Source organism: Plecotus auritus (assembly GCF_963455305.1).
Source record: "Plecotus auritus genome assembly, chromosome: 9".
In the NCBI taxonomy this organism is placed as follows: Eukaryota; Metazoa; Chordata; class Mammalia; order Chiroptera; family Vespertilionidae; genus Plecotus; species Plecotus auritus.
Genome location: NC_137783.1, coordinates 35,947,186 through 36,091,364, shown reverse-complemented (window position 1 = coordinate 36,091,364; position 144,179 = coordinate 35,947,186). Strand labels below are relative to the sequence as shown.

The 144,179-nt window shown below is 41.3% G+C and overlaps 3 protein-coding genes across 3 annotated transcripts in view; all 3 read left to right on the top strand.

Moving 5' to 3' along the window:
- Positions 1 to 5,256, top strand: part of CCDC6 (coiled-coil domain containing 6) — a 117,232-nt gene extending 111,976 nt beyond the window's left edge. The window contains exons 8-9 of the mRNA XM_080643031.1: positions 1 to 13; positions 1,015 to 5,256. The exon at positions 1 to 13 is cut by the window's left edge and continues 112 nt beyond it. Coding sequence (XP_080499157.1) covers positions 1 to 13; positions 1,015 to 1,209 — 208 coding nt within the window. The 3' untranslated portion in view covers positions 1,210 to 5,256. The remainder of the gene's footprint in view (positions 14 to 1,014) is intronic.
- Positions 5,257 to 17,124: 11,868 nt separating this feature from the next.
- MRLN (myoregulin) lies at positions 17,125 to 29,804 on the top strand. Its single transcript, XM_080640166.1, has 3 exons — positions 17,125 to 17,188; positions 27,563 to 27,674; positions 29,579 to 29,804. The coding sequence occupies exons 2-3, from the start codon at positions 27,596 to 27,598 to the stop codon at positions 29,737 to 29,739; spliced, it is 240 nt and encodes a 79-aa protein (XP_080496292.1). The 5' UTR covers positions 17,125 to 17,188; positions 27,563 to 27,595; the 3' UTR covers positions 29,740 to 29,804.
- Positions 29,805 to 48,793: 18,989 nt separating this feature from the next.
- Positions 48,794 to 113,301, top strand: SLC16A9 (solute carrier family 16 member 9). Its single transcript, XM_080640048.1, has 6 exons — positions 48,794 to 49,026; positions 73,625 to 73,855; positions 92,545 to 92,688; positions 104,430 to 104,525; positions 109,631 to 110,548; positions 111,204 to 113,301. The coding sequence occupies exons 2-6, from the start codon at positions 73,660 to 73,662 to the stop codon at positions 111,380 to 111,382; spliced, it is 1,533 nt and encodes a 510-aa protein (XP_080496174.1). The 5' UTR covers positions 48,794 to 49,026; positions 73,625 to 73,659; the 3' UTR covers positions 111,383 to 113,301.
- The last annotated feature ends 30,878 nt before the right edge of the window (positions 113,302 to 144,179 follow it).

Below are 144,179 nucleotides of genomic sequence, written 5' to 3'. Positions count from 1 at the left end.
CCACGGCATCACAGTGAGTACCACGGGGTGGGAAGCAGCACTTACCCAGATGGTGGTCTCCCTGGTCCTCCTTAGGAGACCAGGATCGATGCCCTTAGATAGTCACCATTCTTCCTCCCTCCCCCCATCAGTTCACCTTTAAAACTATATAGAGACTTCCTAACAGTCTGATACCGAATGCTGGTGTTGACATTAAAATCTATCCCTGAAGGAAAATTTCAACTTCGCTTTCCTTCAAAAATCACCCTTGTGAAACTTACTTTGAACTCTGGCCAATGCCTTGATTAAACTCTGGCCAAGTCCTTGCCATATCCAATTACTGTTAGTTGCCATAATGTCTAGAATATTTATTGTCTGCACCTTCACAGTTCACTGGCCCTCAATATGCTTTCTGAAATTAGCTTTGTTTCTAGTTTCACTCACAATTTTTTCTCCTGAAATTAGAAGGAATTTCAAGTGCATCTGGTTCAAACCTCACTCGGGAGGTCTTTTTTCTTTAGAACTGATTATTTAGTTGGCTAATAGAGCAATTGGAAATGTAACTAATAGGGGTTTGAGAACAAGACTGCATTGAAGGTAAATTCCCAGTAAGGAAATCTTTAAACAAGAAACTATTCTTCAAGAGCATTAAGGTTTTTCTGAAGCTGTTTTGCTGTTTGAGGGCTCTATGTAAAAGCAGAAACGTTTTTGGTTTAGCTTAAGCTTTTAGGATATTGAAAACTTTTGTTAGTGCTAATGTAAGGGAGGGTGTGACAGCTGAGCCTTGATTTTAGGACTGACTCATTGAAGGGTCAAGTCCAGTACTTTGGTCAATGCAAGTTTCATAGTGATTTTGCTTTTTCATAGGTGTTAGGCATCAACCTGACTTTAAGTTTTCATTACTAGTTTAGAAATCAATAGGGATGGACAAGGAAATCGCTGGTCAGCATTTCACTGGCCTCAGCTCTGAGTCAGGCTGTGGAAGAAATGAGCTGTCTGTCCCTAAACTGACCTCTGCTCCTGTCCTTTCTACAGAGGCCTTCGCCACGGAGAAGCAACAGTCCTGACAAATTCAAACGGCCCACGCCGCCTCCGTCTCCCAACACACAGACCCCGGTCCAGCCGCCTCCGCCCCCACCTCCACCTCCCATGCAGCCCGTGGTCCCCTCGGCAGCCACCACACAGCCCGCCCCTTCGCAACATTCGGTGCACCCCTCCTCCCAGCCTTAATGCATGTGCTTAGTCTGAATCTCACGTTGGGACTCGTACCGTGGAGCCGTCTACTCAATGCCAAAGGCTTCTTCCCCTGGCATATTTGGATCTGACTTATTTGCACTGAGGTTATCTAGGCTTCACTATTAATTGTGTTGTAAATGTTTGTCGGAAACGCAGCCAGTGTTGTGGGTTACAACACTAACCAGACGACTCCTTCCATCAGTGTTTTACTTGAATCGACACGTGCGTCCATTCCCCGGCTGGAACCTCTGCTTTGCGATGTTCGGTGATTCAGCAGCCGTGTGCCGTTTTTTGCTTGGCCCCAGAGCTTCATTTTCCTGGCTTTTAGGTTTGTAAAATAAAAAGGGATGTCTTTTTTTATATTTTCCCCCCATGAATTTGCAGAAAAATTACTGAGCTGTTCTCACCAACCCCCCGCCCCCCATTAGAATGGTTTACCAAACATACCAATAATTCAGCACTACAATTTGGAAATCTAGAATAGAAAGTTAGATGGATCAGTGCCCAAGACTGTTAATTGAGCTTTCTACAGATACCCTTTTTATAGATTATTTTCAGTGTAGATCAACATCCGCATCTCTGGTAAAACAGCCAAAAGTAATGGATCACATGGCTGTACCTTTTCCACCTACATGGGATGGGTAATTATTGTATATTAAAGTGTGATTCTTTCCTTTTTCTTAATGTTACTCTTCCCAAACTGGCCCCCTCTCACGTGCGTCCATAAATGTTGTCCTCCCACTGTGGTTTCAATGGCTGGTTAGAGTGTGCTGTTTGATTTCTGCTGCAGAAGGCAATGCGATTATAACAAACAACAGCTATTTTCCCTTTCCGTTCTTTATTTGTGTTCCCCTAAAATAGAGTTTGAACAAATATTTTAAAGGTGCGAAATTATTAGAAGATACTATTTGAAATGAATGTTATAGAAATACCTTTGGCATAATGGCCACACAGTACTTTATTGCTTGGCAGACAAGAGAAGAGGTGTATAGGAAAGTAGCACATTAGCATTGGTGACTGCTTATTTCGCCCAGTATAAGAAGTGCAGTGTGTACAAAGAAGTATATTCTGAATACATTATCCCCATGCATTTAGCACAAATAAATCGTTGGGTTTCACTTTGAGGTGGAACACTGTGAGTCACTCTTTTCTTAAGACTGCAACATCTTTATTTTTGCTTTTCAGCAGTTACTGTTTTGTACTTTGGTAGTAAAGTGATTTTTACCACCTGTGTTTGCATATTTATATATGCTGTGGACGAAAATACCTTACCTAGAGAATGTATATTTTATGATGAGAATGTGTATCCGTTGGATATAATCAGAGGACTGAAAGTTAATTTATCAGTAATTTTTAAGAGTCCATGTTTTGTGACAACCATCTCTAATAGCTAGCTCTTTATTGAACACACTCCTAAAAATAAGGAACCATGACATTGTAGATATTTAATATTGTACAGTATAGAAACCTCCATTTTTGCCTTTGAATGCATATTTAAGAGTTACAGAAAGAAAAAAAGTCTTGTTGGATAATAGTGTTTGACTAGCATTTTAAGAACTTGAGAGTAAAAACAACAATAGGATTTTTCACCTCTTCCTGCTTCCACCCTCCTTCCCCACCCCTAAACTGAGAGCGTCACTCCTCAATTGTTTGGAAGAAGTCGTCCGTCTATATAAATTTTATTTATAATGTGTGTGTAATATACATAATCATAGTACAGTTCTCAAATAGGGGGAGAAGTTTGGTATATTATTATTGAGGCTTTAGATTTTTATTATGATCAGACTGGGTCAGCTGAAACCTGAGGATGCCACCACCAGCTCACTGTCCCTCCTGGTACATTGCCATTCCGAGGCACTCGGAGAGTAGGCAAACGACGTTTGCCCTCATGGTACAGTTCTTGGTTTTTCTTATAGGAGAAATATGGCATATGTTTACAAGAATCTTCTACAAGATTATAGGCTTCAGTGCTGTTGGATAGTGTCTTGCGCTCAAACGAGGAAGTCCGTCATGTAGTGACCTTCCCTCTGCTACCTGTCGATGTAGTTACCTCCTGAAAGCACAAAAGTCAAAACATCGCCGCCTGGAGAATGCCAAAGCACTTGGAGTGAGCAAACAACAGTTCCTGACCAATGCCTTTTAGAGACGAGGTTCTTGACCTTCAGACTTCTGCCCCCAGGTAGTCATTTCATTTCAAACTAGAACACAGCTCCTTCAGGCGGCACCTTTTCACCGCCAATCTAACTTCCTCTCCCTGCGGACATTCAGAATTGATAGAACAAACACTACTACTTTGGATTTATGCTGTTTCGTGTCTTTTTAAAGTGTTTTGTGAGCCCGTGTGGAGCCTGCCGCACTTGGGCAATGCCTGCCAAGGTAGATTCAGACCCCGAGCCCAGAGAGGCGAGAGCCCCTCACCCATGGAAGCTGACTCACCGCAGCCATTTCTCCTCGGGGCTGACCGTGGTTACTGCCATTCCTGTTGCCCCCTCGCCCAGGGTAACTCGGGACTGACTCCCGGAAGGCCTTTGTAAAACCCGCAGCCATCCCGAAGGCCGGTGGGAGCGATAGTAGCTTCATTTTTCTGTCTTGCTGACAGAGACCCTTGGCTACCACTGTGCTGCTAATAGGGTAAGTACGTCATTGCCAGATTACCATGCCTTTTACACGAAACCAAATTCGCTTACTCTGAGCTCTGACCTGCTTTTCTCTCAAGAGCATGCTGGCATTTTAGGCAGAATTCTAGAAATTTGCAGATGGTGGAAGTACTTAAGATTTCATTTACCTTGCTCCTTTGTTGATTGAAAGGAGCTTTAAATGCTGAGCTCCTGAGATAATGACCACAACCATGGAATGAATGTGTGACCAGAATGTGGCTTTGACACCAAGTGCTGCTGTCCCTTTGTAATTGGCTTCTGATTTGACCAGAAATAATTGATAATGTGAATTTTTGTTACCTGTTCAATTGTAGGACCATAGAATATGTATCACCCTTTGTTAGGTAGGCACGAACTTTTCCTGCACGAAGCCTTGCTTGTAGAAGGTGCCCAGTAAGACAAGAAAAAAAGCATAGTAACTTGTGCTTTGAGAGCTCAATATTTTTATCTTAATCAGTACAGAAGAAATTTATCTGTGTAACTTGATCTTCTGTCTAGCACTTGTCTTTTAGGTAACCAACACTGAAAACTTTGTAGTGATGACTACCAAAGAAATACATAGTAAAACAACCTTTTATTTCCAAATTATTAAAGAGCCAGCCATTGACGCTGCTACATGAGTTCCATGCTCAAGAGCCATTGTAAGAAATGAGGGGTTTTAAGGTTTTTGTTTTGTTTCTCGTTTTCTTTATTTCTCTTTAATTTTTTTTAAAAAATATAAAACATACACACACAGCTGTTAGCATAAAATTATGGGGAGCATTTTCCATAGTGCTCAGCAGTTGCGGTTAACTGCCAAGCCTTGGTTGCCTCTCGTCAGGCAATTGGAGGAATCCTATGTTCATGGTGGTGTGGGTGCTGTGTGTGTGCACGTGTGCGTGTGTGCATTCATGCCTTAACTCGAGTTACTGCTCAACTTTAGTTCTTGACTTAGTCTGCACCGTCATCTAGATTGTATTGTACATCTCAATCTGAACTTCATCCTGGCAAAAACAAAGTTGCAGGCACAGCAGTTCCAGAATGCATTCCTCCGGAAGCATATTCGGTCAGGCTGACCCTGAGGCTGCTTTGGACTTTATTTGGAACTGAGCATGGAAAGCAAAGCGGACTGTCAAAGAGAAAGACATCAGCAAGGAAGAGAGGAGAGCCAAGTGCTAGCTTGTTTTTGCCTCTGCACCTCCGTGCTCACTGTATGTTCATGACAGCTGGTCCACAACTTGATGAGGTTGGAGTTCTGGTAATAGTGGCAATCTTGACATTCTTGGTCAGAGTATAGAGAGATGTAAGACTTCCAATTAATGTCTTATTTACTTCTTTATGTTGATTAGTCTTTGATACATGTGCTGAATCAGAAACCTAAATAAAGATAATTTTTTAAAATGTACCTCATGAGCCTTAAACCTTATTTCTGTTCTTTGGGTGGGAAAATGAACATTGTTTCCCTGTTGCTTCTGATAGATATCGAATTTAGATTCTGTGTACCAAAGGTTGCCTTAGAAAGTAAACTTAATAAGAGAACACAAAAGGTGCTGGTATTGTTCTGTTTCTTTCCTTCTTTTTTAAAAAAAATCTTTACTCCAGGACATGCTTAGAGAAAGGAAGTGTAAGAGAGAGAGAAACATCAATCGGTTGCCTTCCATATGCTCCCCAACCCGGGACTGAACCCACAACCCAGGTATGTGCCCTGGCCGGAAATCTAATCTTCTCAGTGCACGGGACGATGCTCAACCAACTGAGCCACTCTGGCCGAGCTTGTTCTGTTTTTTAATCAGGGTGCTGGTTACCTGGGAATATTAAGTTTTTGAAATTTCATTGAGCTGTGTGCTTATGATTTGTGCGTTGTTCTTTATCTGTGTTATATTTCAATTTAAAACTATAAATGCAAGAGATTCTGAAAAAGAAAATAAAGCTACTCTCAATTACCAAAACGTTACATAGAAACAATCTCAATTCCCAAAAATGTTACCTATAAACAAATGCTTTTTTTCTCAGGCTTCGGACATTATATTTGTTGTATTAGCTTCAGCTTTTCTTAAAATTTTAAATCCATCTGCATGGATTCCTCTTGGCTTTCAGTCAAGTCTAGGTTTGAGTACCAGTTCTTTCACGAGGCCTTACCCTCTCGGGAACAAGGTTCCTTACCCATGAACCAAGGATGTTATATGCCTTGCTAAGATGAGAGAATTGAGATGAAAACCTCTGGTACAGTTCTCACACACAGTAAGACACAAGTCCCACATCCGTTCACACAGGAAGAAACAGCGACTGTCTGGGGTGATGTTTAGACGTGCTGGGCGGGGAGGGGTGCTGGCTCCCCAGCTGCATTTAGTAAGGGCCCCCGGCAGTAAGTCCCAAGGGGCAAGCACGGTACTTAGCAGGATGCTGTCTTAGGAGCATAGTCTTCAGGAACCCCGTTGTGATACCATGTTAGGAGTTCAAACAGTTTAACCCTGAGCCCCTTTCTATGTAAAAGTGCTAAATAAATCTGGAGCCAGTCTTGACCCACTCTGGCTTAAGCAGGATTCCACGGTAACTATCCTAGTTAATTGAGTTTTAAATCTGGTTACTCATGTGGTGAATTGAAATGACCAAAATTTCAAAATGCTTCTCTACTCTTGGCAGCTAGAGGTTAGTGGTAACTTGATGAAAAGTGTTGACCAGGAAGTTACCCAGGACTTCAGAACTCCAGTCTTGCTTCCTCCACCTGCCAGCTTCGGTTTTCTGGACTGTGTAACGGAGATAGCCATTCTGGTTTCAGGTGGAGTTGCAAGAAAACGGTTTGCACCAGATGCTTTAACAACAAATAGGTAAAGTGTAAGCTGCACGTGCCCTTGTTTTCCCTTTAATGCCTTTTAGAACCTGTGTGTCCGTCCACATGTTTCTTCTAAAATTGAAATGGTTGGTTTAGAAAATGTTTTGTGTTTATGTAAAACTAAGTAAACCTGGGTTCTTGTTTTAACAAACATAAGCTATTTAAGTCAAGGAAATTTTGGGGAATGCAACTGTATTCAGTCACCTATGTCTAAGCCAGGCCCAAACTTTTAAACGTTTTCTTTAGAAATAGAGGAAGAAGTCACCGCGTGGTCAGTTATGGTTTGTGTCTCTTGTTTATGTTGACATGAGAAATTTATTTCCTGTTCCTTAAGTTTTTCTCTTCACTTACATATCACCCCTAATTCTAAATTACATTGAACTAAATATATTTATATCTTTTTCTAAAGATCTTATTTTTAATACTCTACTAATGACAACGCAACTTTCAAGATTACTAATTATCCCAAAAAGTGATCTTAGTAATTGAACTAAAAAATTCTCATTTTAAAAAAGAAAACCAAAGTCAGACACAGCCCAGAAGTGAAGCAGGTGATAGAATTAATAGACAAAGATGTGAAAATAGCTATAATAAACATTCCCCATGTGTTAAGGCAGAAGAAAGCACAAACATGTAAGAAAAATGGAAAGTATTAAAAAAGACAAAATGAACTTCTAGAGACCAAAAAAAAAAAAAAATACAATAGCTGAAAATTTAAAGCAACAAGAAACTTAGTAAGTCTTTTGTGGATTTAGGTTTGTGCTCTTTAAATGTTCCTAAGGGACTTTAAAAAGGCAACTCCTGAAATTCAAGTTAAGTCCAGTTGACCTACTTTTCTCCACCTGCCCCTTCCACCCCTCACCGGGGATAGCTCTGCCTGGATTGAACCACTATTCAGAAATTATTAACCTCAGGAACTGACTTACTACTCCTATTAGTCACTTTAATGTTGGGCACGAAGACTCAAGGTATAAGGTAGCCAAGTAGAAAGTGTCCATGAGTTCAAGTCCAGTCTGAGTCAAGTTTTCTGAGCTTCAGTTTCTTCACTTACAAAATAAGAATGAGCATGGGGTCATTAGGGTCCAATGAACATACTGTTAAAACTTTATAGAGTATTAGGTTCTTTGCATGGTAACATCTTAACCATTCCCAATATAATTTCCTTCTTTCCACAAATATTTTTTTAAATATATTTTATTGGTATTTTACAGAGAGGAAGGGAGAGGGATAGAGAGCTAGAAACATCGATGAGAGAGAAACATCGATCAGCTGCCTCCTGCACACCTCCCACTGGGGATGTGCCCGCAACCAAGGTACATGCCCTTGACCGGAATCGAACCCGAGACCCTTCAGTCCACAGGCCGACGCTCTATCCACTGAGCCAAACCGGTTTCGGCTCCACAAATATTTTTAAAACACGTATTATGCCAGCATTGTGTACACGTATTTTAAAACACGTATTATGCTAGCATTGTGTATAGTATTGGGCATGCGGTGGAGGGTAAGAACGCCACCGTTCCTCTCTTTTGGAGCTTCCAGTTGACACGTGTTGTCAGCATTGTGGCTGTGGAAACTGCAGCAGGATCCCTCAGCATTAGGAGAGAGGGAAGGTCAGAGAAGTCTTGCAGAGGAAATGATCTTTACGAAGGTTCTTGAAGGACAGGTGAGAATTAAATGAAGAATATCAGGGGCAGAGGAAACAGCATGTGTGAAACCTGGAGGTAAGAGCACCCATCCAAGTGATGTTTGGGTTCCCAGAACATAGACCACAGGACTTGGTGTAGGAAGCTTGCTTGAGAGATGATGCCAGAAAGTAGAATGAGAAAGTGGAAAAATGAGACAAGACCAGTGAAGGATGTGTTGATGAGCCTGTTAGCATTGTGGGCAACTGGAGTTGTCCCATGGGGCCTCCCCAAGAAATAATTTAGAGGGGGTCTCAGAATTGTCCCCTCGGAGGACAGGAATGCTGGGACTTGGATCCACAAACTCCTTCACCTGTTGGTGGGAGGTGCTCATGGGGAGAATGACCCCCACAATCAGATTTTCTGAATTGTGCATGAGGCTTCCTTGAAAGCCTGCAGCAGCAAAGCCAAGGGTAGCCACCCCAAGTTCGATGAGGGATGCTGGCAAGGTGCATGAGTGTTTGGTGAAATTAGGTGGGCCAAAGGGGTGTGATGCATTGCATCAGGTCTGCTCTAGGTGGGTGGCCTGAGCACCTAATACCTCTCACCATCATTTATTTGGTTTGGCCTAAAGTATTCATACACACACACAAAAATTTCCCCCAACCATGGAAAAAATAGAACATTTTATTTTCCTTTTTTTCCTCCCCAAGCTTTATCAAGAAATAAATGACATATAACATTGTGTAAGTTTAACACATACAATCTGATATATGTGTATATTGTGAAAGAATTGCCATAATAAGGTTAGTTAGCACATCCATCACCTTTGATTTGAAACGGTGATTTTAATTTTTTTTTAATTCAGATTCTTGATTTCTCTTGAAAAATAAGATTGCAGTAGGGTCTCACCCCTTCAAGCACTGCGGTCACTCTGCCCACAAGTGAACAGAGAGTGGTTCCTGCAGGCTTTTGAGTTTGTGAACCGCTAGCATAGGGTATTTGTGGAATGAGGGAAGATTGGCAAGGCTAGAATTTTGAATATGCAGGAGTAAGAGAAAGGAGGGAGGAGAAAGGGGGCTGAGGGGTGAAAATTAAAGCACGTTTGGCCCTAACTGGTTTGGCTCAGTGGATAGAGCATCGGCCTGCGGACTGAAAGGTCCCAGGTTCGATTCCGGTCAAGGGCATGTACCTTGGTTGCAGGCACATCCCCAGTGGGAGGTGTGCAGGAGGCAGCTGATCGATATTTCTCTCTCAGCGATGTTTCTAACTCTATATCCCTCTCCCTTCCTCGCTGCAAAAAATCAATAAAATATAAAAAGAAAGAAAATTAAAGCACGTTTGGAGAAGGCCTGCCTGGGCAGTTCCTAGCACAAGTCCAGCTAATAATAAAGTGGAATGTCGATTCCCTAAACTAGATGATGGATACCTGAGAGTTTGTTATACTAGTCTCTACTTCTATATGTTTAACATTTTCATAATAAAATTTTTAGAAATGGAGAGGAAGGGATCAAGAGATTTCTAAGAATGGAAAGGAAAAAGGGAGTCTTGGGAAGGTCAGTGCTAGAGATGCCACCATTGAAAATTCTAATTTTCGTAAGAAGGCAGCTATAAATACTTTTAAGAATAGTTTCTTGATTTTTAGAGAGTAAGGAAGAAAGACGAGAGAAACATTGATGTGAAAGTACAACATTGATTGGCTGCACAATCCCCACCATGGATTGTGCCAGCAACACAGACATGTGTCCTGACCAGCAACCTTTTGGTGTTCGGTACGACATCCATCCAACTGAGCCACTCCAGCCAGGACAAGGCAGCAATATTTTATATACCTCCCTCCAAAATAAGGAACAGGTGAGAAGTTGTTCTGAACTGAGCATAAATTTATGGGTTTATGAGTTGTTGACTCTGGGTAACTGGATTGGCATGATTGATGTCCTGGTGAAGTTAAACAAGAGAATGTTCTCTTTTCTTCCTTTTTTGTTCCCACATACACATTTCCACAGGTAATAAGTCTGACATAGTCAGGGCTTCCCTTTCACTGGGAAAAGGCCACTGATTGCAGCTGTCCTGTGGGGTTCTGATTTTTTTTAGCGAAGATGTGATGTTGCTGTCATTATGTTTTGGGTTGACTTTATAGAACTTAAGGACCATAATAGGGTTAGGGGTATTCAGTAATGAGGTACCTCAGTAATGAGGCTTCCAAAAGAAACAGTCTATACTTAAATATGGAATGAGACCCCATTAGTACACATGAGTTTAAAAATATGATTAGGGAGAGGAAATCATTGGGTTTTATTTTACGTGGACTTTTCAATCTCTTTGTGGAAATCTGAGATTCAACTTTTGGGTGTTTTCTCTGTGGTGGTGGTTCCTGATTCAAAATTTAAAATTTTTTAAATTAAAAACAAATTTTAAATGGCCACCTGGGTGTGGGAAGCACATTTCTGATGCTCTGAGCTCCATCTCTAAAAGTATCATCACATATTTAATCTTGGCTATTAAACAAATGGTTCACTAAAAGTAATTAAATATATGTAGGGTGGGGAAAACCTCTAACATTCTCTCCTCTACTCCTAACTCCTTTTTAAGGGTAAATTAGTTAATTTGACATGGTTCTAGTCTAGGACAGGGACAGTTGACTATACAACCAACACAAGTTTGATTACGTTCTCCTGGTGCCCATATTTCCAGCCATCTTCCCTTCCTAATCTGAGGAGCTGCCTCTTCCAATTGCATACCCTCATCTGGAAAGAAGTTATCTCCTTGGTCATAAAGACGATAGTTCGGACCAGTTCGGCTCAGCCATCAGGAGTTGATTTACTGAGAGGGAAACTGGAGCAGCTTGGAGGGGAAAAGGAGTGATTTTATGTGCAAAGCAATTAAATACCAAGTGATTTTTTTTTTAATATTACTTACTCTCTTACTCTCTGTGATCTTTAGGAAAATAAGTGCCTTACATTGAGCTTAAGGTCCTCAATTGTTAAATAAGTTTTATTACCATTCAGACAAAGTGCAGGTTATTCATGTTAATTGGCCCATTTTATGCATTGAGAGTCTCTTCCGATGTTAGAATAAAAATACCCACATTTCAAACTAGAGCCAAGTTTGACCTGAAATTCCTATGAGCCTGCACCAAGAGTTACATTTTTCTTTGTTTTTGCACAATAAATGGAATGATCTATAAGCAAGTTTGAGCCCGTTTCTGTCTCTGAAGGAAAGTTCCGCGTATATATAAATAGAGTGCCAACACTCACCTTATCTCTCCAGGTTAATCAGTTTCTAAGAATTACACTTCTTGAAGATTTACCCTGTTGTCCAATCTGATTACAAGGAGACCAGAGTAAACAATTCATTTGATAGGTGTGGCTTCTTTTTTTTCTTCTTCATCAAAACATGCTTTTGTTGTAGCTACTTATCTGTATTTTCTGAGGATGGACACTAGGACCTGATTTCTGATACTGGCTCTGACACTGAGGTTCTTGGGTAAACTGCATCCCACTTGGAGTCCATCTCATCTTCCTCGTCGAGTTGTGTGGAATAAACATGTCACTATATATAAAGTTCTTACAACAGGGACTTAGAACTCAGGACAAGTTAAGGTCTCAATAGATGTGGGCTGTTACTATATATTCCTGCATTCCATGGCTTTACAGCACCAGGACTGTGCTGATGATAGATGTCAAATTAGCTTGTCATATCCCTAAGTTTTCCTTTGTCAACATTCACTTTCTGAAAATGCAATTTTACAAAAAGACAATTGCGTTCTTCAAAACCAACATTTTTGTTTTCTTGGCAGTAGTGGTGAAAAGATGTCAGATTACCCTTCAGAATTTTTCTGTTTTATCTAATCTGATTTGGAACGCTGTACTTCTGTGCTTCTTCTTATCAAGTTCTCACCTTGAAAAGGTGATGACATATCTGGCAGGCCGGAAAACTGGGCTGAATGTTCCACCACTTGCTTCTATCAGCCACACAACCTTCCCTCAACTTGCCCAGAAATTGAAATTGGCGAGGGCGGAGACACTGCACAAGAGTTTGATAACTGATCTTTGTCACTTCCTCCTTTTTTTCCCCACGGTGCCCAAGCCAGTCTCATCTCTTTAAAAGTCCTGGGCTGATTAAGGACAGGAAGTTAATTTCCTGATAAGTGTTATCAAGGACCAAAGGGCAGTTCTTGGGGGCACATTGCCAATTACATTCATTTGCATGAGCCTCCCTGCAAGACGCCAGTCTCCCTCCAAGAGCTCCGCAGCCACCTGGACCCCAAGCTAAGTAGCAATGAGATCAGGCTCTATCCCACTCCAGCTGCATTTGCAGGGATGTTTGGAGCCTGAAGTGTGGAGAACATTTCCTTCTGCTGCTCCAAGGGCAATTGGAGGGGCCCTGAGCTTGTGAGAAGGGAATGTGTTGCTTCTTGAATTTTATTTGTTTAAGGATTTGCTGGGTTTCTTACTAGCTTCAGGGACTCTCATTCAACACACAGTTATCAAGCCAGGTTCTATTTAATATAAATAAGTCAATAAACAAACAAACCTTCAACCAGCTTTTTGAAATTAAAATTGGGGGAAAGATGTTTAAAAACAGCTTGAATACACAATTCCATAGGGTGTTTTTCATCTCTCCTTTTTTTTTTTTTTTTTTGCACATGTCCAAGTCTGTGACTTTTTTATTCATGCCCCCCAGCAAGTGTAGCCAAAGCAGAAATACCAGGGGCCCCGACTCTGGGTTATACCCTCCAAGTCCCCTACCCCAGACACACTCCTGTGAGCCAGAGATGTATAAAGTGCTGATGTGTGATGGTGGTCTGGGGAAGGCCAAAGGGACCAAGAGCCCCACCCTGGACCCAGGCAGCAGCAGGAGAATTTTCCTCTGGAGGGCGGGCAGGGACAGCCCTAGGTACCCAGAGTGCTCGGGGGAGGCAGGGCCTGCCACCACCAGCCCTGAGGTTGGGGGATTGGGAAACTCCATGCAGTTCCTGGGCTGGAGGGACATGAAAAAGGGAGCCTTGAACATGTGCCTTAAGGGGGTGGGGATGGGGTCAGAGGGTGCTTCTGAACCCTTGTGGAGGGAGAACTGGTGGGAAAGCGGGGAGGCCTTGGGTATCTCAGAGAATGGAGTAGCCCCTCTGGTGCTTATTCTTGCGGACCTGGAGGCCAGCCTGAGTGGCCATCTCCAATACCTCCCACACCGCCATCCTGGGTCTTGGCTGAACACTCAAGGTAGCCAAAGGCACTGATCCTGGCCTGTCCTGGCCTTCCTCAGATGGAATGGGCTCCTGATTCACCTTGGCCAGCTTTCCCCTGGTATGCTCGTCTTGCTTCCAGTCCTTCTGCCCACGAAGATGATAGGCACGTTGGGGCAGGCAGAAGTGCTTCATTCACCTCCGTGGTCCCCTTCACAGGAATGTTTCCCAGGCTGTCGCGCTGTTGATGAGGATGTCATTGTCAGGGTGGGAGAGAGGCCGGAGGGGATCATAGTCTTCCTGCCCTGCTGTGTCCCTGCTTGCCCTAGAGCTGTGATGTGAAAGGCAGAAATTTTATTCCTGGGTAGGACCCATTTCCTGGATTGCAATGGGTGTGTTGGAAAGTGCACACACTTGGTCACTGGAGACAGAGTTTCAAGTCTCCCTTGGTCACTTGCTCACTCGCTGTGGCCCTGGGCCAGTTCCTCTGCGTCTTTTGGCATCAAGAGTCTAACTCTGGGTCTGATGCATAGAAAGTGCTCACATATTCCTTGTCTATCTGTATCTTACCCACCCAAATTTCCTAAACCAGAAATCTGGGGGGCGTCCTTAACTGCTTGCAATCTCTTCCAACCCAATTCTAGCCAGGCACTAAATGCTGCCAATTTTGCCAGCTTAATCCTGCTCGTCCCCTCCATTCCTGCCCCAAGTCACTTCAGTCCTTATCACTCTTGGGCTGTTGTAGAAAATAGTTTCCAGCTGTTTTTCTGCCCTGACCTGCTCCACTAACCCCAACTCCACAAATCTTTGTAAAGAAAAGCTGACTACATTGCGCCCCTGCTGAGAATAGAAGCATGAGCCCCCATCTGGCCTATAGGATGAAGTCTTTAATATAATAAAAATAGCAAGCACTTCCCTAGTTCTTACTCTTGTTCTTTTGAATGTTCCCCGAATGTTAACTCAATCCTTGCTGCAACTTTATGAGAGGATGACTGTTAAGATCTTCAGTTTACAAGTGAGGAAACGGAGGCATAGAGAGGTTAAATAACCTGGTTGGAGTTAAACTGCTAGGAAGGGGTGAAGCAGAATATTAAAGTTTTTTTTATTATTCCTGCTTAATCTCAATTTTATCTCTGGCCATTTCTGCCTTGTTCTTTATCTTCCAGCAATGCAAGCTACATGCAGTTTACCCCCCCTACCCTGCCCCTTTCCCATAGTTGCTCCTGTTAAGAGCTCTCCCTGGAAAGCCTTTCCCTGTTGACTCCTTGGTGAATTTCTACCTCTCTTTTGAACTTGGCCCTGGCATCACCTCCGTCATCAGTCAGTCTTCCCACCTGTTGCCCTTGTGCTCTGCGCACACCTCCAAATATCTGAGGAGCTGCTTTATGTTAGGAATGGGACAGACAATGGAAACCAAGGTCTAGAAGTGGTCATCAGGATCTTATGTTCATGTGGGGAAAAGAGGCAAAAAAGCATTACAGGAAAGATAAGCAAAGTGCACTCCGGGAGGACACATGGGGGTCAGGGAATCCATACTAGGTTGTAGGGGGAAACCCTCCCAGAGCAGGTAATGTTGAAACCAGGATTTCACTGATGGGGAAAAAAATCCTCAGTGAGGAACAAAGGGAAGAAAAGTTTGCTAGACAGAAGGAATGGCATTTGCAGGCTCAGTGCCAAGACATGGTAGGTTTGGGGAAATCGTTGAGTGTGTTTATCTATTTCCTTGTCTCTCCCACTTGGCTGAGTTCCTTAAGGATGTCCAGTCTACCCAACCTGGCTCGAGGAGATTTCAGTAGACATCAGACTAGAACGCAAACACTGGAATCTCTGGGTTCCTCTCTCCCCATCTGTTAAGGGCAATGTTAGGAGACCACTAAAGTCCTTTGGCATTTCTGAGATTCTATGAATCACATATAAGGAAAAGAAGTCAAGCAGAGGGCCTCATTTTGAGAAATGCCTGAGAGTCACATCCCTCTAGCATCTGTTTCCTTTGTCGCATGGTATTCCCAAATAAGGCCACATTCACAGATTAAGACGTGCACATATATTTTTGAGGGACACAGTTCAACCCATAATAGCTGGTAAGTGGTGGAGCTATGATGCTGAACTACTCCCATTTGCAGAGTAGAGTGTTTATGCCTCAGGATAAAATTCTTAAATTTTATCTTAAAAAAATTTCCATTTGTGTTATACAATGAACAAAATATTTTGCCATAGTATGTGAATAGGTTCTAAAAAGGTACATATATTCAGTGGATACTCAAAAATATTAAATTGACCAGAGTATTTAAAAAATTTAGATTCTATTCCTACTCTACTCACTCTCACCCATCTATTAAACTCGTGGTCGCTGATTTATTACTTTTTCTTTTTGGCAATTACTTCAGCAGAATAACACTCCATTGTGTGAGGTGTGTAGTGAAGGGATCCCAGCAGTTAGTTGGAAAAGGGTTTAGTTTGATAAAAGGACAGTTACCAGGCCTGAACCAGGGCGACAGGCAGCTAGAACCTAAAGAATGCGGCAATTTGATGAGCATTTGTTTACTTCAATTTGTATCTTTATATATTTCAGTAACTTATGTCTTATCATCAGTTTTCTTTTAACACTTTGTACAGAGCCAGTGTTTAATGTAGTTTAGATCTGAAGACACACTGTTAGTAGTCCGAACAATTTGATGTCAATTGCTGGGAGCAGTGGAGGCATAGACTTGGACTTTTTTGAAATATAGCCTTTCAAGAGAGGACATCCTCTACAAACCAGTAATCCTGGTTAGGATTATACTCTCTCCTTCAGACTTCGCTTCTATAGGTTCCCAAGACCCACCTCCCTGCCCCCAACACACACAACCCACACATGCACACACACACTGCCAGGAATTGTTTTGGGACTCCTAAGGGGAGAGGCGATATGATCACAAGTAAACAAATCTCAAAAAAACTGATAATGGGCACTTGAAAATCCATTGGTTCATATATATTTTTAAATGGGGGAAGTCAATGTAAACAGAGAAAAAAGTATATAAATTTGAGAAGATAATCGTATGTCCCTGAGAAAGCCTTTCTCAGAAGAACAAAGGATAGTATTACATTAAATGAGTCACATTATTTTACAAGAGAGTTTATCAGTAAGGATATTTTTGTTAGTTGGTGAAATTTTTTTTTTAATATATTTTTTTGATTTTTTTTTACAGAGCGGGAAGGGAGAAGGATAGAGAGTTAGAAACATCAATGAGAGAGAAACATTGATCAGCTGCCTTCTGCACACCCCCACTGGGGATGTGCCCACAACCAAGGTACATGCCCTTCACCGGAATCAAACCTGGGACCTTTCAGTCCTCAGGCCAAGGCTCTATCCACTGAGCCAAACCAGTCAGGGCTGGTTGGTGAATTCTTAAAGAGTGTTTGACATAGGCTCTAGTGATTGTGAAAGGGTTGACCCCCTCCTCATGGGGTATTTGAGCTCCCGTGTGGGCCTAAGTATAGTTTTGTCATAATTTATTCCACCTGTGTCTGTCAATTCCTTCCCACTTGCCTCCTCCCGTAATGGTCTGGCTCATGTTTCTTCATAAAGCTCTAGGCCAGTTATTAATAACAGCCCAGTGACTCTTCCTGATCCACCTAAGAGCATATGGTGTTTTTCACAAAAGAGAGCGATCATCTCCTCAACTTTGGACTTCGCTCACTAAACCCCTGAACAGTAAGTTTTGTTTTTTTTTTAAATGTGGCATTTTAAAATGTTGATACAGGAGGAAAGTTTAATCTGACTTTTCTGTTTCTGGCAGAGAGAGAATATAGTAAGTTAAAACTTAGATTCATGAAGCCTATTTCCCCTCCCTGCATTTCAGCATCTCTCCAACTTTTATAAAGCTGAATAGTAGATAAATTAATGAATTAGAATTCTAGTCTTTCCATTTCCTTCTAGCTAAATAAAGGCAGGAGGAGAAGCAAGGGATTAATGGTATTTAAATGACTTGAGCCAGCCTTGTGGCTATGCTTGATATTCCTGTCTCCCAGTGTTTCCTCTCTAAACAGAGCATTTCCCTGCTTTCAAAGAGAAATTTCACATGTGGAAAGTATCACAGGGGGAGTGTTGGACAGGAGACATGGGTCTTGTCATTTTTCCATGTGTGAGATTTGGATCAGAGAGGGCACCTGTCTGTGCCACGGGTTCATCGCCTTCTTGTTATTTCAGTCAAAGGCTTTGTCTTTGAAGCCGTTCTTAATGGTTGCTTCGGAGAGTTCTGCAAAGTAGGTCACTGTGTTTTCTGTCTGGAAAGGAGGCCCCCGCTGCCCAGAATGGCCGGTGCCCAGCTCGGTCCTTATGGGCAGAGATGAAACCTGACTCTCCCGTCCTTCTTCAGGACTATAAACCAATACAGCTTTCGGCTATGGTTACTTATGTTCAGTTCCCTTGGAATGTGCGTCAGGAGCCTAGATCAAATGTAGAAGGGAGTCATTACAGTAAACTGGAAGGAGGCAGATGCCTGCCTGGTACTGAGCCCTAGCTTGGACTATTCACAGATAGTGTGACCTTACCCAAGAAGTTAGCCTCTCTGAACCTCATTTCCTTGTTTGTAAAATAACAGTCATCACCTGTTTCACAGAGTAGTGAGGTTTACTCATAATGAAAGTAAGTGGCCAAATATGATACCATTATTTAGGAAATCCCCCATTTGAATTTTTTTCTGACTCTTCTTTTTTTGATTAATTTTTTTATTCTTTTTAAATTTACAGTTGATATACAATATTATATTAGTTTCAGGTGTACAATCCCATGACTAGACATTTATTTTACTTATGAAGTGGTCCCCCCAATAAATCCAGGACCTGAATCTTCTCAGTCATCTCATTTGTTTCAAATTCAAACCTAGGACCTTCCATGTGGTATTTGATGGGACACATTAATCTAAGCCAGTGGTTCTCAACCTTCCTAATGCCGCGACCCTTTAGTACAGTTCCTCATGTTGTGGTGACCCCCAACCATAAAATTATTTTCGATGCTACTTCATAACTGTAATTTTGCTACTGTTATGAATCATAATGTAAATATCTGTGTTTTCCGATGGTCTTGGGCGACCCTGCTAGCAGTTCTCAACCTTTGGGTCACGACCCACAGGTTGAGAACCGCTGCTGTAGAGCCTAAGACCATCGGAAAACACAGATATTTACATTACAATTCATTAACAGTAGCAAAATTACAGTTATGAAGTAGCATCGAAAATAATTTTATGGTTGGGGGTCACTACAACATGAGGAACTGTACTAAAGGGTCACGGCATTAGAAAGGTTGAGAACCACTGATCTAAGCTATCCTATATAATGAAAGCCTAATATGCAAATTGACTGAACGGCGGAACAACCAGTCGCTATGACACGCACTGACCACCAGGGGGCAGGCGCTCAACACAGGAGCTGCCCCCAGCCTGCAGGCCCCAGGCCAGCCAAGGTGAGTGCCAGAGCGGGGGAGGGCCCGATTGCCCCATCAGTCACCCCACAGATCAGCCCTGATCACCAGGCCTAGGGACCCTACCCGTGAACAATTTTCATGCACCAGGCCTCTAGTAGAGACAATAATTAGCTTTTACTGCTTTTAGTAACTTCATCTTTAGGATGGTATAGGTTCTGTGAATGCTGAGGACAGGAGCCTCGAAGGGTGGTGTATGGATAGCAATTCAGAACATTAGGCTACATCTAAGATCAGCGATGGTGGGGAACCTTGCAAAAACAATTTCAAAGCATAAGCTACTGTTTGATAAACTTATCTGTTCAACTCTAATCAGAATTCTAAAATTTGTCTCTTGGTTATGGTTACAAAGGACTGGTTGGCCACCTTGCTAGGTTTGATTCTAAGTCTGGATGAGACAGAAAGGAAGGTTGTCTCAGGGAATACCCGCTTGCCCAAGTGTTACCCTGTAACTCAAGAGATAAGGGAAGTTTTTGTTTTCCTCTAAAGCTTTCATTCCTCAATCTTTTATTTAATTCCTACGGTGTACAAAACATGGTGCTAACTTAGCAATGGGCCAATAAGCTCTAACTGTAGAAGATAGAAGACATTTCATGATACAAATCAGAGTGAGCTTGTTCCATGATACATGAGAAGTGTGGACAGGATACTGTTGGTATTCCACAGGGCCTTCACACCCAAAACTTATTTACCAGAAATGAGCATTATTGCTCAGACTTCCCCGTGGAAGGCTGTACATTCTTGGAAAATGATTCAGTGATTTACTTGTACTCACCTCCTAAGTAATGAGCTTGTAAGGCACAGAAGAACAGCACCTTAAAGTCATACCTTATCCTCCCCACCCCACATTGTTTTAAATTGAGCACCTATTTTGTTTTGAGTTCTATGCTACATGCTGGAAAAATAACTCCGCCTAAAAAGAAGTCACAGACTTTCATTTAACTGGAAATTGTGTTCTCCAACCTAGTCATCTATCCTCTCAGCTAAATTTGACTCCAACTAACATTTAGCTAGCGTCAGATATCACACCTGTACCTCCATGAATAAAAAATCACTACCAATGAGTTTATGCAGAGGAGTGTGTTGCCAGCTAAGAAGATAGCTTAAGAGATTTTGGCAAATGCTTTTTAGAACTCAAACAGGTCCAGAGATTCTCTCCTCTCCTCCACTCACCAACCCCAAACCTATGATGACACTTATTTGGATGTATGAATCCTGAAGACAAAAAACAATCATCCCCATCCCACGTCTCATTCCACAGAGGATGGGGCTTGGGTGGTACTGCTGTGTTGGGGTTTCCTGCTGAAGCCTGAAGGGACAGGGGCCCAGCCAGGGCCTGGGTAGCTCACTGGCCTTGCAAGAGTCCACTATAGCTGTAATTCATGGAGAGGGTAGGGGAACTTGGCAGGGAGAAGTTTAAAAACATTTTGATTCTTTTGGTTCTAGAATATTTCTTAATGTTAAGTGCCTGTAGCTGAATAATTTATGTCTTCTTAGGGGCAATGTCCAATCTCCTATTGGGGCAGGAATGTGGTCTTGGGAAATCTCAGCCTTCGGGAGTCTCGGTAGTGGATGATTAAGAGGAGATGTTTGTTCGTGTGTAGAAAAATAGTTCATTTTAGGATTAAAATAGTTACTTAAAACATTGGAGACATGGTTGTAGATGGCTCAGAAAGGCCCAGACTGGATAGGTGTTGGCACAGAAAGAAGACATGAGAGGTGCAGTTGGAGAGAAAAGAAGTAGAGGGGTTCCACCCAGGTGTGGGCCCCTGTCTGTCTGGAGTACCAGGTTTTCCTCTTGTCCATCTGATCACTCACCTCTCTGAACTGTACTTGAGCTGCCATCTTTCTGATTCTGCTGCTTCATCGTACCAACCACTATTTTACCCAGTGCCAGGCATGCTGGGCTCTTGTCTTACCTTTTCCCAGTCCTGAGATACTGCAGTGGCTAAAGCTTTGGAGCCAAACAGACCTCCATTCAAATCCCTGGTTATCCCTGGTGTGTGATCTTGTTACCTAATCTCTCTGGAAATAGGAGTGTTAATAACTCACCTCACAGGTTTTATGAGATTAGAGTCAAAGTATTTGTAGGCCCTTCTTAACTGTAGTTATGAATAAAATCCTTTCAGCCCCCTATAAGACAGGTATTATCTCTTTTCTCCAGATGGGGTAGCTGGTGGGGATAAATGCCTGGTCCAAGGCTACAGAGCTAATACCAGCCAGAACCAGGATCTAAAACCAGTTCCATCTGGCCCCAAGACCTTCGCTCGCTCCCCACTCCACCGACCATGTGTGACAAAGCCCAAGTTGTTTTCAGTCGAAGTCCACTTTGTCAAGTTCTGTGCCTCGTGAGTCTGCCCGGCCAAGTTTTCTAGTTTTCACATGTGACCACCTTTATTTTGGACTCTCTGATCTCACCTTGGCCTGAATCAAAGAAGTTGGGAGGTGATGAAGGTAGGCTATCTCCAAATAGTTACGTCTTATGAAACACAGAATCCAATTTATCAGAAGTTTTGAAAAATTGCTGAGGCAGTTATGTTAGTAGCTCTGAAGGAAAGTAACTGTGACCTCAGACAAGTTGCTGTACTTCTCATTTGTCACATGAGAAGTTTACAAAATTTCACATGTCTTTTCCAGTGCCAACATTTCTGTAATATTTCAGACCCTTCACCACTGTTGTTTTCTTTTAGCTGGAAAGAGAAAAATTTCCTTGAAATCCTATTTTAATTAGGAAACAAGGTACAATAATCATGCCTGCAATCATTTAAGTATAAAGCCACATGCCATTTATTATGATTCTCATTCAAGCTTTCTCTCATGCAAGGCACATATGATTGATGAATTAATTTCTCAGATATGTATTACACTTCCTTTCTCTGGAATTACACATAATTCAACTCTGGGAGAATCAAATGAAGCTTAATTCATTCAGAAAATGCAACTTGAACTCAAATTTTAGAAATTTACAGAACAAACAAAATCCTTTTACTATTAAAAAGGTCCAACTTTTCATTTATGTTCTGAATGACTCAAATTTCAGGAGTTCATGTCTCCTGCCCTGCCACACAGCATCCATTTCAGGAGTCTTAAGGGGACAAATCTCCATTATACCATAGAAACGGTAGCCATCCCAACAGGACACTCCTATCCTAAAACCCGTAGGGCCAGTGCCAAATTTTTGTTGCCTTCCAACAACTTGACTTGGTTTCCTAATTACAAGAAGAAGAAAAAAAATCCCCACAGAAGTGAAAACATCAACAAGACATAATTACCATAGGATTCTTAAGTTTCTAAAAGATATTTTATTGAATATAACTTTTATGGGAAAGAGACCTTTCCCATATGGAGACAAATAGAAAACACCCAACATTGGGATTTTATTTTTAAAATATTTGCTGGGAAAAGTAGACTTAATATACAGGGGTGGGCTAAAGTAGGTTAAATTACCAGCCATCATTACCTAAAAGATAAATCATAAGTAAGGATACAAAATAATAACTAATAATAATGACAAACAATACAATAATAAATAACAATACAAGGATAAACTCTGTTTTGCATATTAACATCTGTAAACCTACTTATTCTCACTCTTGTATGTGTTTTTCTTGCTGTAATTATAATTTGAACAACATGAACTTTCAGTTTTCCAAGAAAGCTTCTACTTTCCATGCAGTTATTATGAGGTACTGGGGTCCAGGATGGGTAAGTAAGGCCCTCCCCACTTTCTAAGTGGAAGACAGCAACTACCTATGGGGTGGTACATGCAAACAACTACAATACAATATCGTGAGCTACAAAATGTTACAGACAAGTGAGCAATACATTCTACCTGAGGAAGTTAGGATGGATCACAGGGGAGATAACATTGAGTTTCAAAGGATAAGTAGGTGTTTGACAATTTTGCATGTTTAGGTGCTTAAAAGTACCTGAAAAGGATGACTCATTCAAAGGGTACCATCTACAAGGTAATGTGCTAAGTGATAATTAATAATAATAGTCACCATCTCTTATTAGGTGTTTATGTGTTAGGCACAACTATTATCTCACTTAATTCTCACACTACCCTAAGAAGTAGGTACTATTATTATTGCCCCATTTTATAGACATGTTGAGGCATGAAGAGTTAATGTAACTTGTCTAAGGTCTCATGGCAAGTGACAGATCTGATTCAAGCCCTATCCATCTAATTCCAGACCCATCTCTCAACCACCATGTCCTAAAAGCATTCTTGTTATCTCTCTGCCCAGCTAATGTTAAAGAGGTCAAGGGGAGAAACTTGTCGGTTATAAGTTCATCAGTGGGAAGGTAATGAACTAATTAATAAACAAGAATGAAATCGCAGGTAGTAAAAGCTAGTAGAAAATAGATTTTTTTAAAAAACTGTACTTTCAGCTACCCTGGTTGCTAGAGAATAACCTCCTAGTGGTGGTTTGTGAATGTCCCATTTACAAAGAGCAGATTGTTTCAACATGAATAATCTAACAACAGCTGTTGTAAAGATATTCTGGCAAAACCAGGGTCATCAGGCCCAGAGAGTAACTGCAAGACTGTCCATCCCACTGTTCAACCAGTGGTTCACTTTTGCAAAAAGGAGCCAGGATCAAAGAAAGAGAGTGGCCATTAATAATTACATGTGGATATTTCCATTTCAGTAGAGTCACTTTCCATTGGAATACAGATCTTTTCAGACGGGACTTTTTATTGGAAAACATTAGTAAATCCGTGTGGTTGAAAGAGGGTGGCATCTGGGGCCTGGAGAAGTTAGTAGTATCCAGGCTTCAACCTGGAACACTGAGTAGTCTGGGTGGCTGCTCCATGTCTGATAGAGCATAGCATGGCCTGGCACATGGCCTCGACAAAGAGTCATTATTATACTTAAGGGGACCTGTTAAGCAAAAACGGACAGATTTCAATTATGTCTCATTTTTTTAACATATGTCTCTGGGGAACTTCTGTCAATATTATCTTGACCATCAGATATTAATGGAAACAAGTAGGATAAGCACATTTTTGTCAAAAAAAATATTTTTGAAATGTGACTCATGTTTAAGATTATAAACTTGAATCCAATGAAAAGTATTTTTCTTTTGATTAAAAAAGACTTTACAAAGTATGTTCTGTTCCTTGTCTTGACCAAGAATCCACACTTAATATGGGGAATAATAGAAGTTAGAGAAATTGAGAAAGGGATGATGTCTTAGTGGGAATAATTAGTAGGAATAATCCTATATAATAAAAGCCTAATATGCTAAGTGTCTGGTTGACCATTTGACCAATCAAAGCATAATATGCTAACGATATGCTAAGGCTGCTCAACCACTCGCTATGAGGTGCACTGACCACCAGGGGGCAGAAGCTCTGACCAGTAGGTTAGCTTGCTGCTGGGATTCCGGTGAATCGGACTGAGCAAGATAGGCCAGACACGCTCTGGAGCCCTCCCACGGCCCCTCCCCCCACCAGCCCCACCCCTGATCGACCCCCAACACCCTGATCAGGGGACAGGAATGGCCAGCCAACCGCCCACGGCCCATCCTCCGGACCCCACCATGCACAAATTTGTTCACCAGGCCTCTAGTTTTTTTTTTTTTTTTTTTTTTTTTTAATATATTTTATTGGTATTTCACAGAGAGGAAGGGAGAGGGATAGAGAGCTAGAAACATCGATGAGAGAGAAACATCGATCAGCTGCCTCCTGCACACCTCCTACTGGGGATGTGCCCGCAACCAAGGTACATGCCCTTGACCGGAATCGAACCCAGGACCTTTCAGTCCACAGGCCGACGCTCTATCCACTGAGCCAAACTGGTTTCGGCCCGGGCCTCTAGTTTTATATAATAGATGAGATTGTTGTTTTGCATTGTTTTGTTTTTGCCAGGGGACCAAGCCATTTAACTAACACACTCTTCTTCTTTATAAAAAGAAATATATATACACAAACACACACACACACAAATATATATATATATATTTTTAAGAGAGGAACGAAGAGGGAGAGAAAGATAGAAACATCAATGATGAGAGAGAATCATTTATCAGCTGCCTCCTGCATGCCTCCTACTGGGGATCGAGCCTACAACCAGGGCATATGCCCTGACCAGGAATCGAACCATGATCTCTTGGTTCATAGGTAGATGCTTAACCTCTGAGCCATGCAGGCCAGGCCCCAACACATTCTTCTTATGGTTTCAGGAGTCAGAGTTGATTTGAGAAACCCTATTTTATATAAAAATATGATTGTAAAGGTTTTAATCAAGACCCTACAAGCTGATGTCAGGGTGAAGAACAGAGAATAGAATGAAGTTTAACTCCCAGAGACCAAAGGTTGCTGCTACTCTTTGTTTGTCTAACTTACTTTGTGGGATACCACTGTTCAACCATTCAATAAACAATGAATAGTTCAATTTGAATTAGATTATTTTGAATCTTGATGGAATCAAAGGAAAAAATACAGGCAAGTTTTAAAAACTAGGTAAGAGAGTAATCATTCTATTTTCAGTACACATTCTATAAAATAATAAATTAATTCCCAGTATATTCTGGAAATAGAAGAGAAAAAAGGTAGGTAGAGGCATACAAATGGGAGGGGAAATTATTTGCAATCATCTGAAATTATGAAATATATTTGGCCCAAAACAACCTACAATGTCTTATATTAGAACTTAGAGGTGATATTATATTTTAACTATGAGTTTTAAATACTATGATTCAAGATAAGACTGCGGTCTTGAAATAGTCACACTATATATGCTCTAGATACTTGTTTGAAATTTATTTACATTTTTGGTGCATATTTTATTCAATAACAAAATTTTTCCCTAAAATATGCTGCTGTTAAACAGTTTTCTCCCAAAAGAATGTCCCTGCAATCTCACAGAAGAAACACTTGATTACTAAGCTTCTAGCTAATGTAAATCAAAGTACTGAGATCCTCATCACTTGACTCACAGTAGAATCTGAGTGTGTTTATGAATGTATGATGATACTAATTTGTGTCCTTCCATCATCATCCTGAATTTATGGTAGCCAATGCCTTGCTTTTCTGGACAAATTTGCCACTACACTGTTGCCACCCATATATGCACCACTAAACTGCATTTTTTTAATTTAAAAAGTTTTCATTATAATTCACATACAATGTTGTATTAGTTTCAGATGTGATTCAACCTTTATGTACCTTACAAAGTAATCATCACAATAAATCTAGTAACACCTGTCACTGTACATAGTGATTACAATATTAATGACTATATTCCTTATGCATTATGTTCCCATGACTTATTTTATAACTGGAAGTTTGTACTTTTAAATCGCCTTCTCCTTTTCTGCCTATCTCCCCATAACTCTCCCCTCTGAAACCATCAGTTTGTTCTCTTATTTTGTTTCTGAAACCATGTACTTTTAATTCTGTTTTTCTGCTTTACATGATTATACTTACACTGTGTATTTTATTTTAGGCCCAGCTTCTAAAAAGTTTAATATTATGCTTTTAAAAAGTACCTCTGTTTTTGTATGTAGCTGTAGCTTAATATTCATTATTGTTTTAAAAAATCCATTATATGAATCTATCTATCATCTACTAATGAGCATTTTGGGTGAAGATATTATAAATAATGTTTGGATATGTTTCCTGGTATGGATAGCCATACATTTCTTCAGGGTACACACCTAAGATTGTGCTGGGGGGTCATAGGTATTGGTTTTAATAATATTTAAATGTTTTAACAATTTTCTAAGCTGTGCTTCTATTGTTTCATATAGTAATAATCATTTTATTAGACAAAAAAATCTTCCATTTGTAACTGAATTTTATGTTCTGGTCTTTTGTAGTAAATTCACTCCTCCACTTTCTAATTTATTCATAAAAATGATAAAAATCTTAAAACTTATAGAATTCATAGCAGACAATTTCCTGAGTTATGTTCTGTTACATAGGCAAAGAAGTTTGTTGCCATGGTAGATATTGAAGCAAAAATATTTTAAATAATTTTAGGAATTTTTTTATTGCATTATATTTAACATGCAACATTGTGTACATTTAAGGTATACAAGATACTGATTTGATACATTTATATTGTAATATGATTGTCATACAAGCATTATCCAACATCTCTCTTGGATCACGTAATTGTCATTTCTTCTAGAGTTGGGTATAACTAAAATCAAGTCTCTTAGAAGGTTTAATGTTCATAATAGTGTTGTTTTTGTTTTTGTTTGTATATCTATAATCACTGTGCTATGTATTAGGTCTTCAGGATTTATTTATCTACTAGTTACAAATATGTACACTATACAACATTTCTCCCATTCTCTCCAACCCCCACTTCCAGAAGAATTGTTGTTTTAAAAAGTGTCATGAATGTTTGCCCTGCCAGGAAAATCCTAGAATTCAATTTAACTCTTCTGTTAAAGGTGCAGTTTTTAGCTACACAATTGTGTGATAAAATGAAATTATAGTGTCATATTTTCTAAGTCCACCCTTCGACCAACATCTTCTTCCTGACTTCTCCGAGAGTAATTTTAGAGTTTCTCTATGCAGGCTCCCCGCCCCTCAGCTTCATACACTACCTCACTATCCAATAAAACCTTTTAATGTGCTTTGACCCAGGAACCAAGGTTGCTAAGAGACCACCTGTGCTGAATGCACTTTGTTCTAGCAAGAGCAGACAGAGGGAAAACCAAAGAGCCGTGTTATCTGCCACAACCTGGGATTGAGTCAGGTGAGAAATGGATTTCTACTTTTCAGTCTTTACCAGTTGTTTCGTCTTTCCCTCACTTTCTATTTGAGTCCCTCTCTTACTGTTGTTGGAGGAACTTGAAGGTACCCTTCAGGGCACAAACAAAGGAAACAATCTGGAGGCTGAGTTTATAGGAGAGAAAGCCACTTTGCAAGCCCGTGTGTTATTCTTCCCTCTTGTTTCTGTAGCATAGGCAAAATGTTGAATGTAGGGGAAATTCTAGGTGTTTACTTTGCTAGTGATTGCTGTATAATTTGGGGCACATTATTTCTTCCTTTAGGAATGAGGCTATTTATTACAGAAATTAATCAAGATGGCTAAAAGTAGGAGATAATGACACTTGCATAAATCTCCTCTACCTTCCCCTCTTTTTCTTAAAACTCAACCTGCATTTTTGTTTTTGAGTGAAAATAGCACTAACCCAATCTTGCCACTTTTTAAGAGTGCTGATGTTCATTTCAAGTTGAGTGTCTATAAGAAACTCTGATGTAAGCATCTGAAAATTCCTTATTTGACCTTGCATTCCTGAAAAAGGAGTTACCCCTAACTCTAACCCTAACCTCCCTACCTGACATTTGGTAAAATGCTCCAACAGTATGCTAACCCAATCACAAATTAACATTTTTACAAATTCTATTATACTTTTTAAAATTCCAGCTATTTTTAAACTGTTTGGTTAACACTGAAAGGTGGAGGAAATTAAGTGATTGATGTCATATTAAATGACCAGGATATGAGTCAGAGGATCTTGAGGGGAAAAAATCAAGATAATGAAAAAGACCTTTTGTTGTTTGATTTTTTATTTTGTTAATCCTCACCTGGGGATATTTTTCCCATTGATTTTCTAAAGAGAGTGGAAGGGAGGGAGAGAGGAGGAAGAGGAGGAGAGAGATCGATGTGAGAGAGACACATTGGTAGGCTGCTTCCCACACATGCCCTGAGTGCACCCTACCCGTGGTAGAGATAGAACCTGCAACCCAGGTATGTACTTTTGGAATTGAAACCGAGACCCTTTGGTTCTCATCTGATGGTCCAACTACTGAGCCACACTGGCCAGGGCTTGGTGTTTCATTTTTTAAAATTTTTTTAAAAAAATGTTTTTACCTGCCTTTTTCCATGTTTTCACATTTTCATTTCTTGGTAATACCTACTATATTTTGGGTTGGAAGAATGACAATTTCACGGATACCATTGTAAAATAATGTAAATGACTTTGCAGATAAGACTTTATAAAAACTGATAACATAAAAAAAGAAGTTATTTTTATAGTTCCTTGAGCTGTTTAGTTTCTTTTTTAAAATTAAATATATTTTTATTGTTTTCAGAGAGGAAGGGAGAGGGAGAGAGAGATAGAAACTTCAATTATGAGAGAGAATCATTGATTGGCTGCCTCCTGCACACCTCTCACTGGGGATTTAGCCTGCAACCCAGGCATATTCCCTGACTGGGAATCAAACTATGACCTCATGGTTCATAGGTCCATGCTCAACTACTGAGCCACACTGGATGGGCTAGTTTCTTTTTTAAAACATTTACTTTTCAATTATAGTTGACATACAATATTAGTTTTAGGTATATAGGAGGGATTAGACATTTATATACGTTACAAAGTGGTTGAGCTATTTCTTTGAGAAAGAGAGGCAAGTTTGGGATATAGAATAATCTATGATTATGACATAAAGTAGCCAAAACGAGTGGATGAAAATATTTTAATTCATTAAGGAGTAAAACATTTTAATTCATGTTTTAAATATGTCGAGTCTTGCCTAAAAGATGATTCCTCATCACTATTTCTTTATAGTGCAAATATTAGACTTCGTTCTTTTTAAAAAAATCAGAATTATAAATGTGTTCATTTGAGGATACCTCTCTCTTTTTTCCTCTAGGAAGCAGGATCATTCTGGATATGATGTCTAAAAACTGGATATTAATTTCTACTACTACCCCCACAAGTCTGGAAGATGAAATTATGGGAACAATTCTAAAAATTTTGTTTGTTATCTTTGTTGACTTAATGTCTATTATTTATGTTGTTGTAACTTCTTAGAAAGTTAATTTCCCTTTATAAGTAAATTTCATATTAAATTCCTGTGAATAAAAATTTATAGTTTAATGAGTTGAGTGATTTTAATTTGATGACATCTCCAGTTCTTCTAGAAGCCAACAGGATGATAGTACAATGAAAACACATTTAGTATTGTTTAGTACTTTATGGTTTATAAAGCATTCCCATAAATTGAAGTGAAATTTTTCCCTCCAAAATCTACACTACTGAGTAATAAGACTTTCTGATTTTTAACATGATTGTTATGTGGTAAATTGACTAAAATTTGTGGGTATAATTATGAATGAAGTTGGTTTTTTAAGGCTTCATGCCTATGTGACATTTTATATGGTTCTATTTTTAACACACAAAGTTTAACATACAATAATCTTTTCATAGGATATACCAATAATTTTTACTTATTATAAACACATTTCATCTGTGTGTAGGTGGCAGTATGTCATTTAATGTAAGGCTCACAGTAATTGTAGAAGATAAGTGTTTGTTATTTCCATGTTATAGATGAAGAAACTGAATCTTGGAAGAATTACGCAAGCTTGAGAGCATAACAAGAAGTAGTAGAACCAGGTCTTGGGCCTTCAAAGATAAATAATAATAATAAGACAAGTGTTAAAACCAATCTGTAGAGCTCAACTTTTTTTTCACAATAATGTTTTACTAGTATTCAAGACCCTGTGGTTGTATTTTAGTATATTAGTCCCCCCCCTTACCTGTGGGGAATACATTGTAAGACCCTCAGTGGATACCTGAAACCTTGAATAATACTGATACTATATATTCTTTGTTTTTTGTTGTTAATACATATGTTGTAGTCCACAGAAACAGCAGCACACTGGTGGGATCAGACTGGATCTGGGTTCAGCAGCCTCAATACTTGAGTTCTGATTAGGAAAGAATTCAGAATCAAGACTCAAACTATAAGTGAACATTTATTTAGAAAATCACAGAGGTAGATAATTTGTAGAAGAAATGGGCTTAGAAAACTAATTATAGAGGTAAGGAAAGGGCCCTTGGAGCTTGGAAGTGAGGAAGGTAATGGTGACTCACCTGAGGAGGGTATTAGGAGGGGGAAAGGGATATGCACCTGCATGCTCCCAAGAAGGAGAGCACACTGGGTCCTCCGTCCTACAGGTTTTAAGATGGAGATGTTAGGGGAGGTCCCAGGGGAAGATCTGAATACAATATTCAGCAGCTTTCCAGGTGTGTCCTAGGTTTCCACTGTTTGATCAGAGCCAGGACAGTGGGTCATTATCCAATGCAGCTGGTCCGGAGGTCAGCCTTGGTGTTGCTTGTCTGGTTTTTCTGCTTTCTGGGCCTGGAGCTGAAATACAACTGAGGGGTAGAAGTTATCTTTAGGGAGAAAAGGTCGGGGGGTCTAAACCGCATGACCTACCAGTGATATGCTGGGGGAGGAAAGGTCACCCTGGGGGTGAAGTCCTACCCTACTACTGTCCTTTGCTAGATACCTGGGGCTTTCCACCCTGGTGACCTTCTGTAACTGGCCCATCCTTGCTCTGCCCAAGTCTGTCTGTCTACCACACATATATACCTACTAGAGGCCTGGTGCACAAATTCGTGCATGGGAGGGGTCCCAAGGGGGATGAGGGGGGTTCAGGACACCATCGGCCCTTCCAGCAGGTGGTGGGACACCTTTGCCGGCCCTAAATCCAGATCCATCCCACTGACATTCACACAGGTTGTCGAGAGCCACCTGGCAGCTGCTTTTATTTTTATTTTTAATTTTTTTAAATATATTTTATTGATTTTTTACAGAGAGGAAGGGATAAGAATAGAGAGTTAGAAACATTGATGAGAGAGAAACATCGACCAGCTGCCTCCTACACACCTCCTACTGGGGATATGCCCGCAACTCAGGTACATGCCCTTGACTGGAATCGAACCTGGGACCTCTCAGTCCAAGGCCGATGCTCTATCCACTGACCCAAACCAGTCAGGGCCTGGCAGCTGCTTTTATATCGTTTCTTTCTTGCGTCTAGGGAGGGGAAGCAGCCGCTGTGCCTGAGGCCGACTTCCAGGAGGCAGGTGGTGCTGCCAGGATCATGCCAGTGGCGCGGTCCGTCGGTGCCTGGCCTGTTCTCTGGAGATTGGACCTGCAGGACTACTGAGGGAGTGAGTGGCTGTCGCCGGACTGGTGGGCCACTGGGACAGGTTGGTTAGCTTAGCGGCACTCCCACTGTGGGAGAGCACTGACTACCAGGGGGCAGCTCCTACATTGAGCGTCTGCCCCCTGGTGGTCAGTGTGCATCATAGCAACCAGCCCAGCAGTTGTTCGGTCATTAGGTCGCTTAGGTTTTTATATATGTAGATGATAAAGTTTAATTTATAAATAAGGCACAGTAAGAGATTAACACAATACCAAATAATAAAATAGAATGATTATAACAATATAGTGTAATAAAAGTTATGCAAATGTGGTTCATCTCTCTTTCAAAATAGCTTACTGTACTGTACCAACCCTTTCACTTAAAGCAGGGTTGGGGAACCTTTTTCCTGCCAAGGGCCATTTGGTATTTATAACATCATTCAAGGGCAATACAAAATTATCAACTTAAAAATTAGCCTACATTGACTCATAAACTGTATCATTATCCTATATAATAAAAGTGTAATATGCAAATCGACTGACAGTGGAACAACTGGTTGGCAGGGGGCGGGGCTGGCAAGCAGGTAGCGCCAGGCCAGTGGGCAGAGGGAGGGGACGGGGCAGCAGCGACCAGGGGCAGGGCAGCAGCGACCAGCAGTGGCAACTAGCAGCAGCAGAGGGGTGATTGGGGGGGCAGGGCTGGCCGCTCACAGGCCGGCACTGTCCCCTGATCGGCCCACCCAGTTGCCTCCCGCAGAGGAAGGCCAGACTGCGGCTTAGGCCCTTTCCCCGCAGGGAGCGGGCCTAAGCCGTCAGTCAGACATCCCCTGAAGGCTCCCAGACTGCGAGAGGGTGCAGGCCAGGCTGAGAGACACTTCCCTCCCCCCAGAGCATGAATTTTCATGCACTGGGCCTCTAGTAGTTTCCATAAGTTTATGTTGAGAAACTGAGCTGTCTTGGAAAATATTGTTTTGTTAACTAAAAAACCTTGCTAGAAAAAAAAAAAGAAGCCTGCTATATTTGGTCTAAGATTTAATTAACTCACCCCTAATGCCTTGGCAGGGCCAGACCAAATGATTTCTCAGGCCCTATACAGCTAGCAAGCCAGACATTCCCCACCCCTGACTTAAAGGAAGCATTTTAAGTAAAAGCTTCTCTTTGGCATATTCATGTTGCCAGCATCACTACCCTTGCCGTTTGGGGCCATTATTAAGTACTAGTGGCCCGGTGCACAAAATTTGTGCACATTAAAAGGGGATTAATTAGAGGAAATAATTTAATATTGCTATTTGCCCTTTCTCTATAATAGAAGTGTCAGAGATGAAAGAAAATTAGTAAAATGTATATGAAAGCCTTTCTCCTGTCAGAGTCTGGGGCGCACCATGGGACCCAGAGTCAAGTCCCCGCCTACCCACATGCACCTAAAAATCACGTGAGACCCAGACCCAGCCGGCCCTGCCCTCATTGGGCTAGATCCAGACCTGGCCAGTCCCACCCTTATCAAGCCCCGCCGGGCAGGGGATGTACCCTCAGGTCCCCTGGCCCGACGCCAGGATGGGGGGGCGTGGCCTGAGGTCCCCAGCCCAGACTGGGGTGGGGGGTGTGCCTTGAGGTCCCCCGTCAAGCCCCGCCAGGAGAGGGGGCACAGCCTCAGGTCCCCCAGTCTGGCACTGGGAGGAGGGCACAGCCTCAGGTCCCCCGTCAAGCCCCACTGGGCAGGGGGCGCAGCCTGAGTTCCCTTGACCTAGCACTGGAGGTGACCTTGAGGTCCCCCATCAAGCCCCGCTGGGTGGGGGCACAGCCTGAGGTCCCCTGTCAAGCCCCACCAGGTAGGGGGGCGCAGCCTGAGGTCCCCTGGCCTGGTGCTGGGGCAGGGGGTGTGGCCTGAGGTCCCCTGGCCTGGTGCTGGGGTGGGGGGCGCAGCCTGAAGTCCCCTGTTAAGCCCCACCTGGTTGAGGGCGCGGCCTGAGATCCCCCAGCCTAGCACCAGGACGGGAAGCACACCTTGAGGTTCCCCATCAAGCCCCACTGGGTGGGGTGCGTGGCTTCAGGCCCCCTGGCCTGGTGCCAAGGCGGAAGGCGTGGCCTGAGGTCCCCTGTCAAGCCCCACTGGGTGGGGGGTGCAGTCAGAGGTCCCCTGTCAAGCCCAGCCAGGCAAGGGAGCGCAGCCTCAGGTCCCCTGGCCCAGTGCTGGGGCGGGCGGCACGGCCTGAGGTTCCCTGTCAAGCCCCGCCAGGCAAGGGGGGCGCAGCCTCAGGTCCCCTGGCCCGATGCTGAGGTGGGGGGATGTGGCCTGAGGTCCTCCGTCAAGCCCCACCGGGCGGGGGGTACAGTCTGAGGTTCCCCGGCCTGGTGCCGGGGTGGGGGGGTGCAGCCTGAAGTCCCCTGTCAAGCCCCACTTGGTGGGGGGCGCAGCCTGAGGTCCCCCAGCCTGGCACTGGGATTGGGGGAGCAGCCTGAGGTCTCCTAGCCCAGCACCAGGATGGGAAGTTCACCTTGAGGTTCCCTGTCAAGCCCCATCAGGTGGGGGGGCATAGCCTCAGGTCCCCCGGCCTGGCACCAGGGCAGGGGGCATGGCCTGAGGTCCCCTGTCAAGCCCTGCCAGGTGGGGGGCGCAGCCTGAGGTCCCCTGTCAAGCTCTATGGGGGTGGAGGAGGGCATAGCCTCAGGTCCCTGCTGATTGCTCATTAAGGCTCCTTATGGGAACTTGACTTCATCTGTGGGTGCAGCCATCTTTGCGACGGAGTGATGGTCAATTAGCATATTCCCTCTTTATTAGATAGGACTGGAGGCCCGTTGCACGATATTCATGCAAGAATAGGCCCCTGGCTTCACTGCCAGCCGTCCGGGAGCCAGCAAGTCCCCGCTCCCCACCCCAGCCGCCCGGGAGCTGGCAAGTCCCTGCTCCGGGGCCGCCCGGAGCCAGCACGTCCTCACTTCTGTCTGGAGCACCACTCCAGTAGCTCCCTCCGCCGCCCCGCTTCCCCTCATAGCAGGCTTCACACCGCTCTGCACCTGTATATGCAAATTAACCTCCATCTTTGTTGGGTTGATTTGCATACTCACTCTGATTGGCTGTGGGCGTAGCAGAGTGATGGTTAATTTGCATGTTTCTCTTTTCTTAGGTAAGATAATAAGGGTTTTGGAACACTAGCACTGCGATACTCTAACAGTCAGGCTGGTACCTGAGATGCTTACTAGTGACCAATGGGCAGGGAATGTACACAGCGTGGATATGCTGGACAAAGGATGCTTCACGCCCGGTGTAGGACCACTTGAGAATTCATCACACTGTCCAGTCAGTGTGCAATTTAAAACTTGTGAACTCTTTACTTCTGTAATTTTCAATTTAATATTTTTGGACCATGGGAGGTAGACCCCTTGTAATTGAAACAGCAGAAAGCGAAACCATGGATAAGGAGGGACTACTGTATTGTTACTATTTAGTTTTATTCCACATTTTAAAATCTATAATAATAAAAGAGTAATGTGCTAATTAGACCAGATGTCCTTCCGGAGGAAGCTGGGGCTGCGAGGGAAGCCTGGGTCCCAGGTGCCCGAGGAAGCTGGTGCCGGCAGCCAGGGGAAGGAAGGCCTACTCTTGCACGAATTTTGTGCATTGGGCCTCTAGTATTTTATAATTAACAATATTCTTTACCCTTTTCTCATACCCATTTGGACAATGCATTCTCTTCCCCTGTTTTCTTGATTCCTCATTTTCTGACAATGTTAAAATATAACTATTGAACATCTGCTTTTTAAGCTTCTGAAAAACAGTCACTCTGTCCTTTTGACTTTCTACATCGGATGCACATACTCCACACAATTCTGTTTTCTTCCATGTGATGATGATCTTCTTAGATTTTGCCCAATCATTAATGCAAGGTTTCATAAGAGACCTAATGAAGTGTGAAAGGAATCTGGGACCTTTGAGACTTATTACTTAACAGACACTTACTGAACCTTTCAGTGGGGTTGGATATTTAACCTTAAGCCAAAAAGAGTCAAACTATTTGAGCATTTGTTGTGACAGAAAGTCCCACTTTTTCTACGCTATATTGTTGGACCTTTTCTTTTGAATAAATAGGTCACCCACTGTTGATGTGATGGATTTCTCCCCAATTCCCTCTATTTGGGATTTGTTGGAGCTTTTCATCAGGCTGCTGACAAGGGAGTAAAGTCACTCCCACCTTCAAGCAATTGTTTCTTTTCCCTGTGTGCTTGCAGGCAGTACACAATGTGGTTAGAAGCATTGACTTTGAAGCCATACTGCCTGGGTCCAAATCTTGGCTTCTTCTCTTACAGTTGAATAGCCCTATGTCTCTGCTTCCATACGTATGAAACAAGTGCCTATGTCACAGGTGTGTAGAGAGGATAAAATGAGATGATCTGTGTAGAGTTCTTAGCACAGCTCTTGGCATTTGGAAAACCTGCAACCCATGGGGGATTGGTGTTGTTAACAACCTTGGGTGGAAGCAGAGGCGAGGTGGCTCCCTTCATGCTGTATGCGGAGTGTTATCAAGCCTCAATGACCCTGCTTGCTCTACACTTCCCCCTTACCCTTAGAATGGCCTCACAGTCACCCATTCTATTGGCCCCAAAGTGTGATTATATTGCACTGGACCCTGGCATAGTTCTGTGAGGCACCTGTAGGTCTAAATTTCCACAGGAAAGGACCCTGCAAAGCTTCTTCTGGTTATGTTATTTTGGGACCTGGCAATGGTATTATAATATGACTTAAAACAACAAATGATACTTGATAAATATTCTTTTTCCATAAGCAATGAGAGTCTTAATATTCAAGTGTTGTGGCTTTGTCATTGAAAATAGGTTGCTTTTCCTTCATTCCTCAAAAAATATTTGTTCAGTTCCTTTTTGCAAGGCATGGTGCTGGACAGTCAGGTCCAAATAGTGAACAAACCATAGTTCCTGCTCTTGTGGAGTTCACAATCTAGTTGGGGGGAAATGAATGACTACCCAAATGATGCAACTGCATTTGAGGAAGTATCAAAAGGGACATACTTGGGGTGTTATGAGGGTATGGAGAAGGATATTCTACCAGTAACAGCAATTCCTGGGAGCTTGTTAGATATGCAGAATCCTAGTTTCCCCCAGACACACCGAATTCAGAAATGCCTTGTAATCAGATCCCCAGCGATTCATATGCATGCTACAGTCTGAGGAGCACCGATGTGGAGGGATGCTCACATGACTAAGTGTTCCTTCCAACTGGCTACTGAGCAGCTATGTGACCTCTGGGCAAGTTGCTTAACCTCTCTGGGTCTCATACTCCTGCTGCGATGGAACAAAGTAGAACCAAGAAAAAAACTAAGACAGCATTAATACTACTCGCTTTGCATATCACACTGAAATACTGTGAATATGAAATGGACTGGACTGAAACTTACATGAAAATGTACAACAGAAAGGAGTGAATGCAAATCTAAGCTGTTGTTACAAATATTGGGAAGACAGAAGTAGCTCTGTGAGGTGAGGGACCTGTAACTACCTTTAGTAGAATTGGAAATGGATTGTTTTCATAAATGGCAACACAATTCATGGCATGTCTGTAGCATATGCAGCCTGGGTTAGGTAACACATTTTTCACTAGGTGGCTTTCTGTGGAGTTGCATAGAACTTAATGTCCACATGCCCTGTTATCACCAATGAGGCAACTGAACTGGACGGTGTTTCTTAACTTCCCATGAATAGCTATGCATTATCTAGCCATGCCTGAGTTCAGGGATCTACATTCTATTAATTTCATAATTAAGGTCCTGGTATCCACTCAAGAAGGCTTGCAACCTCCCCAGCTCTGTGGTCCCTTAAAGATATTCTGAATTTTGAGAGGTCAAAAAGTGCCTTCTAGAATTCTTATTTTTAATGGCAATACCTCATCAGAGTGCACTGTGCTAAGTGTTTTGCATAGATTATGTAACTTAGTCATGGAGAGAGCAACCCATGTAGAGGTGCAAGCTCAGAGGAATTGAATAAAATGCTCAAGTTCACACAGGACACCCTGACTGTGGTGACACAGTTAGGAAGTGAGAGAACTAAGACCCTCCACTCAAAACCATCTGCCTCTAGAACCCTGTTCTTAACCATTCCGTTACTCTGCCTTGTATCAGAAGTTAATCACCACTGGCTCATTTGGAAGGCAAGGGGTTTGCACTACAATGAAGCATCTTAACCCTACACTCAGGGACTCGTGAATAAACTAAAACCTAGCTCTGGGACGTGACGGAGAAGAACTGCTTCAGTAGAACCTGGGGTCACGGTTTGAGAGAGGATCTCAAGTGTGTGGTGTTTGTGTGACCTGCAGACCAGGCTGCTGTTCTGGGTTGCTCTCTACATGACTGTTATTTGCTGACATTACTGGGAGCAGGCCTACTAACTGAGCAAGCTGAGGGCGAGTTGCCATGTAGGCCATTCTGGGATCAGTAATGAGCCCAGACTTATTTATAAACCCACAGGAAAGGGCCCTGAGCTCACTCTGCCATCTGACTTGGGACCTTGGTGAGGGAAGATTAGAGCAAGAGCATAGGAAGTCCTTGGTGGCCAACTGGGTTTCCAGTCTGAGCCATGTGCCCTTCCCACCAGGAGTTGGCTGCAGACTGTTCTTGGAGGGTCAGTGTCCCTAGACTCCTATACAAGGTGTGATCTCCAGATACAGAGGCTGACCTTTTGGATGTTGGTTATTATGACTTGTACCATGCAGATAATTTGCTCAATAAATATTTATCAAGTACTCACTGCCTGTCTGATAGTGTTGTAGGCCTAGGGAAATACTGTGGTTCCTGCCCACATGGAACTTGCTTTCTGACAGGGAAGGTAGACAACAAACTGATAAACACATAAAAATTTCAGATAGTGCTAGGTGCCTTGACAAAAGTGAAACAGAGCAACGAGAGATGGGTTTCTGTCGGGAAGCGTGTTTTAGCTAGGAGGGTCTAAGAAACCTTTCCTGAGAAGATGACATTGGAACAGAGGCTTGATTGATGAGGAGCCAGTGAGGTGGAGACCTGGGAGAAGAATGAGGACTTCAGATGTAGAGAATAGCAGGAGCAAAGGCCCTGCTATTGCAAAACATTGGGAAGTCCAATGTGACTACAGCTTAGTAAACATGGGAGTTAATTTTTCAGGATTGATACAAGTCAGTTTCTATGCAACTTCTCTGATATTTGTCCCAGTACCTAGGTGGTAGGGAAACTTTGTCATGGCCGAATACGAAAAGAACATGAGGATCTCTGGTATTCTGTATCCTTTGTGCAGACACACACCGCAACTTATGTTGAACAATGAACCCTCTCTCTGGATTGCGATTTTCTCATGGTTATTCCAGGCTGATCATGTCTGGCCCCTTTGTCACAATATTAGGCAGCTCCATCACTCTACTAGTTCAATTAAAAAGCTGAGTCTTTAGAACATAAGCAAAGCAAAATAATATCTGCTATAGTTTTTTATAACAGCTTCATTGAGATATAATTCATATACCCTACAATTCACCTCTTTAAAGTGTACAACTCAATTACTTTTAGAATATTTGCAGAGTTATGCAGTCACTACCACAATCAATTTTAGAACATTTCATTAACCAAAAAGCAAACCCCATATTCATTAGTGCCCATGAGGAGTTGATCCCCACTTTCCCCCAACCTACCCTCCTTCAAAGCCCCCACCCCTGCCAGCTTTAGGCAACTCCTAATCTACTTCCTGTCTCTCTAGATTTGCCTATTCTGGGCATCCTATCTAATAAAAGAGTAATATGCAAATTAACCATCACTCCGCTACACCACAAGCCACGCCCACAAGCCAATCAGGAGCAAATATGCAAATAAACCCAACCAAGATGGCTACGGCCACAGAGAGCAGGAGGGAGGCTTGGGTTTCCCTGGCAATGGAGGAAGCCAAGCTTTCCGCCTGCCCTTGCCAGCCTAGGCCTCCACTCAAGGCTACAAAGTTTCACTGATAGAAGATACATAAACCCAAACAGAAATGGCGGCAGCCACAGAGCTAGAAAGAGCAGGAGGCTAGGGTTGCCCCTGGTGATGGAGGAAGCCAAGCTTTCAGTACACCCTGGCCAGCCCAGGCCTCACTTAAGGCTACAAAGTTTCAATTATAGAAGATACATAAATCCCAATAGAAATGGCTGCCACCACGGAGCGAGCAGAAGGCTTGGCTCCACTCCAGGCTACAAAGTTTCAATTGTAGAAGATAAATAAACCCCAGATACCAGGGCCTCCACTTGGGTCGCCAGGGGGCGTGGCTGGCCTGCAAACCACCACAGGCCCCTTGCTCAGGCCGCCCCATGCCCCAAGGGAACCCCCACCCCGATCGGGACACCCTTCAGGGCAAACCAGCTGGCCCCCACCCGTGCACCAGGCCTCTATCCTATCTAATGAAAGAGTAATATGCAAACTGACCATCACTCCAACACACAAGGTGGCTGCCCCAATGTGGTCAAAGATCCTGCCCCCAAGTGGACACAAGATGGCCACCACAAGATGGCCAGCAGGGGAGGGCAGTTGGGAGGAACCAGGCCTGCAAGGGAGGGCAGTTAGGGGTGACCAGGCCTGCAGGGGAGGGCAGTTATGGGTGACCAGGCCTACAGGGGAGGGCAGTTAGGGGAAAACAGGCTGGCAGGGGAGCAGTTAGGCATCAATCAGGCTGGCAGGGGAGTGGTTAGGTGGTGATCAGGCTGGCAGGCAGAAGCGGTTAGGGGCAATCAGGAAGGCAGGCAGGCGAGCAGTTGGGAGCCAGCAGTCCTGGATTGTGAGAGGGATGTCCGACTGCCCGTTTAGGCCCGATCCCACCGGATCCCACTGCCCATTTAGGCCCGGTGAGATCAGGCCTAAATGGGCAGTCGGACATCCCTCGAGGGGTCCCAGATTGGAGAAGGTGCAGGCTGGGCTGAGGGACACACACCCCCGTGCACCAATTTCATGCACCGGGCCTCTAGCTTTATATAAATAGAATCATGCAATATATAGCCTTTTGAATGTAGCTTCTTTATGGCCAAATAATATTCCATTGTGTGGATATACCATATTTTATTATCCATTCTTCAGATGACAGACATTTGGATTGTTTCCACTTTTTAGCGATTATGAATAATACTGCTATGAACACTCATGTACACATTTTTGTGTGATGGCATATATTTTCAGTTATCTTATGTATATACTACTTTGAACCTTTTGAGGAATTGCAAATTATTTTACAAAGTGTCTGCCCCACATCTATAGTTTTTTAAAGTTTTTTTCTTGAACTCTAGGGGAAAAATTTTTGTCACCGTGATAATCCTCAGGATTTCACATGTCAAGTAGGTAGATGATGAAATAAAGGCTAAAGATAAAAAACATTAATTTGATTTGAGTTTTAAAGCCTTCATCTATTTTCTTTAAATCTCCATGCTAGCTAGGAGAAATCTCCTTATTACTCAATTTCATGTCAAAAAGTTAATCACATAAGAAACTCCTCACATTTCCTTCAAGTACCTTAGGGCAGATAATAAACATCCAAGTTAAAATGAGATACTTTTTCACTGAAGGTGGTTAAGTTTATTCAATTAGTGTTCATTCATTGAATACCTACTCTAACCAGGCACGTTCCAGGTGCTGGATAATTTCCTCATTGTTTTCTATTGTAGGAGGTTCACTTTATTAGTTGTGTGGTTGAAGGAGTACTGTGTAGTACTAATGATTCTTATAGTTCCTTTCCCATAAGCAGACCCATTGAAGATGAGTTTTGGCTCATGTTATTCATTAGCTGCATGCTATTTGGGCCATACAAAATAATCTTGACCAGCCAAAGAAAAGTTGAACCAATCACCTGTCCAAGAATTACATCTAATTCAGAATCCAACTCTTCAGTTCATTAAGACCATTGTTGACAGAAGGTGAACCCAAGCTGACACCTGAGGAATAAGACTCAAGTCTTCCTGGTTAAAAGGCTAATTTTCAGACTTTGTTGATTTCCCGGACCAGTTATCATACCTGCCTGTCACTATGGAAACTCTTCTTGAATGAATTTCAAGGACTCAGATGCAGCTTTTGACAAGACATTCTGAAAGGATGTTATAAATGACAACCATTCATAGTCATTGTAAACTTATCAGTGGATAGAATTTTTCTTTTCCAATTATTGGAGAGGGAGGATCAGAATCCTGACTGGAATTCTTTGGTATATTCATGAAAGTAAGCACACATAGAGCACTGTGTGTTAGGCTATTTTATCTGGTTTAAGTCACTGAATTTTCATAAACATGAAAGGAGATAGGTATTATTCTCTCCCATTTTTATAGATGAGGAAATAGGCACAGAGATGATAAGGAACCTCATCAAGGTTACAAGGTAATAGGTAGACTTGCCTTCAGAGCTGTGTGCTTTAATCCTCTATTCCCTTTGCCTCTTATCATTCAACCTTTGAAACTTCTGTTTTTCATCTGAAAATTAGTAGGTCAAATGCTACATTGAGTGTGAGGTTGTACCTGCTAATCTCTAAAGTTTATTCTGATTCTAAGACTGATTCAAATTCAGCAGTCTCAAAAGAAGCATTCATGCCCGGCCGGTATATCTCAGTGGCTGAGCATCAACCCAGGAGGTCACAGTTTGATTCCAGGTCAGGACACATGCCCGGGTTGTGGACTCAATGCCCAGTGGAGGGCATACAGGAGGCAGCCAATCGATAATTCTCTCTCATCATTGATGTTTCTATCTCTCTCTTCCTCTCCCTTCCTCTGTGAAATTAAAAAAAAAAAACAAACCTTTTTTTTTTTTTTTAAAAAAAGAAGCATTATCAAGACACAAAATATTATGGGAATCTTAAAATGCCCAGAAGCAGCCTTTTTGAGCTATATGTATGTCTGGATGGTCAGGTTCAATGGAAGGAAATGACCATGATTATAATTGTTCATGATGTTGTGAGTTAATTCAGCTTTCATTTGGTGGGTGCCACAATCCAAGTATTTATACTGTGGGTCATACCACTCTAGATTTAGAATGCTATGATTTTTCTCTGAACACAGAATGATGGCTTTGGTTGTGGATAACAGAACTGCTGGCATGCCTCTGTCTGAGGCAGCTGTGCCTCTGGTGTTTGACATTTGCTCGTTGCTGCCAAAGGACTGGCCCCTTCCTCCTAAGGTCTCTTTAACCTAATAATCAACCTGGATTCTTCTTGGTTACAACAGGCCTATTTCCATTGAAATTTCAGCATTTACTTTGCAGGCACCACTACTCACTATACTGGTAGTGAATAGGTTTCCCACTTTTTGTTTCTATTGCATATGTCCACCCACCAATGATTTTATTATTTAAATCACAGGTCAGAAAACTTGAGTCTGACCAAATAATTTTATATTATTTCCAGCTGCAAAAAAGAAAATATCTTGGAGCTATATTTTAGATTTGGGGTGTTTTAAATATTTTTTATGTTTTATTGGAACAATGAGATATAATATTTTGAAATTTGGGCTATTCTAGAGGATCCTGCAGTATGAGGCATACATCCCTAATTTCCAGCAATTCTTTATAAGCTCTTAGGGGGAACCTGGAAGCCATCCCAAACCTTTCTTTTTACTAATCCCCATATCCATCAGATGCATGGTGCTTCTTAAGCTCTCAAATGAGTCCCCTTATCTTTTAATAATTAAAAAATGTTTTTATTGATTTCAGAGAGGAAGGAAGAGGGAGAGAGAGAGAGAAATATCAATGATAAGAGAGAACTACTGCTAGGCTGCCTTCTGCACCTCCCCCACCAGGGATGGAGCCCGCAACTGGGCATGTGCCCTGACAGTGAATCGAACCGTGACCTCCTGGTTAGCGCTCAACCACTGAGCAACACCGGCTGTGCTATCTTTTAATAATTTTATAGGTTTTACATTTTATACATTTTTTTGCCTCGGCTATCAAATCAACCTTCTAATTCATTTCCCTTCCAGTCCATCCTCCAATGTGGTTTGTAAGAGTGATCATTTTGAAACACAATCCCAACGGTGCCATCCCACTATTAGAATCCTTCAGTGATTCCTCTTTGCTTCCTGGATAAAGCCTTCATATGGAGATGAGAACTCACAGGGCCTATCCCACTGTAGAGGACATTTATCGTGTTTTGTCTAGTCAGCAGCCCAGTTTGCTTTTGGAGAAGTACCTCTCCCCCAGTGAGTACTCTCAAAGTGTCCCGTCTTCCCCTAACTGAGAGATGGCTATATTGCCCAAGTCAGGCCAGTCACACTCTTTCTTCTGGAACTTTAAATCTTGAATAAAATTCATTTATTCTGTTAGACTGATCCCATCTGCATCAATTTTAGTCTATGTTCAAATTCTTATGAAACATGCTTGACTTTACATTTTTCCCTCAAGAGTATATTTTTCCCTTGGCTGGTTTGGCTCAGTGGTTGAGGGTCAATCTATGAACCAAGAGATCATGGTTCAATTCCTGGTCAGGGCGCATGCCTGGCTTGCAGGCTTGATCCCCAGTGCAGGAGGCAACTAATCAATGATTCTCTCTCATCATTGATGCTTCCATCTCCCTCTCCCTGTCCCTTCCTCTCTGAAGTCGATAAAAATATATTTTTAAAAGAATATATATATTTTTATAATTTTTAGCTTAATGGGTTAGTGACCATTTTCTAAGCTATACCCAACAAAACAAAGTTGCTGCAAGTTGGATAGATCTGTGGTGATCATATTTAAAAGCAAACAAATATTTACTTGCTGAAACCATAGGGCAAAGTGTTTGAACTGTCCACAAATTTTAGACTGTATAGAGCCTGAACATATAGAGTAGAGGTCATGCTTTTTTCTCCTTCATCATGTAAGGCAACTGAAGAATTAAATGATCTGTTGCAGCAAAAACAAATGACTGACAGTTTGAGCATGCTTTCATTCACTCGCTCATTTGGTCATTCATTGTGTTCTAGGGAACAGTGATGAATAGGACAGACCTGCTACCTATTCTCATGAGTTTATAGTTTCTCTGTGCAAACAGACAATGAACACATTACAGATGCTATGAGTCCTATACAAGGAAATATACTGGCTGCTTTGGAAACTGGTACACATGAAGGTGTAGGTTGGTTTTGGTCATGGCCTTGAAACTGTGTAATGCAAGTCAGAAAGATGAGAACTAGAAAGTGTATATATATGTACAGACACACACAGGGGACATGCACATCCTATGTAATTTTACATTCTGATTTCCACTTTCATGGGAAAATAGAGTGGTGTTTTAGAGCATGGTTCTCTGTAGCTTGAATGCCTGAATTTGAACCCCAACCTACTCCTCATTAACTGTGTGAGGGGGGCCAAATTATTCAACTTCTCTCTAGTTCATTTCATCATTGGAAAAATGTTGATGATAGTAACAGCACTTACTTTGTAGGTTTATTATGAGCCTCAGATGAGTTAATACATGTGAAAGGCCAGTCCTCTCAGTGTGAACTCTTACCAGCCTTGAACCATTTTTCTAAGGTAGAGTGGGAAGGGCATAGCCAGACCTTCAGAAGGGCCTGAATCCTTCTCCATGACTTGTTGATTGAGTGACTCAGCAAGCAGCTTATTGTCTCTGAACTCTAGTTTCCTCATCTATAGAATGGAGGTAGCAATATTTAACCAGTAAGATCGCTTTGAGGGATAAATGAAATAGCATGGCTCTTAGCAATCACCAGGCACTCAAAAACTAGCATTAATCCCTCTCACCCCCTTCTCCCCAAATTAAAACCACTTGAGCCAGAGACTATGATGGAAGTCAAGGTAAGAAAAGATGACACAATATTCTAGAGAATTGCAAGTAAAATATGTATGGAATGTAATAACAACAAAGGTCATTTTTAACATTTGAGAATTGGTCCTTTCAACAAAAACTACAAACATCAGAGGGAAAGATTTATCCACTTCTATTATTTTCTGATCTTTTATCTGTTTGAGTGTGAATAAACAAAATGGAATTAATACTAGTAGAATGATTTTTAGATCTCTCTCTGAGCTAACTACTATAAAAACTCTAAATTAGATTTTCTTTACTTATTTTTATTTCAAAGTGCAGTGCATATACAGCTATGCTGTTACTCATAAACAGGGGAAAACAATGGGTACAAAAGGGAAGAAATCTACCCTGGCATAATAATCCAGGAAGGAAAGTCTAGTCAGACAGGCAGGTGCTGGACCAGCAACTCAGGTGCTGTGCAAATGTCCCACCCTCCTCTGACCAACCCATGCCTTCCTCTGCCTTCGGTTTCTCCTGCCATAAGGACTGCAGAGCAATTTCAGGTTTATTTCTCCATCTTATTTGCTGAAAGATTGGGGCGATAAATGGTCTAAGAAGGGGAGACCTTAGACTGTTTCACCCATCACAAACTTCTTAATACCAGTAAATGCTCCATCATGATAATACAAGGTAAAGAACAAACTCCTTCGTTTTTTTTCTTTAAATGCTTCCCCTCTGGCTTCTTTCTTCCCAAGGGAGGTTCATTTACTAGTAAATTCAGATCATTTAAATGGCCAGCCTTTCTCTCTCACTTCATCCTGTTGTAAGTACATCGATGTCCGGGCTCAAGAGAGACCCAAAGGGCAGTGGCTGCACAGAGCTATAAAGCCAGCAATTTTGAACTTATCTGCCCCTCACCTCGAAAGCAGCTCTTGCATTCTTGTGTCACTGGGGGTATAAACTCTGGATGGTAGGGAAACAGTTTTAGTCTTGTCTCTGCCACCTGCTCCCCACCCCCTGTACACTCTGGAGGGTGATCAGGAGCACATCCTTAGCTTCTCTGGGTCAAATTCCATTCACAGGTAAAGCACCAGGGTGGGGTTAGATTGCTGAGTTCTCTTGCATGTCTACATGCTCTGCTGAGGTGTGACTGAACAATGAACTTTCACAAGGGGGAGGGGCAATTTTCACATTCTAGCCTGGCAGCAAATCCCAAAGCCAAGTGGCCAATGGCCCCAGAGTCTGCTTCCATGCCCCCGAAGTTCTCCAGGCTTCCCTCTGCCCACTTCATTCATCATATTGAGTCTGGACCCCCAGGCATTTGAGTTTTTGACCTCTGGGATCTAGTCTTATGCTAACATCGGCCCATGCTGTGTGTAAGGGTAAGCTCATTTTCAGTTCTTAGCTGATAGGCGTGGACGGGCCCCAACAGACATGGAGTGCTGGCCATATCTCTCTTTAAAAGAAACCTGTGAAAATTTGGTGGAGATGAGAACAGGTACATAGCAACTTCAGAAACTAATTGGTGAACACACATATTTTCAAGCAGGGTTTCTTTGTCTCCCAATATAATTCCATATACATTGATTGGTTTGACTAACTACCAAGAGGACATTTGTTCTGACGATTAGGGGGTATTTGAACCAAAGAAAAAACTTTCTAAAAATATCTTTTATTGACACACATAGAGAAAAGGACACAAATTAACAATGTATAGATCAATGCATTATTACAAAGTGAACACACTTGTGTAACCACACCACTGAGTAACCATTGTGTTCAAAAAATAGAACATGATGAGAAACCCTATTGTTTCCCTTCTCCTAAGAAATAAATTTTTGATGTTAACAGAATCATCTTTCCATTTTTTTCTTTTCAGAGAGTATTCCTGGGACCACGTCCCTTTTAGTCTTACTGTTACTTAAATTTCCTCCCTCATCTTTCTCCCTCCGACAACAAAAAATAACGTCAGCTAGCACTGGCCATTCTCTTCCCCATAACCTGGTAGGAAGGAATGGTGTGGGACAAAGTGATGACCTGCTGTTTGCATATCTGTAAGAAAACTTGACATGCGTCGTCGTCAGGGTCCACAGAGTTTTTTGTTTGTTTTGTTTTTTAATTCTCATCTCACAGGCAAGATGAGAAAACGGAAGCTCAGGAAGGTAGGCAGCTTAATCTGGACTTCAGAAATCGACCCTTTGCAAAGTGTAGGGTCTTCAAGTCAAAACCAGAGCCTTCAGTGTATAAAGGAATTCTCATCCCCGTGCTGGATGGCCTCAGGCCCCTTTGAAAAGCTAGTAGAAGGTATGGTGCCCCTTCCCAGAAATATGTACACACACACAGAAAACCAAAAGGTGCATAGTGTAGGGGGTTCCCACACCAGGTGAGCCCCTGGTACCTGTGGACTATGCCCAGTCCTTTGCAGTGACTCTGTGGGGATACAGCACACAGCGCCTTGCCCATTACCTTTCAGCCACAGGTGGGAGTGTATGGTCAGCGCAGTCCACCTGTAGGACACCCCTTAGATGTGTGTGCACTGCGGGGTGCCCTCCTCTCCGCGGAGCTGTCACAAAGGACAGCACTTGGCATCCTCACTGCTCTCTGCCCAGGAGCACCGACTTTAGAATTCTGGTGCCCGTTTCTCCGGGATCACTGCCAGCGGAGTATATCCTGCCCACAAGGGCGCCCGGCGGCCTCAGGAGCCTGGGAGACCAGGGGCGACTCGCATTCATCTCTAGACCCTGGGATCCCCCCACATGCGCATGGATCCTGGGAGGGTCGGCGTGGGCACAAGCGCGGCAGCGAGGGCGCGGCGACTCCGGGCGCGCTCCTGTGTGCGCGGAGAGGGCGCCCGGCCGGCGGTGCCAAGCTCTACCGCCTTGGTGGCTCCCGGCCCGGCCCGGGGCCCTGGCAGTGCCCTCTCTCCGCCTGGCCGGCTTGGCCCCGCACCGCTCCGGGCCGCGAGAGCTGGAGCAGCGCCCCCACCGCCCGCTTTTCCGCCTCCATCTTCTCCGCCTCCTCCTCCTTCCCCCGGCAACCCGCGCAGTCCTAACCGGTTTAGACTGGCCAAGGTGCCCCGCAAAGAAGCGAGGGGTGTGTGTGTGTGTGGAGTGGGGTAGAACCCAGGGAAGAACTTCCCGGGGAGGAGGAGAGAAAGAAGGTGGAGCCCAGCGGAGGGGGCCGGCTCCCTTCCTCCATGTGGCCGCCGCCGCCGCGGAACTCGGCGGGGGCAGAGGGCGGCGGCTCCCGCGGCAGCGCGTAGCGGGACCGATTGCCCAATACTCCGGCAGGGGCCGGAGCCGGGGCTGGGGCCGGGCCCCCGGATAAATACCGCCCGGCAGGCCCGGGGCTACAGGGGACAGCGGCGGCCGAGGTCCCCACTGCACCACCGCCCGGCCCACCCGGGGCACCGTGCCCCGTGCTGCGCCCCGGAGCCCCCCACCGCGGCGGGTGCGCAGGTAAAGGGCTGGAGCTCGCGGGGAGGGTCCCACGGGTCGGCGGCCGTCCGAGCTGCCGAGCCTCCCGGAGGCCAGAAGTAACTCCTCCGTCTCCGAGCTGGAGGCGGCGGTGGCGGCGACGCTGTCACCCGCGGCCACACAGCTTGGAACCGGCTTCTGGTTCGGAGTGTGTACCGGAGGCTGAGAGTGTGCTCCGTGCGCCCGCGCCCACCCCTTGACAACCCTTTTTGATAGGGAGCTTCTCAGTGGTGGGCAAGTTTTCCCAGGAATCCGAGGGCGGCATTTTGAACGGAATTGGAAGCGAGAGCGAGAGAGAAGTGGGTCCTGGAAGGAAAAAGGTGTTCTTGGGTTGGGTTCGCGGTGGAACACTGTCCGGGACTCCCGAGACCGCACCTGGGGCTGCTGGTGGCAGAGCTGGGAGTGGGGGTGGGGACGACTCCGGCGGGCCTCTGTTTCCCAGAGGGCATCGAGGCCTCCACGCGCCGGGGTTGGGACTTGCGCTCACAGGTGCCCCCGGGAGGGTGGGAATTAAAGCCCGAGTTCTCACGGGCTGTGCCGCGCCAATTCAGCATCTGGGAGCGCAGGAGCCCAGCCTCCCAGACTGCTGGGGAAGACAGGGCCCCTGGGCCCCTGGACACCCAGTTGGCACCTGGGAGGACTTGTGCTGACCGCTCCATCGGTGGCTCCCTAGGTCACCTACTCTGGCTTCAGCAGCGCCCAGAGCTGGGGAAACAACTGATAACCAGTTAAAAGTTGGTCATCAGCCTGGCCGGTGTTCTCAGTGGTTAGAGCATCGGCCCAAGTACCAAAGGGTCGCAGGTTCCATTCCTGATCAAGGGCGCATACCTGGTTGCAGGTTCCGTCCCCGGCGGTGGTCGGACTAGTGCGGGAGGCAACCAATCGCTTTGTCTCTCTCACATTAATGTTTTTCTCTCTCCCCGCTTCCTTCCACTCTCTCTAAAAATCAGTGGGAAAAATAATATCCTTAAGTGAGGACTGGCAAAAAAATTTGGTCATCCAAAACAAATCAAAGCTTCTTGGGATGCCAGGTCTAATCCAGCACAGATCAATCCTCTTGGAAGTTTAGGCAAGATTTACACTAAATATATTACTTATTACTTACAGTAAGTTATTTAATATAACATTTTTTTTACTAGTGTCCCGTGTCACAGTTAGTTTGGGTGTATTTTTTTTTCTAAATCTTGATTTAACTTGGATAGTAGTTCTGATTGTAGGTGGATTTACACCCAGAGTAGTCAGCTGTTCCATCAAATTGTGTTAATTTGGTATGTCCTAACAATTTCTTAGATTTGGGTTGGCTTCAGGTGTGAGAAATTGTTCTGGCTAGTTCAGGCAGAGAACTGAGGACGCTAGACAAGATTCTGCAGTGAAAGCACCGGTTACTCATTATACACCTTTTTTTAAATAACATGTGAATGCAAATAACAGAGTTAGTGCCCAAGTCATTGCCAAAAATGTGTGTTTTTTTAAGGCCCTGAGAAATGGAAATTACAAAACAAAATAGTTTCACCTGCAATTTTGCAACGACTCATACTTTTAGCACCACTGACTGAGGACATCCTTCTCAGTTTCTTTCGTGTGTAGGCAAGTAGGATAACAAGGACCCTTCATATCAATAGGATAAATATAGGGACGGAGAAAAGATATGGGGAGGTAGATCAGGATATTAGGAAATCTCTTCCAACTTCTGACTTCTGACTGTGACTTTGAAGAGATAGTGCTGATGGTATGCATTGATTGGCATCTGAATCTGTATGAGGGCAGATCATGGTGCTTAAGGGGTGAATCTGGTCATGAAACTCAAGCTAGAGGAGGAGAGTTAGACAGACCTGGTCAGATTTATAGGCTTTATTTCCTTATCCCATGCCTCGATCTTTTGAACCTCCAACTTTTGTATTCTTTTTCTTTTTAAAAATATGTTTTATTGATTTCTCAGAGAAAGAGAGAGAGAGAGAGAAACATCAATGATGACAGAGATGACAGAAAATCAATTAGCTGCCTCCTGTACACCCCCTACTGGGGATAGAGCCCACAACCTGGGCATGTGACCTAACTGGAAATCGAACTGTGACCTCCTGGTTCATGGTTAAAGGCTCAACCACTGAGCAACACTGGCTGGACTGTAGTCTTTTTCTTAAGTGAGATATTTCTTTAACTTAACTGGGTGTAGAAGGACAGTGGAAAAGTACAAAAGAAAGTGTCTTGCTTCTATAACTATAGCTTTCCAAGAATGACCTAGTGACTGGAAAAATGTATATATTTTGAGCTAGTTGGCCTTTTCTTTGGGATGTTCTTTGTAAACATCAAAGTATTTCCTGAGACTGCAAAGATTATGAGACTGAACTATAGGTTAAAACTAAGTTCCTGGGAAGAACACACAGTCCCTGCCTTCAAGAAGGTTAGCCTCTGGAGAAAGATAGGCATGCTGACAGATATCTTCAACACCAGATAGTACAATTGGAGTCATATGGCAGCGATATCAATAGTGTGATCTTAAATGGCAGAGGAAAGGAGAGGTTCGCTTAAGGTTAAGAACTGAGAAAAGTTTTGTGGTGGGTATAGCATTTGAGCTGGGACTTGAGGAAGGAAGAGCATTTCCTCAGTGGAATGGAGGCCAGCTGGAACAAGGGAATAGTATAGAGCAGCGGTCGCCAACCTTTCGGACCTCACGGACCACCAGTGTTCTGCAGACCACCAGTTGGCGACCACTGGTATAAAGGAATGGAAGTCTGGTGTGTTCACAGGGAGAAGAGCAGGTTGGAATAGCTGGAGCCTGGAATTTAAGGTAGATAGCCTGGGAAGTAGCATAGGGCGAGGTTATGGAGAACATGACAAGCCATGGTAGGAAATTAAAATGTCATTGAATATTATTATTGTTATACTTACACCAATAACTTTAGCATTATTAACTGTAGTTCATACCTTGAAGTTCAATTTTGTGAGCTTCCCCCTAAAATATGTAAATTAATAAAATCCCAGTGGTATTTGGTTCCTATAAATGTTGCTGTAAAAGAGTAATGTGTTCTGAGTAGGCTTCAATTTTGGGAGAAGTGCTTAGCTCAAGCCAAATCTGATCCCTAGAAACAATAGTATGGTGACATTAGTTTTCCAGAAGAAATGATCCATTATTCTAATTCCCCCTCCCGCCGCCCGCCACACACACACACAAATCTGCAATTTTGTGGTATAACAATTCTTAGTTTGATTAGAACTTTGGATAGGAAAATACCTCTACTTCCCCAGGCCAATATGCAGAGTAAAGCCACCTTCTATTTTCTGTTTCTATTATTATTACTAGAGGCCTGATGCACGAAATTCGTGCAAGGGGCTCAGCCCTCGCAGCCGCGGCGGCTGCCTCAGCCTCGGCTTCAAGTGGAAGGACGTCGGAAAGTTGTTTGGTTGTCTGGTCTAATTAGCATATTATGCTTTTATTATTATAGATTATTAATGTTTATCAAACATGATATGTCAAGTGAGCTAACACACCTTATTTTACCTATATAGGCATAACTTATATCTTAGGCTGAGAATTTCAACAGGTTACTCAGCTAAGTAAATGATGGGACCAGGATTTGAACCCAAGAAGTCAGTCTTGAGAGCTTATCCTTTGAATCAGTGGTCGGCAAACTCATCAGTCAACAGAGCCAAATATCAACAGTACAACGACTGAAATTTCTTTTGAGAGCCAAATTTTTTAAACTTAAACTTCTTCTAATGCCACTTCTTCAAAATAGACTCACCCAGGCCATGGTATTTTGTGGAAGAGCCACACTCAAGGGGCCAAAGAGCCGCATGTGGCTCGCGAGTCGCAGTTTGCTGACCACGGCTTTGAATAATTGTGCTATCACATAACAAGGGCATACTTAAAGGATAACTATTATTAATAGTAGTCAGGAGGAGTGTTTCTCTGTTTTTCTTTGCATCCTCATTCTCATCATTTTGAGCATTTTATTTTATTTTTTAAATTGAGATATAATTGACATATGACATTGTATTACTTTTAGGCATACAACATAATGATTTTATATATATATATATATATATATATATATATATATATATATATAAATGCTTATCATAATAAGTTTAATTAATATCCATCACCACACCTAGTTACAAATTTTTTTGATGAGAACTTTTAAGATCTATTCTCTTAGCAACTTTCATATATAAGTACAGTATTAACTATAGTCATCATGCTGTACCTTCCACATCATTCTGATTAATTTACTTTACACAATCACATATTTCAATGTTTTAATACATTTCCAAACTATTATATGAACTTGTACAATGTTTTAACACATGTTCAAACTATTATATGAACTTGTACATTTACCCACTCAAAAGAAACTCTTAAACTCTGAGAAAAGACGGGATATGGGGTAAGGAAAACATTAATGAATACAAAGACCAGGCCTGCCAGGTTCTCTGGAAGAGTGTCAATTTTAAATATTCTTCTCAATAATCCCCCAAATTGCACTACATCTTTTTTATTTTAAAATATACATTTTTTTAATGATTTTAGAGAGGAGAGAGGGAGAGGGAGACAGAAACATCAAGAATGAGAGAGAATCATTGATTAGCTGCCTCCTGCATGCCCCACATGGGATTGAACCCACAACCCGGGCATATGCCTTGACTAGGAATTGAACTGTGACCTCCTAGTTCATAGGTTGATGCTCAACCACTGAGCCATGCCAGCTGGGTAATTGGTTGCTTCTTGTATGTGCCTTGTCCATAGATCAATCCCACAATGCTATAACCAACTGAGCTATCCGGCCAGAGCCCAAAAAGTTTTTTTTTTGTGTGTTGTTTTTTTTTAATAGAGCGTTCAATGATGCCGAGTCAGTTCCAGGAATTGCTTTGGGATGTAGCTGTCTGGTTTAGGCCAGTTCAAAAGTTCAGTTTCACATGGAGGATGTGTATTAGCTCAGCTTCCTGGAGGTCTCCCAGATCCATTTTATATTGCTCTCTTGACAATATCAACTTTATTTTGCAGTTTTTCTTTCACATTTTCCCCTTTTGATCTAGATTTTTTCTTAGAAAGCATTGATGATCAACCATGAGGAAGTATTGGTCCGTCACTGTAAAAGCAGCACTGATCCCTCATTGCCAGGAAGGCTCATTCCTGGTATGTCATGTCCCACATTGGAGGGAAAGCAGTTTCCTGAGTTCACAATAGGAGAGCTTATGGTCACACTTGAGCAACAAAGAGGCTTGTTGGAAGCAGAGCTAAGTCACATATTCCTCAAATAGGAAGTTCTTTTGTAGAGGTGGTCTCACTTGGATTTATTTGTTGTAACATCTGTGGACATTAAGCTACCTTATTCTGGCAGTGGCTGTTAGTTGTTTGATGCACCTGGTAAGACACCTAATTAAGGTAGTGAACAGTACAATCACAAAAAAACAATATGATTAAGCCTGTAATGTAGAACAAAGCCAGGTCCCTATTCTTGTGGGCAGCCAGCTAAATAAGTCTGTCCCATACTAATTTATAGAGTAATTTTCTATTCAAGGATGTTAACATTCTTTTCTAGAATCTCAAGTTGTTTTATCACTTTATCTGATTTGTTAACATAGAAACAAGATTCATCTCCCAAAAGGGCACAAGTACCACCTTATTGGTTGGCTAACATCGAGAGCCCCACAGTTTTGGAGTACTACTTCACCCAGATTGTCAGTTATTCTTTGTTGTTCTTCAAGACCAGTTGCAGTAGTGTTCAATGCTTGTGCTACAAAAATAAAAAAAATTTCTGATAGACTTTTTAAAATTCAGCTAAGCCATACTAAGGGAAGAAAGCTCTAACAAAGCTCTATCCAAAGCCTCTATTATAAGGTTTTGGGTGGAGAGAGTACCAAAACGACCATACCCCAAATCCCAATTCTGTTTGATTCATGTTGGTTGAAGTTTATGGACCAAAGAGCTTAGATTGGGGATAATGGCGGAGGTAGGGAGAGTCTTTCTGGTGACAGCATCAGGTCCTAGCATAACAATACCACATCTACCTCAGCATGAGGTTCGTAAGGTGACCTATATTTGGGTCCCACATAAGAGGAAACACCTGGTGTTTTCAAGTGTGAGTATGTAATTAGTCCCTTTAACCCAAACTTGAGGGAAGTATTAAGTCCTATTTCTGAGGCAGAGACTTCATCTTAGCCATATGTTGGATGATCATGCAGAAGACATTGAAGTCATCATGTGATTTATCATGAGAGTGATTAAAAGAGCCCCTGAGGTTTCCATATATTTGGATCAGAATTGAAAGGTTAGCATTTGATTGTTCCATGTTTTCAGGCTGGCATTTCCTAAGAGACAGATTTCATTTGTTTTCCACAAAACACCAAACTTGTGATCTAGCCCCCAAGTAGTATTCCAGAGAGGAAGTATATCCTCTTTCCAGGATTGAGAGGCATTATTTCCGGAATTTCCCCACATCAGAGAGACATTATAAGAAGTAACATTGTAGTCACTTAAGGTCCCTTGAGGTATGAACTCCTGGTTGTCTGAATCATATGAAAGAGTGTAGTCACATATGCTTAAAGGGACAAAACTTACTATTCTGCCTAAACCATTTATATCTTCAAAGCAGACAGAGAAGTTATCAGTGAGTCCAGATTGTATTTGGGTAATCCCTTCTGGTTTGGCAGGACCTCATGAATGAAAGATCATGCGTTCCATTAACATTTTTTTGAAGTTTGAGAATAAAAAAGACTTTAAATCCAGTATTATGTCAATTTAGGTTTGTAAACTTTCAAGGCTTAAGGGCCAACTCTAGTTCATTGTAAGTATGGTTAGTTCAGGTGTGTATATTCAACGGTCAGTTAAGTTGGCACTGTTGGATAATTGTTGGATAGTAGGAGCAAAAGACTGTTGAAGAGCAAATTGGGTAGTCATTGTAGTAAGCAGACATAAGAATCTGAGTATGTTCATCCTGAAATTAGACTAAAGATCTAGGAAAAAGAAAAATATATAATCAGTAAATGAAACAAAGATAGTCAAATAGAAGACCAAGTATAAGGGTCGCTGGGTGAAATCATGTATGACTGGCCTGGTCCAGAGTCTTGGGAGAGCAATCTGCATCAGGTGCCATCTGCTTCAATCCTAGAATGAGAATTCTAGGGGTGGACTTGGGTTGTTTAGAGATTTTCAGTTTAAGACCTCTAGTAGTCTGAGATAACCAGTCAGATTTGGGTGTCCTTTTTAAATGAGAAAAATTAATCAAGGAGTCAATACCCTTAAGTTTAGCAGCACAGGGGTAGGTAGTAACACATTATATGGCTCTTTTCTTTGTAGCTGACAAGCATCTTTATGGAGATGGTATTTTCAATAGACATAATCTCCAAAGGAGACATGATGTTGTAGATCTTTGTCTCCCAGGAGCACACTATGGAAAGATGGCTTTATGAGCTGTGAGTTGGTCTTAAGGGCCCTTATCAGTTCTTTAGAGTAAATCAAGAGGTCTCCTTTCAGCAGTGCAAATTCATATATTTCTTGATCAAATCTCATGGTTCTGCATGTAATAATTTGAAAAGAAGGCAGTCTGTGTTTGCCAAGGAGACAGTCTATGTTTGCTAAAGGGACTAGATCTTAGGTTGAGCGATACCAAAGGAAGAGCCTTAGGCTAAGGCAGATTCAAAGGCTACAAGTTTTGCCAGTTAAGTTTTTATTACAAGACCAGAGGGCTGGGGATGATAAGCACAATTTGTAAAATCAGCCAGATCTTACCGATTGTATCATTTGTCCTGTGAAATGAGTTCCTTAGTCACCAGGGAGTTCTGAGGTGATTCCCCAAGTAGGGAAGTTCTTCTCTAGTATTTTACTCACTGCTGATGCTGTGGCTCTATGGCATGGGAATGCTTCTACCCTTTGAAAAAAAATATAAATAATTTCTAACACAGATTTGTAACCTTGAGAAGGAGACAAGTAACTGAAGTCCATTTGCAAGACTTCAGAGGGCCCTAAAGGCAGGGAGGAAACCCATCGACGAATGGGTTTTTCCAGGTTGTACTATGGGCAGGTTTGGCATTTGGGGTATACCTGGAAAGCTATTTTTGGAGATGAGATGACTCCCAGTAGTATTGTTTTTCTCATAAAACCATTTTTGGTCAGTGTTTTAGTGAGTTAAGTCATGCACATATTGAAATATATGATGTCGTATGCAGTCAGGGAGAAGTGGTGGGTAGTTCCGAGCTACCCATAATGTTATTTTAGGGCCAAATTTACAGCCTTGTTTTAACCATATTTTTAAAAATGTTGTGGAACAGCCAAATTATGTGCTTCCATAATGTTATCTTTTTAAAACCCTAATTGTTTCCGTTGGTAGCATGACTGTTTCCATTGGGTGCTGAGATTGTTTTAATGCCTCTAACTTAGCAGCAATGTCAGCCAAATTATTACTTCTGCTTTCTTCTATTTTTACCATTGAATGTCCAGGGATACTTATGATTACTTAAGATTTAGATAATTGGATAACTACTAAGAGTTCTAAAACATAAGAACTGTTTTAATCTTTGGTCCAAAAGAAGTCGACAATCCTGTTTCCAGAGCTCTCCTCTCGAAGGAGATGGGGGGAGTCTTCACAGATGTTTCTTCAGAGGGTGAGTAGAGTAGGAGGTTATCCGTATATTATAAGTGGGTGGACTGGTAAGGACATTTTATATTGGCAATATCTGCCTTTAAAATTTGGGAAAAAGAAGTCAGACTTTCAGTGTGGTTCTGAGGCATTACTGTCCAAGTATAATGTTGTTCTTTCCATGTGAAAGTAAGTGAGAATTTAATTTCAGGATCAGCAGGGATGCTAAAGATAGCACTACAAAGATCTATAACTGACAAGAATTTATTTTCTGGTGGTATGACAGTAAGGTGTGAAGGTTATGCATGACTGGGCGCTGGGGTATTAACATAATTTAGGACTCTTAGATATTGATTAAAGTGCCATTTAGTAGGGAGGATACAAGGGATCATGCAAGAAATAATGAGGCCTTGTTTGTGATATTCCTCGATGATAGGTTTGATTCCTTAAGTGGCCTCTGCATTCAGAGGGTATTGATGGATGTTAAGCAGAGGTTGATTTTTGTCAGTTTGAATTTTCATCATTGATGCAGAATGAATGCAGCCAATGTCAGTGACATTTTTTGACCAGCGTTTATTGGAATGGAATCTAAAAGAGGATTTGATTCAGTTAAAGTGACAGAAAAAAACTGGAATAGTTATGGGTAAGTCTGTGGATGAGTTTTTTTTTGAGGGTCATTAGTTAGAAGCTCAAGATGTAAGAATATTTCCTCCTTTTGAAAGGAGAAAATACGGGCTTTATGAGTTTCAAGAAAGTCATCTCATCCTAAGACATGAATAAAGGCAGAGGGAACCAAAATACATTGGTGGATTTCCTGAACAGGTTCAACTTGAAAGGAATTGGAAGGGATTTGGAGATAGTCATGGATTGACTGGAGACATCCACCATTTGTATCGCTTCCGTACTCTGAAAAAGGAGAATGGAGAGTCTGGTGGGGTTCAGAATTGATAAGGTAGCTGTGGTTTCTACCAGGGCCCTGGTTACCTCATTCCCAATAGTTAGATCAATTTCTCCTAAAGAATTAGGAGCATGGTAAAAATCTCCTTTTGATCTTCTGAGTAACCTTATTGCTGAGAAAACTTAAGTTGGAGCCCTTGAAGAGGATTCACAAATTTTGTAAGCTTTTATTTGTTGTATTGATTAGCCTTGTAGTTGTTTTTTCAGCTTTAAGCAATCTTTTTTTCTGATGTCCAGACTTTTTACAATAATTACAAACCCCTTTGAGTGGTAGTTTGCCTTGGGGACTCTGAAAGACAAATTTGCCATCAATTGTAATTATAGGCTCATCCCTGAAGTTGCCTAAATTTGAGCATTTAGAGTTAGGGCCTATGTGGCTTTCTTTTGGGTATCTTTTTGGGTAGCTTGGGATTGCTGCTCAGCATAGTTTACTAAATCATGGGTTTACATGGTGGCCCAGTTAAGGTTTAATTTTTTTTTTTTTTTTACCAGTTGTTCAAGTTCGTCCTGTAGACCCTCAACAGAGGCTGAATATTTTTAATCAAGGTGTCATTATTGACTTCATCTATGCTGGATTACTGTTTAAAAGTATTTTCAAATCTATTATAGTAATAAAAATGGTGTTATTGGGGTTTCTAACACTTTTTAAAAATTTCTTACAATCAATAACTTGAGGAAAAATCTTGGATATCTTTTCATGAGGCTGTTTAGCCAGCTTTGAGGCTTTGTTCATGGTTTCTTGTTTTTAATGGGGAAAATCTCTCAGAGTTTTGCTATCTCACCTTGTTTAGTCATTTTCTGGCATTCATTCTCCTGTGAGCATATGGATAGGCTGATAGAAGTCAGAGAACCTTACCTCATATATCTAGATAATGAGTAGAAATTCTCTAGTAAACTCAGTGGTGTCTTTTTTGAGATTCGGAACATCTTTATAATGGTATGAAGCTCAGCTTTAGTCCATGGGGTAGAAAAAGTAAGGAGTGTCGATTCAGGCCATTGGACAATGGTTTAACTTTAAAAGGAGGGATAGAGCAGGGGGTTCTAATGGAGCCTTAGATTCATCGTTATAAAGTATGAGTTCAGGGAGTGAAGAGTGAAGGGGAGGACAGGTAGGCAGCAAAGGAGCAGAAGGTGCAGATAATGAGACATCAGAAGAACATTCAGAAACTTCAACTTGAGTTTCTAAGGCAACTTGGAATTTGCTTTGGTTCATTAAGAATTTGTATTTTGGAGGAAAAATTTTTGAATCACTTTATAGGTTGAGAGGCCTCAAAATGCCAATTAAAATATGCTTCCCATTTAGGTTGCTTAGTTCTGTAGTATTTTTCCAATGGTAATAAATGTTATACTAGCAAGATTGTCCAAATTAGTATGAGAACTTAGAGGAGACTAACTGTTGGAGAGTTAGGGTTGTATCAAGTAGGAGGAGAAATTTAGGCTGTCTTTTAAAAAATTATTAATTGATTTTTAAAATATTAAATCTTTATTGTTGAAAGTATTACATATGTCCCCCTTCCCCTCCATTGATCCCTTCAACACCTCCCCCCCTTCACCACCCTATTGTCTGTGTCCATATGTTATGCACATATGCATACAAGTTCTTTGGTTGATCTCTTTCCACCCACCCTCCCCCGCTTTCCGGAAAAACAGGTGTTTGTCAGTAGGCAAGTAAAGAAAGGTCCTATAGCCCCTCTAGCAGCTGGTGGGGACTGAAGAGTCAGAGGCATAGTAAAGAGAAAAAGCATGGCTTAAGAGCTGGACTGTGACAGTGGCTTGCGGATCACAGGTTTGTGGGACATTCTGGAGAAGTGTGGTTGGGGCTGGATCATTGCAAATCTTCAGAGGTAAACCAAAATAACCAGCAAACTAGCTGGGTATTTAAGGGCCTAAATACCTAATATCATATAGACAAAACATGGATATGTAAAACCAATATTTTCATTTTAATCTATAATTTTTGAGTAACATTATTCATTGATGGAGGGCTATAGGTTCTATCTTTGATTTCTTGTGTGCTTATAGTAAATTAAACAGAAAAACTTGTGCCCTGTTAATGCATAAACTGAACCATGGAAAGATTAGAAAGGTTGGAAGCAGAATTTGAGATGATCAGAAGCATGGTCTGGAGAGATGGCTCTGGCAGCAGCCTGACCAATGAGCTGCAGCAGGCAGCAAGGGTAAGCAGAGGGACCCATCACAGGTGGCTGTGACAGTGCAGGATTTGCAGAGAGGATGGAGAGGAAGAGTCTGATCACAGGGCTCTGTGCCTGCAAGACCCTGTTTCTGGTTGATAGGAACACTGGGGAGGTGATGCAGGCAGGGGATGAGGAGTGGGCTTTCTGCTTGGGCAAATGGAAGTATGGTGACAATTTTCCAGGTGAAATTCAGGAGGAGGAATTATGGATATGTTGAGCAACTTACTATTCCCATTTTATAAATGAAGAAACTGAGAAGGTTGTTAATTTGCTAATGGCAGAGCCTCAGTAGGACTCCAGGAGAAATGACTCCAGGGTTCATATTCTAGACTGGAAGCTCTTGGTGTTTTGACTGTGACCCACAGTAAGATGTACTTTATAGCCTAACCCTGCACACATACATGGGCGCACATAAACACAGAAGCAAAGTTTTGCAAAGTAGTACTGAACCCTTATCACCATGCAGGAGGTGCTCTTATATTTTCTATTCTCATCTATTTCGTTCTATTTTAAATTCCAATTTTTAAAAATGCTGCTCACAATACATGATTGATTTCAGGACCCATGACACATTGCATAGTTTGAACAATACTGCTGTAGACACCACTGTGCATTGCTTCCCAAACTATAGCTCAATGCTCTTTTCTTTTCTTTTTTTTTTTAAAAAAAGCACACATATTCTTATTGATTTCAGAGAGAAAGGGAGAGGGAGAGATAGAGAAACATCAATGATGAGAGATAATCATTGACCAGCTGTCTCCTGCATGTCCCACCTGGGGATCGAGCCCGCAACCCGGGATGTGCCCTGACCTGGAATCAAACTATGACCTCCTGGTTCGTAGGTTGACACTCAACCACTGAGCCATGCTGGCCAGGTTTAATGCTCTTTTCTATTAAATTCAAAAAACATTTATTGAGAGCCTACTACATGCATAGATGTGGACAGAACATAAAGAATATAAGATGTAGCCTGAGCCCAGAGGATTTTCAGTGTAGTCAGGAAAAAAGGAGAAAGACAAATAAATGACTAATTAGGATGCACGCCAAAACGAAATAAAAAAAGAAGGGTATAAACAGCACATAGTGGAAACATAGACAAAATAGTAATTGGTACTGGCTCTTAATACGTATATGTTGCCTTGACTGGTAATATTTACTTTTTTTGCGGGGGGGGGGGGGCGGTTTGCATGCAAGAACACTAAAAGACTTTTATGAAATGAATAGAAATATCTTTGGAAAAGACTTTTAAGAATAAAGGTGAGCCCTGCTGGTGTTGATCAGTGGTTGAGTGTGGACCCTAAATCAAGACATCCTGGGTTTGATCTCAGGGCACATGCCTGGGTGTCAGGCTCAATCCCAAGCAGGGTGCAGCTGGTTGATTATATATATTTCCATCTTTAAACTTGAAGTTATCAGTGTTTATAAAATATGTTTCTTAGAAATGGGATATTGTCAGGTCTTGTCTTTTGTCTACTTTGACAATCTGCCTCTTAGTTAAGGTTCTTAGTCCATTTGCACTTGATCTCATCCATGTTTCTATCTCTCGATCCATTCCCTTCCCCTCTCTCTGAAAATAAATAAATAAATAAGTAATAAAAAAATTTTAAAGAATAAAGGCAAAAGGAGATTTGAAGACCATAATATTCTGTGTATTATGCTCAAAGGAGTGGTCAAAGTAACATTATTATTATTTAGATATCAGTTTGTTCAGTCTAAGTCCCTGAATGATGTCAGCAAGTTCAGTCATATAAAAGAATATCCATTAAAAAAGTTTTAAAATCAAGGAGTATTTGTGAAAAGAAGTTTACAGCCAACTTTCCAAAGTAAAAGGATGCAGACATAGGCACCATCTATGAACCTGCATTAGGTGATAACTCCTAGGATTAAATGGAAAGAGGCTTAAGTAGAATCTATCAAAAAGCCTGTGGACATTGGGGTATAATGAGGAGTAGTGATGTTTATCTGGTAAAGTTTTATATATTTTAAAAAGATACCATTTGCAAGTTCTTGGTACTGTGTCTGATACATAGAAAAGTTAATAGAAAATTGTAACTAAAAGTTATTCCAAGATGTGGTTAAGTCATAGTACATTTAATCCTTAAAAAATGTTCTTAATTCCATTGTTTAGGGAATTCCTAAGAAAGGATAGTATCATTATTGAGATTTAAGGACACTTGAAGTATTTTCCATAGTCATGATTGACATGGATGAAAAGATCCATTTAAATAACTAAAAGCAGTCAAGTCTTTCATTCTATGCTTGTAGACTAGGATGTGCAATGATTTAAGATCGTCTGTGGTGCTGTACTTCAGTCCTTTTGCCCAATGACCCAACACATTGAAATCACCTCAAGCCCTTTAACAACCTGGCCTCACCCCCGAGATCCTGTTTTCAGTGGTCTCGGGTTGGCCTGGGCATCAGTCATTTTTAAGCTCCCAGGGTGATTGTACGGTGCAGCCAGGTTTGAAATTCCTTGCAGGTCTTAGTGTATCCTTTGATGATTAGGAACATACTCAGGTGGAGATACAACCTTAAAATGGGATCCTTAGTTTGCTTTTTTGATGCACACAGAGTTACCACCTTTTCTTAAGAACTAGTTTAGAAAAGAAGAGCTTAGGAGTCTCTTGTAGCCCTTGTCAACTTTGATGATTAATTCTCACTTCTCTTCTACCAACAAGTACCCCAATAACTGCACAGCAGCATCTGGGAAAGGGGTACTAGACAGCAAGTGGCTTCCTGAGTTGAGCTGAAAGGAAGGAAGGAAATAAAAGAAGAAAATGAAAGAAAGGAAATGAAAGCTAACCTTGTTTTGGCTGCAGTGCCTCTTTGTTTTTCTGCTCTTGGCTATTGGTGACCTAAACGCACACTATCTTTGTCATTGTGGTCTTTCCCCACTTGCTGACTTTTTTCTTACTGTCAGGAAATTATCCAGGATGCTGAAATATATTTCCATCTCTCTCTCTCTTTTTATTTTTTCCTGAGGGAGAAATTTGGTAAAAATGGTGTGTGTGTGTGTGTGTGTGCATGCACACACGCACACTGTTGTGGCAGAGGAGTGTGTGAATTATGAATATTCTGGTCAGCTGTATTTATAAGGATAATACTTCCTCTGTCAAAATAAAAAAGAATATTTCTATAGCAATCAATTATGTTTCAAAGGATACAGAATAATGATATTTCTCTGTGCTAAGTGGTTTACATAAACTAATTATTTACTCATCACAACAGTTTGATGAGGTAAGTTACTATCATTCCCCCAGTTCATAGATGAAGAAAGTGAGGCACAGTGGTACTTAAGTGACTTGGTGAAGGTCACCTTCTTGCCAGTATCAGAGCTTGGATGTACACTCAGGTTATCTAGTCCATGTTCCTATTCCTTATGCTAAATTTCTAGAATATATGTCTTCACATATTTATAGAAATAAATATATCTGCATTTGTAATTGTATGAAACTGAAGCTATTGACATAACAAAAAAGTGGAAATTGTTCTAACTATTCTTTGGGACCACATAATACTATTACCAAAAGATCCCAGCTCCCCCCTCCCATTAATCTTCCCTAAACTGAGAGGTTGTTTTGCTAATTTGAACAAATTAATAGGTGAATCCATCATCATGTTGACAGCTTTATTATAATCACCATCCCCATCAACATTATCATCGTCATTAGAATGTTCTCAGAGTTTTACCATGACTGCTCTGCTGGGACGGAGAGGCTGGCCGGGGGCATGTGGCTTGGACCCAGCCAGAGAGGTGGGGTGGCCATTTTGGCACTGGCTGCCTGGAGATTCTTGGGGCTGCTTCTCTCTGCATCTCTTCCTGGGCTGCTGTAAAGCAGCAGGATGGCACTGTGGGTGGTTGAGTGATTCTCCACAGACAGTGTGCCCAGGCTTGGCCATTTGGGACAATGGGAAAGAGGCAGGAAAAGACTTTTCTCTCTTTGTGCTGCCAAGCATGTGTCCTTGCTCTCCTTGGAGCCACAAGGAAGAAACTGAGCTCATTCTGTAGCCAGACCAGCTAGATTTGGGGGATTGGCCACATCAAAGTAAGTGTGGGGTTAATAGCATTGCCACCACCAGAGGAAATAGTGCCAAATGCCACAAGCAAAGAGGGAGCAGGCATCTCTCCAGTCCTTTGTTCTCCCTCTGAGCTCCAGGGTACTTACTTGGAAAAATAAGTCATGCTCTCCTGAGAAGGTCCAATTACCGTACTTTTCTGTGTATAAGACACCGTGTTTTTTTTTGTGTGTGTGTGTGTGTGTTTTTCTCTAAAATTTTTAGACTGAAAATAGAGGGGCGTCTTCTACATGGAAGTCAGTGAGGAGGGAGCTGGGGTTGTGCGTAGCTGCCCATAGGCTTCCTCCAATCATGAGCCTTATTGCTACTGACGTCAGCTGATGCTGCAATTGGAGGTGGAGGTGGAGAGTGTGCATATGCAATAGGGACCAGAGCTTTCTGAGAGTTGACATTTGGTCAGAAGCTGTTCTTCTATCCTATAGGACAGCCATTCTCAGTCTGCTGGTGGGGCCTGGCATCAGGCATGTTTACCGTAAATCACCCAGGTGATTCCGTATAGTCAGGGTGAGAACCACTGTGGTTGGACAGTGTTTTTCAGAGTGTGTCTGTGGATGGCAAGTGTCAGAATCACAAGGCGACTTTAAAAATGCAAATTCTGAGAATCCTAACACATTGAAAATGCTTAGGCCTTAAGCCTGAAACTTGAAAGGAAAACAAATCCTAGTAGTACATACCTCTTTTGAATCATTCCAAATTGTAATGTGCCAATATTCAGATCTTAGTTTAAATATTCTATTAAGAAATAACTAAAGATTAAAGAATCTTGGAAGCTCTAGGTTTATAAATGTTTTAGTAACTAGTTGCTGTAGATCTCTGTTGTGGGTAATTAGCAACTACTCCTTAGAAAGTGACTTTCAAGTTACCAGGAATACCTTATGGTTATTAAAGTAATTGCTAACATTTATTAACATTTTTACTGTGTGGTAGGTACTGAGATTTGCACTTCAAATTCACTGATATCCCATTTTATAGATGAGAATATGCTCAGGGGCATAAAGTAATTTGGCTCAAAAACATATGGTCAATAGTATAAGGCTGGATCGGAACCCAGATATACATATAATATCAAAGCTCAAGATCTTAACCATCACTCACTAGGTATTGGTTTGATTTATTTTCAGTTGATGGTTCTATATTGCCTTTATTCCACCAACAGTAATCATTCTTTAATAACCCCTTTCTGAATGTTATCTATAAATATCTCTTAACTAGTACCTACCATTCTAGAACCAGGTACTAGAAAAATTTCCCTCTTCCTTTCTCCCCCAGCATTATGGTAAAACTAAGGAGTAAAGGGAAGCTATAAAGCAATTGAAAATATTGTTAACTAGCTTCATATAATTTTCTTTACATCCTTCTTCTATGTGTACATAAAGCAGCCAAAGGTCACTGGTGTTTACATTAGAAACTCTGAAATTATGTTTTGTTTTCATTGCTTAGATTCTCCTTTTATGATGTGTAGACATACCTGCACCTTAACATCTTAACTACCTCTCTTACACTTGTCTTCATTAAAGGAGATTTAATTACTTTATATTTGAATTGTGAGCTTCAGTATATATTTAGTATATTTGTTTACCTATATTTTATTAGAATTCCCAAAGAATTTCTTGCCTTCATGTTTCTTCAGATACCCCAAGAATGGTTTTTATATGAACTCCCAAAGAATTTTTTTTATCAATGTAAATGTTAGCAATTACTTTAACAACCATAAGGTATTTCTGGTAACTTGAAAGCCACTTTCTAATGAGTAGTTGCTAGTTTATTCACATCAGAGATCTATAGCAACTGGTTACTGAAACATTTATAAATCAAGAGCTTCCAAGACTCTTTAATCTTTAGTTACCCAAACAGCAGTGGCGGAAACAAATGCTGGATGTTTGGAGGGTCAAAGGTCACAGTAGGGAGAGAGCAGTGCCAATATGGGAACTGCTTCTGGCAGAACAGGTATGCCTTTTAGTTTATGAAACTTGTTACCTATATTGGAGTCAGAATCAAACTATAATTTTCAGTAGCTTTTGAATGTGTTTCATTTTAACAGCTTTGTTGGAGCTATAATTCACATACCATAAAATTCACCCATTTAATGTGTACAGTTCAGTGGATTTGATCCAAGAGTTATGTAAACTATACCACACTCTACTTTTAAAACATTTAAACATAATTTTAAAACATGTTTATTACCCCAAAAAGAAACCCTGTGCCCTTTAAAGTCATCCCCCATTCCCACCACTCAAGCAACCAATTCATCTCCACCAGCCATGTCTGAGGGTTTCAGCTCTCCACATCCTGGCACATGGTTTAGAGCCTTCCATATAGTAAGAGGGATATAAATGTAACTGAAGGAAGGTCAGTCACCTAATTCTCCTTTTCCTTTAACAACAAATTCTAGCTTTAAGAGATATGCTATCTTTTATACTAGCCATAATCAAATTTTATTGACTAATATTTTCTTATTATGGTTATTTTTATTTTATGCTCTCCTCTTTTCTCCAATGAAGGTTTATAATATGTGGAATATATTTAATTATTAAGTTAAGGATAAGAAATACACTTAAATTCTAAGTTAACATTTTGTGATATCCCATCAAACCCTGTAGTGTGATTAAATTGCCCCAAAATTACAATGCTCTCTCAAAATAGTTTCTAGTTTTGAGTTTTATAAGATGTCTTATCATGCAGAGTCCAGGTTTGTTAACACTCTGGTTAGAAGATTCCACATTCTCAGAGTGTACTAGAATATACTATGACTATTACATGTTTCTTAGAAGCATATTTTCATCCAGCTATATGAATAAGGGCTCCAAATTTTGAACATACTCATGGAACACTAGTCTAAATAAAACAATACCTTCTGGTACTTACCTATCTTGTTATTTTTGTTTAGGAGAAAATCCACCACTTAGATAATATAAATGGATTATTAATGCTAGGCTTTATTATATAACTGGGGATTCTATTTGGGGGTTATAAACACAGGCTTCTTGAGACACTTTCTTCTTAAGTTTCAGTTGAGCATGCTGTCTTCCTGTTCCTGTTTTCCTCTGGGAGCTCTGGAGAACCTACCCTCTTCATTTCCCGCCAAACCTGTCAGGCCTATCCTGATTCCACACCCAGGTTCATGTTGCTCCACTTGCCAGAGCCACCCTTTCATGAACCTCTCCATTGTTCTTTACAACTGACCTACTCCATGAGGCCTCCACTCCTGTTCCTGTCTTGATTACTTCCATTTCCATTGGATTCCTAAACATTTAATATTAATCCACCTCTTTGACACTCAATTTTATACTCTCTTATGCACATATCGTCCCTTTCTAACTGGGTTATAGTCTCCTTGAGGGCAAGGACCAGACATGTCTTATATCTCTTCTGATTTCCCTTGGTATCTAGTGCAATATAATTTAAATTGTAAGTGATCAGAACACCTTTTGAATAAACTTTACTTTTATAATGCATTTCTGCAAGTATTACAGAAATTTTGTTAACTTAGAGTTTTTATTTAAAAGAATGCCAAAAAGATGATTTTATTACATTGGATCATAAGATATGAAGAAGGGGAGCTAATAAGATGAAATTTTCAGAACAAAAATATGACATATCTGTATTTTCCATATTTTGTGGTCATAAAACTCTACTCAAAAGTTTAACTTCTGACCCAAGTTAACTTTTTGGGACCAAGTGGGGTATGGGTGGGTAAAATTATCAGCTTGAAATTACTGCATACTCACAATTTATTTATTCTGTTGCACATAAAAGAGATGAACACCAGCTACATCAACAAAATAATTTACTGAGTTAGCTCATAGAATGAAATGGAAGACTAGAAAAACTAGGCTTGGGTATCCCTAGGGAATCAAGGTAGAAGGAACTGACAGAAGGCCTCTTCAGTATACTACTATTGAGATCGATAAACTCTAAATACTTTTCTTTCATTATTTATAACCTTTCATTCAAGATTCAGGGTTCTAGGAGAGAGATCCTACTGGCCTTGCTTGGATCAGGTACCACTCTACAGGTCAAGATCAAGGAACTTTGATGAATAGTCCCACCAACTGTTTAGCATAAGGAAGACCCAAATCCCCCCAAAGGAAAAGGGGCACCAGTACAAAAGGGAGGAAATGAAAACTAGTCTCTTTGTAAAATCGCCTTTCAGAATACAGAATATCAGAGAAGTAGCAAGTGAGAGATATCTAAGGAATAGAGAAAACTACAGGAGAAAGGCATTACCCTGACAGAAAACAATAAATCACAAAATGGTATTTTTCACCATGCTCTTTTGATACTACATGTATCTCAAACTACGAAACAATTAAATGTCAGAAGCTGTTAGCCAACACTTCATAAAAACTTGTCTTTCTAGTCAGAGTTGGTACACATGAGAGCTTTGTACTTCAAAGGTTTGTTCTCCAGACTACTTACTGTGAGAAGAATTTTTCTGACTTCTTGTCCTATGTGTTGAAATGTCACCCCAGGCAAGGCAAGGCAAGGCAAGGAAAAGGTATTGGGTGTATAGAGGCATTTCTGTCTACGTAGGCCCTAAAACTGGGAGGGAAGATACTCCTCCTCATCCTTTCACTCTCCCTCCTCCAGAAAACATTGGCTTTTTCATGATTCTGTTGTTGTTTTTTGCCTATTTGAATGTGTACTTTTCCCAATGTTTCATAATTTGAAGATTTAATTCAAATGCATTTTTTTAAAGCAACCTTTTAGTCTCATTCAGGGGTGGGCAAACTTTTTGACTCGAGGGCCACAGTGGGTTCTTAAACTGGATCGGAGGGCCGGAACAAAAGCATGGATGGAGTGTTTGTGTGAACTAATATAAATTCAAAGTAAAGGAGCGGAGGGGAGAGCAAGAGAACCGGATAGAACAGCCGGATCCGGCTTGCGGGCCGTAGTTTGCCCAAGGCTGCATTAGATGTTTGGTTACTGCTATCATACATTATCTAGTTTAGGGAATTAAGACTCTTTTCTTTAAAAGGGATTCTGAACAAAAATTGCAAAGTATTAAATTCATGAGAAGACCAGAATTATATTGTTTACTTTTATAATAGAGTAAGTACTGGAGGGAGTAAACTTCTGATGAAGGGGCATATATGATTACTTCAAAGGGTTTTAATATTTGGAGTATTCTGTCTGCTAACACAGTTGTATGATCTGAGAGACTGGATTTTAGATGATACCATTTTGTGCACAAATTATAACATCTTTCAGTTTTTAGTTATTAGATATTGAAATATTAAAATATTGAATATTCAGTTACTAAATAGTCAAGTTGTTTATGCAAAGGCGTATGGCAGGTGGGGACATGATTTTTGCCCAGTGCTCTAAATGTCAAAGTAAAAGTATTAACTGAAGCTTAGGTAAATTGATGGGTGTAACTATGACTCTTTTAAGGTAGCCAAATGTCTCACCATGTAATTAAGGATGTGAATGAATGGATGATTGATATTCCTAATGCTTTTACCTATTATCTGATGAAACCACAGCCAGGGCAATGGCTTGGCAAAATCTTTGAGCAAAGAAGACTCTGTTGACTTTGACTATAAACCTGGTGTGGTGAAGAGACACGGGAGGTGTAGATTAAGTGGGAGCAGGGAGGTCAGGCTTTGGACTTCCAAATGCATTGCCACATATATTATTTCAGAACTTAGAAAAAGAAGAAACATTTTCAAATTTAAAAAATAATTATCATTTTGATACCAAAACTTAGTAAAAATTAAAAATAAAAATAGATAAATCTTCTGAACTTTAAAATTCCCTAAGTAGGTTGATATAATCAAAATAGTGCTTTAAAAAAGGAAGATTTAATCTAACAATTCAAGGATAGCCTAATAATAGAAAATACAGACATTATTACATTAAAAGTTATAAGGAGAAATTCATAATCATCTCCTTGGGTACTGGAAATGCAGTTGATAAAATGTAGTAAGCATTCTTTATAACACTCAAATATAGAAAAAGTGAATGTTCATATAACTTGTGAAATAAACCTATCTTAGCCTCAGGGGCTGCACCTTGACATTTGAGGGCATTTCCACTAAAGTTAGAAACTAGACAAAGATGTATACTCTTATTATTTAACATTATTTTGAGTGTCCTGTTCAATGCAAAGACAAAAGAAGGAAATCAGGACTATAAAAGTTCAAAATAAGGATGTAAACTATTGGTTTGTAGATGATTATGTAACTATATTTTATTATGTGTTGTATATACCTAAAAGAATCATCCAAAATGCAGGCAAGAGAATTTAGTAAGGTAGTGGGATTCAAAATTACCATACAAACATCAGCAGATAAATCAAAGAAATAACCCCAATTATAATGTTAGCCAAAAGGATAAAATATCTAAAAATAAAATAAAAAGAAATGTTGGGGAAAACTTTAAACACTTAGAACACAAAAGTATATTTGAACAAATGGAAATTAACACCATGTTCTTAGATAGACTCAACATCATAAAAATAATTAATTTTCCTTAAATCAATATGTAAATTAACTTTAGTCCCCCTGAAAACATCATCAGATTTTTTTAGAGTCAGATTCAGAAATTTATATAAAAAGGTAAATAAACAAGAAGAGCCAAGGAAATACTGAAAAGCTATGCAATGATGGAGAGAGAGAGAGGAAGAACTTAGCCCCACTAAAACTTAAAATATATTTAAAATACTTTTTTTAAAGACTTGGTAATTAAATGAATGTGGTAATGGTGAGTGAATAGATAGATCAATGGAATAGAACAGAAAATCCAGAAATAAACCCATATATATACCCAAGAATTAGATAGGAATTACAAATGGCATTTCACACAACATTCAGATAATGCTAAGAAATGCACATTAAAGCTATAATGACATACTCTTTTAAAGCCAACAAATTGACAAAAGTCCAAAATTTTCACAACGCACCCCAAATTGCTGGAGATGATATAAAGTGATTCAATCACTTGAAGCCAACTTGTAGCATTTGTAATGCTAATTACAAATGTACATACCCTTTGACTCAGCAATTCCTTTGGGATTTTATCTAATAGATATGCATATATGCAAAAGGTTACATGTATATATAAGGTTATTTACTGCATCTTTGTTTTTCATTGTTAGCCATAGGAGACTGGTTAAAGAGTTCAGAGAAAGCCCTATACTGGAACAAAATGCAGCAGAAAGAAAAGAATAAGGAAGGTCACTATGCATTGATGTGAAGGTCTTCAAGATATTTGTCAAGTGAAAAAAAAATTCTGATTAAAAATATATACATACAAATATATGTAGCATGCTGTTTTGTGTAGAATAATAGAGGAAATCTATATTTGAGTTACTTATGTATGCATAAACTCTAGAAAAGAAACAAGAAGCATTGGTTATCCATGGAAGATATAGGAGTTAGGCAGGAAATAGGTAGATGAAAATTGTATACCTTTGTTATTTTTTTCATTTTTGAACCATGTGATTTTTTTGCCTCTTCAATAAGTAAATAAGTATATAGTCATATGGTGATATACTATGTGTGTGTGTATATATAAACTATATTTGTGTGTCTGTGTATGAAGAATCCTATATAATAAAAGCCCAGCAGCCTTAACGACCAGAACGACTGCTTGACCAGTCGCTATGCGGTGCATTGACCACCTCTTGGTCCATCCTCCTCAGCCCGCAGGCTCCGATCGCAGCATGGCGAATGGGGAACCAGGTGGGTGGTGGCGGGGTGGGACTGGGACTGGTGAGCAGGTGGAAGGCAGACCTCTTGGTCCCTCCCCCCGGTCTGCAGGCTCCGATGGATCAGCGGATGGCGAACAGGGGAACTGGGTTGGGTGGCGCGGTGGGGCAGGACTGGGGACTGGCGAACGGGCAGAAGATGGCCCTGATTGCAGGCTAGACCTAGGGACCCTACCCGCACACGATTCGTGCGCTAGGCCTCTAGTATATATATAAAAAATAAGGATGCACTCTCCAGTATTGATAGGGAAAAATCTCTAAGGGTGTTAAGTGACTAAAACAAGGTATGGAATGCAATGTACAATATTCTACTTTTTGTCAAGAAAGAGGGAACTCCAAGGCGATTTGCTTGGAAGGGTACTCAAGATGGTGAACATTGTGATGTGCTGCCGGTTCCCCTCCAGTCTCCTTTCAAGAATAAAAGATTCCTCCACTGCTGAGAGGGCTGCTGGCAGTTGGCCTTCAGCTGACAACCTGTATGGGGACTGATTGCCTCTTAGGAGTGCCGGCTCACCTAAGGTTGTGCTTGCCCCTTTCCTGGGTGTTCCTTGTCCAGAGAATGACCAACGTGGACCAGCTCCCAAGTTGGGCAATTCTAAAGGGTCATCCCAGTTTTAGAAATTCCCCTCCTTCATGCCCCATGGCAGTTCACCTTCTCCTGCTGCCAATCCTTTTCATAGGAAGACAACACCCCAAATACACTTATTCTTACTAGGAATCTGCTTCCTGGGAACCCAAAGTGTAACAGGAAACCCAAATCAGTTATTTCAGTGGCTGAGTGAGGCTGGAAATGTGGCGAATGGAGATAAAATTGGGAAGGAGACTTTTAACTCTATGCCTTTTTATAATTAAAAAAAATGGAGCCACATGTATGTATGACTTATTTAAATCATAAATTAAAAAAATGTAAGGTTCACTTTATATGCCAGTGATATTTTATACTTTTCCACGTGTATTTTCCAAAAACGTCTTTTATGTTTCAATTTAGAAGATATTTTTAATCCAAAATACTGTGCTTCACCTCACTCTAAATATGCATTTCTTTTCTGTTTTTGTTTAAGACCCACAGAGGCACGCCTCCTGATCTCACCTTACAATGGAAATGAAGAAGTCACCTGATGGCGGATGGGGCTGGGTGATTGTGCTTGTCTCCTTCTTTACCCAGTTTCTGTGCTATGGATCCCCGATAGCGGTTGGAGTCCTGTATTTAGAATGGCTGGATGCCTTTGGTGAAGGGAAAGGAAAAACAGCCTGGGTCGGATCCCTCGCAAGTGGAGTCGGCTTGCTTGCAAGTAAGTGGGTAAATGTATGCTTCTCCTGACTCATTAGTCATTTAATTACTTTTGCTGCATCATTAACACTGTGCAAGGCATAGTAGGCTATTTGTTTTTATTTTTATTTTTATTTTTATTTTTTTTTTTTTTTATATTTTATTGCTTTTTTACAGAGAGGAAGGGAGAGGGATAGAGAGTTAGAAACATCGATGAGAGAGAAACATCGATCAGCTGCCTCCTGCACACCTCCTACTGGGGATGTGCCTGCAACCAAGGTACATGCCCTTGACCGGAATCGAACCCGGGACCCTTCAGTCCGCAGGCCGACGCTCTATCCACTGAGCCAAACCGGTTAGGGCTAGGCTATTTGTTTTTAAAGTATAACAGGTTTTTCTTGCCTTCATTGAGATTATATAACCACTCTTTCACTGTAATAAACTTGTGTGAAAATACAGAAATTCCATAAGATATCCATTCATTCATATCTTTATTCATTTATTTGCTCCTGTGTGCTAGGCAGTGTGCTAGATGCTGAGTATGAAAAGATGAAGAGCAAACACATCATTCTGTCCTTAAGAGACTCACAGTCTAGTGAGAGACGCACTTCCATGAGTAAGAATGATACAGGGAAATGAGGGCAGTGATTCAGGAAATGATTCAGGCATGTCCACTGAATGCTGGTAGTCCTATTACATGTTTCATAATTACACCTCTAATTCAGATACGCTGTGATCAAATCACATGTTCTACATTTGTATCACCCTTTATAAGAAAAATTTTACATGGCAAAGGACAGTCCCATCTCACAATGATGATGCTATTAAGGATTTTAATATAGTGTTGTTTTTTTAAATATATTTTATTGATTTTTTTACAGAGAGGGAGGGAGAGGGATAGAGAGCTAGAAACATCGATGAGAGAGAAACATTGATCAGCTGCCTCCTGTACGCCCCCCACTGGGGATGTGCCCACAACCAAGGTACATGCCCTTGACCGCAATCGAACCTGGGACCCTTCAGTCTGCAGGCCGACGCTCTATCCACTGAGCCAAACCGATTAGGGCAATATTGTGTTTTTTTATAAGATATATGTGATGTATTTTGTGTGACCTTCATATAATGTCTCCAAAAGTAATATTCTTGATAAACATTTATATCTGATATAATAGTGATTCCTATAATCTTTACAGAGAAAATAGCAGAGGGGCTTTTATTTTCATTTAAAGACAATATCATATGGCACTTCAATTTCTGGTGTAATAGTTTAAACCAGCTGTGGGCAAACTACGGCCCGCGGGCTAGATCTGGCTGTTCTATCCGGTTCTCTTGCTCTCCCCTCCGCTCCTTTACTTTGAATTTATATTAGTTCACACAAACACTCCATCCATGCTTTTGTTCCGGCCCTCCGGTCCAGTTTAAGAACCCATTGTGGCCCTCGAGTCAAAAAGTTTGCCCACCCCTGGTTTAACTCTGCAGTAATATTTAGTGATTATCACTCTAACTTGTTGGCAAACTTACAGGTGTGCTAAACTGGTGACATAGATTGGATCATTAGCCCTGGGGGATCTTCCTGCGTGCTCTGAATTTGATGTGATTTGTTGAGCAAATCACAATTTCTATTCTTATGGGGAGAATAAGGATATTTAATATAGAGATTTGTAAGGTATTTTTCAATAATAGTAAATAAAGTAATTTGGAATGGAAATAAAATGCATTAGCCATTTCTTTTTTTAAAATGTTGTCTTTCCTGAATCATAAAGGGGACTTCTTAAAACAAAACAAAACAAAACAAAACAAAACAAAACAAAACAAAAGCAGTTGCTTCCAATTGATGTTAAATTAAAACCAAGACTTGCTCCTAATGACTATGTATAGTGAGTGACTGGTTATTAGACTTGATGGTTATTAGATTTATTGTGATGATAACTTTGTAAGGTATAAAATGTTGAATCACTATTTTGTGTACTTCGTACTAATATAATATTGCACATCATTTAATAATTAAAAATAAAGTAAAACAATAAATACATTCAACTTAAAAAAAGACAAAAATAAGACTTGAAAAACATGATGGATCATCTGGCCATGTCACGTAAGATCACTAAACATAACCGAACAAATGAAAATTATACTATCATTATGAGCTCAAGATAAACAGTAAAAGTTTGCCCAAGATTTGTTTAAAAGGGTTTTTACCACCCTGAACATGCATGATCTTGTCTGAAAGGGTTTTTCAAAATGTGAATTGTTTGTAAAACTGCAAAGTACAAGTAGATGATAATTTATATGTTAATATATGTATTAATTTTGAGAAAATGATCGAATGTGAAGGGGAGAGAATTTTTTAATGTTCTCCAGTTAGTCACCATTTTTATTAGCAGATAGTAAGTTAAACAGAAATGTAGTTACCTTGGTGGTCAGAGCTGAGGCTGAGACTCTGAAAACTGAACTGCACTCTATCCTTTCTCTAAGTTAACTCAGTCTCAAGGGCCAGGAACAGCTCCCATTACTTGTAGGCAAAGTTGGCTGCATAATTTGCAGGCCCCAGCGCAAAATGAAAATGCAGGGATCTTGTTAAAAAAGTAAAGAATTCAATAACAGAACAGCAAATCAGTGTATGGCCTTGCTAAGAGCTACGCCCTGTGTACTTGCATAGGTCACAAGCCCATGAAGCCAGCCCCGCTTGAGGCTGGAGATAATAGAGTATCCCACCGAAGTTCAGAGGAGACAAGTATTGGTGTGGGGGGTGGGATGTTGGTCTTAAGTCAGAGACTACTTTAAGTCCTGGCTCTACCACTATTTAGCTGAGAGATCTTGTGCAAATCACTTAATTTTCATGTCATTAACTAGGAGAGGAGGTACTTGGCGCAGCTACTTAAAGCCTTTGAAGATGAGCATAGAATAAGGAGACCAAAGGATTAAAAAATGAGGAAATGGTGGGAAAAAATGATGGCTGAAGAACTACCCCTTATGGGTGTGTGTGTGTGTGTGTGTGTGTGTGTGTGTGTTTGTGTGTATGTGTGTGTGTGTGTGCACTTGATTGTTGTCCACTGAACATATGTATGTTGGCTTCCCTTGGCTCTTCATAGCATAAATTAAAGGACAAATCCTGAAAACTATGGTAATATAGTATTAACAAGAGGGCTCTACAAGTATGTGAACCACATTAACCATTTACTTTTTTGAGAACTTTGTTCTACAGAGAAACAAACAGATCAATATCTTGGAAATGGGAAAAGTATCTCATGTTGGTGATTCAAATGATTGTCAGTGGTTCTTAACCAGGGAAATTGTTAGAATCACCTATAGAAAAATTTCAGCATATAATCACCTGGATTTGATCATTAGGCATTCTAAATCAGTCAGTCTACACTGGGGCCCAGATATGTGAATTTTTACAAGCCCCCAATGTAATTTTCAGTTGGGAACGACGTTTAAGCCTATCTATTTATAATTTCTTGATGTATGATTTGCTTAGACTTATTTATAAAGGGAACTATTGTTTCTGCTTGGATGTGGCACTGCTTCTGTCACATAAATCATGAAAAATAAATTGTGTCCAATGGTTCTGGTTTTCTATGTGGGGTTTTGGTGAAAAATACACGTAAATGGGCATCTTTGCATTCTTTTTGATAAAAGATAATTTATACATATGTGCATGCATATTTATATATATACATCTTTTTTATAAAAAATGGGCTTTATATACCTAGGTGAAATATAAAAAGTTGCTTTTTAAAAAAATATTTTTTTATTGATTTCAGAGAGGAAGAGAGAGGGAAAGAGAGATAGAAGGATCAATGATGAGAGAGAATCATTGATTGGCTGCCTCCTGCATGCCTCCCGCTGGGGATCAAACCGGCAACCCAGTCATATGCCCTGACTGGGAATCGAACAGGTGACCTCCTGGTTCATAGGTCAACACTTAATCACTGAGCCACAACAACCAGGCTACAGTTGCTCTTAAGATCAGGAATATGTATGCATTACTGGAGTTTGTCAAAAAAGCCAATTTCCTACTCATCTGTGAGTGGTGTGGAGATGGTGGTGGGCCCAGGAGTCTTCTTTTAACTAGTTCCCCAGATGATTCTGATATAGGCAGGCCATATTATATGTGAGAAAAATGTGTTATTTTCTTTCCTCAGTTTTGTCCAGAGAAGGCAGGGTAGGCATCATCTTTGATTAGTTCCGTGATGTGACCTCTGGAACTTTACAATGAGCAAGGCGACAGAGTAAGTACAATTGCCCAGCAGCACAGAAATTTTATTCTTCATGTGCTTGTCCCTTAAGTTCGCTAAGTGCCCTGTGTGCCTGGCTCAGTCCAGCCACTTTCACTTACTTGATCTTAGTTCAGTGGTTCTCAGCCTTTCTAATGCCGCCACCCTTTAATAATAGTTCCTCATGTTGTGGTGACCCCCAACCATAAAATTATTTTCGTTGCTACTTCATAACTGTAATTTTGCTACTGTTATGAATTGTAATGTAAATATCTGTGTTTTCTGATGGTCTTAGGCAACCCTGCTAGCGGTTCTCAACCTGTGGGTCACGACCCACAGGTTGAGAACTGCTGATGTAGAGCCTAAGACCATCGGATAATTTGAGACATCCAAAATATCAAGGAGAATAGCAGAAATAAGACACTCTTTGGAGTTTTATAAGATAGGTGGGCCACACAGGAGGATGGGGTGTATAAGGTGAATGGTCAGGAAGAGGTCGGGCCATGCAGAGTCCTCGTATGCACAGGTGTGGAGTCTGCACTGCAGATGATGTACTTTGGTTGAGTAAATTTGTCTGGAGAAGGAGAGATTGTGATTGTTGGGAGGTGTGATGGTCATTGTCAACGCGGCTAGGCCACATTCTCCAGTTATTCAAACACTAATGTAGGTGTTGCTGTGAAGGTATTTTGTAGGTGTGCTCAAACTCCGTAATCAGCTGACCTTTAAGAAAGGATGATTATCCTAGACCAGTGGTCGGCAAACTCATTAGTCAACAGAGCCAAATATCAACAGTACAACGATTGAAATTTCTTTTGAGAGCCAAATTTTTTAAACTTAAACTTCTTCTAACGCCGCTTCTTCAAAATAGACTCACCCAGGCTGTGGTATTTTGTGGAAGAGCCACACTCAAGGAGCCAAAGAGCCGCATGTGGCTCGCTCGTGAGCCGCAGTTTACCAACCACGGTCCTAGATAATCTGGTGGACTGATTCAATCTGTTGAAAGGCCTTAAGAAAAGAGATGAGCTTTTCCAGATTAAGAAGTTCCACTTGTGGGCTGTAGTTCAGCCTGTGCCAAGTTCTCACTCGCCCTTCCATGCCTAGCCAGATCCCACAATTGCATAAGCCAATTCCTGGTGATAAACCTCTTAATATACAGGGTTGCTTTATGGCTATGAGTACATAGAACACAGTTTATTCTTGTATTATGATTTATTAATTATTGTATTCTTTTCCATAAGAACAACTGTAAACCTATTTTTGCCCCACCCTACATGTCTTCTTCTGGTTCTGTTTCTCTGGCTAAAACCTGAATGATCCAGAAGGAATGAAAGGTAACTAAACTAGTTCAAGAAGGGTGGGACCATTTTTCAGACAATAGAGTTGCTGAAACAGCAGGGAGATCTTTTGTTTCTCCAAAGGCCCTCAAACTGCTGAGTCAATAAATCTATCCCTAGGTTAATATAGTGCAGGAATGGGGAACATCCACCTGTGGGCCACGTAAGGCCCAAGAAGTCATTTGGTCTGGCCCTGCCAAGGCAACCACAGGTGGGACTTGAAATTTAATAAATCTAGGAGCTTTTTTTCATGGCAACATAAATTTTTGTTAAGTGACTTATATTAAGCGGATGATGTTGTAACTATACAAATGGCCCTTGGCAGAAAAAAGGTTCCCCACCTCTGTTAAGTGAGTCAGTATGGCCCACAGGCTTGCTGAATGAGTTGTGAGTGTTGGCTGGCAGAGCTGGGTATGATCATATATGTAGATTTTACTCCCACACTGTTACCTCTTTCAAGCAGGACTGAAATTGTGCGTCCTACAAGGATTCTGTTACAATGGCCAGTTCACAGAGTACTAGGTAGTTCCGGGATTGGTGAGAAGAATGGCAGGTTTTAGTTAAGCTCTCTTCCATCCCTACATAATACTGTCAAACCAACCAACAAACAATGCAGTCAACACTATACATGGAATCAAGGATGTGAGTGGCTGCGGCTCCTTAGTGCCGTTCTCTTCCTCGGAGAGATGATGAATTTAAAATTCCTGCTCTCAGGCGGTCACGGTTTGATTCCCGGTCAGGACGCATGCCTGGCTTATCTTATATGTTTCTATCTCTCTCTCCCTTCCTCTCTGAAATCAATAAAATAATATTTAAAAAAAATAAAATTCCTGGTCTCAGCAGGAGGAAGGAGTGCTCTTTTGTTGGGCTCCCTGCTTTGTAGGAGGAGGGTAGGGCTCTCGTGGGCTCAGTCTACTCAGCTAGGAAATCCTTGTTCTACTGCAGTCACAACCTGGTTACTGCTATGTTTTCTTTATCATTGTACCACTGTTGTAGGCAGCTAGAATGGCACTGGGTGTTAGACTGGTGGAGTCAGACCAGACCTGGTTTCAGCAACTTCAGTACTTGAGTTCTAGCTAGGAAAGAATTCAGAGCCAAGGCTGAAACTATAAGAGATCATTTATTTAGAAAATCACAGAGGTAGAAGAAGTAATTCATAGAAGAAATGGGATGAGGAAACAAGTTATAGCACCCAAGGAGGGCCCTTGGAGTTTGAGAGTGAGGAAGGTAATGGTAACACCCCTAAGGGGAGGTGGGGAGAGGGAAAGGAAGGAGTGTGCCCCCAGGAGGGAGAGCCCACTGGGTACTCAGTCCTAAGAGTTTTATGGGTGGAGATTTTAGGGCAGGTCCCAGGGAAAGATCTTAGAATATTCATCAGTGTTATGCCCAGATTTCGTGATCCCCAAAGACCACCAGGGAGCCGAGGCTGATGCAAAAGCAAAGAGCCTTTATTCGAGCTAGCTCGAGCTCCCCATCCACCACACTCGCTGACGCAGCGGCAGGAGGCAGAGAGAGAGCCCCAGGCCCCAAACGCGCTGATTTATAGGGGGCCTGGGAGAGGTAGGAGGGTTGAGGTAATGTGGCCTCTGCTGATTGGTCGGGGTCAGGTTGCACATGGGGGCAGGGCGCAGCTTACTTTCCTCTTGCATTTCTATTGGCTAATTCAAAAGTGTGGGTTGGGCTCTTGGAGAGGTTCTAGGGCAGGAACCTGACTCCACGAGGTGGAGGACATGGAACAAAGGGAACATGGAGTCGGTCTCTCCCCGCCCTTTCATTCCCCCCTTGTCTTGAAACTTACAGGCCCAATCATAGGTCGGTTTGTATTCCTACTGAACAACATTCCTGGGTCATGAGGGTACACCATCCCAAATTCCCTGCACTGATAAAATCGGAGTCCCCAAGTCTTCCTGGTGTCCCATCCGGTAGCCTTCCTTCCCTCTCCCATGAAGGAAATGCTCACAGGGTTACAGTGGCTACGGCCTCTCGGGGGACAAGGTGGGGCAGGCGGCCATCCAACGGTGATCAGGTCACCCTTCCTCGGGGCCTCCCACCAAATGTGTCCAGTTGAGACGCATGACCAGGAAGCACAGAAATAGTCTCCAGTGCCTCCACAAGGGTTCTTTTCCTGGGGCCGAGTTCGCGAGTGCTTGGGGCAGATGTAGAAATAGGCGGTCCTTAATGGTTTTGAGTCCTTAATCCCTGCGCCTATCACAGCAGATGTACAGTACGGTGGCGGGTAGATTCTGGGAAAGAGAGTCTGGAGGTCCACCCGCAGCTCAGGGAACCAAGTGCCTTTGGGATGGGTTTGAGAAGTCTGATTGAGAATCACCCCTGAGTTGGTGTCTGTAATTTGCCAGGTAACATTATAGGGAGTGTGGGGGCTCCCGGTAGCAGGAGTGATCGTGAGTAAGGTTGCCAGCATCAGGCAGGTCGAGCACACCGTAGCTTGAGCTTGAGCGGGTTGCATTGATCTCGATCGATACTCCATTTGGTGACGAAGTCTTCCCGGATCACAGATGGGTCCGCGGACCAGACGTGAGTGTGATGGACCCAGGTCGCGACTCCGTCTACCTTGAGAGCGGTGGGGGTCGTCAGCACCACGACGTAGGGACCCTTCCAACGTGGCTCAAGGGTCTCCCGGCGGTGTCTCTTGACGTAGACCCAGTCCCCGGGCTTATGCTGATGAGGAGTCGGGGCTGGGCCGGTCTTGTAGATAGCGCGGAGGTGTGGCCAAATGTCCTCGTGCGCCCTCTGGAGCCCTCTCAAGGAAAGAAACAGTTCTTGACTTTCAAATTCTGTAAGAAATTCGGCTTTAAGGTTAGGGATAATAGGGGGTGGCCGGCCAAACATGATCTCATGAGTAAAACCCAGGGTGTAGGGGGAGTTCCTAACCCGGTAAAGGGCATATGGAAGGAGAGCCACCCAGTCCCCGCCAGTCTCCATGGTCAATTTGGTAAGGGTCTCTTTTAGAGTTCTATTCATCCTTTCTACTTGCCCTGAGCTTTGGGGCCTATAAGCACAATGCAATTTCCAATTTGCCCCAATGGCCTTGGCCACTGCCTGCGTTACCTGCGAGACAAAAGCTGGTCCATTGTCTGACCCTATCTCAGCGGGAAAACCGTACCTGGGCAAGATGTCTTCCAGCAGCTTCTTAGCTACCGTCTGAGCTGTTTCATGCTTAGTTGGGTATGCTTCTACCCATCCGGAGAAGGTATCTACAAATACTAAAAGATATTTATAGCCATACTTTCCTGGTTTAACCTCAGTGAAGTCACCTCCCATTGTGCCCCAGGCTTGGTTCCTCGAAGCCTGGTTCCTTTTTCACTCGGCCCGATTCTCACATTTGTGAGTTGACAGGTCTTGCAGGCAGATACAACCTGCTCTTTTTTAATGTCCTGCTGGTGGATCTTAATTCTGGCGTGTCGAATTAAGTCCTTTAATTTACATGCCCCCAGGTGAGTGGACTGGGGCATGTGTTTTATCATGGAGACTCCAAGCTGGTCCGGCAGTATGAGCTCCCCTTGTGGTGTATACCACCACCCCTTCTCCTCCTTGCAGTCCTCAGCCGTGTCTGCTGCAATCAGGATATCGTCCACATACTGAAGGAGAGTGAGGTTGGGGTGTGTTCTCTGGTACTCACCCAGATCCTCATGCAGGGCCTCGTCGAAGATGGTGGGCGAGTTCTTGAACCCCTGAGGCAACCGAGTCCATGTCAGTTGTCCGCTATAGCCCTCTTCCGGGTCATGCCACTCGAAGGCGAACAGGGGTGCCAGCGGCAAACTGAAAAAGGCATCCTTCAAATCTAACACAGTATACCAGACACGGGAGGGTGCCAGAGAGCTTAAGAGAGTGTATGGTTTGGGGACCGTTGGATGTATGTCCATAACTCTTTTATTTACTTCCCGGAGGTCCTGTACTGGCCGGTAGTCATTCATGTGGGGCTTCTTGACTGGCAGGAGGGGGGTGTTCCAGGCAGACTGGCAGGGGACCAGCACCCCTAGGCCCCTCAGTCTCCGAATGTGTGGCTGAATTCCCTTCCAGGCTTCCTGAGGCATGGGGTACTGTTTGATTCTCACCGGGCCTTCCCCTGGTTTTAACTCTACCAGGACTGGGGCCCTGTGGGCGGCGAGCCCCACTCCCCCTGTCTCCGCCCAAGCCGTGGGGAACTCCTGCAGCCATTCATCCGTGCTGCCCTCTATTGGAGAGGCTTTTTGGTGAAGCCGGTACTCATCCTCCAGCCTTATGGTCAGGACCTGAATGGGGTGGCCCTTGCCATCAGTAACCTGAGGCCCCCCTTGTCTGAAAGTTATCTGAGCTCCGATCTTAGTGAGCAAGTCTCGTCCAAACAGTGGGTAGGGGCATTCCAGAATTACCATAAGAGAGTGGAATACCCAGCCTGTCCCTAAATCCACCGTTCTTCGGGTAGTCCATGAATACTGGCTCATACCAGTTGCCCCTTGTACCCAAGACTTCTTATTTGTTAATTTTCCTTGAGGCGTACGGAGGACCGAGTGTTGCACTCCGGTGTCAACAAGGAAGTCAATGGGGGTTCCCTCCACTCTAAGAGTTACCCTGGGCTCGGGGAGGGGGTCCGAACCCTGACTCCCCTAGTCACTCAGTTCATCTAGCTCCAGGACCTTCACTCGATCCGCTTCACCTCCCTTTTTGCTGGCCCTTTTCAGACACGCTTGTTTCCAGTGCCCTATCTCCCTACAGTAAGCACACTGATCTTTCTGCAGCTTCCGCCTCCCGCCCCGGGTGGTCCCCTTACTGTCCTCCTGGTTGCAGGCGAGTCGGCGGAGACGGGGGTTCCATTCCTCGGAAGAGTCCGCGGTGGTGCCGAGCAGGATCTTAGCTAGGTCTCGGGTTTGTTTGCTGCTCGCAGCCGCCGCAGCGTGAGCCTGCCTTTCTTCCAGGGGCTCCCTGTTATTATACATCTTCTCGGCTACCTCCAGTAGGTCCTTTAAACTCTTCTCCCCCAACCTATCTACTTTTTGCAGTTTCTTTTTAATATCCCCAGCCGACTGGTTTACAAAGCTTATGATCACAGCTGCCTTGTTTTCAGGAGCTTCTGGATTCATGGGGGTGTAGGTGCGGTATGCCTCCATGATCCGTTCTAAAAGGACAGCTGGAGACTCATCCCTTTCCTGCTGAACATTCCCTACCTTGGCCAAATTAGTTGGCTTTCTAGCAGCCATTCGGAGACCCCCCATTAGAGTCTGCCAGTAGACCTGGAGCCCCTCCTTACCTTCTGCCGTGTTGAAATCCCATTCAGGCCTAGTTAAGGGAAAAGAGACATCTATCTGGACCGGGTTTGTGGTTGGGTTCCCGTCCACTCCTGGAACCACTTTCCGGGCCTCATTGAGGATTCTTTCCCTCTCCTCAGTTGTGAACAGGACCTGTAAAAGCTGTTGGCAGTCGTCCCACGTGGGCTGGTGGGTGAAAAGGACAGAATCTAACAGATCAATAAGCCCTGCTGGCTTCTCAGAGAACTTAGGATTCTGAGACTTCCAGTTGTAAAGGTCACTAGTGGCGAAAGGCCAATAGTGATGGGGTTGATTGCCATCCGCATCTGGGGGCCCTGCAGCTCGTAAAGGTAGGGTTTTAATAGTGGAGTCGGGGGCTGTGACAGACAGTTCCCTCTGAGCCCTTTGTCTAGTAAGAGGTGGGCTTCCCACCGGAACCGCAGCTGCTCCCGGAACTCCGCCCCCAGCCACTCCCAGAACTCCGCTTCCCCTCTCGTGTGAGGATCGCCCCCCATGGACTCCTAGGGGGCTGATATGGGGGAGGAAAGATTAGTTCCTCTTCAGTTCCCCCATGGAAGACAGGATAGAGGGGAGCTGATGGCGGGGTGAGGTCCTTCTTCTCCTTCACCTTCTCCATTTCCTGCAAAGCAAGTATGGGTTTTGGCTCCGGGGGGCACGGGGACAGAAAGGGCTTAAGCCAGGAGGGTGGATCTTCCACGAGGTCCTGCCAAGTAATAATGTAAGGGAGTTGATCAGGATGTCCCTTCTTGGGCTGAGAGACAATGTTCCTCACCCGATGGATGGTGGGGAGGTTAAAGGTCCCCTCTGGCGGCCACCCGACACTAAAAGTCGGCCACTCCCTAGAACAAAAAGTTTGCCACCGGCCCTTCCGGACCTCTACACTGAGGTTGCTAGATCTTCCCTTAACCTCTTTGAAATGATCAACCATAATGCTTAAAGGAGTGGTTTGAGTCTGTCCCATGATGTCCGTCAAGAGAGTCCACAAAACAAAACAGAAAAACACAGATGCAGACAAACAAAGGGCCCTTGAGACAAGCTTTCCAACGCGAGTCCATTGGAACAAAACTGACAAAACCGAAAGTGCGGACGACGGCCTCACGCCGATCGGTGGGAGCGACCCACCTCATCCCAGAGGTTTGAGGGGAATACACCTTCCTCGTGAGGGGAATACGGAGGATCGGGACGTCTCCCGATTCCTCCCGCCCGTGGTCCTCCAGTGAGTCCACCTAGACCGCTTCGGGCACTGCCAGAGATCCAGAAATGAGCTCACACAAAAGAGACAAGGAACAGACAGGCACCTACCGTGGCCAGTCAGACTCTCTGGATCGGGGGTCCCTTGAGGGTCTTGGGGATCCCAGATGAGCCCCCAAATGTTATGCCCAGATTTCGTGATCCCCAAAGACCACCAGGGAGCCGAGGCTGATGCAAAAGCAAAGAGCCTTTATTCGAGCTAGCTCGAGCTCCCCATCCACCACACTCGCCCATGCAGCAGGAGGCAGAGAGAGAGAGCCCCAGGCCCCAAATGTGCTGATTTATAGGGGGCCTGGGAGAGGTAGGAGGGGTGAGGTAGTGTGGCCTCCGCTGATTGGTCGGGGTCAGGTTGCACATGGGGGCAGGGTGCGGCTTACTTTCCTCTTGCATTTCTATTGGCTAATTCAAAAGTGTGGGTTGGGCTCTTGGAGAGGTTCTAGGGCAGGAACCTGACTCCACGAGGTGGAGGACATGGAACAAAGGGAACATGGAGTTGGTCTCTCCCTGCCCTTTCAATCAGCTTTCCAGGTGTGTCCTTTCAGGGTTGGGGTCTCCACTGATTGATTGGTCGGTGCCAGGGCTGGGGTGGGGGGGGTGGTCATTACTCAATGCAGCTGGTCCTAAGGTCAGCCATGGGGTTCCTTGTCTAGTTTTGCTGCTTTTCTGGGCCTGGAGCTGAAATACAACTGAGGCCAAATGTTATCTCTAGTGAGGAAAGGTCAGGATTCCAAACAGCATGACCAGCCATATGCTAGGGGAGGAAAGGTCACCCTGGGGCAAGGTCCCACCCTACAATTGTCCTTTGTTAGGCACCTGAGGCTTTCCACCCTGGTGACCTTCTGTACCTGGCCCATCATCCTTGCTCTGCTCATGTCTGTCTAACTGCCTCCTACACCATCAGCCTACTTATGGCTTCAGTGAAGCAGGCCTGGCCATCAGACCAATTTTGGGACTCTGAAACTTTTTGGAAGAGAGAAGGGCATGGAAGTGAATTTATGTCCTGAGGGAATAATTTCCCCAAACTATCTAATAATAATTACATATTTGAAAATCACATTAGGGTTCTGTTCCCTCCATTAGAAGTATTTACACCCCTTTTGTTGACATAACCAGACTTCATGGCTCTGTTCAAGACTTAGTTCCTTAGTCCCTGGTGATGTCCCTTTTCTGAAAACCCAAAACACATGATCTGGACCTTTCTTTTGGTGCTTATTGCCCATGACATTAGATTTTGATATGTGCTTGTTTTGTCTTATGGGCGAAGTCCTGGATCAGAGAAAAGATGTCAGGTTTTCCTGTCACATTGCTGTACATTAATAACAAACAATCAGAGGGTAAATGAAGAAAACAATCCCATTTAAAATTGCATCAAAAAGAATAAAATACCTAGGAATAAACTTAACCAAGGAGGTGAAAAACCTCTACTCTGAACCTGTAAGACATTGACGAAAGAAATTGAAAAGGACACAAATTAATGGAAGAGTATACCATGCTCATGGATTGGAAGAATTAATATGGTCAAAATGACCATACTATCCAAAGCAGTTTACAGATTAAATGCAATTCCTATCAAAATACTAATGTCATTCTTTTCAGAATTAGAACAAATGGGACCACAAAACACCCCACTTAGCCAAAGCAATCTTGAGAAAGAGGAACAAAGTTGGAGGTATCATGTTCCCTGATCTCAAACTACACTACAAAGTTGCAATAATCAAAACAGGATGGTACTGGCACAAAAACATACACCCAGGTCAATGGAACAGAATAGAGAGGCCAGAAATAAACTCTTGCTTATATGGTCAACTAATCTATGACAAAGGAGGTAAAAACATGTACTGGAGTAATGACAGTCTCTTCAACAAGTGGTGTTGGAAAACCTGGACAGGTACATGCAAAAAAAGAAAACTGGACCACTCTCCAACAACATATACAAAAATAAACTCAAAATGGGTTAAAGACTTAAATGAAAAGCTTGAAACCATAAAACTGCTAGAAGAAAATAGGGAGTAAACTATCTAACATCATCTGAGTAATATCTTTTTGGACATGTCCCTTGAGCAATGGAAACAAACAAACAAATAAATGGGACTACATCAAACTAAAGAGCTAATACACTTCAAAGGAAATCTTCAACAGCACAAAAAGACAACCTTACTGACTGGGAGAATATATTAACAAATTAAATATATCTGATAAGGGGTTGATACCCAAAATATATAAGAAACTCATACAACTCAATAACAAAAAATCTGATTGAAAAATGGGCAGAGGACATGAAAAAACATTTCTCTAAAGAAGACATACAGATGGCCAACAGACATATGAAAATATGCTCAACATTACTAATCATTAGGGAAATGTTAATCAAAACCACAATGAGATACCATCTCACAATCGTCAGAATGGTTATTATAAAAAAGTCAACAAATAACATGTTGGTGAGGATGTGGAGAAAAAAGAATCCTTGTGCACTGTTGGTGGGACTGCAAACTGGTGTAGCCCTTGTGGAAAACAGTATGGAGATTCCTCAAAAACTAAAAGTAGATATATGACTCAGAAATTCCACTTCCTGGTATTTATCAAAATAAAATGAACACAATCATTTGAAAAGATATATGTACCCCTAGGCTCATTGCAGCATTGTTTACAATAGCCAAGATATGAAAGCAACCCAGGTGTCCAGTGATAGATGAATGGATAAAGAAAATGTGAAATACACACACACACACACACACACACACACACACACACACACTGGAATATTATGCAGCAATGAAAAAGAATGAAATCTTGCCATTTGTGACAACATGGATGTACCTACAGGGTATTGTGCTAAGTAAAATAAGTCAGACAGAGAAAGACAAATACCATATGGTTTCACTTACATGTGGAATCTGAAAATAAACAAACAAAACAAAAAAGATATTCATAGAAACAGAGACCAAAGGGATGGTTACCAGAAGGGAGGGATTGGGGGAGGGGTGAAAGGGGAAGGGGAATATAGACAATAATATTGTAATAAGTGTACATGGTAACAGATGATAACCAGAATTAGTGAAGTGATCGATCATATTTTAAGGTTTAAAAATGTTGAATCATTGTATTATACATCTGAAACTAATATAACCAATATAAGGTTGTATACCAACTACACTTAAAAATAAATTTTTGAAAAAGATGTCAGCTTTTCTCTAAGTAAGCAGCAGGTGGCAGTGTGGAAATAGAAAAAAAAAATTAAAGCATTTTTTAATTTGCTGTTTTCATCTGTCAAAGAATTTCTAATCATTTTTTCCTTAAGCTTAATTTTTTCAAGGATTCATGTATTAGGCAAAAGTGATTTAAGAATTTATTACATAATTGATGATAAAGTATGTATTTTATAAAACAGACGATTTGGTTTTACATGCTATGAAAATTACACCTTCATCCCCATCCCCAGCTTCCCAGAATCTGGATTTCCTTGTGGAGTTAATAACATGCATTAAGGCACATAGATTTGAAGTCCTACTTTGAGGATGAAACTGGAAACTTTTCAACTATGCCAGTAATAATATCTGTGTTTCAAGTCCATTGGGCTTATTACATTTGTCAACACTGACTCTCAATGTAAATGCAATTTGTTAAACAACAGAGAAAGGCCATGTTCTTATGGTGTCAGACAACCATTTATGAGATTTGAATCTTAAAATCATAAAGTATCTAAGTATTTCTCATTGGGTAGAGAGACAGCTCAACTATTAGGAAAGTTTGGTATTTCAAATGAATTTTTTATTTTAAAACATGGCCACAGAATATTCCCCTCTGTGTGTCATGTAAATATACTAGTGTATTCTGTTCTGGCTCACACTAGAGAGGACCTGAAATGGCAGGGGTCAGTTCATGATCAGGGAAGAATGTGAAAGAGTCACAGGTATTGAGAGCTAAGTGCTATCTCAGTGGTCATAACCTCGTCTTAAATTAAATACGCACTTAAGCCATTCTCTGGTACAGCAGTTCTCCCTTATCTGCAGTGGATATACTAGTATTCCACTGGGTGCCTGAAACCGTGGATAAGTATCCAGCCCTATATAAGCCATACTTTTTTTTATACATCCATACCTATGATAAAGTTTAACTTATAAATTAGGCACAGTAAAAGATAACAAGCTACACTAATAAAATAGAAAGATGCAAATTGACCGTACCTCTGAAACACCCACCAGCCAAGCAGGAGTGATTATGCAAATTAACCCAACAAAGATGGTGGGTTAATTTGCATACACAGGCATGGAGCAAAGACTGAAGACGACTGAAGACTGAAGAGGCTTGGCTTCTCTGCTGCAGCTGGAGTGAAGGCCTGGGTCCCGGGTGCCAGAGGAAAACCAGTGCTGGCAGCCAGGGAAAGGAAGGCCTATTGCATGAATCTTCATGCAAAGGGCCTCTAGTAACTAATAATAAAATAGAGCAATTATCACAATATTCTGTTATGTGGGCCATTATTAAGAAAATAAGGGTTACTTGAACACAAGTACTGTGATACTGAGACAGTCAATCTGATAACCAAGAGGGCTACTGAGTGACTAATGGATAGATAGCATATACAGTGTGGATACTCTGGACAAAAGGTTAATTCAGCTCCTGGACGGGACAAAGCGGGATGGTGAGAGATTTCATTATAAGTTGCTCAGAATGGCATGCAGTTTAAAACTTATGAATTGTTTATTTCTGGAATTTTCTGTTTAATGTTTGCTAACCACAATTGACTGAGGGTAACTAAAACTGTGGAAAGGGAAACCATGGGTAAGGGTGACTACTGTAATTGGTAAGAATGCTGGGCTTGGGGTCTTTGGATTTTGGCTCTACCACTTACTAACTATGGGTGGATTGCATCATTTCTCCTTTTGACATTTCTTAAGACTTTTTTGAAATAAAAAATACATACAGAAAAGTGTTATCATGAGAGTATAACCCAGTGAAATTTTCACAAGCTCAATACACCCATGAAATGAGCACATTTACATCCTTCCATGTAAATGAGACTATTGGGCTAAATAACTTTTAATATCTTCTTATTTCTAACTAGACACCCAGTGCATGAATTTGTGCACAGGTGGGGTCCCTCGGGGTGGCCTGTGGAGATCGGGCCCCAGCTCATGCCCTTGGCCTCGTAGCCCCGCAGCCCTGCCTGGAACCCCGCCTGGCACCCCGCCTTGGCCTGGCGCCGCCCCTCACCTGCTCCACTATCCCACCTGCAGGGCAATGGATTGGGGCCGGTCCCCCTGCCTGGCTCCCTCAGCACCTGGGAGCTGGGTGGCGGCCCTGCTTCCCGCCGCTGCTGCTGGTCGCCATCTGCAGGGTGATTGGTGGTGCGATTGGGCCCCCCACTCACACCTGCCTTGGCCTGGCGCCGCATGCTCACCTGCTCCACCATCTTGCCTTGTCCCGTTCTCGTCAGGGCCCATCGGGGCCAGCAGCACCTCCACTGCTGCCCACTGCCAGTGCCACATCACCAACACCTGCCATGTTCCACGCCGTCCCCTGGTGGTCAGCGCATCTCATAGCGAGTGGTCGAACTCACGGTCTCCCAGTTGAACTCCCAGACAATTTGCATATTAAGCTTTTATTATATAGGGTATGCTAATCTCTGTAGTTGTAGGTACTTTCCAGGTACAGTGCTGGTGGGAAAGAATTTCACTAGCACTTAATGCTATTCCAGGAGAAGTTGCCCACCTATACGTAGAACAGATCCAGGTAATGGTCACTTTTGCCTGTAGGTCAACAGTGTGCTGCCTTCCCCAGATTCCAGGTTACACATGGAATATAGGACAGTGGAACAGACAGACCCATCCCTGAATGGGTAGGGTGCTTTTCCATTTGGCCAGAATATTCTCTAGGAAGAGAATAACTACTTCAACCTCAGCTCTTCCCTCCACAGGGTTGCAATTGCTTATATTCAATCAACCAACATATCCATCTTCATCACCAATTATACGACAGGCCTTGTGCTGGAAAGAAAAGGTGCCTGGGACATGCAAGAGCCAAAAATCCTCTGAATATGAGGGTTAAGACCAGGGTCGCAGGAGTCAGACTAACTGGGTTTTTACTGTGTTTCTATTCTGGTGGCGCTGCTGCTGCCACTGGCATCACTGAAGAATGAGCACTGATTGGGCACTTCCTTGTGCCAGGCCTTGTGATCAGCGTTATACCTGCACTCTTATTTGTTCTCCCAGGAAACACTATGAGGTGGCCTCAATTTCAGATGAAGAAACGGAGGCACAAAGAGATCAAATAAGTTGCCTGAGATCAAAGAGCCAGCAAGTAGTAGCGCTCACATTTGAAGAAAGTCTCACTCAGAACTCCCCACTTAACTATGTGACCTCACCCCCATCCTGACACTTTCATTTCCTTATCAACAGAAATGAGGGTAACAACAGTATCTCCCTCCCAGGGTTGTAGTAAGATGAAAATGAAAGGAGGTAGTTTATGTGAAGTACATAGTGTTCATCACATTGTATATACACAGAAGATGCTTATTATTATTTTAGTGTTGTTATTTTATGATGCAAAGAGTCATTTTAAACTTAGGGTGGGATGGATAATATGATTGTGAAAAGGAGATGACTGTGACATAAGTGAAGGTTTCATTTCTTTTTTTAGGTCCTATCTGCAGCCTCTGTGTCTCATCGTTTGGAGCGAGACCTGTGGCGATCTTCAGTGGCTTCATGGTGGCCGGAGGCCTAATGCTGAGCGGTTTTGCCCCTAACATCTACTTTCTGTTTTTTTCCTATGGCATTGTTGTAGGTAAGAAACCAGACCACTGTAACTTTCCTAAGCTCCAAGAGTTCATCATAACTTTACCAATGTCAGCTTCATTATTTAGTTAATATAGGAGGGGGAAATGTTCAGTAATAACTTACTATCAGTGGCCAGTTCACCAAAAATTGTTGCCTTGGTAAAATGTCCATCAGCAAATCAAAATATTTGAAATGATAAATGTGTTTTAACAATGCACCTTATGGTTTCTTTCAAGGGGCAGGAAGGTATTTCATTTCCATGCTTGTCTCTAAAGCACACAAAAGGAGAAACGCGAGGGGGGAATAGGAGACATGTATGTGACTGACATCTGTCACTTCTCACTGACCTAGAAAGTGGTCCCTTTCATATTGGTCGGTTAAGCAGGGCTGTGTTCTAAACATCCTGCTGTTTCACACCATCTGTCACCGAGACGCTGATCACAAAGTCACAAGAGAAGTAAAGAGTAGATTGTAAAGCATATCATTTATTTGCTTTTTTAATTTCTTTATTGATTAAGGTATTACATATGTGTCCTTATCCCCCCATCACCCCCCACCCCCTCCCCACTCATGCCCTCACCCCCCTGGTGTCTGTGTCCATTGGTTAGGCTTATATGCATGCATACAAGTCCTTTGGTTGATCTCTCCCCCTTACCCCCACCCTCCTCTACCTTCCCTCTGAGGATTGTCGGTCTGATCGATGTTTCTGTCTATGGATCTGTTTTTGTTCATCAGTTTATGTTGTTCATTATATTCCACACATGAGTGAGATCATGTGATATTTATCTTTCTCTGACCATATAATTTATTTTTAAGACAAGGCATGATTGAAGAAAACTGAGTGGTGGGGATGACTGATGGTGGCCTTGGTTACAGGAGAGGAAAAGCAGAGCGCTCGGGGCTTGAGAGTTCTTTGGGGGATGGGGGATGCTTTGGTGATGTACTCTACTAATTGTATTCAATGTTTAACATCATCAGACTCAATATTTGTAGAAGCTGCTTGAAGGGAATTTGAAAAAGACTCCTTCTTTTTAAGTTTTTGCTTAGTGTCTGAAAAAGCCTAATTTGTTGACTATCAATATTCCTCTCTTTTACTTGAGACTGTTTCCCCAATAATAAATAATAGGAAAAATAGCTGCTAGCATTCACCGAGTACTTACTGTGTGCCAGGGTCTGCCCTAAGTGAGGTATCTGATCTCATTTCAACTCCCCAAGAACCTGTTTTACAAAAAAGGAAGGTGAAGCTGCGAAGCGAAATGACCAACTAAAGCAACATAGCGAGAACACGTGGGGTGGGGTCCACTCAGTCTGACACCACATCCCGACTCCTTTACATTTTTGTAATTGTTTTTAGTGCTTTTAGAACCCAAAGTTGATTTTAAATTTAACTACGTGCCCTAATACTACTCAGATATTAATCCAAATGAGCAGGTCACTTGTTAGTTCTTTGAGAGCACATAGTATATGTTTGATATTTTATCTCTATAAAGCTTAAGACAGTTTTGAACCCGTAGCTACAGATATATTGAATAATCATTTTGCATTCTTGTCTGAAATAATAAAGATAAAAAGGTAGATATCTATGTTTATTCATGATGGGATTATTCCTTTCAGAACACAGGACAAATTGTTTCTTCCAAGACAAAATTTCTTTTAGGATTGTTCTTTTTGCATAGAAATTGAATCATTAAATTGAACCATTAGTATGATTTGGGTGTCTTCCCTAAACTCTGGACTAATCATTTAAAATTTCACAGGGTTTTGCTCCTACTCATGATTTCTAGAGAAAGCCTTTATGAGCACATATCCAAAGTTCTCACTGACCTAAAAACTAACAAAAAGTGACACATTTGCATTACCTATAGATACAAATGATTTTTTTAAATAAAAAAATTAGCTGACATTGCCAAAGATTTATATATGTTTGATTGTGTTGGAAGAGTATCTAAGGATATACAGAAAGAAAAAGACAAAATCAACTAACTCCCATGTTTAAATGTCTGTAGCAATGGAGAGAGCTTTACCAGCTTGTGAAATTGATTTGAATTTGGCTCATGTTATTGGAACCTTTCAATAGCTAACTCCTATGAACACATGGTCTTCAATTCATTAGATATTGGTCTTGATTTACTCCTTTGGCAGCTACTGGTAGTGCTGGTAGGGTCACAGAGCTTCCACTTGGCTTTCCCCACTATGGTAACTCTTACTCCACTGGCCAAGAAGCAGTATGTAGAGGGTTGTACTAACTAACATGTATACCTGCTCCATTAAATAGCAACAACTGGGAAAATGACTGTTGGATGGATCCACGGACTCAGAGGGCCTACTGTGAGCCAGACCTGGGCCATGATCCTATACGTTACTTGCTTCCCCCATGTGACCCCACTATAAAGGGAGACCATGTAAATACCTCAGGTTCCTAATTAACAATGTCAGCTTGTACCCAGAGTCCAACAATGCTCAAAACATATCCCACTTATCCCGGTGTGTGATTACCTAAATGCCACCCTGGTTCTCTTTGGGTAAAGAGTTAGGGTATGATTATCTACTTGTCATTGTGTTTGTTGCAATGTCCTTCCTCTGGCATAACTAGCCTCTCCTCTAGTTGATGGATTCTGGGTCAGAAAACGGGCTCAGGTCTGGAGAATATGTATGACTCTGATTTGGTGATAGATGCATGATTTGAAATCATGCAACTAGGAGGAAATGGTCAGCTCATGGAGATACCCTTGGGCTTTGGGCCAGGAGATGTAGGTTCTGTGAGCTTGAGCAAGCACCTTTATTTCCACAAGTGACTGTCCCCTCACCTGAGGAGGCAGGCTTAGCAACCTACTCCCTATAGGTCTTGTGAGGAATCCATGAAGCCAAGCAAAAGATTTGAGTTGGATTTCAATTAATAATTAAAAATACCACCCACTCTGGTAATTATTGGGGCCCCGTAAGCTACTCCTTGCTAGCAGATTGTTCACAGTTATTCCATGGTTATCTTGTTTGTGGTTTTATTTCATCAGTAGGCTCACAATATAGGGCTCATAGAATATTTGTGAGATACATAAATGAGAGAATAATGAATAATGACACTTCCATTCTGTCACCATTTCAAGTAGAGTATCCAATTGAAAAGGCAGTGACAGGAAATTATTACCCAGTCTAAACTCATTCTCCTTTCTGTATTATGAGTTCCTTAGAAAAACAAGGGCAAGATACAGTCTAATGATAATATTCATGGAGCGCCAGCTCTGTGTAGAATTGTATTCTAAGCATTTTCATTCATCAGGAGTGAATGAAATGGGCTCTTAAGATAGACAGTCTGGCATAGGGAAGGAGCAAGCATTAACAGAAGGCTGTGGGGTCAGACCATGTGGGTTAACTGTATTAGGTCCACTTGCCAGCTATGTAACTCCAGACAAGTTACTTATCTTGTTCTCTCATTTTTAAAAGTGAGCATAATAATAGCATCCAACGTATAGGGTTTTACAGATTGATAATGCGATAAATAGTAGCTACTTCAACCATTATTATTAGTTTTGTGACTTTGGAAAATTATGTAATCTCTCTGGCTTCTATTTTTATTTTTTCTACAATGGGACTAATATGAATACAGAGATATTGTGACTATTCATGAGAAAATGTGTATAGAGAAGCACACAGAGGTATTTAATACATATTTGTTCCCTTCTTGAATTTCTTTCTGACCTCTTGGTTCAAGAGCACAGCAGTAATTTTTTCCTACTAAAGAAGCTCTATGGAATCAGAAATATTTATCTAACAGATTGAAGAATATAGAAAAATAAAGTAATATAGTATCATGTATAATCATCCTATAAAAGATCAAAAGTGTGTTAATTGGCATAATTCTGTTTTACCATTTAATTGATATTTTAAAAAATAACATCTTGAACATGTGATGTTATCTTGTTCAGTTTTTGTAGCTAAAATAAATGGCAGCTTGCCAGTCTTTTAATTGGCTATAAACCATGCTGCCAAACCTGGTAATTCAGGCTCCTGTTTTCTTAGTAACTTTCCTAAATCAGAAAAAAAAAGGTAGTGGGAGACTGTGGATGGGGTGGGATGAGGGAGTGCAGAAAATATGTCCTTAATGAATTGCTCAAGTGCCTTCCCAATAATTTCTCTTTGCTTTTCTGAAAAGTACAACTTCAAGTCAATTTCTTGTATTCTCTTCCTCCATAAGCTATTGTTATTTAGTTACCTGATTACTGTTTTCTTAATATTCTCTTCTTGATTTTTGGAAAAATTTAATTTTCTTTGCCTTCATTTTCTTGGTAACATCTGTATAGGGGAGGGGAAAACCACATTTGTAGAAAATCTGATTTTCTTACTCTAGTTCTAGCTATTGAGATAAAGGTCATTCCCTATATATTTCCTATAGCAATTATAAGCTGTTTTTTTGTTTTCAATGGTTAGATCATTAAAGATAGTCTTTTGTCTCTCATGGATGTTCAATTATAATAAGGAACTTTGATCTTCTAATTAGTCTCAGACTATATCCACATAATGCTGTAATACTCAGGTAAAAGTGAAAAAATGTACCAATATAATAGCTATTTTTAGTACTTTGTTATGTTCCAGGTACAGATATTAAATCTTTTGCATTTTTTATGTCTCTTAATCCTTACAGTTATCTTGTGAGATTGTTTTAAAGATAAGGAAACTAAGAAAGTTTAACTAAACTCTCAAATTCCCAAAGTCACACAGCCAATGCATGATAGAGTTGGGATTTGAATCTATAACTGTGCTCTTAACCAGTCAATATCATGTTCAGGAGACTTGGGCTAAGTATATAAAATTTAGAGTCATGTCAATTAAAAAAAAAAAGGACAACTACTTGGACTTTTTAATTTCCCATGCAGATGTTTTAGGCTGAAAACATAAGAGTACCAACATTTAACTACTTTAACCTACATTTAGCTGCCCTACATTTGGATGCTCTAACCTTATTAATCTTTTTTAGCATCCTAAGTTACGTTCTCATTATTTCATTTCCAGGAATAGATATTTCTGTAATACTATTTGCAATTGCCAATCCTAACCAACCCTTTGAACAGGAATATGATGTATTGACTCAGATATTTAAAGAGGTTGTTGAAATGTTTGTTTCAGAATATACTGAGCAGGAATTCTCCAAAATGACCAAGACAGAAGTCCCTACACTTTAGTGACCAACCATCCCAGTTTGTGCAGGACTAAGGGCTTTCCTTGGATGTGAGGCCTCTAGTGGTCAAACGGGGGAAGTCCTGGGCAAATCTGAATAAGTGGGTTCCCCTCCTGCATTCAGACAGTCTGGATTGTGTGGCTCCACCCTTAGCACTTCTTAAGATTGCCATATTAGAATGCACTGTTACTAAAATATTTTATTTTTATAAAAATAATACTGCAGGAAGAAATTTTTATATTACAAATTCAGGGGTTCGATAGATGTCTGTTCCGTTTCACACAAAAAATATGTATAATCACAGGATATTTAAAAATAATTCATAGACATTTTATTTTATTTTATTATTATTTTTTTAATTGTTTGAAGTATTAAAAATAGTTGTACATATGTCTCCTTTTTTTTTTCCTTCCCCATTGACCTTCCCACAGCCTCCCCTTCCCCCCAGTACATGCCTTTACCTGCCCCCTCCCCCCAGTGTTTTTTATCCATTGGTTATGCTTATATGCATGCGTACAAGTCCTTCGGTTGATCTCTTAGAGCCCCCCCCCCCCCCCCGCAACCTCCTCTGCCTTCCCACTGTAGTTTGACAGTCTGTTCAATGCTTCTTTGCCTCTGTATCTATTTTTTCCCCATTTCATTCCTTTAAAAAATCTTGCCTCTGCAGACTAGAAATAAACATATAATAACAAAAAATGTTTGAGTCCCAATTTCCATGTCCAACAGTTCTGAGTCCCCATTTCAATGTCAAACAGTTCCTTATGTGTACATGTCAGCAATGATATCTGGATGGTGGGCACATGGTGGCAATGCAGGTCCGACCCTCTCTGGTTTGGTCCTAGGCAACTTGTTGCATCGCACAGCTGCTGAGTGCTAGCGTGGCAAGGCGTCATCAGCGTCTTCCATCTCTGGACTGTTTCTCCTCTTGTCTTCGTGGTTGGAGCAGATTCATAGACATTTTAAAAAATATGTACACCTGCCGAAACCGGTTTGGCTCAGTGGGTAGAGCGTCGGCCTGCGGACTGAAAGGTCCCGGGTTCGATTCCGGTCAAGGGCACGTACCTTGGTTGCGGGCACATCCCCAGTAGGAGGTGTGCAGGAGGCAGCTGATCGATGTTTCTCTCTCATCGATGTTTCTGGCTCTCTATCCCTCTCCTCTCTCTTCCTCTCTGTAAAAAATTAATAAAATATATTTTAAAAAAATATGTACACCACTTCAAATTTTTTATTGCTTGTCCCCCCAAAATAAACCAAAATTTCATTTGCATGAGTTTATTCTTATGCTAGTTCTTAGAGGTGTTTGCTTTCTGTATTCTGATTAAGAAGCATTTTATAGCTAGCTCAGTTGGTTGGGCATCTTTCTATACACCAAAACGTCACTGGTTCGATTCTCATTCAGGCCACATACCGGGGTTGTGGGCTTGATCCCCAGTAAGGGGAATGCAGGAGGTAGCCGATGGATGGTTTTCTCTCTCCCTCTCCCTTCCCCTCTCTCTAAAATCAATAAAAATATTTTTAAAAAAAATTTAAAGAAGGATTTTATAATATTACAGTATTTTCTTACCATTTTAAAAAATATACATATATTGTTATTTATATACCCATATAAATGCTACATTTATATGTATACATACATAAAATAAAAAATGACTGTTGTGTTCATTCTGCTTATATATTTTGAAAACTTGTCATGGACTTCTTTCCATTCAATAAATATATTTCTACAATATAATTTTTTATGGCAACTTTTAAAGACAGTTTTTAAAAATGTTTTTATTGATTTCAGAGAGGAAGGGAGAGGGAGAGAGAGATAGAAACATCAATGTTGAGAGAGAATCATTGATTGGCTGCCTCCTGCACACACCCCACTGGGGATCAAGCCTGCACCCAGGCATGTGCCTGGACCAGGAATCGAACTCCTGGTTCATAGGTCTACACTCAACCACTGAGCCACACTGGCTGGGCTTGAGTTGAGTGTTTGAAGGACACTAGGATGTGGTCAGGTGGACACAGGTTGGAAAGGAAATGAGTGGTGAGAGGACATCCCAGGAGTTCATATGCTCAGAGGCATGAAATAGAGTGCAGTCTTCTCATGGACGTTTGTTCAATGAATGCACATGTCGTATGGGAAGTTGCAAATCTGTCAAAGTATGGTGGTAACAGAGGCCAATGATAAAGAGTTTTGCTTGGACTTTATTGTAAGAGTGTGATGTGATGAGAATTATATGATAGCAGTTTAGACGGTAGAATGGTGGGGAAAGTACCAGAGGCTAAAACAGAGATTGAGAGGCTATAGCTCAGATCAGAAAAGATGAGGTGAACTGAGGCAGTGGCAGTGCAGAAAGGCAGGCGGATAGTGATCATTTAAGCAGTGGCTGTCATAAACCAGCAGTCGCCAACTGGTGGTCCAGAGACCACTGGTGGTCCGTGAGGTCCGAAAGGTTGGCGACTGCTGTCAGAAACAGCTTGATGTCTGGGTTGATGTGAAGAGATAAGGGAAGGAAGGGCCTCTGAAGTTGTGGTCTCACCCCGAGGTGTGAGAAATGGAACATAAGATGTGAAAAGGAAATGTTGGAAGCTGTAAATATATTTAGTTTTCACCTATTTAAGTAAAGGAAACAATGATATTTTACTAATGTTTATGCTTTGAGTTGTTAGCGATACAGATATTTAGTTTTAAAATTATTATGCTTATTCTGAAGGGTTATGCTCAGATTTTTTTCCCACTGTTGGAAGTCTAATAAAAAATTATTGGAGACCAGGGGATGCTTTAAGGCAGTGGCTTCCAAACTTTTTAGTCTTGGGTCCCTTTATACTCTTTTATTTTAGGATCCCCAAGGAGCTTTTAATTATGTAGATTATATTTATTGGTATTTATCCTGTTAAGATTTACTATCTTAAAAGCTGAAAAATTTAAAAATATTTGTTTAGTAATTTATTTCAAGGTAATAACAAACCCACTACATGTTAATATAACTGACATACTTATTATGAAAAATAACTCTATTACTGCCTGGCTGGTATGGCTCAGTGGTTGAGCATCGACCTATGAACCAGAAGGTCACCTTTTGATTCCCTGTCAGGGCACATACCTGGGTTGCTGGCTCCATCCCCAGTAGGAGGCATGCAGGAGGCAGCCCATCAATGATTCTCTCTTATCATTGATGTTTCTATCTCTCTCTCCCTCTCCCTTCCTCTCTGAAATCAATAAAAATATTTTAAAAAGAATGAAAAATAACTCTATTTTCATAATAAAACAAAATTGAGAAGAGTAACATTGTTTTACATTTTCACAAATATCTTTGATGTCTGGCTTCATAGAAGACACCTGCAGTCTCCTGTCTGTTCAGTACTCAATTGTTGCAATATGTCTTTCTGATTGAAGTGTATGAAGGAAATCTGGTCTCACACAAAGGAAAATGGAGGAGATTTTAATAGCCTTTTCAGGTAATTGTAGATATTCTTTGTCACTCAGTAAGGGACAATTTTCTGAAGGTTGATTGCAATTTGGAACCTCATACCACATCAGTAGACTTCTGTGCCCTGTTATATTAAGTCCATTTGTTTATTCTGTACTTTGATCTCTACATTCAAACCTGATTTTGAAACATCATGAATTGGTTATTTGAAAAATATCAGTTCGTAGAGTTATGCAAGAATTTAAAAATGTTGGCACATTTCATTATACAACATCTGGAAAATCATTTCTGTTAGCATCACCAATGGGCTCATCAGAAAATCTATATGTATTGGGAAGTTGTCAAATTCACAGTGATAGATACAAATTTCCAAAATTCTTGTTTTTGCTGGAATTTCTATCACTGGTAACAATGACTGTCAGTTACTTCCCTTATTAATTTGTTTTCGAGGAAACATCTGCCAAATACCCAAGTCTGAGTAAACAATTTTGTCTGTCATACATTCTTTCAAATACAAACAAGGTTACATGAAAAAGTGGCTATTTTAGCTGACTCATAGAACAATTATATGAGCGCTTTCCTTGCAACAATTGTTGTAATTCAGACAAAGCATTTTTAAAAAAATGTGTTTGTTTTTACTGTGAGCATGTGATGGTGAAGCATAGAAGGTGTAAAATTTGGCGCCAGTACCATGAATTGTGCTAAGGCTCTTCCAGTTTTACTGACCATCAGCATAAATGTGAGCACAATGTAAAAAACAGCAACAACAGAGGGCATCTTAGTATTATTATGAAAACAGGTTTGACTTTACGGGCTCCATGGAAGATCTTGGGGACTCTTGAGATCTCTCGTTAACAACTGCTGATTTAAGATCATCCTAATACAGATGTGGGGAGGCCTCATGCCACCTTCTGCTTTTTGAAAAATTTAAAGAAAAGGCATTTCAAACTTATGCTACATTTTTTAAAAAGCGAGATAATCTTATCTGAAATCCATGGCCTTAAAACAATTTTTAAAAACTTCTTTATTTTTAGCCAAAATTACAAGTTTAAAAGTTGCTATTTCAACTTTTGTAGACTGGAATTTAGTAATTGGATATGTCTTTTTGTGTGTGTCTCTAAATGCCTAACATTTGTAAGAGCCCTAACAACCAAATCACAGGAAAATAAATTCAGCCCTCTTCCTTAGTAAAGAGTAACTTTTTTTTTTATTTCACAGAATTGATTTTCCAGAAACAAGTCTTATATCATGTCTTAAAGTGTTCTATATGTAGTAATAACAACTGTATAAACCAATCCAACTCCTGTCTTAGTTGGTAGTATTTCTTCCCTGAACTCAGATGAAAGGATGCTTTATTTTAAAAGGTTTATTTAAGTGTAATTGTTTTAATCTATCTCATTTTTTAAGAAGACTTTTTATGCAATCAAAGATGATCATCTGAGTCCTGGGTTATTTAAAGAGCTAATTTCCTAGAATGTTTGTGCGATATATTTGTTAAGTCCAGGTATTCTTTCTAATTATAGTACAGGTAGCAATTAAAAGTAATGAAAATGATATTAATAACTTATCTAATGGGCCATGGTTAAAATTCAGTTTTTAGACTGTAGCTTATGTGACGTTTATAGAGTGATTCTTAAGAACAGGTGATGTTACAGATGAAAAGCAAAACATTATGGGTTAGAAGCCAGAGGGGATTTTTATGAAAAACAAACTGAGATCATTAGGTACTTAATAGGGATGAAAAGTTTAAGCTAACAAACAGAGCCATGGAGAAGATCTGGAGATAAATATTGAAGTTTGGGTCTCAAGAAAGGGAAGTTTACATTTACAGAAAAGTAGGGAATAGTATAACAAACAACTATATGCCACTTACATTTAATAATTATTAATCTTTTATTTTATTTGTTTTGTCTTTTTTGTGTGTGAAGATACTTTAAACTAAAAGACATCATGACATTTTACTTCTAAATAAGGTAATGTTGTTATGAGAATGTCCAAACTGATGGAAGAATTTACCTGAGCCAAACGGAGGACATGCCTAGAAGATCTCAAGAAATTGAGAAAATGCTCCCAAGAATGAGAGTTTTGCAGTTCTTTTTATGTATTTGGAATCAAAGGAGGGAATTTAAGGAGATTACATGAAATCTATTGGTGGTAGGTAAAGGAGGTGGGAGAAAGCAAGTTGGAGAAATCTCAAAGGTTGGATAAAAAATGGAGAGGTATATATTCCCTTTACATTGGTGGGTACAGGATAGTTAACATTTTAACAGTTACAGTAAGTAGATGGTGTTCAGGCAACAAGATCGTGTGCTCCCTTGAGGGTGGCTATAACTTTGAGGAGTCTGGAAAAGAGAATTACTCTGGCATTTCCAAGATGTGTTAACCTAAATGCACAAGTAGGATGGACAAAGCTTAAGGCAAAGATAAATCTTTTACTAAGAAAGTTATAGGCCTGTTGCTTAACTACTTACCATGACCTGCCCAAAAAGAAATTTATGATCGGATCACCTTGTGAGGTTACTTTCAGTCACTGCATTTGTCAGATTTATGACATAATCCTTTTTTGTTTATAATAATTTGCAGCTCTAAAAGAGAAAAACTTACAAGTATACATTTTACTGTGATGTGTTAATCTGAAGACAACTAGGGACATGCCTGAGGGTCTTTGTTTTGCAAACTGAGGTGTGCAAGCTATAAGCTCTTGCAAAATAGGTTGGGATGATGAAAGGGATTTTATAAAATTGTTTAGAGGACTTAGAGGAGGAAGAACAGTGAGCAAAGGACAAGAACTTGGGAAGAGAGACAGAGATATCAAATGGGCACATTTGATTAAATTTTGCCATTTGGTGTGTGGTTTAACCATTTTCTCTCCCTACAATATCTTAATTCAAACTTGCAGTATTCATTTATGCTTTATAAATTGGATATTTTTTTCAACTTGTCCCTGACCTTTGGGTGTGTAGAGTGAAAACTGAGCCTACATCAATGTGTCCACTGGAGCTGCACAACTAACATTGAATGTATGTAGGAATTCATACTTGGAAGAGTTTTAGCCCGTTGGTGACAGAATGCCCTACTGGAATTATTTCCCCCCCCCTTTTTTTTGCATTGAAGGAATATATGTAATTAATCTGTGCGATATCTTCTTATGTTTAGGTCTCGGATGTGGTTTATTATACACTGCAACAGTGACTATTACGTGCCAGTATTTTGACAGCCGTCGAGGCCTTGCTCTTGGACTGATTTCAACAGGTACATTTTCAAAATGAGTACAGTATTGCCTCTATTCAGCCTTCTAATCAAAGTTAAAAGTTGGCAAACAGATATGTGTAACCAACTACTTCCAGCTACAACTCAAGTAGCACCTTTTTTTTTTTTTTTTTTTTTGCTGTATTCCTACAAGGAAATTTTATTTTCCACTGTAAATGTGGCATCGCATTCAGAAAAGCCTAAGATGTACATATGAAAAACTGTTTATTTCAAAGGTGTGTTAACCTAGAGGCACAGCAACAGTGGACAGGGCTTGCTTAAGGCAAAAATAAATCTTTTACTAAACAGTTATAGGCCTGGGCAATGACAACCCAGCCCAGTAAGGAATTTATGATGAGATCACCCTGTGAGATTACTTTCCAGAGAACCCCTTTTTTCCGTCCACAAATATCATATAGGAGAGAAAGCTTATGGGCCCAGTAAATTTGAGAGTCACTTGTTGGTGAGAACCTTGCTGAAAGAAGTGGACATCATGTATATAAAGCACCTTATCCCTGAGAAAGACAGGAGAAAAGGAAGGGAAATGGTGACACTGTCAGACAGACGGATGCTGATAGCTCTCGACCTCCATTTACCGTGAAACTTACAATTCCCACACAAAAAAGTGGAAAGGACTGATTTATGAATACAGCTCACTGGCCTATGTGCACAGGCAAAGATGGGCTATTTACTCTTGCTGTTCCTTTAATAATCAAGAGATGATCACTGCAGGGGTGCGGAATATAAATATAAAAGTTTCTGGACTCTGATATTTTAAAGTGGTACTTTATTTTTCAGTTGGATTTTTTTTCCCTAGGCTGTTTAGGGAATTTATCAAAGTTTCTGTAGCCAATATTTTATGAGTTTGGTTAGGAGATAAAGCTGCCAAGTTTACTAAAAGCTGAAGGTTTACATACACTCCCTGTTAGTGAGTGGGTGTTCCTGGGAAGCCAGGCTTTCAGATACGCTGAAGAACTTTAGTAGTAGATCTGACAACAGGATACAAATTAATGTTTTATTCTGGAGGCCAACCCAAGGGCAACAAAGAGATTCCAGATGGAATTACATCTAGGTGGATATTTACTCAAGGTGGTTTAAAGAAGCATTGGCGGCCTGGCCGGTTTTGCTCAGTGGATAGAGCATCGGCCTGTGGACTGAGGGGTCCCGGGTTTGATTCCGGTCAAGGGCATATACCTTGGTTGTGGGCACATCCCCAGTGGGAGGTGTGCAGGAGGCAGCTTATCGATGTTTCTGACTCTATACCCCTTATCCCTTTCCCTTCCTCTCTGTAAAAAATCAATAAAAATACATATATAAAAAAAAGAATAAAGAAGCATTGGCAGATGAGAAATGGGAATCATAGTGTCGGGGGGGAGTTATGGCCAGAATCTGAGGACATGGGTAAGATAGAAATGGGAAAAGAAATAGAAAAAAACAAGATGGAGAATCCAGAATGGTTGAAATGCAGTTTCCAGGACCCAACAGGATCTCCCAAAAGTGTGGGGAGTGTGATAATAGGCATGGCAGCTTAAAGGACAATAGGTCTTACCTATCCTATATATTTTTTTTGTAGAGGCACTATAATGAAGCAACAGGCACGGACCCTGGAGTCAGACCTGGTGTTGAATCCTGCCTGTGTCACATCCACTAGCTGTCTGTTGATGGACAAGTTAGTTAATGGTTCTGTTAACTGTTAAGTCTCAGTTTTCTAAACTGCAAAATGGGAATAAAAGAGTCCCATCAGGTTATTGGGAATATTAAAAGAGTTATTGTGTAAGACACATGGCAAGGGCTCTAAAAGTATCAGCCATTATAATTATGACCTAGATTTCCCTGACTCTTCAAATTTATTTGTGCTGAAGATGTGGAAAATAGTTTATTGAGAGAGCTGCCCCTGCTTTTCACTCAGTCTAGGGAGGAGGGCATAAGGACTTGAGCCAAAAATGGAGCTACTATGGACAGTCAAGACCTGGCAGAATTAAGGCGTTTGCAGTGTCAACTCCGAGGGAGCTAGGTGAGGCAAAATTAGGGAGAAGCTTGAATCTACTGTCTTAGTCTTTTCAGGTTGCTATAAGAAAGTACCACAGACTGGACGGCTTATAAACAATAGAAAAGTATTTCTTTTATAGTTCTGGAGGCTGGGAAGTCCAAGAACAAGGCACCAGCAAATTCAGTGTCTGCTGAGGGCCCATCTACTGGTTCATAGAGGTCATCGTTTCATTATGTCCTCATATGGCCGAAGGGGAGAGGAAGCTCTCTGGGGTCTCTTTTATAAGGGCATTAATCCCATTCATGAGGGCTTTGCCATCATGACCTAATCACCTCCCATAACTCCCACCTCCTAATATCATCACCTTGGGGGCTAGGTTTCAGCATGTGAATTTGGGGGAATACAGACACTCAGTCTATAGCATCCAACTTAAGTGAAAAAGATGACAAGCAAAATATAACTCACGGTAGAATATTTTTAAATTGAACAGAAATTAATAGTGAAAATACTTGCAGTATTGTGACCTAGTTGAAAGAAGAGCATGGGCATGAAATGAAGGTTTTGGGAACTCGGTCTTGCTCCGTGGTGAACAGGGCCGTGGCCCAAGTCTGGTGTACTGCCTGTATTTAGACAGCTCACAAGCTCAGAATGATTTTTGCATTTTTTGTGTAGTTTTTAAAAATCAAAAGAAGATTTTCTTATGGCAGGGGAAAATTATGTGAAATTCAAATGTTAGTGCTCATAAATAAAGTTGTATTGGAACACAACCATGCTCATTCCTTTACAAACCTTCTCTGGCCCCTTTCATGCTTCAGGGGCAGAGCTGAGCATTTATGACAGAGATTGTATGGCCCTCTATGGCTTAAACATTTATTCTCTGGACCTTTATAGAAAAGGATTATTGATCCCTGGTATTAATAGTTAATCAAAGCATGAGTGTCTCTCTTACTGTTTCAGTAACTGAACATCAATTACTATTTTTCCTCTTTGTGATAATATATAACTTAGACATGCATGGAAGCATAATTCATCCTTTATTTCACTTCACCATTTACATTCATGATTTTTATTATATTTTTTACATTGATGATTTTTAACTTAGGGTTTTCTTTTTGAAAATTAGAAATTATAGTTTTCAGTTTACACAGTTCCACAAGAAAGCTCTGAACTACTCGTTATTGCCCTGAAAGGATTCCTGCATCTTTCTAAGCTTTGGCTGCATTCTTGTGAGATGTAGGCTTGGGAAACTACTGCCTAATGTGTAATTTGATTGTGTTTTCCCATCTTATACTTAGCACATCATATGTATTCTATATATTTTGATTGAATTAATTTAACATGTCTTCCTTATATTTCATGATGTTGAGAGCTAAGCTTGGTTGGTGAGCAATGGAGAAGTTGCTTATTTTTTTCAATTTAAGGTCAAAATACAGAACTTGAAGAACACTAAGAGTATTTGTAGGTACCTAATGTTATGGCACTTTGTTAGGATCTATACAAAGAAATGGTATTAGGCAAAAATGTGAGTTAACAGTGAATGGAGGTTACTGCAGTACAGAAGTACATGAAATAGTGCTGTTTTCTATTCTTTCGGTTTGTTTTCTGAAGTGCTTTTAACTTTGGAAGTATGTGTCACTTTTAAAAAGATAAGGGAAGGATTAAATTTGTCTACTTATTATTTTCAATAGTCAGCAAAGAAGATACTATCTTACTAGCCACAAAATGATATTATTGTAGCTGCCATTACATCAATATGAGCTATTAACATGTTAATGCAAAGAATTTTTAGGCAGGGCATTAAAAAGTTAACTTCTAAAATGTTAGAGAGGGATAACTACGGTCCCAAAGAAAATGCTTCTTTACAAGTCTGAAAGTCATTTGGTTATTTGTAAGAATTTTTGATAAGATGGGTTTTTGCACAAGCATGGCATCCTGTTGGGGTTATGAAGTAGTTTGGTATAGATAATTTTAAAAGTATGATTCACCTATTTACCTATTTTTAAAACAGTTTTATTTATTACTCTCCTGCTTTTTCATGTGACATTTTTCAATGATATTTAAATTTTAAAATACTCATTTTTTTAAAAAATTGAAATCAGAACACCACTAATTAATTCAGCTGATATAACTTGAGGTTCCAATATGTTTAGTGTGATCTATGCGTAAAAACAAACAAAGAAACAAACAAACAAAACAGAAAATCCTGGAAAATTTACTAGGCATACTTTGTGATTTTAATACCCTATCAAATTCTGCTTTACTCTTTTCATAGTTTAGTAATGTGAATCATTATATTCTGATGATTTAGCAATGGATTTGAACTATCACACCATGACAAATATCCCATAAAAATTAAAATATATTCTTCAGCTCAAAAAATAAAATATGAATATTTATTTGTTCAAAGGGAATAAATATATAGTACAGAGCCTGACACATAATAAGTGCAAAAAAAAGTAGTTGCTTAAGGTCTTTGTTAAGAATATGGGCTCCAGGAGTCAAATGATTGAGTGTGCCTCCTACTTATGCCATTTACAGCTCTGTGACCTGCAGCAAATTTCTCCACCTTTCTAGCCCTCAGTCACCTCGGGTAAAGGTTGGGAATAATAATAGGCCCTACACAATATGATCATTATCAGGATTAAACAAGATCGTGCGATGTGAAGTGCTGAACACTGAACTATAGATGCTATTTTTTTTTAATTTTTTATTGCGTTTTTTACAGAGTGGAAGAGAGAGGGATAGAGAGTCAGAAACATCAATGAGAGAGAAACAAAGATCAGCTGCCTCCTGCACACCCCCTACTGGGGATGTGCCTGCAACCAAGGTACATGCCCTTGACCAGAATCAAACCTGGGACCCTTCAGTCCTCAGGCCGATGCTCCATCCACTGAGCCAAACCTATTAGGGCCAGATGCTATTTCTTAAAATAAATATTCTATCAGTATTACTATTATTGTTATCATTACCTTTCATATTCTTGCTGTGATTTTTTTCATATGATGGCACGCCTGAGTGCCAGTGGAAAAATGAAATTGCACTGTGATGCCAATAATACTTGTCCTGAGAGCCCCACGTTATAAGAGATTAAGATTGAACAGTTCTGTTTCCCTTTTAGGTTCAAGTGTTGGACTTTTTATATATGCTGCTCTGCAGAAGCTGCTGATTGAATTCTATGGACTGGACGGGTGCCTGCTGATTGTGGGTGCTTTAGCTTTAAATATATTACCCTGCGGCAGTCTGATGAGACCCCTCCCGTCCTCCGATTGCCCTTTGCCTGAGAAAACAGCTCTGGAAAATGTACCAGATAGATACTCCATTTACAACGAAAAAGAAAAGAACCCCGAAGAAAGCATAAACATCCTTGAAAAGAGCTACGGAGGCGAGGAGACCTGCAGGAGCACGTTGGCCAATGGTGACTGGAAGCAGGACAGCCTCCTTCACCAGAACCCAGCAGCCACGGCACACACAAAAGAGACTGAAACCTACAAAAAGAAAGTGGCAGAACAGACGTATTTTTGCAAACAGCTTGCCAAGCGGAAGTGGCAATTATATAAAAACTACTGTGGAGAAACTGTGGCTCTTTTTAAAAACAAAGTATTTTCGGCACTCTTCATCGCTATCTTCCTTTTCGACGTCGGAGGGTTTCCACCTTCATTACTTATGGAAGACGTAGCAAGAAGTTCAAATGTGAAAGAAGAAGAGTTTATTATGCCTCTTATTTCCATTATTGGCATTATGACAGCAGTTGGTAAACTCCTGTTAGGGATACTGGCTGACTTCAAGTGGATTAATACCTTATATCTTTACATAGCTACCTTAATACTCATGGGCCTGGCCTTGTGTGCAATTCCATTTGCCAAAACTTATGTCATGTTGGCCATACTTTCTGGGATCCTGGGGTTTCTCACTGGTAATTGGTCCATCTTCCCGTATGTGACCACAAAGACTGTGGGGATTGAAAAATTAGCCCACGCCTATGGGATATTAATGTTCTTTGCTGGACTTGGAAATAGCCTTGGACCACCAATTGTTGGTAAGATACTTATCGTAAAGTCACCCATTTTACTGCTCTCCTTTGTGACTTCCCCAGATATAGAAATTCGGATTGTAATAATAGTACAGACTTGCCCAAAATAAATCTGCATGGGAAGTGTCATGATAATGATTTATTCAAAATCACTTTGCTGCCCTAGCTGGTCTGGCTCAGTGGATAGAGCATCGGCCCGCAGAATGAAGGGTCCCGGGTTCAATTCCCATCAAGGGCATGTACCTCCATTGCAGACTCAGTCCCTGGCCCTGGTACAGTGCTTGTGGGAGGCAACCTCTCGATGTGTCTCTCTCACACCGATATCTCTCCCCTCCTTTCCACTCGCTCTAAAAATCAATGGAAAAATATCCTCGGACGAGGATTAACAACAAAAAAATCACTTTGCTATAGTTGCAAAGTCAATGTTCTTGCTCAGGGATTTGTGTTTATTCTTTATTTGGGAGAAAACCAAAATGCCTGCTTATTCTTGTCCAAATTTTGAGAAATTCTCCTTTTCTAATTCCCAGCAGGCCATCTACGATGAGAGTAGATGGAATATATATTCTAATACTAACTGTGTATAAAATTGATGAAGTTAGAGGATGGGCTTCATATTCATACTATTTATATCAAACTCACTTTTTTCTTCCTCTCTCTCCAGGTTGGTTTTATGACTGGACCCAGACCTATGACATTGCATTTTTTTTCAGTGGCTTCTGCGTCCTGCTGGGAGGTTTTATTCTGCTGCTGGCATCCTTGCCCCCCTGGGAAACATGCAACAAGCAACTCCCCAAGCCAGCGCCAGCAGCCTTTGTGTACAAAGTTGCCTCTAATGTTTAGAGCAATATTGGAAGGCAGTATGAGACTGTTTTTTGTTTGTTTTTTTCAGAGCAAAATTACACTGTGGCTGATGCTGACTGATTTTTTTAAGCATATCCTATTCTCTATGTACCTCTATATCCTGTATTTCCCCCCTCTTTTTTCTTTTCCCAAGAAGCGGGACTATTCTGTGTTGCTATTATTCACGAGTTCTTGACATTGTAAAAATTTTGACCAGCCTCAGAGGACTTTCTCTGTGTAAAGAAATAATTTCTCTGCAGACGCCATTCGTTCCATTGCAAGCACCCAGAGGGGGCTCTTCTGTTTTAGACCTGCTGGCGGCATGATGAGATATGTGTGCTTGCCGCTATGGACTCGACTCTCTGTTAGACGAGCTAGTGAATAGAAGACTTTGAGCCAGTCAAGAAATGAAAGTGGTTACTAAGACAGTATTAAGAATTGCAGTGGAGCAAACTGATCTTTTTTTTTTTTTTTAAAAAGACATTTTAAATTACAGTCACCGGTTCTAATTATTCTGTTTTATTTACCTTAATGAAGCACCCACAGATTTGGTGCACATCAAGCGTAAGGTGTTTGCTGAGATGCAGGAGATCTCCAAATGGAGGAGTACTCACTATAGCCTTTCTTCATGGTTGGCCGCTATAACCTCGCTTACTCTTGTCTGTCAGCATCCATTCAGCTGATGTTTCCCAGGAAGTGCTGATTTTACCTATTTCCAAATTGGAAATGCATATTTAAACCATTCCGTTCTGGCAAATGGGAAACATCCATTTGCTTCGGGCACAGTGAGGACGAATTGCAAGTCCTTGCATATCTTCTCAGTTTATTTGCTATTATCAGATTTTACCACTATCACATTTTAATTCAAGGGCAGAACTAAAAAGTGTGTGTGCGTGTGTGTGTGTGCGCGTGTGTGTGTGTGTGTGTGTGTGTGTGCGCGATGTTCTAAGTCTGTGTGGGACATGGGAAGGGGAAAAGGCAATAAGAAGTTGATACCCTGATTCAACTTCATTCATTCTTAAGAAAAATGTTCTGGAAGAAAATAAATGTTTAATGCATTGACATTTTTCTAAATAAATGTTTTTAAAACTTTTGTATGCATCAGATTTTTTTATAAGTCCTTTAAAAAAAAATACCACTCTGAGAGACTTTAATTCTGTAGGTCTAGGCTGTGGGCCAAGGATCTATATTTTTAATATGATTCTGATAACACAGCCGGGGTTAAGAATGACTGTTGTAAAACTGGCAACACAAAAACATTTATTCTCTCAACTAAAACAAACAAAAAAACAAGAAACCATTGAGGTGATGAGTTTTTATAAATAGCCAAGTGTGGTTCTTTAAATAGGAGGCACTCTTCCCATTGTGCCAAAATTGTTTTTTTCATTTTTTTTGAAATACATATCTAATATTATTTCATACTTCTACGTTGCCTTTCTTCTAAGGCACCTAAAGCACTTTATTAAGCATGAATCCCCACAACACCTCATTGAGGTGGGTAAATAGTGCTTTTCTATGCAGTAAACCTGGGGTATGGGGAGTTTCATAACTGAGTTAATTCTACTCAATAAGGAAATAATGGGGCTCCAAAGTGCCTTGGACTTTCGCTCCATACTCAGACTTCTGGAATTTCTGTACCTCATTTTTTAGTTACTGTCGAGGTTGGTAGATAAAATGAGTGACATTTTAAAAAATTAAACTAAGTGTTTTTGTGTTGAAAGTTTCTTTTTGCCAATATTATATTCAGGAAGTCCAATAACCTGATAAAGCTTAATGTTTATGTCGTCCCCACATTCATCAATGTTGATAATTGTCCAAATGCATCTTTTCTATGTCTACTAATGTCATCCAATGCGTGCATTATCCATTGTCTAGGGAATGAATTTTAATGCACAATAAAATATTTTTTGTTTGTTTTACACCAGTTTGGTTGCTTTTTCTCTTCTTAGCCAGTCCCCTTCCCCACTTCAAAATTATATACAGTGACACCTCCCTTGAATGTAAAAACAGAAATTATCTGCTAACTACTTCAGTTTCCAGAATTTGATGATTGGACATCAGTATCTGCAAAAGTCAGTTTGCTAAGTTATTTTGACCATTGCCTTCCAAAAAGCTAATATGTCAGTTCTACAGAATCCTTTTGAAGAAAAGGGGACAGAATCCTTTTCAAGATTATTGGCAGGCTCTCCTTGGAGCACGCCTACTCAAATCTCCTTTTTCCAGTGAATTTTCTTTCTCCTAAACTCTAAAGGTCCCCACAAGACTTGCAACCAAGGGAGCAATGGGCAGCGGCAACTCGTCCTGGGCTAACCCCCTGACTCTATCTCCAAAGCCCTCTTTTCTCTGACTTTCCAGTGAGCTTACAACAGCCCTGCCCAGGCTCTTTCCTGTTGCTGCTTCTGTCCTAGATAGAAGCCCTTCCTTGTTTCACTGTCCCCAGCTTTAATAAACGTACTCCCAAAAATTAAAAAAAAAATTCTTAAAAATGATCTCATCAGTCATTAATGGAATTCTTAAATCCAAGCACATTATCTTATTTATCCCTACTAATAGCCCTATGAGATGGGGATTATGATCCTTACTGGATGGTTCAAAATATAATTTTCATGCTATGAACAACATATATGTCATTTCCAAAAGCAAAATGAGTAAGGTTTGATTTCTAACATATCTAGTTACTAAAGCCAAGCTTTAGTGTATAGATATGTGATATTTATAGAAATAATTATTTATAACTTACCTATTTCTTAAGAATTAGCTCTTTAAAAACACAATAATGAAATTATATTGATTAGAATGCAATATTTTGTGAGTTAAAAGGTATTTCTTGATATTCCAAGTGCCTGGGGCTGAGCTGGGGAAAGCTGTGAACTAAGAGAGTTTGCTAGGGACCCTGACTTTAATACTTCCTCACTCCATTCTTTATCTCTCTCTTTCTCTCTCTCTCTTTCTCTTCCTCTCCCCCCCCTCCCTTTCTTTCCCTCTCTCTCCCTCTCTCCACCTAGGAGCCAGCTGGTGATCTAATTTTCTCTACAGTGACCATGTCATCAGAAGATAAGGTTCAGCCACCAACTTTTGAAGGCCCCATGAGAAACAATTTCCAAGAACCAGGAGTTCCAGCCCTGGGAGGTCATGACTGAATGGTATTTCCATCCTATAATGCTGGCTGGGAAGTCCCATGACCTCAGAGAGCCTCAACTTCTAGCAATCACTATAGGATTATCTTAACTCAGGACATTCCTGGAAAAGGAGAGCTCTAATTTTAAGGAAAGAATATCTCATTTTTTCCTTTACTTAGAAGGACTATTATATTGAACAGGTAAAATACACAATATGCATTAGCAGTGCCAAACAATTTCTCTTTCATAAACAGAATCTTGGGACATTTTGCTCTATAGTCAATTATCTGAAGGATGCCAGTTAATAAGATACCTTTTTAAGTAAGGAGTTTAACCACAACCAGGTAAAATGATCAGTTGGCTTTAGCAATGTGGAGATCATTTGTTGACCTTGACAAATAGTTTGAAGGAGTAGTCAGTACACAAGGAAGATCATGAATATAGACAACTCCTAAGGCGTTTTATTCTTATACTAGAGGCCTGGTGCACGGATTCATGCACCAGTGGGGTCCCTCAGCCTGGCCTGTGGGGATCGCGCTGAAACTGGCTCTCTGACATCCCCCGAGAGGTCCCAGATTGCGAGAGGGCAGTTCTCGGGTAACGCACCCTGGAATCGGGCTCCCTTCTCTCTGGTTCCGGGTGCGTCACCCGAGAACCGCAGCTGCCAAGTCACCACAGCTTGGCAGCTCCTGTGTTGAGTGTCTGCCCCTGGTGGTTATTGTGCATCATAGCTACTGGCTGGTCGTCTGGTCGCTTAGGCTTTTATATATATAGATATGATGAAAATATTGTTAACTGTTGAACTGACTTGAACCTGGGATTATTTATCCCCAAATTACTCTTTCTGTCCCCATGAGAGGTTTAAATACAGGGACAATTAGTGTTGTTTTGCCTCATGACCAAAAACAAATTCCTGACTTTGATCATTCATGATAAGCATGTGTGGGGATGTCCTGAGGAAGGATGCACAGATTGTTACAAATTCACCCACAGTTCAGGAAAAACAACTTGAAATGTTTGTCTGACTAACGGGTGACCCCTGGCCTTCATTTCTATGAAAGTTACCTCTACTGCATTAAGTAAACTAAGACAAGCCATTCTGTTTGGGAATGTTGGGTGGCAGGTTCTCTGGATGAGGTGGGAAGTCATAACCCCCTTTGATTCTACAGCACTGACTGCACTGACTGCTTTTATAAAAGAGCTTTCTTATCTGCTATCTCATTTGATACTCATAACAAGCATGTGACGTAGGCAACACAGATGATGGTCTCACCATTGTACAGAGGAGAGAACTGAGGATTCCAGTGGCTGAGGAATTGCTGTAGGGCACAGAGCTAGGATGAGCACTTTGGACTTCATTCAGATTCTATGGGCTAACTCAGCCCTATTGCACTTTGCTCAAGTGAGCAGCAACCAAGATCTGCCCCCCTGAGTCATGTTTTCCTGATAATAGGAAGGAAAGGGGCAGCATTTAGCCCTTACCAATAGCGAGGTGCTTTAATAACCTGAGAATGCCCTGATCTGCCTTCGTGTCTGGAAGTCATCAGCTCTGGCCTGAGCTCTGCTCTCACCTCTTGGGACCTTTCAGATTGTCTGTTTTTCCCAGGTTGTGTCTCAAAGTCTGATGGGAGGTGACAAGCCTATCGGGTTGTACAGGATGACATCCACTTCTATTAAAATCAAGTGGAGCTCCTTTTAAATCCAAGAGATTAAAGCATGAGATGAAATAACATATTCGATGAAATAGCAGGTGGCTCTTCATTTTGCGTTCTTGACATTATATAACTTAGCTTCCATTTCCAAGAATGTTCCAGACTAATTTTAGAGAGTGCAATTCACATAATAATGTTCCTAGTCAAAACAAATGAAATACATCCATATATTATATTTGTATGGGATGACATTAAAGGGGAAATTTGGAAATGAGGTGGTGAGGTTGATGAAATTGAATTTTTTTCTGAAAGCTGATTATTCCTCCTTTATGATGTTATAATGCCTATAAAAAGGCATCAAGGTGAGATCACAAGGATCCTCAAGTAGCAAACACATACTGAGGGTCTGAGAGTTTTCAGAATGTGGGGCACTGGTCTGATTACTGACTACACAATAAGGTGCATTTACATAAGACAGGTTTATCATTCCAGGTTAACTTGCAGTTTTCTAGCTCTAGGTGCTCAATGGAATTGCTAAGGGCATCCTAAACTCAGAGGGGAGAAAGCCCAGATGGAAATTCTTCCTATACCAGACATTGGAGCCCTGACAGCCAAGTATCATAAGATCTAAATGAAGGAAAAGCAAAAATACTGTTGAAAAAATGGCTGGTGAAACCACACATAGTCTTAGTGATCTTCCTGCTGTCCAACAATAAGTATGTATCTAAAAAGGCATGTGGGGGTGGGAGAGAAGGGTAAGAGGACTGCATGCCCCTTGGAGCCCTCAAATCAAACAGGCTTCCTTAAAAGGAGTGAACACAGGTTTGGTGGAGAAGTTTTGATACAGCCATTCTCATATGCTCATGATGACAGACATTGGAATAAACTATTCATCGACAATTTGGCAATATCAGAATTAAAATATGCATAGCATTTGATCCAGCAACTTCACTACTAAGAATTTACACTAGTCTTGTAGATGTGTTAAAAAGTGCACACAGTGACCACTGCAACAATGTTTGTAAGAGAAGAGCTGGGAACGACTTCCATGTCTAAGAAGTGGACTTGCTAAATGCACTATACTATGTTGATATAAGGAATTACTGCACAGCTATTGAAGACAAGGATAGACTGAATGCATTTGATATGGGCTGTGTTTCAAGACATATTTTTAAACATATTTTATTGTTAATAGTATTACAGATATCTCCCATTCTCCCTTCCCCCTTACTTAAGACATATTAAATGAAAGTGTAGGGTGTGTGTGTGTGTGTGTGTGTGTGTGTGTGTGTGTGTGTATGTGGTGTGTAGTATGTGGGTATTGTATGTGTAGCAGTCAAGATCCCATCAGGAAATGGAATTTGCCCCAGATAGTTCAAATGTTGAGACTTTAATGAAAAGACTCTGGGCAGAGGTGTGGGCAGAGGCACCTACCACTCTATATTGGAATTATGGTTCTCTACTTAGGTCTCCTTTTCAGAGCTGATGCACCCATTCCCAGTGGCTGGAAATATCAACTGTTGTTGGCTCACAGCAGACAGTTCCCTGGGTTGCCCACAGCGACAACATCTTCATTCAGGCTACACTCATTCCTGGGGGTGGCTATGGCCGGTGACTAGCTGATGCAGGGATAAAAGAGCCCAGCCCCCTTTTATCAATTTAGGACAATTCTACAGGGCCATCCCAGCTCCAGAGCACCCTGTAACATCAGCTAGGTCTCACTGAACTGTATTTCATGTTAGCTTCTCTTGGCCAATTCTGCTTTTCTCCTTTACTTACAGGTGTATCTCCCAAGAGCATAACTCAATAAGCCATCTGCATGCACCTCTCCATCTGAGACTTTTTCCAGGAAAACTAGTCCAAGGTACATCCCTGGAGCTGAAGGACTGAAGAAGATGGAGCCTGGAATAGGGGCTGCATGCAGCTACCACCAAAAATATGGGGCCAAAGCAGAGAAAGAGGAGATACCCAAACGTCTATATCATCTGACTCTCTAACACCCTTCCGTTGTCTCTCACTGGACAAACCAATTGGAAACAGCCAGCAGGGGAATATGGATAATGAGGTATGCAGGGACCACCTCTTGGGGCTAAGAATAGGACATAAAATAAATGGGGAATGTGAGTGGCAATTCACATTATCTTCCACTTATATAAGCAGGAGGGATATATAAATACTAGTATACATATGTAACACACATAAAATATGCTTGCTTATGCATAAAACATTACTGGAATGATCCAGAATTAAATATGTGGTTGCTTCTGGTTAGGGCCACTATGCAACTGGAGAATGAAGGATACTTGTCCTTTATTCATTTTCTTCTGACCATTTGAATATCTTTTCTACATGTGCGAATGTGTTTAATATTGTATTTGAAAAAAATTTTAAATGAAAGTATTAAGCTTCTAGGTAGGAAATTAAGGAGAGAGGTTGGAATGAGTGATTGGTTCCTTCATTTATGGATAGTTACTAGGTGCCTTGCATTGTGCTCCATGAAGACCCCTCCTCTCCAGGAATTTACAGTCTAGTGTGGTACAGAGGGTGACAATAAAGCAATGGGGACAGTGCTATAAATGAATGAAGCTACAGTGGACTAGAGAAGAAAGTGGGTCCCAATCTCAGCAAGTCTTCGGCATATAAGAGAGAGCCAAAGCTGAGGCTGAAATACTGAGTGAGAGTTGCACCTTAGTTGGCCAGTAGGACTCATTCAGGATAAAGGGAAGATGCTGGATACGTAATGGCAAGAAAAGGAAGGATTTTGTATGCTATACTCACTAGTTTTCATATTGAGAATCCATGGAAGGTAAGTTTTGGTTTTTTAATTGAGATAAAATTAAGTGTGCAGTTGATGAGTTTTGGTAAATATATATTCTTATGTAATTACCATCCTAACCAACATTTCTATTACCCCAGCAATTTTCCTTAGGCTTCCCTGCACTCAATGCACACTCTCCGGGGTAAATCACTGTTTCTTTCTATCACCAAATATTAATTTTGCCTTCTCGTGAACTTATAAATGGAAACATTTAGGATCTACTCTTTTGTGTCTGACTTCGTTTGCTTACCATAATGTTTTTGAGGTTAAGCCATGTTAAGTTTGTCAGATAAAATATAGGATGCTAAATTAGAATTTTAGAAAAACAGCAAATAATTTTTAGTAAAAGTATGCCCATGAAATACTTGGAGTTGTATTTTTATTTGATAAATCTCATAAGTCTCATCTATAGTGTTGTGTTTTTAATAGTCCATTAAAAATGCTGAGCAGTGCTTTAAAGTATAAATGCACCATAATTTGATAATTTTTCTCCTGTTAATGAATATTTAGGTGTTTTGTTTTGTGGTGTTTTGTTTTGTTTTGTTTTGTTGGTTTTGTTTGTTTGTTTGTTTTTGGTTATTACAAATGAAGCTGCTGTGGATATACCTGTACAAGTCCTTTTGTGACTATATGTTTTTATTTCTCTTAGGAGAAATACCTAGAAGCAGAATTGCTGGGTTGAGAGGTAGAAATGCATTTTTTGTTATAAGAAACTCCAAGTTTTTCATTGTATACTCCATAAAAGAATTCTGAGCAGAGGAGTGATGTGGTCAAATTTATATTTCAGAGATTTCCCTCTGACAGCACTATCAAGGAGATGGTAGGAGGGAGAGGCAAGACTGGAGGCAGAGAGGCTGTAAAAGGCCATTTAACGTCCAGATGAAGATGACAGATAGTTGGATGGTGGTAGAGGAGAGGATGATAGAGAGATCTAGAAGGTTGACTCAATAGGCTTCTTAATGCATTATCAGTGAGAGTCAAAGGAAAAGGAGAAGTCTGGGTATATGTATGGCTTTCCTGACAGGTCCTTGCTGAGCATTGGTAGGGACAATATCTGCTTTATACACTAAGCTATATGTAGTACGGTGTCTGAACACAGTAGACTACAAACCAACATTTTGAAAAATATATATTTTATTGATTTCAGAGAGAAAGGGAGAGAGAGAAAAACACATCAACGATGAGAGAGAACCATTGATCCGCTGCCTCCTGCATATCCCCTACTAGGAACACAGTAGACTACAAACCAACATTTTGAAAAATATATATTTTATTGATTTCAGAGAGAAATGGAGAGAGAGAAAAACACATCAACGATGAGAGAGAACCATTGATCCGCTGCCTCCTGCATATCCCCTACTAGGAATTGAGCCTGCAACCCAGGCATGTCCCTTGACTGGTAATTGAACCGTTACTTGTTGGTTCATGGGTTAACGCTCAGCAACTACCGAGCCACTCCGGCTGGGCTACAAATCAATGCATCTTTGCCTGACTCTTATGGCCCATGCCCCTGAGGGGAAAATTCTCCTCCTCTTCTCCTAGTGAAAGCAGCTGGGTGTCTGGGAAATAAGCTCTAGGCAGTCAGATGGGCGAGCCATTCCCTCCACACTCTGTCACCTCCACAGCAGTTGTTGATTAGAGAGTTGAGAGAAAGCCCTGGAGCTGAGTCCTTTTCTTGCACAGCAGGGAAAGCCTAGCTGTGGCTGCACAGGTGTTGGGCCACAGGTCTGATTCCTTTAGATCTGTTTAGCTCTCCTCCAGGGTGCAAAGTAATCCAATGCCTGTTCTTTTAAGCCAATAAGGGATTCATTACTGCTGAGCCAGGGCTGCAATATCAGCTCTTCTTCCAGTAATCTAGATGAAAATGGCCTCATTTCCAAGGCCCATTGTGGCAAAAATTATGTAAGAGCTATAATCCCAGAGGAGAAAGCTGATTTATCCTGTCTCCTGGAATTTCTGAGTCAAATGAGTGCTTGGAGAGACAGACATCTATAAATTAGAAACAGAATTAACCAGAGTCTGAAGAACCAAATCAGATTGAGACCCTGAAGCACAGAATGAAAGTGACTTACTTGTTTTATTCCATGAGGATTTCTGACAAAATAGTTAAACTTTAGATCCTAGCTTTCTACACTGTGTAAACCCTTCAGAGATTTCCTGCTCTTTGTTCTTCCCAAGTAGCTAAACCCCCAGGAGGAAACTGACCTCAGAATCTCCTGGGAGAAGTCAGCCTCCTTTCTGATGTGGGAGGCTGACCTGCAGGGCCCCTACGTGGCCTCCTCACACCACTTAGGAGTTTTGGCATTTCTCACCTTTAGCCAATACAGGCAGTCCTTGGGTTACGTTGGACTCGACGTACGTTGTTTCGTGGTTATGCCGTCATCTCCCATTTATTTATAAAAAAAAAAAAGTTCCATCATCTCGATGTATGTACATATGTGCTTTATGATTTTTATTATTTATTTACCACACGTAAAGGTCAGGAATTGTTATCTTTCTTTTAATTTTTTTTTTTTACTGTTTCACTTCATTACTGCTGTGTATGTGCTCCATGTGAGTGATGTAGGTGCTTATGTAGGTGGGTTCCGACTTAAGGCGAAAATCGTGTTAGGTCGCGCCATAGGAACGGATCTCCGACGTAACCCGAGGACCTACTGTATATATATACAAAGGACATATGTGCAACATGTACACATTCATATGCTCACAGTACTGAGAGTAGGGAATAAAGGACTCGTAAAGGTTGTTCTGCTACTCATGAGCTCATATTCTACTTGGATAGAATGACATACAATTAGAGCACAAATTGATAAATGTCATGATAGAGATGAGTGCAAGTTTTATAGGTGTGGGGAGATGCAAAATATTTGTCTGCATTTCTCACCAACAACCATGGCCTGGTGACTAAGTGGGTGCCAGATGGACATGGGACATTTGCAGGGGGCCAGCACCGATGCCAAGAATGCCAACTGTCTTGTGAGTCCAGGCCCTTTCTGGGAGTGGTGGGATGGACACAGGGAATGAGGGTGCTGACTAGGTGACAGGCACTTCAGGCCTGATGGTCAGGGCAGTCAAGGCCATTGGGGACACAAGGAGGGGTTTGGGGTACTAGGGTAGGGTTATCATTCCATTGGGATTGAAGTATTTCAATATCTTAAGTACTATCTTGTGCCCTGTTTCTAGAGCAGCAATATCCTACAGAAAAACAATTCAAGTTCACATATTTAATTTTTTAAAAATTTAGGAACCAAATAAAAGTGTGTGTTTTTAAAAGTTTAAGCTATAATAAAGAATAAAAGTATTGCCCTGGCTGGTGTTTCCTAATGGATAGAGCATCTGCTTGCATAACAAAGGTCGCAGGTTTGATTCCCCGACAAAGGCATGTACCTGGGTTGCAGGTTCATTCCGGCCTAGTCAGGATGCTCATGAGGCAACCAATCAATGTGTATTTCTCATATGGATGTTTTTCTCTCTCATTCTCCCTCCCTCCCTCCTTCCACTCTGTCTGAAAGTCAATGGGAAAAATATCCTCTGGTGACGATTGAAAAAAAAAGTATTTGAACAAAGGAGGGATTACAATCTGGGACACAGGTTCAGGTAGCAACCTAAATTTCACTGCACATTGAACAAAGAAAGACAGGGTTTATAAAGGGCTAAACCACAAGAAGCGGCCTTCACTGAGGTCCTCCAGGTCAGTGAAGGTTGTTGGCTGGGTCAGCTGGGATTGATTGGTTAGGACCATTATGAAAATGGAAGATGCTGATTATCAAAATGGAATGGTTTCTTTCAAGGTGAGAATGCAAATGGTTTGGTCAACATGATGAGGAGGAACTAAAGACCATGTATGTCCACACAGCAATAATTGATCCAGGATGTTTGCTGTTCAGCCTTGAACTGTTTAGCAATAGGTCAGCAACTTAACCAGAGTTCCAAGACCTGAGACATGAGACTTGGTAGGCCCTGCTTCCTCACTGGCCTCCCGATTCCATGTTAAATGACTCTCCATTATCAAAAGTAAAAAGAAACAGGGAGGATTAACTTTTATATATTATTTTGCCCAATAGATCTAATTGTTATCATTTCAACATGTAATCAATATACAACATGATTAATGAGCTAGTTGACATTTTTGAAATCCAGTGTGTATTTTAATATTATAGCCCATTTCCCCTCAGAATGTACCCAACAGTCACTTGTGAATACACTATTGTCAGTGTAGGTCTAGAAAGATAGTGGAAAGGTCCTCTTTCTCTCTCTCTGATCCCAGGCTTTTGGGAGAGGTGACTTCCCATTGCCTAAAATTTCCTGTGGAGTTTCCTTCACTGCTTATCCCACCTGAAAACACACACAGCCCTTAACAGTAGGTGTAGAATATATAATGAAGACATGGTGGGGGTTTTTCAGCTCTGAGGTCAATTGCATAATTGCCTGGCCAATTGTTTGGTTCTAGCTTCATTACCAACCAAAGTTTGACTTAACTGTTCTTTAAGCTCCTTTAAATTTTCAGACCAAAATGACCTGCAGCCTCGAATTCCTGAAACCCAAACACCTGTGGCTTCACTGTGTGCTGAGGCCTTTCTTCGGAGACCCTGCCTGGGTTGTATTTTCCGTTTTTGTTCTGTCACCCGGAAAATGGACCTTTGCGCTCCCCTTTTCCCTCCTCGCAGCAGGTAACACCTGCAACCTTAGGAAGCATTTTCTGTGCTTTAGCACCACCTTGTGGTTTAGGAGGAAAAGTCCAGAAGTAGGCCGCATCCATCTTGGGATTCCGGAGCATAATTAACCGCCTTGAAGGGCCATCTGGCTTTTGCTGTCTCCTTCAGTCTGAGAGGAAATAAGATTTGTTACAGAATATGGAATGTCTCCTGTAGGCTAAACTGCCTGCTGAGAAATCAGGCGGTGTAGTGGGTCCAATTTGAACTAAGCAGAGAATCGTGCAGAAACACAAATCCAGGCTGCTCCTATTCTGTTACTTAAATTGAATTGTGTCCACATTTCACAGATGTCTTGGTTCAGCCAGAGAGCTTGGCATCTGTGTCTGCTGTTACTGTAAAATGTTGAGGTAATGTTTTCGGTTGCTTCAAGTTAGGAATTAGTTTCTGGCCGTCAATGATACATCCTGGAAACGGTGTTCCCTTCACGGACCTGCAACCCAACCTGTAGCTCAATTTCACCAACAAGCATGTCGGTTTGGCCAGCACAGGTTGACAACAAATGGCATGAGAAAATGGATAGGTGGAGCAGAACCTTTGCTGATATCCACAACCTCATATACTTCCTGTTATCTTGCACCTATACTCCTCAATCCCTTTATCATTTACTTCTGCTGGGATTGTGTATGAGTTTTCAATTTCTTTACTGGTCTGGAGAGGTTGATTGATTTGCCTGTGGTCACACTGTTAGTCACTGGTAGATCCTTATTGACCAACTTATCATTCTTAACGATGGACTGCTTCAACGCACAAATATCCTAAAGTCCGAAGTTTGTAGAGATATGCTTGTGCTAAGAGTGATGAACGGAGTGAATATCCTGAGGCTCCCAGTCTCCCAACACCAGAACCTTAGCTTGATTGTACTAATCATATCACAATGCATACACATATCAAATAATCACATTTTAGATCTTAAATAGATACAATTTCTAGTTGTCAATTATATCTCAATAAAGTTGTGGGAAAGGACCTTAGGGGATCTGTTTAACTATTGTCGCCAGTTTAAATCCAAGTTCCACCCTTCATTAGCTGTGTAGTTTGGGCACAATTTCCTCTTCTGATTCAATTAATACACATAAAGGCCTTAAACAGGGCCGAGTCTCCTAAGGAATCACTGATGATGACAATCAGGGCTGGGACTAAGTGAGGGTGCAAAATACTCTGCAGGTGAGTGCCTCACTGGCCTCACTCCATCCTGGCCTGGAGGATAAGGATGATGATGAAGCTGGCACTTACATGATGTTTGCCTTAGTCAATCTAGGCTGCCATAACAAAGTACCATAGACTGGGTTGCTCATAAGCAACAGAATTTTTTTTTTCTCATGCCTTTGGAGGCTGGAAGTCTGAGATCAGCGTGCCACAATGGCTGGGTCCCAGGGAGGACCATCTGGTTTGTGAATGGCTGTCTTCTCACTGTACCCTTTCATGGCTGAGAGCAGATAAGGAGAGCTGGCTCTCTTTCTCTTCTTATAAGGACCCTAATCCCAGCATGGGGGCTCCACCCAAATGACCTAACAATCTCTAAATCCCACCTCCTGAAAAGACTTGAAGGTGGAGAAACCAAGATGGTGGCATAAGTAAACACCTGAACTGCTGCCTCACACAACAATTTCAAAACTACAACTAAAAGATAAAACATACATCATCCAGAACCACAGGAAGGCTGGCTGAGTGGAAATTCTACAACTAGAAGGAAAGAGAAAAGCACACTAAGACTCACAGGAGCAGCGGAAGGCAGAGATACGGAGGCGCACACGGAGAAGGCTGGCAACTGAGCATGCGGCTGGCTTTCTCAATCGGGAGGGAGACAAAAGCTCCCGACTGCTCTGAACTCCAGTTCCGGGCGAGACTCTAGGGACCCAGACTCATACAGGGAGAAACTGGACTGTCTGGCAGTGGGTGAAACTCGAGGGCAGCTTTCTCTCAGAGGTGCTTGCAACGATTACCACAGGACACTGAGACCCAGGGGCATCTTAGGGCGGGGCTGATGGGAAGCCATTGCTGATTGCTCCGCCCTGAGACTCCGCCCCATCCAAGCTGAGCGCAGAGGCTTTTGCATATGAATGGCCTTGTTCTTTTGAATTCTAAACTTACCTAACAAACTGCAGCTGAGTCAGTGAGACCCAGAACATCCAAAAGAAGGCCCAAGGTTCTGCAGCAGCTTGCATTGCTTCACAGCTGGGCCTCATCTGGGCACCTCAAAAACTCAGACAAAGAAAAGGAATCTGCAGCTCTCTCCATAGTTCCTGCTGGGTGGCCTCAGGCAGAGGCTAAAGTAGCACCTCCTTGGAGATCCAAGAGCCAGTGTACCCAGGGATTAGAGTGGGACCATCCAGATTACAACTCCTCATATCCATAATGGACACACTCAGGGGGCAGACTCAGTGAGCACCAAAGCCCCACTGAAGCAAGTCTTGCCCCATAAGGGTGTCTCTAGCACAGAAGTTCTCCCAGCATAGACACAGCTGATCCTCACAGCCAATTGGCATGGAGGTCAATTCCTCCCAATGATACCAACAACAATCAAGGCTTAACTACAACAAGGCTGTGCACACAGCCCACAAAGGAGTGCACCAAGAGTGTCCACCTCAGGTAACTAGGAAGGCTGAGCCACTGGGCCCTATAGGACACCTAACACACAAAGCTACTCTACCAACTCAGGGAAGCAGCCAAAATGCGGAGACAAAGAAACAGGTCACAAATGAAAGAAATGGAGGAAAGCAAATGACTGGATATAGAGTTCAAAACCACGGTTATAAGGTTTTTCAAGAATTTCCTAGAAAAGGCCGATAAATTTAGCGAGACCCTCGAGGATATGAAAAAGGACCAACTAGAAATTAAGCATACTCTGACTGAAATAAAAAATAATATACAGAGATCCAATAGCAGACTAGAGGATCGCAAGAATCAAGTCAAAGATTTGAAATACAAAAAACACCCAACCGGAAAAGCAAAAAGAAAATGAATCCAAAAATATGAAGATAGTGTAAGGAGCCTCTGGGACAACTTCAAGTGTACCAACATCTGAATTATGGGGGTGCCAGAAGAAGAGAGAGAGCAAAATACTGAAAGCCTATTTGAAGAAATAATGACAGAAAACTTCCCCCACCTGGTGAAAGAAATAGACTTACAAGTCCAGGAATCGCAGAGAACCCCAAACAAAAGGAATCCAAAGAGGACCACACCAACACACATCATAATTAAAATGCCAAGAGCAAAAGACAAAGAGAGAATATTAAAAGCAGCAAGAGAAAAAGTTAGTTACCTACAAGGAGTACCCGTACGATTGTCCGCTGGTTTCTCAACAGAAACTATGCAGGCCAGATGGGAGTGGCAAGAAATATTCAAAGTGATGAATAGCAAGAACCTACAACCAAGATTACTCTACCCAGCAAATCTATCATTCAGAATTGAAGGTCAGATAAAGAGCTTCACAGACAAGAAAAAGCTAAAGGAGTTCATCAACACCAAAACAGTATTATATGAAATGCTGAAAGGTATTCTTTAAGGAGAGGAAGAAGAAGAAAAAGGTAAAGATAAAAATTATGAACAACAAATACATACCTACCTACCAACAAGTGAATCTAAAAATCAAGTGAATAAAAAAATCTGATGAACAGAATAAACTGGTGAATATAATAGAATCAGGGGCATAGAAAGGGAGTGGACTTACAATTCTCAGGGGGAAAGGGGTTTGGGGGTTGTGGGAAGAGACTGGACACCTATGGATGAGGACAGTGGGGGGGGGGTAAGGGCAGAGGGTGGAGTGGGAACTGGGTAGAGGGGAGCTATGGGGGGGAAAAAGAGGAACAATTGTAATAATCTGAACAATAAAGATTTATTAAAAAAATAAATAAATCCCACCTCCTAACACCATCACTTTGGGGGTTAGGATCTAACATAAGTATTAAACAACTATTCAGTCCATGTTCATGTCATTGTTGTGTCCCGAGTGGGTTGAGGAGACATTCTGAGGAGCAGCCAGTCAGTCCTGATCTCTTCATCTCTGGTCTTGCCTTCTGAGATTTCTCCATAAGGGCTTCATTCCTCCCGGACACATGAGAAGACCTCAGGAGAGCAAGCCATTAAGCTCTTACCTCATCCTTAACATTTCCCAAGGTTTAGCTGAGAGGAAGTTTTAACAGGGGAGAAAAACAGCGTGCAAGAGACTTGCGTAGGTAAACAAGCTTGGAATGAAGAGAGTGAGCCAGGAAGGGGTAGACTGCAGGATCCTGGACACAAGCTTCCCTGAGTCATGACTTTTGGCTGAGCACGGCTTTGCTGACCCTTTATGTCTGACAAGTGAACTGGGGGTCCCATGACCCTGAGTGGAGATCCTTTCATATCAAGAAATGTACATCTGTTTATAGGATTCTGACTACACATTCCAACAAGGGTAAGGAGCAATGATTGTGATTAACTGGGTAAAGCAATTTATGCCCTCTCCATCTGCTCCCCAAATTAATCATTTCCTGTGTTGTTCTTTCCCTCCCTCCAAAAGGGTCATAAGGCACCTGCAATTCCAAATACTACAGAAAAACAGACCCAGCTCCTGACTTGGAAGGCTCCTGGATTGGAGGCAACACTGTGGGGTTCTGCCTGCTCTTGGCCACACTGTTCACATTTGTACTAAGGCTCTGGGGCTGCCATACCAATCACATCTGTGCCTGTGGGAAGGACTAAGTGGCACAGGAAAAAAAAACCCTCAGAACTAAAAACTCCTTCCCAGCAGTGGCCTCAGCACCTGTAGTTCCTGTGTGACTCTCTCCGAACTGTTAAAGCATTAGAAGTCCTTAAAAGTACAGTTCTGCTAAGGGAGCAATTAAAGTGTTTACCTGCCACTTTAACCATAGTACAAAAGTACATATTACATGGATTTTGTGGAAGGTGAGTTTTGAAGGGGTAAGTAGTATACACCTGGAAGGAAAATGTCAAAATGCAATATTGCAGAGGATAGGAACATTGCATGTGCAAGCACACACACACACACACACACACACACACACACACACACACACACGAAGAGGCTACAAGCAAAAAGCACTGCTACTTAGGAGCATACTCTGAAGACTGTATTTACATGTATTTGGCTTGGGCTACCAGGCAGCCACCAGGCTCTTCTGCTGGCCCTTGCAGGCACAAAGGGAATGTTTAGTGCTTGAAATGCCTTCCCCAGAGCTGGATCCTAAGGGCATGTTCAAACCTCCATGGAGGGGGAGACTTGCAACCAATATCAGCCAATAAATCACAGACCAAACCATTAGAATACAAGATCTAAAATATGTGAAGAGCTGAGCATTTAGGCCACATGTTTGCAGGGAGCTAGGGGAACATGGCAGGGGTAGCAGTCTCTGAATCTTCTTTGAATTCTAAGGTCTAGAAGCAAACCAGAACTAGGGAGCTGAAAATCTCACCTTCACAGGAGACACACGGGATGGGGTTCAAACTCTTATTCTTTGATTTCCTGGTGTATTAATTAGGATGTTTAAATGATATTTACTATTTAATAGAAGAGGAGGTTGAGATCCTGGGTAGTTCCAAGGCTGCTGAAGTAATTCCATTGATTCCACCAGATATTCAGTTCTATTTATCCTTCTGCTCTGACATCATCAGTATGTTGGCTTTTGTCCTCAAACATATTATCTTATGGTAGCAAGATGGTCGTCATAACTCCAGGTATCACATTCCCACACAATTACAGCTGAAGAAAAAAAGTGGGGAGAGGTCATTGCTTCTAATGCATGCCTCTTTACAAGGAAAGGAAAGCTCAGAAGCCCCTTGAGACTTCTCTTTGAGGACCTCTGACCTCGATGAGTCACAGGCCCATGTCCTAGCTATGACATTTGCAGCCTCCAGAGTGAGATGTGAACTCTGCCAGCAAAGGGTAATGTGGTCAGATAGGCAACTAAGTGTCTGAAACACAGGGCAAGAACCTTAGTATCTCTATCTTCAGTTTCTTCATCCATAAGTTGGTGTTGAAGAACTGCGGTCTGCTATAGACGGAATGTTTGTGCCGAAACCCCACCCTCCAATTCATATGCTGAAACTTAATCCTCAGTGTGGTGGTATTAGAAGGTGGAGCCTTTTGGCCATGGCTCCAGCCTCATGAATTGGGACTAGTGGTTTTATAAAAGAGGCTCCAGAGAGCTCTTCTGCCCCTTCTTCCAGGTGAAGACACAGTGAAATAATGGCCATCTGTGAACCACAAAGTGGGCCCTCATCAGATACCTTGCTCTTAAGCTTCCCAGCCTCCAGAACTGTGAGAGATGTATTTCTATAGTTTATAAGCTACCCATTCTATGGGATTCTCTTCTAGCAGCCTAAGCTGATTACGACATGTTCCTAGCAGAATTCCTGATACCCCAGATGAGCTCAATAAAACTGTGTTCTTTCACTATCAGTACCCATTGCTTAAAAATTTCAGGAGCCCATTGTTCCAATAGTCATATGTCTGGGGGTCATGAGGACAAATGATGGGGGCAAGTGAATTTGATTTAGGTAGGGTTGACCCCTTCCTACTAGACTTTAGATTAGAGCGTGATAGGGCAGAAATAAGGAAGGAGGAAGAGGAGAGGGTAAACTCCACAAGGGGAAAAATGGTTTTGAAGGCTTCCAAGTGGCATGTGCAAAGGACTTCAGAATGTGCCTATTTCTAAGGCCTACATCACAATCCCACTTAGGAAGCTGATGAGCCCATCCCAGCTGCACTTCCACCAGGGCCAGTTCAAATGATGTTGTAAAACAGAGGCATCAGACACTAGTTCATGCGGAAGCGACCAGGTTGACATCCCCTATGCTGAACAGCACAAGGGAAATGTGGGTGTTGGGACATTCATATGCGGCCATCCTGGCAGGAAGGTCACAGAGACCTTTGACATGGTACCCTGAGAATTCACATGAGGCTAGGACGGTTGTGATGCTCAAAGGGGATGGGCAATTACTATTCAAAGAAAGAAAACATAGGAAAAATCTCATTTTGGAAACCATAATGAAAGTATTAATCCAGGCAGGCATGATCAAGTTGTGTTCAAATCACTAGATGGTTGAAGGAGACACAGTGCATTCCTATAGCGTCAAAGTAGTACCACATGGATACACACCTAGGTGTGAGGTGACCACTTTACAGTGCAGTGTGATAGCAGACCGTCATCACACTGACCCAGGGGCAGGCTTCCCATATCAACGGTGCTTCTGATGAGATGCAGCTTGAGTCCGTCAAGCCTTAAGACATTACTTCTATTGTCCAAGAATAAACTGACCAACACTGCAGGAGAGCAGCAAAGACAAATCAGAAGCTGGGAAATTCTCCGGGATGTTTGCAGCCATCTATTTCACAAGGTAGGGGCCACTGAATTAGGGTAAAAGAGACTATAGTTAAAAAAATTAAGAGATGCAATGCCATCTTTGTTCTGAATTGGATATTGTTTTCAACAAACAAGCTATGGACATTTTGGGATCAATTGGGAAAATATGAATATTGTCTGGATATTTGTTGAAATAGTAATGTGGAGGTCATTGATTGGGAAAAAAAGAGAATAAAATAGTATATGACCTCATTTCAGTTCAGTACACACATGTATGTCGATACATATGTAGAAAATGACCCAGAATGACATGCACTAAGGTGTTAACCATGGTGGCCTCTGCATGGTAAAAATGTGTTTTAATTTTAAAGTTTTACTTGTTTGTATTTTATTATTTTCTTACAACGCATATGTCCTGCTTCTGTAATAATAGCTCATTTTTTCAAAGGTTGTTTTAAAAATTCTTAAGCCAAACACACAAAGAAGGGAGAGAATAGAAAAGCATGATTGTTAAATTGTCAATTTTGCTGAAATCTGGCTCGATCTAGGAGAATATCTATGATGAATAGCTGTATTGTTTGTTCTCACTCTTCCTTTCATCTCAGGAGCAATTGTCGAGCTGCTGGAAGTGGCTGCCTCGAATATTTTCTGCGTCTGTCATGCCACTGTAATCAATCTGGCCACTTCCACCCAGCAAAGGCATTTTCTCAGCACGGCTCCTGGAACATATTTTAAAGCTTTTGCTTTTTAATCGTTGGAACGAACAGCCTCTCCCCACTCCTGCCCCTGAAAAACTAGGACCCAGAGTGAGGAAGTGATTACCCAACGACTGAGACAGTTAGAGGACAAGGACACAGGTCTCCTGATTTTCTTTCTTCTGATGAATCGATTCCCTTGTCATATATTTATCATCTATCCTATGCGGGTACTGGGGGGAACACGGTGGCATAGGCACTGTTCCTGCCTGCAGGCCTGACCCCTCCTTAGAGAGAGCTTTGTTTCTCAGGAATGCCCTCCCCTGGGTTCCAAAGACCCTTGTCTATTGGTTAATGAACTAAACATCTAAATGTGCTTCTATGAATTTTCACATGATAGGCGAGAGATTCTTAGTTCAATATCATAGTTCAATTACAGGAGCAAAGTGTGCCTTCTACCTCTTTCCTGGGAAAGTCAATAACCCAGTGGTGACATGTGGGAAAATAAAAGAGTTCTACACAAAATAAGGGCTCTGTCTAAACCACAGTGCATCCTGGGGAAGGTGTTCTTTCTTTACCACATTCTCTGATACTCAGATAACCCTCATAAGAGACTTACGGACTCACTCTTTCATGGATTAATCATTTTGCTATTTCTTAAATGAGTATTGCAGGCAGAAGCCACAAATCAGGTGTGGCTGAAATAAGGAAGGCTGGGCTCAGCATTTACCTTTTAATCCTTTCTGTTTTCCATGACAGCAGAACCGTCCCCTGAGAGACAGAGCCAGACATGGAAAGAAATTGTTCTAATAAACAGCATTGATTGTTTCAGCAGCACAGGCAGGGTCTGAACCCATGTTCCTGGTTTCCTCTGGATGCTGTATTGTATAGCATTGTAAAACTGCATTCTGGTACAGCCCAAACTATCAGACAAATATCCACGAGCCCATATTGATACGAGTAAATGGCTGGATAAGTTAAGTAATGGGGAAAAGAGGCAAATCTCCTATGCAGAAGGGTTCCAAATAATGTGTGTAGATACTCCACCCTCAATGAGGTGAAGCCTAACACCCTACTCCTTAACTGTGGGCTCCACACAGTGACTTCCTTCCTAGGAGTACAGTGTGGAAAGGGAGAGGGGGAAAAGAGGACTGTACAATGGAGGAACCTGAAAAATAATACTTTAGCCTGTTGATCAATAGTTAGTCCAGCTGGCGTGGCTCAACAGGTGAGTATTGACCCATGAACCAAGAGATCACTGGTTCGATTCCCGGTCAGGGCACATGCCTGGATTTCTGGCTCAATCCCCAGTGGGGGACGTTCAGGGGGCAGCTGATCAATGATGTTTCTCTCTCATTGATGTTTCTATCTCTCTATGCCTTATCCTTCCTCTCTCTCTAAATACCGATAAAGGTAAAAATATTTAAAAACCCCACATCAATACTTACATAGCATGCTAATAGTATACCCTTGATACAATGTGATGAAAATGTTAGTTTACCTTTGGGATCTTCCTCCCCCAGAAAACTAGTCAGATCATAAGAAAAAAATCAGACAAATCCCAGTGCTGGGACATCCTACAATATACCTGGTTACTACTCTTATGATGGTAGCTTTAAAATGTTGCCTTTATATAGTCCTACACCACCTCACTTTGTTCTGTTGTGATCTTTGAATTTATTTCAAATATCACTTTGTATCTACCACCTCTTATTAGTTTCAAATGGTATTTGCCTAAATTCAAAGCTTTACTTACCTTAAAAACGATTTGCTGCAAACTATTTTAATCAAAACCTTCTCTTGGAACAATAATCCAAAAAGATTTTCTTTCATTGCATATATTTGCTTGGAATGGTCATCTCTTTTTCCTTTAAAGCCTACCTGATTTAAAGTCAAGATGTACTGGGATAGTACATGCCAATATTATGACTCAATAGTCAAGATAGAAAATATAGTATCAGTCAGATATGTATTAGAATGGGAACACAGCAACTATAATTGCAAGATAAAGTCACAATTTGGCATTTTTAAAACTCATAACCTTTTTGTCCAGATATAAACCAAAGACGGATAAAAACTCTGAGACTGTGTCAGCTATTTTACTCATGGCTATGCTCTTGTTGAAAGGGAGAGTTAGATCAATGCACACAGCTAGCAAATGTTCCTCTAATGACATAGTCATTTGGGATAAATGAGTTTTATTTTGGCTGAAGAGGAGTGAGTTATTGGGGAAAGTCTGCTCTACTAGAACATCAGCCGTATTTGTAAGAGAGAAAGTCTGCTAGGAGATTTGAGATGTTCTGGCTGGGGAACACTTGGCTATTTGAACAGATGTCTGAATTTTTAAAAATATAATTGAGGTCCTCCATCGATTTGTTTGAAAAAATAAAAAAGGTTGGATCTTGGTCTATGATTTCAGGAGGAGAAATCTGAGAAAAGTTTTCTTGCCTGTTATACATTAAATAAGATACTTTAAGACTACTAAGGAGGGACATTCAAAATGCTGATGTTTTAAAGAAAACTATATTCGTGTTGTATTATTATTATTAATGAGAGGCCCAGTGCATGACATTTGTGCACTGGAGGGAGTCCCTCAGCCCGGCCTGCACCCTCTCGCAGTCCGGGACCCCTCAGGGGATGTCCGACTGCCAGGGAGCGGGCCTAAGCCAGCAGTGGGATATCCCCTGAGGGGTCCTTAGTGCTGCGGTGGAGGTGGGAGAGGCTCCTGCCACTGCAGCTGCACTTGCCAGCCGTGAGCCTGGCGCTCCCCCTGTGGGAATGTACTGACCACCAGGGGGAAACTCCTGCATTGAGCATCTGCCCCCTGGTGGTCAGTGCATATCATAACAACCGGTTATTCTGTCGATTTGCATATTAGCCTTTTATTATATAGAATTACTAAAGGTTGAACATGGCCTAAGCTAGAAAGAGGCAAAACTAGAGTTAGAAGGTAGGGCTCCTAATAACCGTGACAGGATCATTTCCACTATGCCTTGTTGACATGGAAGATATGAAAAACTTAAGAGTTCTTGTTGGAGACCCAATATGTTTTCATTTATTGCTGGATCTCATTGTTCTATTTATTAAAAAGAAATAAGTGACCAAGCTTGGCATAAAAAATAAGCTCCCCATTCATCATTTTGTGAAGGTAAAACCACATTTTAATCAATATAAGCAAACATAAAAATTGCTATATATTTCATGGTCCAATTCCACCATATTTAAAACTAACTAAAAAAAATATTTTGAGATAAATGTAGACTCACATGTGCTTGTAAGAAATATTACAGAGAGATTCCATATACCTTTCACCCAGCTTATCCCAATGGAAACATCTTACATAATTACAATATATGATCACAGCCAGGAAATTAACACTAATACACTCCATTGACCTTATTCAGCTTTCAACAGTCTTATATATCCTTAAGCTATGATCTTAAGAGATGTACAAAGTCTGTTCTGTTTTATTTCAGTGACTCCCCATAGCCTAGAGGAGAGGGCATGCACGGAATGCCAAGGCAGCCAAGCCCAAATCCAAATCCAAGCTGTATGAACTCTGCATGCTTCCATTTTCTCACTAGTAAAGTGGGGATAACAGTACCGACTACATCATAGCACTGCTGGGAGAATAGGAAATAATGCATGCCTGGCACTTTCCGGAGGATCTGGTACACAGGTGTGCTGAATAAATATCACTTGTTACAGTCATACCCTCTCCTTTCTGTATGCATCCACTTTCATGTTATTTTCACCCCACGTGTAGAATTTCCATAGCTGCTCCCACCTTCTAATCAAAGTTTTTAAGGAGAACAAGAATGTCTAAAGGAAAAAGTACTATCACATTTGGTCCCCAAAGGGGGTATGAAAACAGTAGGTTTTGTGCATAGGAGATGAGCAAATCTTTGCTTATTTACAGAAGAGAAGCTGTCCAGTAAATACTTTTTTGGCTGCAGCTGTTAACAGAATATGCATCCCTAACAAGTTTGTGTCACCTCAGAAACAAATCTGAGACAAGGACTTAATTTATTTGGAATATGATCAAAGAAAATACTAGAGGAGTAGACAAATGAAACAAAGGAAAGGCAGCCAAAAAAAAAAAAAATCTGGGAGGCAGTGTGGATGTGGTCTCACTGAAGGAGTCAGGGATCTGGGTGTTTATCTATCAAGTCCCCTTGGCATTGGTGGATGGGTGCTCCAGGGTGGGGGTGGATTAATTCCCTGGCACTTCCCATCAGCTCCAGGACAGAGAGAACCCCAAGGCAAGCAGTTAAAGGTGCTGGCAGTGGGAAATTTAAATATCCAAGAACATGGTAAGTGTCAAGGGCATAGGGACAAGGTTCTGGTGGTTTCTGCTACAGTCTCTTTCTTGCCTCTCACACATCCACTTGTGGCCCATGTTAACTTTATCTCATACTATTTCAAGTTTGTAGCTGGTCACAGGGGTTACTGGACAAGCTACAGTCCCCACTATTGTAATTGGTTTCAAGGACATAATTGATAATTATCATCTTCTTCCACAATTCTAGGTCCCTCTCACCCTCAGCCACCACTTCAGTATGTGGAGGTTGCTTACACAGCAGGGTAACCTACACCTTCATCTCTGAGGGGCCTGGGTCCCTGGTTTGTGTCTTAGTGATGCTTTGGCTGTTACACTTGCTCATTTATAATTACTGGAGGGCATGAAAACATCAAGAGGGACTCTAATGAATTCTCTGATCTCCAGACCTACTTATATAGCAACAACCCTACCTACTATCATTTTCAGACAATGATCTCTGGCAATGTAGAAACTCCTTTCTTTACCTGCCCATAATGAAAGATTTTGGTGGAATCCTTATTGTTTTCTCTAGTTGAAGCATTCCTCTCACCATAGGCCCATCCACAGTCTTATTCTCCAGACCTAAACGAATGTGGGAGTTTTACCTGGGTTAAGGATATCATCTCCATTATGCATGTAGGAAGTGAGAAAATGACCACTGAGAAACTGACTTGGGCCAGTTTTCCGTTTATCACCTTGTCTCCTCTTCACTCCCTCCACTCTAATAGGGGGGCATACAGTGATCTGTGCAGACCCTCTATCAAACAGTCCTCAAGGCATCTGGTCATTCCCTTATCCTCTGGGTGCAATCAGATGGGTAAATGGCTCTAGGTCCTTTTGGGGTGGGATTAGAGGAACTATTCCATATGGACTTGCTCTGGTATTGCAGGTTAAATGCTTTCAGTAGCTTCAGTTGATTGGCTGTGGATCTGAGAGCTGATTCTGGTCTGGAAACAAGGCCTGAGTTGGAGTATTGATAAGTTCCTGTCAGTTGTTGGTTGAAAGCCGTCCTGGAAACGCTAATTCCCTGGCATTTCCGTTCAGCCCAGGAGGAGCTGAGTAGGTTCCTGTGGTCAGAGAAAGCCCCCAGGCAAAGAGTAGCAGATATTGAGCAGGCATGCCCGAAATGGTAAACACTGAAGAAATGGTAAACACTGAAGGATCACCGGGTGTGGGGCACCAACCACACTGTTGACAAAGCCAGTTGTTTGGGAAAATTTGGGCATGGTATCACCCACGGGTATCAGAGAATCAGTGGATTTCTGCATCAGCTAACTTTAGGATTTATTTTACTCCCACAATTCCAATTTATAAGTGGATTGTGGTTAGGATCTACTTTTTCTCCTCTAAATTAGAAAAAAACAACAACACCAAAAAACGCTAATTAATGAAAGTCATTATAAAAGCAACACACATGATCCTTAAGAAAATATTGTAATACAAGACATGGACTAAGAGCCATAGGAGCACCAAAGAGAAATTTATTATTCTGATGAGCAAGTTAAGGGAAATAGCCAGAGACCTCGAGCATCCCCGCTGACTTCCTTGGCTCTGGTCTCATTCCCTACAGCAGCAATTTTCAACCTTTTTCATCTCATGGCACACATAAACTAATTACTAAAATTCTGCAGCACACCAAAAAATATGTTTTTTGCCGATCTCACATACAAAAAAAGGTATAATTTTGGGTCATTCACACTGGAGGGCTATTATTGTGTTGGCTGTTGTCATTTTTTATTTGATAATCAAAAGAGGTGAGTGGCCCTGACTAAATAGTCAGGTATTGCATGTTTAAAAATCCTTGCAGCACGCCTGCTGAAAATCACTGCCCTACAGCATCAGAACATCCCCCGGGGATAGGTAAGATTTGACTAACTTATGAGTTTATCAAAGAGAATGATGGATAATAAAAAAATTAACATGTTCAAGGTCACATCATAAATTTTAGGAATACAACTGTGCCTCTTGATTCTGATTAGTATTAGTATTCTGCTACTCTCTAAGCTACTCTTTATCTCACTTCAATTGGTATCTCAAAATATATTGGTAAGCTCATACTCCACAATCTGTTTTCTCTGGGGGAATGGAGAATGACAGCCTACCTATCATCCATGTTGCTTTAGAATGAAATGTGACTTTTATGTAACCACAGTAATATATGTATGCTATAAAAATGCCTTGCAGTCTGAAAATGCTACAAATAAATTGGGAAATGAAGACTAATATGCTACTGAAAGGTTATAATTTTCAACTCTCAGTGTGAGTAAGACTCCAGGCTCCTTTGAAATGGGGTTGACAGTTCTCCAGCATTAAGCAGACACACAGTAGAATTCATCTTACACATTATAAATGTCTCACCTACCACCACAAATGGCACACGACTTGGGACCTCTTGTTGGAGGGGTGACCCCAACAGCCAGGTAGCTTGACAGTAATATTTTCCTGTTAATTTTGTTCATACACAATTTGTTCTTACTAAAAATTTCCTTTCAGGAATATTTTACATCAATGGCCCTGTAACATACTTATGATGATATTCCCATATAAAATGCTGGAAGATTTGTGTACTGGAATTGTCAAACCTTTATTTTCAGTATCCAAAGTAGTTTTAGCAAAAGGTGCCACATATATATTTTAGGAAAAAATATATGTGAATAAAATATTAATTTAAAAAATATATATTGCCCTAACCCAGTGGTTCTCAACCTTTCTAATGCCGCAACCCTTTAATACAGTTCCTCATGTTGTGGTGACCCCCAACCATAAAATTATTTTCGTTGCTACTTCATAACTGTAATTTTGCTACTGTTAATGAATCGTAATGTAAATATCTGTGTTTTCCGATGGTCTTAGGCTGAGAACCGCTAGCAGGGTCGCCTAAGACAGTGGTCTGCAAACTGCGGCTCGCGAGCCACATGAGGCTCCCGACTCGCGGTTTGCCGCTCTGTTGACTAATGAGTTTGCAGACCACTGGACTAGACTAAATGTTACCATGTAGTTGGAAGCTGTGAGGATTAGGCAATTGTGGCATATTGTGTGCAAAGAGGTAAAGGGTAGTATATGACAGTGGTCAGCAAACTCATTAGTTAACAGAGCGGCAAACCACAGCTCGCTAGCCGCATGTGGCTCGTGAGCCACGTTTTGCCGACCACTGGCCTAAGACCATCGGAAAACACAGATATTTACATTATGATTCATAACAGTAGCAAAAGTACAGTTACGAAGTAGCAACAAAAATAATTTTATGGTTGGGGGTCACCACAACATGAGGAACTGTATTAAAGGGTCGCGGCATTAGAAAGAGAACCACTGCCCTAACTGGTTTGGCTCAGTGGATAGAGCGTCGGACTGTGGACTGAAAGGTCCCAGGTTCGATTCCGGTCAAGGGCATGTACCTTGGTTGTGGGCACATCCCCAGTGGGAGGCGTGCAGGAGGCAGCTGATGGATGTTTCTCTCTCATCGATGTTTCTAACTCTCTATCCCTCTCCCTTCCTCTCTGTAAAAAAATCAATAAAATATCTTTAAAATTTTATTTATTTATTTATTTATTTCAGAGAGAAAGGGAGAGGGAAAGAGAGAAACATCAATGATGAGAGAGAATCATTGATCTGCTACCTCCTGCACGCCTCCCACTGGGGTTTGACCCTGCAACTTGGGCATGTGCCCTGACCGGGAATGGAACTGTGATTTCCTAGTTCATAGGTCCACGCTAAACCACTGAGCCACACAGGTCAGGCAAAATACTGATTTTTCAAGTGCTTTATCTACTTTTTACTTTACAGTGCCCCAATCCAAGGTTTCACTTTCTGCTGTTTCAGTTACCTGGAGTTGACTATGGTCCAAAAATATTAAATGGAAAAGTCCAAAAATAATCCATACATTTTAAATTTGGAGCCATCCTGAGCTGTGATGAAATCTCAGGAGGCCCTGCCCAGGACGTGGACCATCCCTCGGCCAGCGTGTCCGCACTGCGCACGCTCCCGCCCCTTACGTGGGAGGAGCCATCTTGGTTGTCAGACCCGCTGCGCCGTTTCCGGGCACTGGCGTTCAGGTAAGGCTGGCTTTACTCAATATTGGCCCAATGCACGGGAGTAGTGATGCTGGCAATTCACACATGCCAAAGAGAAGCCAGAACGGGCGTCCTTTTAGTGAAAAGGTGAAAGTTCTCTACTTAATAGAGAAAGAAAGAAAACAAAACAAAACCATATGCTGAGGTTGCTAAGATCTGGACGAACCTTCTATCCGTGAAACTGTGAAGAAGAAAAAGAAATGTGTGCTAGTTTTGCACCTCAAACTGCAAAAGTTACGGCTGTGGTGCATTGTCAGTGCTTCGTTAGGATGGGAAAGGCATTCAGTGCCTTTTGGGGTGGAAGACGCCGCCGTGGGTGATCCTTCTGACGGATGGACGTGGTCTCCAATGTCGGCAGCAGCCTGACGCCACAGCGCACAGCCTGCCTCCCGCCTCCGGCCGCCTCATGGCACCGGCACTGTGTCATCTCACACATGACAGGAAGGGCGAGGACAGACAGTGAGGTACTGTGAGAGGGAGAGAGACTATTCACATAACTTTTATTATAGTGTATATTGTTACAATCGTTCCGTTTTATTATTAGTTATTGTTAATCTCTTACAGTGACGAATTCATACAGTAAACTCTATTATAGGCCTGAGTGCATGGGAAACACATAGTATATATAGGGTTCCCTACTGTCCGCGGTTTCAGGCATACTCTGGGCGTCTTGAAATGTATGCCCGGCTGATGAGGGTGCACTACTGTGCTTATAGATGAAAGATGGAGACTGAATGCTTGTAATCATTAAATTCCCAGAGAGCTTCTGGTGCCATGTTGTGAATCTTTGCTCCAAATCTTTGCTTTTTGTTCAGATAGCGAGTGAACAGTCTCCCCACCCCCCACACACCCTCCCAAGCACAAAGGTGAAGTTAATTGGAGGGAAAGGATGGAGATTATGCTTTTCTTCGCTCAGATTCCTCAATTTCTCAAAGATTATCAACAGCAGCTCTCTCTGTGATCCCTGCCCTTGTTCTTTGTCCAGCTTGAAATTCATTTAGCGTACCTGGGTCCCTAGTTACACCTTCCATGTCTATCTGTGACTTCAGCTCCCTCTTAACAATATTAGTTTCACCTTTTTCAGTGTGACAACACAGAGCGGACAGAAGTGAAACAGTGGGGACATTTGTTCTTGTGGTTTGTTAGTATTAAATCTTCTCTTCCCTAAAGATTTAATGCAGCGTATATCATAACCTAAACAAAGCAAGCCACAAAATGTTAAAAATGAAAACACTATCGTGAACATTCTCTCCCCCTCCAACCCCGATACCTCAGTGAAAAATAGTCATCATTAGCTAATTAAAATATTCACTTCATTTTGGGTCTTAACTTCTGATTTATGAGTCATAGCTCTTAATAAGCCCCCTTAAACTGTACGTTTTTAGGCTTCCCATTGTACTGAAGAGTACTATACCACCTTTATTTTAAAATATTTTCAAGGCCTGCCACTGACCCATTTATTTTGAATGGTGATTGATGAATAGAAATTGCAAATCATTAGAACTTTATTATATGAACTGTGGGCTTTGGAATATAAAAGACTGCATCTTACCCATTTAAACACTTAAATGACCTTCAGCAAGCAGATCAATGTCTTTGAACTTAGTTTTCTACTCTATAAACGAGCTGTAACGATTAAATGTAATAATGTATGAAAGCCTGAATAAGGTGACTGACAGATGAAGGAAATCTGTAAAGTTTCCCTCTCCTTTGAATGAATTGTGCCATCAATTCTATTTTAAAGCAATCAATTTTGAAACATTATAGAAAGTTGATTTTTACAGATCTTTATTAAAGCAAATTCATTAACCAGGGTTCTGAATACTTGAAAAAAACAACAACCCATTAGGACTTCAAGCTCTCAAGATGTATTTCCAAATCTTTTCCTAATAAGACTCATTTTCCAAAGTTTGTAATGACTGATATCGATGCTGTACAATTTGTCAAAGAGCCTTTAAAATTTTTTTAAATAAAATTCAATTTGTGGAAGTAAAACTTTTAAAACCTAGTTTTCTCTTAAGCTTTTAAGTTCCACTTATAAATGTCTGGTTCTCTTTATGACCCTAGTATTAAACAATAGTTTTTAAGAGAAAGTTTTATAAAGTTACTTAAGTTTTGTTGAGAGAGGGAGAGAGAGAAAGAGAACTCATGGACATGGATAATAGTGTGGAGATTGTGGGGAGGGAGGTGGGATGAGGGGAGGTGGAGGAGGGTATAGGGGGCATAAATGGTGATGGAAAGAGACTTGATTTGGGGTGGGTAAACACACAATACAGTGTACAGATGATATGTTGTGGAATTGTGCACCTGAAACCTGTATCATTTTGTCAACCAGTGTCACCCCAATAAATTCAATAAAAAGGAAATAAAAGCAAAAGCATACAAACAAATAGAGAAGTGGACAAGGACTAGGATAGACACTTCACAACAGAGAATATGTATATGGATAATAAAAACACAAAAACCTCATTATTCATCTGGGAAATTAAAATTAAAACCACATGATTCTCTTCCTGAAAGCCTTTTAATCAATATGCACTCCTTCTCATAACCAATTCATACAAAGGCTCATATAATTAAGGAATAGTTTTAATTGCCAGCTCTATACAAACGAACATACTTCATCCTAAGACATTTTCTCAGATGATGGGGAGTAGAGATGGGTTCTAATCTCTATCATTCTTATACGTCAGGCTGGAGGGAAAATTCTTTTAATTGTCTATCACTTTGCTTTCATTACTGAATGAGAAGTACCCATGTCTTAACACAAAATAAGACTCTTTTGAGAACTGAGTAGAAAAACTAGTTGAAAAATCAATCAATATTTTTAGTTTTTAAAAAATTGCTGATAAAAACCCAATTCAAACTAGGTTAAGTAAAAGGAGGGATTTATTGGAAGAATACTGGGGTAGTCATGGGAAAAGCAAGCCATGCAAATGAGAAAGGTGCCATTGAGCCTTAGGACGTAACAGCTAGAAACAGTGACTATAACATAAGCAAATCTCAGTTTTCTGCCTCCCATCTCTGATTTTCTCTGAGTTTTCATCCTTTTCTCTTGTCATAGACTGGCTTTTTTTTCCCAAGAGAAATGTCATATTATATTGTCTTATATTATAAGTATAATATAAATAGACTATAAAATCATAAGGGCAGATAACTCATTTATATTATCTGTGGCTGTATCTTTAGCACTTGACATCTGGCATGCATGATTGGTTCAATAAGTATGTTTCAATAAACCATTGCATAATAAGTGAAGGCATAAACAAAAGAACAGGGAAGAAATACATTTTAAGAGCTATGGTAGCCTGGAGAAGGCCATAGTACACTATATAGAGAGTTTGAGAGTTTCTTGAATAATTCTTATGGCCAATTTAAAACTCTTGCTATATTTGGCACTGTGCCCAAAACTTGACATACATCATTTTACTTAATCTCTATAGGTTGGGTTTTAGAATTCCCATTTTACATCTGATGAAGTTTAAGTAACAATCCAATAGTTGCACTCTACGTACACAGAGTAGCTGGGTTTAAAACTCAATACCTAACTCTCATTCCTGTGTTATTAGCCATTACCCTGCATTGATTCCATCACTAGCAGCTCCAAGGATGAGAAAAGAATGGACTACCTAGGTCTTCTAGCCATTGAAGTCTATTTACAACTTATTTCTCAGGAGGGAAGGAAACCTTCCTGATGTCATTAATAGATTGGCCTTGTAGGTTCTTTGGGAACTGAACAAGTGGGTAAATTCTTATTCTTCCTGGTAGTGAATGAAATTGTGAAAAATGAAATTAGCAGTTATAGTTTAACCATGAGGGAGAGAAAGAAACGTTATTACCTGACTAATCATTTGCTGAAGCTTGTTGGAATTCAATAGGTTTAAGTTATGTAGAATGAAAAATTTAAATTTGGTAATTATTTTCATTCTCTGGTTTTATTATGGGCCTGAGTGAAAAATTTCCAGAATCTAGTGATTTATCAGTACAAAATGTTTCTTAACTTAGAAACAATGCCATAATTACCTAAGTTTTTTCATTTGTTCTATTCTCAGAGTTCATGTTTACATATAACAAGCTTGCAGGTGACACCCAATTCTCAGGAATTT

Coding starts and splice junctions, on each gene's coding strand:
- MRLN (XM_080640166.1), top strand. CDS start 27,596: ATGCACTTTGTTCTAGCAAGAGCAGACAGAGGGAAAACCAAAGAGCCG. Junction 27,675..29,578: donor ACAACCTGGGATTGAGTCAG/GTGAGAAATGGA, acceptor TTTTTCCTCTAG/GAAGCAGGATCATTCTGGAT.
- SLC16A9 (XM_080640048.1), top strand. CDS start 73,660: ATGGAAATGAAGAAGTCACCTGATGGCGGATGGGGCTGGGTGATTGTG. Junction 73,856..92,544: donor TGGAGTCGGCTTGCTTGCAA/GTAAGTGGGTAA, acceptor TTCTTTTTTTAG/GTCCTATCTGCAGCCTCTGT. Junction 104,526..109,630: donor TCTTGGACTGATTTCAACAG/GTACATTTTCAA, acceptor TTTCCCTTTTAG/GTTCAAGTGTTGGACTTTTT.